This window comes from Talpa occidentalis, unplaced genomic scaffold (genome assembly GCF_014898055.3).
Source record: "Talpa occidentalis isolate TD23 unplaced genomic scaffold, MPIMG_talOcc4v2.1, whole genome shotgun sequence".
NCBI classification, from domain to species: Eukaryota; Metazoa; Chordata; class Mammalia; order Eulipotyphla; family Talpidae; genus Talpa; species Talpa occidentalis.
Window position 1 is genome coordinate 28,758,302 of NW_026555331.1, and position 118,593 is coordinate 28,876,894.

At 43.9% G+C, this 118,593-nt stretch overlaps 1 protein-coding gene across 2 annotated transcripts; it reads right to left on the reverse strand.

Moving 5' to 3' along the window:
* Positions 1 to 18,648: 18,648 nt before the first annotated feature.
* BAALC (BAALC binder of MAP3K1 and KLF4) lies at positions 18,649 to 81,682 on the reverse strand. 2 transcript variants are annotated; one of them, XM_037500860.2, is made up of 4 exons: positions 81,373 to 81,682; positions 30,989 to 31,155; positions 20,342 to 20,476; positions 18,649 to 19,571 (listed from the first exon to the last, which is right to left on the reverse strand). In XM_037500860.2, the coding sequence occupies exons 1-3, from the start codon at positions 81,530 to 81,532 to the stop codon at positions 20,366 to 20,368; spliced, it is 438 nt and encodes a 145-aa protein (XP_037356757.1). In that variant the 5' UTR covers positions 81,533 to 81,682; the 3' UTR covers positions 18,649 to 19,571; positions 20,342 to 20,365. The 2 variants fall into 2 exon arrangements, with proteins under 2 accessions (XP_037356757.1, XP_037356087.1); XM_037500190.2 differs by having other exon boundaries at positions 18,652 to 20,476.
* Between the last annotated feature and the right edge of the window lie 36,911 nt (positions 81,683 to 118,593).

The following is a 118,593-nucleotide window of genomic DNA, read 5'->3' on the forward strand; positions in this document are numbered from 1 at the left end:
GAGAACCAGGATGAGGACATCTTCTTGCTGCCTGAAAGAGCAGAGAAAGAAGCAAACATTAATATTTCAGAATTTGATATCATTCACATGTGAAATTTATCCTAGTAATAACCATGTGTCAGCTTAACGAATTTCACAGTATACCCTTAGTTTATGTTTGTTCATTGGAAAAACTTTTGCTCATTGATCTGGGGCTTGTTGGGTTGCCCTGTCAATGAATAGCACAAGATGTCAACTTCATAAATAACTTACCACTTCTCTGTAAACAGTTGCAGAAAATTATGTTTTTTCTAAAGGAGATAGTGGTTATTCAACCATGATTAACCAGATTAAGTTTCCTGAAACAGGTATATGTCACAGGATATGCCTGTCTTTATTAATTTTATTGCTGTACAACATTGTAGTCAATTTGATTACCTAACTTGGTGAGATGGGTAATTACTTAGGTCAGCAATCTGCAGAAGTAGAATTAATTAGAATAAAAATTGAATTTATACTTGAATATATTCAAATGAAAGTAAAGGCACTGTATTTCATCTTCAAGACTATATTCCTTCCTTTCAAGATCTGCTTCCCTCCTCTTAGTAAATATTCATAAGACGTAATTTCAAGTTTTGTGGCATCAGTTTTAATAAATTAACTTGATTTTTTGATTAGGCACTATAAGGCATGAGTGTGTTGACAAGGAGGCCATGTAACATAATTTTCAGGAGTCTTGTTTTCTGTTGAACTAATTTGTTTATATTCTACCCATTCCACAAAGAATATAAAACCACTTACAAGAACATACACAATAATACCTATAAAATTTAAATGCAGTATCAGGACTGAGGGAAATCAAGATCAGATCAAAGAAAACATAAATACATAAAGCCTGGGACCTGAGCCAGTAATTGTTTTCCATTTGTCTCTGCGAATTCAGAAAGCCAAACCTTAGGGGTCGGAACAATGAATCACATAATGCTGATTATTAGAGAAAAGGAAGCAGACAACTTCCTCAGGAGGTACATATTTTGTCCTGGCACTCAATTCTCACAGAAATTTACCACTTGGAACTTGATAGGTGCCCTGATTTGCATAGTGGACAAAATCCCCAGCAATATTCAAGGGTAGCAAATTGTGTGTAACTCACATTCTTTTACTTTGAACCAAAAGCTGAGGAAGTAACACTTAACTAAAACTTGGTGAATGACTTCCAAAATTTGTGCTCTAGGGAACAATGTTCTGAAGGATATTAATTGTAGTGTTACTTAAAAGTATTATGTTCCATCCTCAATAAGCTTGATTAACTGAGTTAATCAAAGGCAAGCAGGTTTCTTTGCTGCAAGATTTTCTCAGAAACTTCACTATATGGACGTGCATTGTGGTTCTTCAAAAATGAAGGGCTATATGATGCGGTGTTTCTTGTTTTACCATGGAAGCTTGTCGTCTGAGGCCCTCTTATGAGTTGTAGTAAACTGATGGAAATACAACAATGAGAAAGCAGTGCAGCTGCTTCCGTGGTTAAGAGCACATGCACTGGTTTTAGGCAGATTTGGGTATAAATTCAATCTCTGACGCCTACCAGCTACATAGCTTTGAAAAAGTTACCCAACTCACCGAGGTTTAGTTTCCTGATTCATAAAATGAAATGAATTAATTAAAAAAGTGTTTTGACTCAAGGAACAACAACAACAAACACCAGTCAGAGTTACTTCGGGGTTTATTTTTCTGAAATAACAAGAACGGGGTAGGCCTCCCAGGGCTAATGCAGCTATTCATGAGTGTGTCTGGGTTCAGGCTCTGTCTTTCTGGTTTGAAATCCTTAGCATGTAGGCCTCTGTTTTCATGTTTTTGTCTCATGGTTGCAAAACAGTTGCTGCACCTCATCCTCACTCCACCATTTTAGTCACGAAGGAGGAAAGGAATATAAATTAATTTTGAGTAGCTATCCAGTGTTAACCATAGAGGAATTCTTTTTTGATACTATCCCTTAAAGAATTATTTTGAGAATTAAGTGAGATGATACCTAGATAGTGCCTATATTACTAGTGTTCAATAAATACCAACTATTAATATGCATGTGTAGCATTGGATTCAGTGAGTGATACAACCCCAGCAGTTAGAGCATTTAGAAGGGTGAAGAACTACACAATCTTTAGTTCATGATCAGTAAATATCTCTTTTCTCATTGGGGCTTAAAATAAGCAAAATATCAGTCTCTTTGATACTACCCATTCTCACAAGGCTCTGGAATGCTGACAGGTAGAGATGCTCTTTGAGAGCAGATGTGCTAGAAAGTAGAGAAGCAGGAGGAAAGCTGGTATCCTTTTGTACCAATGAGGTTCTCAGGACATGACACAGGAGGAGACCCATTCCATCTTCAAACGCAGGGATGCTATGAGATCCCTAGGCCAGCATTAAATTAAGAAGAAATTTCGATGGCAATGCTTGTTCAAATTCTATAATTTCTATACCATGGTATGCAGTTAACATGGTTTGAGGAAGTCTTAATTCTAAATGTTTTATCCCATTGTCAGACTATGGATATAATGCTGTCTCCTGCCTTTTGGGTTACAAAATACAGTAACTGTATCTACAGCTAACATTTTGAACTATTAACAATTATATATAATTTTCCACAAATCTGGTATTAGCTTATGGTCACATGGAGCTGATTAATACTTGCTTGAGTCATTTTGGGAAATAATGGCACACATATCACACATATTAGGAGAAATTCAATTACAATGAGAGGAAAAGGAAAATAAAATCACAAAAATTACTAAATTCAGGAATAAATATCATCACAGGTAATAAAATCCAGGCTAGTATGGTGACAAGAAGGAAGGCAATGGTGTTAATAATAGCTGAGGCTTAATCAGCAACTACTATGTGCCACACACTGTTTGAAGTGTTTTTTGCAAACAGTGTGACATGAATTCTAAATATGCAATTTCCCCCACATTTTTAACACCAATAGCTCACTTGGAGTGATCGATTTGTGTGCAGTGCCAGAGTTTTGTCCTCACATCAAATCTGTGATGTAGATTTGCACCATTATTATTCTTGTTCCATAAGTGAAAGTTAGGTTTAGCAAAAGAACTACATAGCTTAGTAACTGGGGAGCTGGAATTGGAATACACATCCATCCTCATCCTGAGTGCAAGCTCCTAGATCACACTCTATGACATAAACTATGTATTTGTTGGTACATAAATTCTGTAAGAAATTTTTCAGCTATTTTCTATTTCTAAACTATGAATTGAAGATTTATTTTTATGTGGTTTGCATTGATCTGCTGAGAGACAAAGTCTGAACTAAACGGCCCAGGACCCTTTTTAGCTACATATTCTTTAACAAGGAAGAGGGAATGCAATGCAACACTGAATTATTCCTGTGCCAGTTTGTTCCTCATTCTAGTGCTTGGGAGGACAAAAATTTAACCCCAGTCATCAATCTGTTTGAATCTCAGCTTAACACATTTCTAACAAACTTTCTAAAAGTTTTTCATAAATAATCAGCTAGAAACATGTTCCATCATTTCTTTCTTTCCACTTCTCTTTCCAAACCCTTCTTCCTCACGCCTCTGTCTTTTGGATTTATGTCTCTCCCTGCTTAGCCTGTCCAGGGTTTTTTTCTAGCATCTCAAGTTCATTCCCAGAGGTCACATTCATTCCTCAAAGATGTCACATGGCGTCTGAGTCATGTTCTCACTTGCAGGGCCTTTGTTGTTCGCTGACGGCCTCCTCTTCCTTCACAGTTTTTGTTTGAAGATTTAGAAAGCAATCTCAGGTCTGTTCCCAGGTAGGTGGACAAAGCAGGAGTTTAAAGGACTCGGTGGAGTATCTTGGATCTATTACTTTTTGCCAAAATAAAAGAACTAAAGTTATCTTGCCCTACTGGGTATTTTCAAATATGGTCCTGTTCTTTAGAGTTGTAAACTTTCTGTGGGTAACTACCACTGGAGAACAAGCAAATAAAAAAGACCATGGAACACAAAACCCAATTAATTTATGAGATCTAAAAATAGCCTAGAAGTCTGAAGTTTGTTAGATGCTTCATTTGAATACATTCTATAGTATGACACCATAAGATTTAATTAAAAAAAAAATCCTGGAATGGCATGAGATTTGTGAGCCTTATGTGATTATTCATTATAGAGCAAACAGATCTGACTTTATCATTCCTTACTATCTATATGCTCAATACCAAATCTGCCTTCACTCCCATTCTAAACAGAAGGCCTGTGGGGTTTGCCCCGCTTTCTCTAAAGACTCTGTTAAAAACTATCAAATATAAAATAGAGCACAGATATTTATAACATACTTGTTCTATGCAGGCAGTTTCATATTTTACAAATGTTAGCCACCTCATTTAATCCCATAAATGCTACCTCCTTTTCCTCTTGAAAGTGGAGGAAATTTAGGCTTAAAAATCATTGAGAAATTCTCCCCCAAGTCACACACCAGTAAGAGGTAGTGCTAGGACTTGAACCAACATCTAACTACAAAGCCTTTGTTCTTTCTGTTCCACCAGTAACTCTCAGCCCCACTTTCAGACAGGAGTCACCTGGTGAGCTTTTAAAAAAAAAAAAAATACTGACACCTTGTGCCCACTCCAACTGAATTAAGTCAGAGTCTCTGAGATTGGGCCTGATTTAACTATGTTTTAAAGCTTCCCATAATATTTTTTTAAAAGATTTATTTATTTATGCATACAAGAGCTGGGGTACAGGCCAGAGATGCAGGGGGTGAGAGGATTCACCAGAGACAGAGCGGGGAACAGAACAGGCAGATTGACCAAAGAACACTGCTGAGGGGAGCAGCGGGCGAGTCAGGAAAGGTCTCCTGCGCCATGTGGGTTGCTCCCTAGCTAGCCGGGGGATCGAACTCAGCTGAAGAGGCTGCGGATAGCTTCACAGGTTGTGTCTTAACCCCTTGTGCCACCAGGGAGGCCCTCCCCATAATATTTTAATGTGTAGTTAAGTTTGAAAATCTCTGCTCTATGTTAAACTTAATGCTAAATGTCAAGGTTGGAGAATGAACAATTATAGATAGATCCCAAACTTATGAATGACTAATGTGTGACAACCACTCTGACTTTGTTTGCTAGCTAGCTTTGTTTGCTCCAACTTAAATCTTGATCAGGAAGCTAAGCTCCAGGAAGCTAAGCTCCAAAACTCAAGCCGCCTTCTCCAAGTTGCCTCAGTAGTAAATGGAGGACTTGGCAAGAGAATAAGAAAATTTTCAGCATTTTGTGTAAGCACAAGAGGTCTGCCCCTCGCCCAGTGTGGCCCTGAAGCTCAATTCCAAAGCACCGTAGGCAAATGCATCTTTAAAGTGGAGCAAGTCAGAAACCACTTCCCAACAAGAAGCAGAAAGTATCTTCAGCACTCTGTTTCAATGCTCATATTTCTGAATTATTTCATAAAAGCTGAGATTTTTTTTTAAAAAAGCTGAGGAAATTATGCCCCTGTGTGTAACTAAAATTTACCAAAATGGAAGAAAGAGCATAGGGTGGAAGGCCCGCTGCAAAAACCACAATACAGTGCATGCATTCTCATGGTCAGGAAGGCATGGGATCACTCACGGGTTGGGTTGCTTTCACAGGATCTTCCAAAGTAGGCAGACTATAGAAGTCACGCATCCTTGTGTGAGACGGTCTACAGCACAGAGACATTGGGCAGTGAGGGCTGAGAAGAGGAATTATTCTAGGAAGAGGGAAGAGAGATGAGCAGACTGTTGAGTAACAGAACATTCTGCATGCATGTCAGTTCCTTTGATTGCCCTTCTGTCTGCCAGTGCCAAGGAGAGACAAAAAGCATTTGGAAGGGCTTTCTCTCCACTTCGAATAAAGGCAGGTTCTTCTAATTTACGCTTCCAAACAAAAGAATTAAGTCTGTTGAGACTAAATTTCCTTAGATGAAGGGGCGATCCAGGCGACAGCAGGCTGGTGAGGAAGATCTCTGGAGCGGGTTTAGGGCCTCTAATTGCCCTTAAATCACATACTTGACATCACCTGCTTTGCTTCCTTCTACAGTCAGCACTTTTATCAGATTAGGGTCATGAAGCAGCTGCAATCCGGTCTCTTAGGGGGCAGCATGCTGGAGCCTGGGGCTGGAAGGGACGGATACCCAAGAGTTCAAACCAAATTAAGGCTAAAATCGCCCTGTGTTAGGGAGCAAGTACCAGACACCTCCCCTAAGTAAATCTGTGTTCCCACATGATAGAATGCCCCCCCATATCTCAACATAAACATTCCAATAACTTAAAGTAATGTTTACATTTATTTGAGAGAAAATAAATATTTGTAACTGCCAAAAATATAAGTCATAAAAAATAAATTTGGCTATAAACATTTTGAAATAGGTCCCAGTTTTTTTAAGACAGAGTCATTTAGACTCAACAACAAACCACAAAACAATCTGTCCATGTTGGGGTAAAACTTACCTAGTTTTTTCCCCTCAGTGTTTTCTGATGATCTATTACCTCCCCCTGCCCATCTGACACATAGTATCTCCCTGGCTTTGGAGTTTTAAAGGAGCAGTCCTGAGTTGGGTGGTGGGAGGAGGCAAGAGAACCTTGATGTCGATGTGTAGGTTTGTGAGGGGACTAGAGGCTCTTTCCCTCAGAAAGGCAGGATCTGTTGGGATGAGGAGCTCAAGCACGGAGGCTGCAGAGTGCAGCAGGGTGCAGGGCAATGGAATCACCTCACGGCCACAAACTGCACAGAAGCACATAGGGTCTTAGCACCAGAGTTGCCTTCCTGGGTCCTACCAGGATTAGAAATCGCACTGTGTTTCCCTTGCACCCAAGGGTTGGAGAAAAACAAAGGGTAAAGAGACCTTGCCAACTGGAACCAGGAACTGCGCAACCCAAAGTCTAGACGATGCCACTAGCACCTCAGTAGACGTCAGTGTGTATAGATGACATGTCTAAATGCTCACACACACCTCCACCCCCAGCATGCTGGCATTCCTGGTTTGCAGTTGTAATTCTTAGGAAAGGTGGGAACCCTAAATAGACTGAGATTATGTTTTCCACTATAGTGGAACTTGTGTTAGAGACTTTAAAAATACCTTCTTCTATTTCTTGGATGCCTTTTTGTGAACTGATGCTTGCACTAGCTGTGGTAACAGGTGCTGTCCTCCAGGGAACTCAGAACGAGCCTTTCGAACCACCGCTCTGCCCCTCCCTCCAATGTAAGCCATATCTTAGTGGCATTTGGAGCCCAATGAGTAAAGGCAGAGAATTACAGTCTGCTCTTTACCTCCTTGCTTTTGTGTATACAGATGTGAAAACATTTTCACATCATAGAATTTTATCTATATATTTCAGGGCATTAGCACCTATTATAGAAATGATTACATTTTACTTCCAGAAAACTACCCTAATAATTGTTCTACAAAGTCTTGAGAATATTTTGCTTCTTTTTCCCTTTCTGAAGACTTTAAAATCACAGCAGTGTTCCTCTCCACTAATCCCCAAACCGCAGCAACCTGTGATCAGTTTCCCTGCTTCTCCTTGTTCTTCTGGTTGGGTGGAAGCTGAGGTTCATGGACAAAAACAGACCAGGAACAGAACTTTACCATCACCACAGTCTCCTGTTTTCTTCCCTCACTCCCTCTGATCCCTCTCCCTCCTCCTCCCCTGCAGTATGTCTCTGATTTGTAATTGTCTGAGGCACCTTGTGGTCCTTCAGATGTGGAATTTTCAAAGGCAGGACTTCAGGGAGGGCACTTTGCATTCAGTCTTCCAAACTTCTTTCCTGGAATATCTTACGTTTTCTGGTTGAATGATTTCTCTGGGTCTTGTCTCTTCCTGGCCAAATATCCTTAGTTTCTTTGATGTCTGACTTTTCTGGCCAAGAGACAAATTCCCAAAGCTCTAGATCAAGCATTCCAATTCCTGGAAGAGACGCTGCCGCTAAGTACAGGCTGTCTGCAGGCCCTCAGTGAAGCTGTCTGTTGCCTGGAAAGTTGATATCACAAGCCAATTGGCATCAGAGAAGCCTAGGTTTAAAAACTGGCTCAGAACTTCTACTTTTATGACCTTACCCAAGCTATACAACTCTTTTTAAAAAAAAAATTATTTTTTTAAACAATATTTTCTTCCCCTCACCCCCTCAGGTAGAGTCCCCATAGAATTTCCTTCCCCAAGGCACCTGTGCACCATCACCACAGTCCCCTGTGTACCTCCCTCCCTCCCTCTGATCCCTCTCCCTCCTCCTCCCCTGCAGTATGTCTCTGATCTGTAATTGTGTTTTTGCTTTGTTGTGTTTTGTACTGTTATTTTTTTTTTTACACTGATGTCTTATTTGATTCCCCTATATTCCTGCTATAAGTGAAACCATCCGATATTTTTCTTTTTCCTTCCGGCTTATTTCACTGAGCATAATTCCTTCTAGAGCAACAACTTTTTTTTTTTTTTTAAATAGAAGCATGATTTATTTGTTTGTTTGTTTGTTTGTTTGTTTATACAAGCACTGGGTACAGTCAGAAGCACGGGAGGGTCAGAGAATTCACCAGAGCCAGAGCAGGGAGCAGAGCAGGCAGACTGACGAAGTACACTGCTGAGGGGAGCAGCGGGCAGCAGGAGCGGTCTGCGCGCCATGTGGGACCCTCCTCTGGTGGCCAGGGAGCAGCTGGGGATCGAACCGGCGCCACAGAGCTGCGCCACCGGGGAGGCCCTAGAGCAACAACTCTTAACCTAAGTTCCTTCTTTCTCAAATGTGGATGATGGCAATGTCCCACAATATCTCTGATGAAGAGAAAACATATATACATTGCCTGGCACCGAGGAGGTATTAACAAGTAATAATTCTTTGCTCCCTTTTCTTAGCTAATATGGCTGGGTTTGTGTATGTAGACATTAGGATTTGACAAAAACTAAAATAGTATCGTTTAAAGCCTTTCATTGCAGTGGTAATAACAAAGTATTGTACTAATGTTTATTTATCTGCTGATTTCCTATTATGTATTTATCACATTATATTTTAACTGTCTAGTTATGCCGTGAGATCACTCAGAGTTGGAACTCTGCCTAAAATTCTCGCTATATCTCTGGGACTGAAAAAGCACTCAGTAAATGCATGATAAAGGAACAAATGAATTGCTTCCTAATGAAGCATTTAGGTCATGCACTTTGCTAATGCCTTATGTCCCGTGTGCTTTTGACCTTGTAAGCATGCTATGACATAGAGCATGCTCAACATGGTGTATGCTAAGGAGCAGAGGCCCTTGCAGTAAAGTGACATGTCCTAATCACTTCTATAACATGGGAAGATTGGTACCAGAAGCTAGAGAGAGCTGAGGCATTCAAGGGAAGGAGAGATTACATTTAGTTAAGAGGATTAAGAAATTTTCACTGAAGAATGAGGTAACACTGGAACTGAGCCTCAGATGATAAATAAGTTTCCAGCAGCAGTGAGGCCAGCAGTGGAGACTGGTGCCAAAGATCGAACGTGTGATGGGCATTCAGAGGACAGCACAATGCTTGGTTTGAAACACAAAATATGTATAAGTTGGTTAGAACTACACAGTGAGGGTTTTGAAAACCAGCCAGGCTGAGAAATTCATTCTTATATTAGGCAGTGAGAACTCCCAAAAATTTAGATCATGGGCCTCCCCCAGTGGCGCAGCGATTGAGCGCTGGGCTGCGAAGCTGCCTGCAGTCTCTGCAGCACCGGTTCAATCCCCGGCCCCTGACGAGGGTCCCACATGGCGTGACAGACCTCTCCTGCAGCGCCCGCTGCTCCCCTCAGCAGTGTATTTCGTCAGTCTGCCTGTTCTGTTCCCCGCTCCAGCTCTGGTGAATTCTCTCACCCTCCCGTTTCTGACTGTACCCAGTGCTTGCATAAATAAAAAAATAAATCTTAAAAAAGAAATTTAGATCAGGGAAGGTTCCTATTTAATTAATGTATATTGAGTTTCTCCATTTTACAGATTAAGCAATAAAGCTCAGACAATTTAATTGACTTGCTCTGTTTCATGGATTGGAAGTCACAGAGATGGAATTCTACCCTGGTCTGTTGATCCAAAACTCCTGCCATACCAGAGTCACTCTTCTGGAAGATTCACAGGGTGGACAGGACTTCCTCCATTCTTTTTCTCTTTCTGAAGGCTTTAAAATCACAGCACGGTGTTCCTCTCCACGAATCTCTAAACTGTAGCAACCTGTGATTCACTTCTCTTCTCCCCTTGTGCTCATGGTTGAGAGGAAAACTCAAGCTAAGGATACCACCTGGAGGAAATGAGGGCTGTTTTCTTTACATCTCCGTGAATCACTGACACAATTAGAGCAATCTCAAATGTAAAATGATCTCCCATTTTCCCAATGAAAAGATGGAAACATATTTCTCATCTAAATATTGAAACTGACTAAAGGTGATGGAAGGAGCCTGATTTTCGAGCAAATATTTGGTAAACCAGTTCTATTGGAGTCTAAATCCTGAGGGCATCAAGTGTTGTGAGCAGATATGCATTGTAGAAAGGTAATTTTGTCCTCATTGTGGAGTCTAGATTAGAAGCAAAGTGGGAGGTAGAAAGTAATGAAATTGCTGCAGAAATCAGGAGACTTGGTGGCTTGAGCTGAGGTAGGCTTTGTGAGAAATGAATGGAAAACACTGATGTGAGAGATATTTGGAAAGTGCATGCAATGGGATTCAAACACAGAGGGAGAGGGACTAGCTAAAAGTGACTCCTCCAGTATTTTTTCTTTTTTGCACAGTTTGATGGAGATTGAGCCACTGATTCTCTATGTAAGGCATATTGATAAGAACACATTTATAGAGCTAGGAAATCAGAGCAGGTGTAGGAAGGGAGATATAAAGGCTAACAGGAAGAGAAAGGATGTAGCAACAAATAAACAGAGGAGTCGGGAGGAGTACCTGCATTGGAGGAGAAGCTGAACTCTGGGAACAATATTCTCTCCTGCCCCTCTACCACCAGCTTAGAATTCAACATTGTCTCGCAAGTAGATCACGTGGTATCAGAAAGATGATCTTTCCTACTTTGATTATTCCAGGAGGAGCAGAGAAAACATGGTACTCACAGCTCTGTAATTTCCTCTCAGGAAAAGCCAAACCTCCTTCAAAATGAATGTAATATTTCATTGACAGAGAAAGGAACTGAGAATAAAGAAAACAGTCTTCCTTGGAGGACAAGAATAAAAGTCACTCACTGTAATCACTTCCATCTCAGCTACTGTCCCCAAAAGAGGGAATAACCAGAAGATCTGTGGTCTGGGAATGAGGCAATCAACTTGTTCTTGGTTTCCTGGGACGTCATGATTTTAGGGTAGAGAGCCCAACGCCGCAGAGCCTTGTTTGGTCACCCTATCCAGGAGTTAGACTCCGATTCTAGTCGTGATTCTGTTGCCAATTGATGGAAAACTTCAGACACAGCCATCCTTAGCATAGCTTTCTCATTCATAAAATGAGGGGAAGTCTTCTCTTTGTATATTTGCTTCTTTGATGAGCTCATCCAGTCCCGTAATTTTGAATACTGTGTTGCCATGTGCTTTATGTAATAAGAAATATGTATTTAATTTTTGTCTCTTTTCCTGAAAGAGTTCCTAAAATCCTTGGAGTTTCCTAAGTGGTGAGAGCAATGCAGATGTCTTTTTTATGTTCATGAGGTGACTGGGTAATCAAAAGATGGGGGTCATCATCAGAGGAACCAATCTTGTGATTACAGGGTTAGAACTTTCAGTCTAGCATCTACTTCTGGGTAGGGGAAAGGGACTAGAGGTTGAATGAATCACCATATGGCCAATTCGTTAACCAATCATGCCTGTGTAATGAAGCCTACACCATTAGGCAAAGGGATAGGGTTCAGCAGTGAGCACATGGAGATCTTGGGAAAGTGATGTGCCTGGACAGAAAACTCTGTGCTCTTTCCCCATACTTTGCCCTGTGTACCTCTTCCATTTGGCTGGTTCTGAGTTATATCATTTTATAATAAACCAGAAATCACATAAGTAAAATGTTTCTCTGAATTCTGTGAGCAAATTTTAGCAAATTAACCCAAGGACATGGTTGTGGACACCTCTCTGATCAATAGAATCAGTCACAAGTGCAGGTGACAACATGGATTTGTGATTAGCATCTGTGGCGGTGGGGTAAGTCTTGTGGAACTGAACCCTTAACCTGTGGAACCTGACGCTACATTGTGTCAGAATTGAATTGGATTGTAGGGCATTGTAAACATATTATAGAATTTTGGGGGAACCCCGTCCCTGTCTGTAAGGGGCAGGACGGACACTGAACAGGTTTTCTATGATTCCAGCAGACGGGTGAAGGAGTCCTGGAGCCCTCAGTGGCTTTTCAGGCTTTTATTGGGATTTACCAGGCACACAGCAGGCAGGGGTGCTGGGGGGCCTGGAGGCGGCAGGCCTCCCAGCCCCCAAAAAGGGCTCTCCGGCCTTCTCTCGCGTTCTCTCTGCTTCTCTCGTGGTTCTTCCTTTCGTTCTCTGCTCTGCTGGCGTCCCCGTGACGCCGCTCTTATACGCCCAGTCTCAGCCCAGGTGAATCTCATCTACGTAGACCCACACCCTACTCCAGGTGTCTGCCATCAGGCATGCATTCAGGGCTGCAAGGATCCATCCATTAGTCGTAATGGTGGGAGGGCAGAAAAGCCTGATACTTTTTACCTTACCCTATACTGTCTTACAGGCAAGAGAGCAAAATCATATTCACAGGCTCCGTCCTGTATGCAGGAACCTTCTGCCAGAAGGTAAAGTCAGTCTTTTCAGATTAAAATAAAAAAGACTTAACAGGGGGTTCCCAGCCTTTGTGTTTCCACAATACATTCATCCCCAAGGAAAGAATTAAATCCTGCATTGCCTTCCTCCAGCATCAGCCTGTCTTTAGGTCAGGAGAATTTAGACTGGAAGCTCCTCCTATCAAGAATAATTACATTTGTAATGTCCATGCCTCGCTCTTCCTACCCATGTAAACTAAATTCAAATTTGTATTTTTGACACACTCTGACAGAGTGAAATCTGTAGAAATGCTTCCCAGGTTTGAATCCTCACTTTAATTATCTAATAATTCTTTGTCTAACTATCACCCAGCTGGTGCCAAAAAATTATTTGGTAGTGAGAGGGAAGGGGTAGGGGGAAACAACAAATACTGGAGCCAGTGTCTCCAGCTGCATACTTGATAATAAGTTCTGGATTAATTTGTGCAAAAGAGAGATGCCAAAGCCCAAAATTCATTGCTGAGCAACTCCTCATATGAGACTCTTTTTCATCTAAAACCACATTTCACTTTCTAGTTAGCAATTTGGGGAAAATTACTCTCTAGAGAGCTTGCAAATAAAAGCTCAAACAAGTTTAAAGGGACATCAAGACTCTAGAACTCAGTGCCAACTAAGCAAGAGTTTTCTTCTGCATTATCCAGAGTCAGCACCTCCGTGCAGAGCTGAGGCATACTCCTTTAGGAAGAGTTCTTGAAATGCTTGCTCTTTTCATCCCAGGATACCCAAGGTTCATTTTGTATTGAATCAGAAGTACTTAACTTGAAAAAAAGGTACATTGGGGTGCATGAGAAGAAACCAAGTATAACAGCTCCTAAAATAAGATCTTTGCATTTTAACATTGATGAGAACAAAAAGATTCAAGGCTGGGGCCACTTACTGTGTAGAATTTGCACATTCTGCTCTTGTCTTTGTGGGTTTTCTCTGTGTACTCCAGTTTCCTCTATATCCCAAAGATATGCACATTTGATTTTTTTTTAAGATTTATTTTTTATTTATTTATACAAGCACTGGGTATAGTCAGAAGCGCGGGAGGGTGAGAGAATTCACCAGAGCCAGAGCGGGGAGCAGAGCATGCAGAAGGACAGAAGTACACTGTTGAGGGGAGCAGCTGGCGGCAGGGGAGGTCTGCGCGCCATGCGGGACCCTCCTCCAGTGGCCGGGTTGCAGCCAGGGATCGAACCAGCTTTGCAGAGGCTGCGGAGCACTCAACCGCTGCGTCACTGGGGAGGCCCTGCACATTAGATTTAAAGGCAAGTTTAAATTGCCCCGGTCTGAGTGAGTGTGGATGTGTGTACGAGTGCAGCCTGAGCTAGAGGGGTGCCTTTGACCCTAAGGTGGTATAAGCAGATTGGAAAGTGAATGAATGAATATTTAGCATCAGAAATGTTATTTAGCATCAGAAATGTTCTGAATCTTGATTTAGAAGTATGATGATGTTTTTGTGACCAGGAATATGTTGTAGAAACTTAGTTTTGCTTACACCAATTAGCCTATGCTAAAATTGGTTTTGTTAAATGACCTTACTTAAAATTGCAGTGAGGGTTTGTTGTACTTAAATAAGGACCCAGCTCTCAGGTACATTTACCCTTGCGAGCTAAATTTTATAGGTCAGGTGTTGTTCATGTCCTGGAAATTTCAGGGCTGAATCACAGGTCAAAAATGATAACCTTATGTTGATCTTCATATGTTGTGCACTGCACTAAGTGCTTTACAAATAGTATACCCTTACTAAATCCTCTGGTTACCATGAGATACTATTAGTCTCATTTCATACAGGGGGATTCAGGATCATAAAGAGGTTAAATGACTTACCCAAGGTCACAAAGCTGGTAAATGGTGAAACTGGGATTCAAATCCAGCAAGTCTGACAAGATCACTTCATGGAGCTTTGGAAACATTAAAATTATCTGTGATCAGCTTAATCATTGGCTTCAAACCTGACTGTGCCTTAGAACTCACCAGGGAGTTTTGGAACATCTTGATGCCAGATGTTTAAACCTGAATCTAGACTAATTAAACCTGAATCTCTCCAGGTAGGTTCAAGACATAATAGTTTTTAAAGCTCTCTGGGTGATTCCAATGTATAGCCATATTACAAACCATCTTGCTAACAATCATATTCTTTCACCTATAACTAGAAAGCAATTTTGTTCCATTCCATTCCTATTTACAAGCAGTAGGTGAGTGGCTAAGGTGCTGCCTTATGCTCTGGCATATTCTTTCTCCTTGGGAACTCTGAGCTGGAAGGCCAGCTCAGGCCTTCATTTTCATATTCTAGAAGAGGAAGGAATGATTACTATAGATCTATAATACTTAGGTTTGCAATATGTTTTAGAATGACTCCCACAATTTATTAGCATTCCCTTAGAAGGAATTTTAACATTATGGTACAACTGAAAAGGTGGCTACTGCCTTTGTTGCTATTAAGGAAAAAAGTTAAATAGAACAAAGGTGACATTTGGCAGACTTGTATCTATGGTGCCGTCATTGATCTTGATATTAGCACTGACTACTTGGAAATGCTGAGACACTGATGCTATAAAAAGTGCTGTGAAGTCACTTGCCATCCTTTGTGACAGGAAGGAAATGAACATTTATTGAGTACTGACTCAGTGCAACGGACAGTGCATGGGGCTTTACGACAGGTAAAGTTGGGATTAGACCCTAGATCTACCATTTAGTAAGCCCCTTGACCTTAAAGGAGGCCTTTAAGTTTCCTTCTTCATCTGTAAAGCGGAGCTGATGAGGCTTACCTGGCGGGACTGCTTATTGACTAGAGAGAGTGTACCTGGTACAAGGCCATCGTCATTATTACACGGCAGCCACCATTATCTACATTTGTTATCTCAGTTAAGCTTACAACACACCCTCAAAAAGCACTTCACAATATGACCCAGAAACAGTTGCTGGCTTAACATTGGTCTCCTGTGCCTGAAGTCTGTGTGCTCAGCTTTTCTGGGCTGTCTGATGCCCTTCTTTCATAGGCCATCCCACAATGGATTTAGCTATTAGAATAGGAGATATTCTCTAGATAATAAAATAATATTTAGGGCCTCCCCGGTGGCGCAGCGGTTGAGCACTGGGTTGCGAAGCTGCCCACAGCCTCTGCAGCGCCAGTTCGATCCCTGGCCGCCGGGTGAGGGTCCCACATGGCGCGCAGACCTCTCCTGCCGCCCGCTGCTCCCCTCAGCAGTGTACTTCGGTCCTTCTGCCTGCTCTGCTCCCTGCTCTGGCTCTGGTGAATTCTCTCACGCTCCTGCACTTCTGACTGTACCCGGTGCTTGTATAAATAAATAAATCTTAAAAAAATAAATAAATAAAATAATATTTAAAAAGCCAAAAAGAATTTCAGTCATGTCCCTGGCATAGGACTGTGTTATAAGAGGGCTATCTGGCATAGAAAGGGCAATATTATTTACTCCCTAATTAAAAAAAGGGAGTAGGCCTGGTGGAATGATCTCCTGTGCCCCTTCCATTCTCCTGTCAACATTCTTTTCAGCATTGGTTGTCATCTTAAGTTATCTGAGAACTTACTTTTCTGTGTTTTATTGTCTGTCAGTTTCATGAGGGTGGGAGCCAGGTCTATTTTATTCCTCACATCTCCCAACTTCTGATGCATCAATGTTTCTTGATTAGGACATATGGAGTGAATGAAATAGTGATTAAAGACATAATCTGAAATATGTCACATCTGTAATTTCTCAGCAAGTTCTTCTGAAATTGACTACCCAAACTGGCAAGATGGGGCAAAAGGACCTTCAGTATTTCTATGACTCCTGAAAAGAATATGAAAACAATATATTTAGAACTTAATTAGGAGCAGGGTTGCAAAAGCAAATGTCTTGGGGCTTGGGCATGTAGGACCAGTGGGGAGGCTCCTGCATATGCCACATGAGTGGCGGGGCCAACAGATTCTGGACTCCCCCAGCCCCAGCTAGTGCAGCCATGTCAACTCCCACACCTTTGGTCAAGTGGCAATAAACACCACAGAGAAAAAGATCTTACACGTTTTCAAAAGAAAGTAGAAAATTTGTTTATCAGTGAGAATTCGATTTGGCTGTGCATAATGACTCGAAACAGCAGCTTAATTGAAGTGGAAGTGTATTTTTCTCTCATAGAAAGAGGTTTTGAGATGTGTGGTCCTGAAGGCTCCATGGAGTCAGAGAGCCAGGCTTCTTCTGACTTTTGCTCATCTTCTTATGATTTCCATTCCCAAGGTCACCCATGACCCCACGGATGGCTGTGGCTCCAGCCATTACCTCCACATTTCAGAAAGCAGGAAGGGAAAAGAAGGAATGGGCCAGCTCATTCTTTTATAAGGAGACTTCCTGGAAGCCTCTATACCTCACTTGTATTTCATTGGCCAGAACTTAATCATTTAGCAACTAGCTGCAAAGGAGGCTGAAAACATAAACTTTATCTGAAGTGGTGATGTGCCCAGTTAAGGAAGAACAGGAAAATGGATGTGGGAGTTCTAAACTAGGAGTCTCTGCCAGAGCTGGCTTTTTATGTGAAATTCTCAAGTTTTAACACCATGCAGCCAAAAAAAAAAAAAAAGCATGTCTGCCATCTGGGTTACAGGGGAGATGCCAGTTTTGTGAACCCTGCTGACAGGAGCAAATGTGGTATGGGACACATCTCTGTGGCCTGTGGGGCAGCTGGTGAGTGGGGCTGGTGGGGGCCATAAGCTGGTGACAGTCATCAGAGCCTTCACAGGAGGGTGTTCAGGTAGCCTGGGCAGTGGTGGGGAATATGGTGGGGGGCTATGTGGAGGTGGGCAGTGGAGAAAGGATGAGGAGGTACAGTCCTGTGCCTCTGCACCCAAAGAATGCTCAGGGTGTTGGCAGAATAAGGGGGAGGGGAGGGTGCTGGCTGCATGGCTTCCCCCACCTTCAGGTCTTAGCAGCTTCTCTGAGGGGTGAGATTTCAGTCTCCTCTGAATTATGAAGTCCCTTTTCTCTTTCTGGCCTTCAGTGAAGGTCGTCAGCTCTCACATTAGGTCCGGGTCCACTCTGCAGGGGTAAGAGAGCAAAGCTCCCCGAAGCTCCTCAGCCCTGTCTGGTTATTGCCACCATTTTCACATTGGGTTTGTTCTAGTCTGTCTCCCTGACAATTCCCCTCCAAAAGCCTGAGTCTCTTGGTCTCGCTAGACATCCTTGTTTGGAAAAACACCCGTTATATGGTTGGAAAAAGACCTGGATTTGCAGGCAGACTTCCCTCACTTGAATCTCTGTCCCATCCTTATAGTCCAGCTGAGTGGACTTTATAAAGTCTAAGTACTTAGTAACTAAATTGGAGCTAGTAGTGTTCTTCTTACCTACCACACAAGGCTTTCTGGAGGATTCACAGGGATCACTTAATATAAAGGGCCTTTGTTAAAAGAAAATATCTAAACAGCTCTATATATACAAATTTAAGTTCTAGTAAAGATTCTCTGTAACTGGCCATGTGTATGAGAGTAATGATTTTATTGGCACAAACTTTGCAATACAAAGTGTATTGCTAATAGAATGGTAAGAATTAGTTCATGTAGCATACACACCTGAAAAAATGCCAGATGAGTTTCTAGCAACATTGTTTACCCGCTGGTCACTGTCTTGGTGAAATCCAGATTGTTCTGGGAAGGAGCAGGTCACATATGCCCTTGATTACCTTACCTGCAGAAGTGAGAAACTGTTTCTATATAAAACAGAAACACCCTCTCACGTTGATAAACTCCAAACAATGTGCAGCAGCAGTTAAGTGATACACAAACAAGCTGTAAAGAGAAACTAGGTATGACGGGGTTGACAGCACTGGTGAAGGAACACTCCACACAAAAGCACAATGCATGTGCCTTGGGAAAGTGAGCCCTTGAACTTGCAGGACCATTGACAACCTTTGGCAATGGAGGACTTGAGCTGAGTAATGCCAGTGGGGAATATGACTCACAGGTTTTGCTTTTACTTTATTATAAAAAATTTCAGAATGTGAAGTTCCTTAAAAGCCCTTTCTCAAAAAAATCACAAAATGGTACAATTTGGGAAAACTGTAGTTTTGTGTATGGTAAAGGCTTTTACAGTCATTAGGAGAACATCCAGATCTAGAGTATAAGACAGAACTCTACCCTGAATAGAAAAGTGAGGTTCTCTGGCAGAGAAATCTACAACATACACTTGACCTTAAGGTTTAGGTCAGTCTCCTAAGAGTTCACCCATGGTTCAGGTTGCACAAACATGGCTGGACAGACATTAGATGTGTCAGTATATGTAAGGTACCTGGTCCAAGTCTGGCATTTAATAAGGAAAGAAGGTATGGAGGGAGGAAGGGCACAATCTGGTGTGTTTGAGGAACAACAGTGAGTGGGTAAGGAAGTCAATATCTGAATTTTAACCTGCTGGTGTCAATCTTCTAGGCTGCTATATAAACACTCACAATCAGGTTGCCTATTTCTGCTAAACATGGAGTTTATTGGTATTGTTGGTACAACTTAAGTCCTTCCTTTCCCAATCCCAGGCATGTTAACAGTCCTTAAAAAAGTCATGCTACATTACTTTGAAGGAAAATATTTAACAAGTTTAAGGAAATGTTAGAAAATTATTCTTATCAAAACATTTTTTCACTGCATTCACCTGACTTCTAACACGATGCCTGTCAATCTAATGCTAGCGGGTATGCACATCAGCCCGATGTCAGCTTTCTAAGGCAATTTCCTTGCAAACAGCAAATGACACAGTCCTGGGGCTTTGTACAGAGAAGCCAAAGGGAAGCCGAGGGCACTACCCACATGTTCTGGATTATCTCCCTCTTGTGAGCAGGACCCAGTCTCTGATTACAGTTGCAAATGACCCTGTTGGACAGAGAAAACACTCAAGAACACAAGCAAAGAGACCTGGAAAGCTTTAAAAAAAAAAAAGCAAAGTCTTGCTGAGCCCTGTAGGGTGTCCTAGGTAGATATATTGACCACAACGACCTTAATATTATGGCCCAGGGTCTAACATGGATGCCGGCATGAGGGGAAGTTGAAGACAGATAAGAAATAGATGTGAGTGCTTCACCGAGACCTCTCAAAGACATGCCACTGATGTTGGGAGAATTCTTTGTGTGAAATTGAATCGGAAGCTGTCTCATAATAAGCTAACAGGGAGCTACCTTGATTTTTCATATATCTAGGTTTAGAGTTGGGTGAAAATCAACTTTTAAGTGAACGTGCTAAATTTTATGATGGTGGTATTCAAAAAGAAAGAACAAAAGAATGAAGCTTGCCTGAAACAGGGCATACTATTGTGTCCAGGAGAGCTGAGAACTGATATGTGACTCTTTCCTCAGGGAATCCATTCCTGTTACTTTTCTGTTTCATAAATTGGCCTGTGATTTCAGCTTCTCATTTTTACATCAGACCATCGGTAGGAGTTGCAAACTGAAGTGCATATCTGCGGTTTATCATCCTATGTGAGGCCTGTGCAATACATTTACGCGCTAAATAGGAGGTTGAGAAAGTCCCAGCAGCTCAGCTAGCCATGGGCTGCCAGGGAGAAGTCTCTCAAGGCACTCAGCAGCGTTCATGTTCAGGGGCACCCACTTCTTCAAGGTTCCTGGGTGGGGTCCAAAGAAGTCTACCTGCCCTTCGAGGTGAATCTTCTGCTAGTTGACGCAGTTCTTTGTGATTCTTCGACTTCTCTCTACCTGCCGGATGCTGTCCGTGACATTGATGGTGACTTCTTTTGCAGACATCCGTTTAACATCTCTTTTAGCCTGTTAGAAAAAGTTTAACACTGTGAAGTGACTTTCTGGGAAATATCCAAAGATTCTGACCTTTGCACTGATCTCTTGAGATTGCTACAAACACACACACATGCACAGGGAGAACGATCCACAGAATACATACACATATGCTCCTCTGCACACTGAGTCTGTTGACTCTCTCAAACCCACCTAGACAGAGCCTGGTATAAGGCATGACTTTGTCGAGTGAATGAATGAATAAGTTAGGGCTTCTCAAAGAGCAGTGTGGGAGGTTTCACACTTGGCTTTAGCTTTGAGCTTTGGAGTCAGAGACTATGGTTCAAATGCTGACTATAATATAATTTCACTATGAACACATTTTTTTCTACCTTCTTTAACCCTTGCTTTCCTTACCTGTAAAATGGAGATTAGTAATCATGCCTCCCTCATAAGGTTGTTTTAAGGTTTAAATAAGGTATGCATGTAAAGTACTTAGCACAATGTCTATCACTAAATAAAAAACTTATTAAAAACTTAGTGAGCATAATAAGTAAAAAGCAGCATATACCAGTGTAAGGGATGGAGCAGGATCTCTATGACCCAAGCAGACAGGGTAAAGGAGTGAGTCCTGGAGCCCTCGGTGGCTTCTCAGGCTTTTATTGGGATTTACCAGGTACACGGCTGGCCTGCCAGCCTCCCAGCCCCCAGCAAGTCTTCACTCCCTCTGGGCTCTCCAGCCTTCTCTCACATTCTCTCTGCTTCTCTGCTCTTCTAGTGGTTCTGCTCTACTGGCATCCCCGTGACGCCACCCTTATACGCACAGTCTTAGCCCAGGTGAATCCCATCTACATATGCCCACACCCTATTCCAGGTGCCCGCCATCAGGCATGCATTCAGGACCACAGGAATCCGTCATCAATCCTAATGGCAGGAGGGCAGAAAAGCCTGATACTTTTTTTGCTTACCCTACAACCAGTGATAAAAGTCCAGAATACACATTCACTGCTAAGACATTGTAGGTTCTTCAACCCTATGTGCCCAGTCCCCTGTACTCCCCTCAAGAGAAAATAACTGTCACTAATGAGGGACAATTTTGCATCCATCTGCCCAGTGCTTTCTTGCTTGGCATCAGTGTGAGACAGGCCTTGTGCATAACCCCCATGGTGGATGGACAGGCACAGGTCCCCCATCCCCAGCCCAGCTGCAGTGTTTGCAGTCAGCAAATAGCCTCCAGTGGTCCCTGCAGGGGTGGTCTCTGCTGCAGACAGCCGCCTCACCAGTTCATGCCCTTGCTGAGATGGCCAATGAAGGGGTAAATGTGAGGGCAGGAAGGCCTGACCATTAAAGCCCAAAGCAGGTCAGCACTGACCAGGCATTTAGTCCAGAAGTCCCTTTGGGATGCAGCTGGCTGAAACTGTTGTCAGGCCGACACTGTGGCTCTGCTTCTCCGTCTGCCCAGGCCCCTTGCAGCCCTCCCTCCTGCAGGTGCCTGCAGGTTAGTTACTGAGGAACGCCCTGTGTAATGACATCTCGGAGTCTGCTTCCTGGACTACACCACCAGTCTCAGAGCTGTAAGAGTGCTGTCATAGTGCAGATCTCCCAGGCTGGGTGAGAGTGTAGTGCTAACAGATGCATGTTTTCATACAACATGACCCCAAGCACAAGCCAACTACTTCATCTGTGGTGCATCTGGTGAGATGGTGGGCTGTTGGACCACTGGAGGGAAATAAATTGCTCTTTGTATTTATTAACAAATGATATGCTGCTTTCTAACATGCCACATAAATCCTGTGTAGTAGCTGCTGGTGATACCCACTTCAGATCCCCCTTACTTGGCTGGTACATCATCCCTAGCTGCTGGGAGGTTGGCTGCTGATCACTCACAGTGGCACCCTTTTAAGAATTTCCCTCATCTGATTGGAACCATCTTGACCAAAAATGTCAAGGAGGCTGCACCCTAATTCCTGGAGACAGCTCAAGCCAATGCCTGACAGCTGGAAATATAAAATGCTGGGCCTTTCGCCTCAAGGGGTATAAATCTCCTTGTGAGGCCATTTATGTTCCAGGCTCCCTCTGGGATCAGACTGAGGCTTCAGTACAACTGTTCAGATGTTCTGCTTCCAGGAAACCTCACCTACAATAATACTTTATAGGTGATTTGAAGGATCATGAGGGATAATTATGACCACATATAATTTTAAACTTATCCAACAATTTCTTGAGATAGGATTTCATTGCTTTTCTCTTCCTAGTCCCAGTGCCTGGCACAGTCTGAGACACAGTAGGATCTCATTCTGACTTTGATTGAATGAAAGAAAGAAAGAAAGAAAGAAAGAAAGAAAGAAAGAAAGAAAGAAAGAAAGAAAGAAAGAAAGAATAAATGGCCATATTATGAACTAGTTCCACATGATTTCCATTTGGATGTTATTGCATCAAAGCTTTGTAGATTGGGGTGTGGAGTATAGAGACACAGAAGCCTTAATTGAAATGAGCCAAGTTGATGGCCCCTCAAACCCATGGGAAGGAAGGGAGACTTCTTGAGTGGAAATGTAAGCTTTCTGAACTGCACAACCACTTTTCTTTAGCATTATTGGCAACATTTCACAAAAGATTATTAAAGATTATACACAGAAAATGCTCTGCTCTCTTTCAGGCTGCTTTTCTAAGCTTAAAAATCTAAGCAAAAATTCACTAGTTGGATGATTCATAATTTCCAAATCTGTTTGAGTCAAAGGCTCACAGAATAGTCACAGAATCAGTATGGTTTTAATCTCCAGGGGGTGTTTCTTAAATCTGTCCATCAAAAGTTGCACAATGGAGATGCCCAAAGCACAAGCTTCAGAGTCTCACAGGTCTGGATTTAGTGCCAGGCTTTGCCCTCTGGGAGCTATCACTGGATGTTGCTTTAACCTCTGAGTTTCAGTTCCCTTACCTGAACAATGGGGAAATAATGCTTAATTAATTTAATTTAATTTTTTTTTTTTAGAGAATTAAGAATGTCACTTAGCATTAATAGGGTGAACAACTTCTGGTTTGCTCAAGACTGACCTGTTTTAAAGCTACGAGTCCCACATCCCAGGAACCTCCTCAGGTCCCAATAAACCAGGACAGCTGTGACCCTAATTATAGCTATTAACACAAATTCTACTTGGAAAATGACCATGTCAGTCAAACACACCAAATTTAAATAAAAACTATGACTTGTTCTACTGAAACAATGACTATCACTACTACTACTTCTAAATTACTCTAGAAGATAAGCGTTTGGCTACAGGACAAGCAGGAGTTCTGTATACTAATGATGGGCACAGAAGGTTCCAAGCATAAACAGATCCACTTTAAAATAATTACTACTGTGTTAAATTCAGCAAATTAAGCCACTAGAACAATACTGCATTTTCTTGGCAGTATTTTATTAAAGACAAACTTTCAAGTCTGAGGCATCGACAGAAAGGTGTTCCCACCCTTTATATCAGCAAGGACGTAGAGGTCAGCAGTTGCTTCTGTCTAATGAACACTTGGAAACCTCTGATTTCAAGCTCCAAAAACAGAAGGGAGAAAGAGACCTAAAATACCAGATATTTGCTCTCAAATTTCCAAGAAATAAGTCACTTTGCCCTCTTCTGAGAAAAGAGCTACACAGGTAGATGGTCACACCATTCTGTTTCTCAGAATATTTTCCCTTCTTCTGATGTGATTCTAGTCACACAAACCTTTCACATCCTACCCTCTTTATTTAATGACAGGAAAACGAATCCGGCCCTATTGCAAGTATTGACTGAAAAAAAAAAATCTACACTTCCCAACTCAATGATGAGAGAAGCCTATTTGGCACCTTTTGCTTTTATGGTTTTCTGCTAATTCAATCCTTCTTCCACTTCTAAAATTCTTGTTTTTTGAGTTTTATCACCTTGGATGCTTGTTAATGTGCCAGCTCTTGTTTGTCACCCAGTTTTGCAGCTTTTCTATTCTTTCCTTGCCTCATTTTAATTTAATACTCTGTGAATAATAGATTTAATACTCTGTGAATCATAGATTTTTAGTCTTTGTGATGCTACCTCTTTAATTAAAAGTAATTTATTGGCTGCCATTTCTCAAGGGTAACCACAATGACTGTGACAACTTCCTGGCAGTCTCAACCCAGGTGGAATTGTTTCAAAATTGGGGTTTAGAAGCTGATGATCTAGCTCATTCTCCGTGGACGTGACAGCAGCCTGACGACTCCATGGAGTCCCGGACTAGGAGTGCAGCTACACCCCAGCCTTTGCTCACGTTCCCCCCAAATGGAAGAAGAGATATTCTCAGCTCTAATTTGCCTCCACAAATATCTATACCTGACACAGGACAGTATGAACCTTTTCCACAGCTCCCTGAAGACAATGGGGAAAAAAAAAACAAAAACAAGACTTACTGAGCTTCTGCTTTATCAGACATCAATTTTTTCTAATTTTTTGCTTCCACACTCAGCTTTCTGCAGAGGTAATCACAGCTAATGATCCTTAGGGAATGTTGCAGGGATTTTCTAAATATATACAAGCATATGTCTCTCTCTTTCTCTCTCTCCCCACTCCCCCACCACATTCTCATCTTTCCTGGCCTTTAAATGTAATGTGCAGGGCCTCCCTGGTAGCACAAGGGGTTAAGACGCAACCTATAAAGCTATCTGCAGCCACTGCAGCACAAGTTCGATCCCTGGCCAGGAAGCAACCCAGGCTGGCCAGGGAGCAACCCACATGGTGCAACTGACCTCTTCTGACTCCCCTGCTGCTCCCCTCAGCAGTGTATTTCAGTAGATCTGCCTGTTCTGCCTCCCACTCTGTCTCTGGTGAATCCTCTCACACACTCCCATACCTCTGCCTATATCCCAGTTTTTGTATGCATAAATAAATAAATCTTTTAAAAAAGTAATGTGCATTATATATTAATTTGTTTACTTGCTTATTTTCTATACCTTCATCAGATTATAAACTTTAAGAAAGGACCCAGCTTGTTATGTTCACCCTGGTCTCTGCAAAATCCAACCCAGTGCCTATCACACAATAGATATCCAATAAATTATCTGATTAAGAATGTGTGTAAAGATAAATCCTCAGAAAGAAAGAGAGAATAAACCTCTGAGAACAGAACATGTTTTCATTGTCCTGCCTAAATGTCCTAGGACTTTCCTGTAGGACTTCAGTTATATTCATAACTGTCCTTGCACCATCCCTGAAGGCAGCTGGGAACATTTCTATATTCACTTTTCCAATGATGTAGCTGATGACACTCAGGCCAACATGGTTTGGCTGAGCCCAGTGTCTTTAGTAAGATATTGACCCCAGGTGCCACATTCAGTCTCCCATAGCTCTGCCAAAATGCATTCTAAACTCCCCACCACTGGGTTTCAGGAACTGGGGTTTGGAAGCAGGAAGATCTGGATTTGAATTCCAACACAACCAAGTCATTACTTTCTTTGCCATGCTGGCCACCCACCACTTCTGAGTCTGTGTTCCCATGTGGGGAATGACAATGCATGTATATATTGACTGGCACTTCATAATGATGATGTTTTGAAAGACTCACTATTCATCTAACGGGTCTGCAAAAAAAGCCAATTTGAACAATTTGAAGCCAAATCATCATTGCACTATGGCAATCACACACACACACACACACTAACTACCTCTCCATACAGCCACATCTTAAAGATGATACCATATATAGTATGTCTGGGTCATAGTAAACAGTCTAAAAATGTTGGTTCTCTCTTATTCTCCTTCCCAAAAGATTAAAGATGACTTTTCCTTCTTTTCAGCCAAGTCCCACTAAAGGGAGACAGACAATAACAAACCTCTAGCTGTTCCCAAATTCCATGAATTTATTTGCTGCTGCTTCATGAATTTTTGTGGCATTAATGTGAGGTCAGACAGGAAGCATTTGACCTTAGCAACTCCACCAAGACCAGGAGGTCAGCCTTCAAGGCAGGGATCAGTCCAAGTCTCATGCAAAACTCTCAAAAATACACTGCAGACCACAGCACTGTGTGCAGTGCTCACAGGGCTAACATGGTGTGTTTTTTTTATCTATCAGGTACCAAGTGCCAAGAGGAGTTGTTGCTTTTCAACTTGAACCTCAGGTAAGTCAAACACTAGATAGGCAGTGGAACCTGCTTTGTGAAAACAACAGGACTCCTGCAGAACAGTCATCAATCAGATGATGGTGATTCTGGAGGGGATTAGGTGGGCGTGGAGCTGTGGGGAACCTTTCTACTTAAAGTACTAAGTTAGTCTTACTCAGTTAACATACAACACACCAGATGCATGACCCTAAAGTAGGCTCCAGGGGTGAGGGAGAAATATGAAGAAGAATAGTCTCTAGCCTGACAGTCTTCTACTTTTTTTTTTTTAATTTATTTATTTATTTTTTTGTTTGTTTGTTTTGTTTATACATGCACTGGGTACAGTCAGAAGCGCGGGAGGGTGAGAGAATTCACCAGAGCCAGAGCAGGGAGCAGAGCAGGCAGAAGGACCGAAGTACACTGCTGAGGGGAGCAGCGGGCGGCAGGAGAGGTCTGTGCGCCATGTGGGACCCTCCTCCAGTGGCCGGGGAGCAGCCGGGGATCGAACCGGCGCCACAGAGGCCGCGGGCAGCTTTGCAACCCAACGCTCAACCACTGCGCCACCGGGGAGGCCCTCTACTTTTTTTTTTAAAGATTGATTTATTTATCTATACAATAGCTTGGGTACAGGCCAGAGGCACGGGAGAGTGAGAGGATTCACCAGAGACAGATCGGGGAGCAGAACAGGCAGAAGGACCAAAGACACTGCTGAGGGGAGCAGTGGGCGCAACAGGAGAGGTCTGCTGCGCCATGTGGGAATGTCCCTGGCCCACCAGGAATCAAACTGGTGCTGCAGAGGCTGCGGACAGCTTCACAGAGCTGCACTCAACCCACTGTGCCACCAGGGAGGCCCAAGCCTGACAGTCTTCTAATCAAATTGGTTTTTCAGTAGACCCTTTAGATGAATAATAAGTCTTGAAAATCTTCATCTACATAAAGTGACAGCCAGTACATAGATGCACTGCGTAAGTCAACACACACACACACACACACACACACACACACACACACAACACCTCTCCATACAGCTAATTGTTGCCTTCCTCTAGGATCACATTAGTGACTGTGGCATCCAAGTGCCCTTCTAACAGATAACCCTCTCTTTGTGTTGTCCAGTGACAAAACAAATCAAACAAAAAATTCTTTTTGTTCTCTCTGTCCTTTTATTGTCACATTTCTGCTTTTCATGGCTTTGTTTTTCATAGTTTCATGAACTGAGAAAACAAAACTTTCTAAACAAAACAAAACAAAACAAAACAAAACTTTCTAAACTCTTCTCATTTATATCCTATTACTGTCACCCAGGAGAAACTCCGGGCTTCTCCTATCATCTTTCCTTGGTCAAGTCTCCCTCTGGCCACAGCCATCTCTGTGAGCTCCACCCATCTTTGGACTGGAATGAGCTGGCCAACAATTGGACAGTGGGAGAAGGGAGGGAGAGAAGAAGGAAGCTTCTTAGCTGAGAATCAGCCCAGGCACTGGTTAATTCCTCTGGTCTGGTCACTTGGCCAAGAATAATAAATATGGAGCTTCAAAGGCACAGATGCTCATTGGGAGGCTAGCCACTCAGAGCTTCATCTGCTCAGAGCCATGGCCTGCATAAGCACTGCTAGCTAGCTCAGCACTCGAGAGAGTCCTGGGGGAGAAAAACAAGAGTCCTAAGCCTGAGGAAATAGCACATTCAAGTTAAAGAATAAATGTTTTGAGGCAGCCCAGGGTTCCTGAACAATTAATTAACAGGCAAGAACAAGCAAAGACAGAGCTCCTCCTGTTTGTTGAGCTCCAGGAAGGGAGACCAAGTCAATGATTTATCAGATGCTGTGGAGCTGATAAGGTCCCAAGTGACTGAAGGAAATCAAGCCAGAATAGGAAAAGGGAAAGCTCCCCACCGGGAAGCTCCAATTTATGAAAGATGATTTTTGTCACATTCTTTTGCAGGATAACACCTATTGGCGCCGGGCATAAGATAGGGGCCAGAGGGTACTGATAGAGGGAAGGTGTGGCTTGTTTGATGGGACAGGAAGTGGAGGGAGAGAAGTGTTCAGTACCTGAGCTGCTGTTCTTCACAGTCGTAAGCAGTTAGTTCCCCTCATCAATTTTCAAAAGGTGATTGGGGCCGTGGAGGGCATCTATGTTAGAACAGTGCTATCCCCATATTAGTGGTCTTTAATAAAATTGCCTTCTTTGCACCATGCCAAGTCCATAAATACCCTATTCATTTATTCTATATTATCTGACTCCTCCCTCTCACCCCAGTTAAAATTGGCAGCTGCTTCAGAGCAAAGGACACATATCCTTTTCTACTCCCAGATCCTTGGCATTAGAACAGTGTCTGGCACCCAGACAGTGCGCAATGAACAAACATTAGATGAATGAAGCCAAAGAGTGCTTCAAGGTATTTTCCAGGCTTCGCAAGGGTTACTTTTCACACACAAACTTGTTTTTGTCAACCTGAATGGGAATACTGCAATAGGCAGGTCCATGAGAAATGCACGCTTCCAGAACAGGTTCTTCTAGAAAAGGAATGCTTAAAAAAAAAAAAAAGGCCAAAACCATCAGCCAGGTGGCCTGATGATGTGTAGGCGCATGTGGTGAAATGCTGACAGGTTGTCCTGGGAGAGCAAGGAAGACAGGGAGAGGGGAGTGAGTACTACTTGAGCCAGCCTTCAGGTGCAGGAAGCCTTCGTCACAGTGCCAGAGACAAGCCTGGAAGAGACCGGTGTGGCAAAGGCCCTGAGGAACAGGGAAAAGTGGTTTTCTTTGGGCACATTTTAGGCAGCGGAGAACTGTGCCAGTAGGAGGTAGTCCTGCTGACTGAAACTTCTATCAGCGGTAAACTTCCCTTGCAAACTGACACCTTAGTGAGCAAACTTTTGCTATGACCTTGGAGGGGATGTCTGGTGATTGGTGGGGTCTCTGGATATAAAAACCACTGATGCACTTCAGCACTTGTCTGAATATTTAACACTGAAGGTGTCTGCTCCCTGAGCTTATTTTTGGAAATGACTATAACACAGTCATGGTTTGCTGAACTGTGAAAACAAAAGCTGCATGGAGGAGAGGGCATAAGATAGGGGAAAAATGAGTGTGGATCAGGCCATACAACAGGGCAGAGCCGCTTCCTCCCTACACAGGCCCATCCTAGTTCAAAGGGTAAGGGCACAAATGTGGAAAGGAAGCCCTGCTAGAGTAGTCACCGAGTTTCTGAGCATAGTTCTGGGGTTCCTGACTGCCTTGGGAGATGGTAATGATGATTAGGTCTTTATAAGGCCTCCATATACACAGTAGGCCAGGCCAGACCCTGGGAAGGTCACTGACGCTCTCAAATCTACCCCCTACCCAGGACCTCCTAAAGGTCTGAGGCCCACCATGAGTTGACTCATTTAAGTGGGTTATTGCACCGTGTGTCTAAGCAGCCCCTATTAATCCTTACTGCCTTTCTCACAGCACTTCTCAGTTTACAAAGAGCAGGGCCATCTGTTCTCTCATATTGATGTTACTTCCACTCTGTACATAAGAAACCTGAGACTCTGAGAGACTGAGTGATTCCTGCAAGGCCACTTAGTTAATGAGCACTGGAGCTGAATTTGCGACAGGTTTTCTGGCCAAAGCTTAGAGCGGTAACTCGCTGACAGGATCCCACCATTAGAGGCCAGTTGTATCCTCAGAAAACAAGTAGCACTGGCCTAAGATGGGGCCAGTAAGTTCTGACAGGGGTGAGGAAAAAGTGGGTCTAGAGTAGAGGGTAAGCTGTAAAGGGGTGTAGGCGCATGGAGAGGAGGGAGGAAGAGGTTGCAGGTCCTGAGCTGACCCACTAAGGGCTGCTGTTCCCATGGAGGAGGCAGGGGCAGCAGAGGAGCACCTCCCAAGATTAGCTCTGCAAGAAATAAAGAATGGGGAAGGGTGCCAGTGAGGCGAGGGATGCCGTGACCCTGACTCCTCTCCACTGCATCCTGCAATGAGGGCCCCCCTAGGAAATCCTCCCATGCCCATCTGGTTGGAGGGTCTGAGGCAAGATGCCAGGCTTTTCTCTATTGCACTGGTTTTCCCTCCTGCTCCCCATTAGCCCCAAGGAATGGCCTGGCTTCAGATTCGTAGCCTATGAGATCTGTTCTCACTATCAAGTTAGTGATTGCAGCAACAGAAAGGAGATCCTGGAACAAAGCTGTATTTAAACAAACCACACTTCCTTTTACAGTGCAAAGATCAAGGATCCATTTTCAACTGATTCAACCAAATGAAACAACCCTCAAGGCAGGGTTTGTAGCAGGTTCTTGCTATATCATTTGCAATGATTTTCACATAGTTGGGGTGGAGAATTTTCACAGACAAGGTAAGAGCCCTCATTGCACCCTTCTGGCGTACAGTCTAGAGTTAGACCTGCCCTGAAGCAAGCTGTGCCCCCTCTCTCCAATGCCGAGTTAGTTCTGTGGCCGAGACACTACCTCTGTGGTCCGAAGGCCATTCTGTTTCTGGGTCAGAGGGCCTGAGCTGAGGCTCTGGGGGTTCGGGAACTGGGTTCCACAGCTCATCTTCTTCTCTGGGTTGGCTATTCCACTGGGGGCTGTAGATCGGGCCACACCATTGGAGGACACGCCATCTTCCAGCACACCTGGGAAGGAAGCAGAGGATGGAGCCGGGGTCTCACACACAATGACAGCAAACAATCCCAAGGGAAAAAAGCCCCAAAAGGGAAATAAAAGTCACCACAGAGAGCTATACTCTTCTATAAGCATATGTGTACTTTTACAAAAATGCAATCTTAAAATTATTCCATAATCTGGACTTTTTTTTACTTAATAATATACCGATGATACATTTCCATGCCATTAAATATTCAGTCATGCTACTTTTCACACATATCTGCCATTACGTGGATGTGCCACTGTTTACTTAACTAAGACCCCTAATTGGATATTTCTTTTCAGGTTTTCTTAATAAATGTCACTGTGATGGAAATCCTTGGGGTTAAAGATCTATTCTCAATTACTTTCTTAGGAAAAGTTCCTAGAAGCACGAGTACTAGTTTGAAGGATATGCAGAGTTTTTTTTTACATAATTCTATCTCAAGATGTTAGACTGAGCATATTCCCTCCCAGGACAAAAACCACGAAATGACAAACTGAAGGTTAAATAAGGAGCCTCACTGAAAAACAAGAGTAGGGCTACAGTGAAGAATCATGGATGAAGAACGGTTGGATGAAAAGAGAAAAGGCAGCCCAGGAAGCAGGAGTGGGATACCCAGCGGGAGATCACAAATGGGCTGAGGCTCCCTGACAGCCACCAGAGGCCATTCAGCAGTGACAGAACCACTGTGAAGTTGAGACATTGTGATATAGTAACAAATATATATTTGGTCTTTGTCCCCAAGAGCTCCTAAGACCCTTGTATTTCCCTGAGTGATGGGATGAAAGGAATATCTTTTGTTCTCACCAGGCAACTTTTGATAGACCCCTGGATAGCTTCAGATGGGAACTGGTTGCCAGAAAGACCTAGTCCTAATAGAGACTTGGAGTTGTCAGTTCCACCCCTTCTGCATTCTCCAGGGAGAGACAAGAGGCTGGAGTAGGTATGACTGATCACACCTACATGAGTAAACAAACCTTCACTATGAACTTGAACAAAAGAAAGTGATTATGGAGGTTCCAGGTGGGTGAGAGCACCACAACTCCAGAGACAGAACCTCCTGCATGCCAGATTTTGCTGTATGCATTTCTTCATCTCTCTGTTCATTTGTATCCTTTATAATATCCTTTATAATAATCTGGGAAATATAAATAAGATATTCCTGGGAGCCATTCTAGCCAATTACTGAGCCTGAAAAGAAGGCATAGGCATCCTGACTGATAGCTGGGTCAGTCGTGCAGGTGACAACCTGGTACCTGCAACTAGTGTCTGAAATGAGGGTAGTCTCATGGATGCGAGTCCCTAACCCATGGGGTTTGTGCTACATCTAGGCAGTAAGTATCAAAATTGAACTGAATTGAAGACCACCCAGCTGATGTCCAGACAGTTGGAGAACCAGTGAATTTGGGGAAAATACCCCCTGTATTTGATGTGAGAAGTGCTGAGTTGAAACAGCATGGGAAGAACGTGGCTCAGAGAGAGAGGCAATGCTCTCAAGGGCTGGTGACAACTGAGAAAGAAAATTCTGCCAGGATGACTGGCTTTCTGAAAACAGTGCCAAGAAACAGGCCAATGGTAGTTTCCATCCCTGCCTTCCAATGGGGTTTCTTAAATAGATGCAGCTGTTGTTCTAATAGGAAATTTCAGTTACCAAAATGAGTACAGAAACAAGACTAAACAAACCTTTGGAAAGGTCAATACCATAAAAGTGAGAACATAAACTCTATAACAGAGATCCCCCCCCCAAGTATAGTCTCTTCAGAAAACTGAAGGAAGATAGCCACAAAATGAGGACAAGAGTGACCAAGGAAGTTTCAATTAGAGATATTTGAAATAACAACTTTAACTATTGAGTGAAAAAATAAAACTCAATAGAGAAACTAAAAAGCAGAGCAGACATAATTAAAAGTTCAGTGGGTGGGAAAGCAAACTAAGGGATTCTCCTGGGTGGTAGCACAAAGGATTAAGTGAGTGTATGAAGATGCTAGGAAATACAGAATCAAAATTCAGAAATCCCAATCTCAACCTAACAAGTGTTCCAGAAGGAGAAAGCAGAGAAAATTGAGAGAAAGCAATATTTGTAGAAATAGTAGTATTTCGGTTCTCTTCAGAACTGAAGAAAGACACAAAAACTCAGATTGAAATATCCTATCAAGTGCTTGGCAGGGAAGTAAGAAGAAAACCCAAACTAGACAGATTTTTTTTTTTAAAGATTCATTTTATTTATTTATACAAGCACTGGGTACAGTCAGAAGCGCAGGAGAGTGAGAGAATTTACCAGAGCCAGAGCGGAGAGCAGAGCTGGCAGATTGATGAAGTACACTGCTGAGGGGAGCAGCCGGTGGCAGGAGAGGTCTGCGCGCCATGTGGGACCCTCGCCCTGCACCCGGCGATCAAACCGGTGCTGCAGAGGCTGCAGGCAGCTTTGCAACCCAGCGCTCAACTGCTGCGCCACCGGGGAGGCCCTAGACAGATCTTTATGGAATGTCAGGATATCAATGATAACAAGAAAAACTTCACAAAAGGGAACACAATCAAGAATGAGATTGATGTTAGACTTTTCATGAGTACCAATGAAAGTAAGATTATGGAACAATGTCTTCAAGATTTCAAAGGATACACATTTTAAAGTCTTTTGCAACATACTGCCAAATTTACCTCTGCTAATCTCCAATTACCCTATTGGCCTTTTGTCAACAGTGTATGAAATGGCAATACCTCCCAAAACTCTCCCTAACACTGAATGTTTTCTTTTTTGTTTCCAATCTTGGCCAACTGAAGAAGAAAAATAAAGTATCTCATTGCTTGCATTTATATTTCTTGGTTTGCTAGAGACATTATATTATTTACATTCCAATGGGTTAATTGTGTAGGTTTTAAAAAATTGTCAAGTCATTTGCCTATCTTTCCTTTGGGGTATTTGACTGAGTTTGCTTTTCATCAAACTTAAGGAAAGTAAATAAAACTCTTTCCTAGAGTGTTGAGAAATTATTTGCCATGAGGCAGGGATCAGAAGCACAATATATTTGATATACTAAGTGAGGACACCGGAGTAGATGAAGCAGAGCTGATGAGGCTACAGTCCCAACACAAGTGAGGAAGCAGTCACCCAAAGGACACACATGTCCACATCTGCTCTGAAAAATGCTGAGAGGCTCTCAACTGTGGCTATAAAGTAGAAACCAGAATTCAAATGTTAGAAGTCACATTGGAAAATGCCTGGCCCAGAGCTTCCTGACAGACAGGCTCTGTGGATGGGTTCCTGACATGCAGAGAAATGGATTCTTTCAGCTGGCCTTGCCCCAAATCTTTATGCCCCCTTCCTACACCAGTTGGCATCCTTCTAGACCCACCCTCCCCAATCCTGCTCCACAACACCTGTCCTTAATCTCTGCTAAGTCTCCCACAATCTTCTACCAAAAGATAGTCCCTGTGCTGCCTCGAACACAAGTATGCCAGCACTCACTCAATCTTCATGCCCACTGGTCCCTGCAAACCACTGCCCCATGGGCACCCCTCAGGTCTAGGACTGATGCCAGTGTGGGCTGTTAATTTAGCACTTGAGCCACTGAGGTTCTTGTCCCACAAAGCTGTAAAAAGGAATTCACAGACTTTTTAGATAAGTAAGCAGAGAGAAGCAAACTTTATTCAAGAAAGTAAGAAAAGGTTTATTTAGAGGAAAAAGAACAAAAGTAAAGACTCCAAGTCAGTGTTGCCAAGGAGGGGCAAAGACACAGTTATGGGCCTGTGTTTAGGGGATATTTAAACCCTTTTTTCCCTCTGCTCTAAAAAATCTCATCATCCTAATTTATGATTGGCTCTTTTTCCTAGCGGCTGTTCTCCTCCAGGCAGATGTGCCCATTTTCCCAGCTTTTATCTTAGAGTTTATCTTTTGACCTCCCCTGCCCAAGGTCTCCTACAATTTACTGTCCCAATTAGCCTCACAATTTAGCCTTAAAATGTACTGCCTTAAAATTTACTGCCCTCATTAGCCCTCCTGAATTTCTCTGCCATTATCTCAGAGGTCTCCCTTAGCTCTCGCGAAGTCCCTGCCTGCACTGTCCCTGAAGCTGCCTACTTAACCTCATTGCCTTGGGACTCAGGACCCGCACACCTGGAGAATGGATCTGGAGACAGAGCCCACGAAGTCCCTGGAAGCAGGCTTGTATGATTAGGGCTTGTATGATTTGGGACTAGAAGAGTTAGAACAGGATTAGTCCAATATTTGTAGTGGCCGAACAAAAGTTAGAATTCTAATTCTTAATTCCTGATCCAGGAACTTCATCTATTAAGTGGGAATAGCAATTCCCACTTTATGGGGCTGTTGTAAGGATCAAAGGAGACAGCATTTATAAAGGTTCTAATATGTTTGGAACAATCATTGTCTTTATTGTTTAAGGCCCAACACCAACTGCCTTGTCTCCTCATAGAGCCTCTCTCATTAGTCACATAAGATACATTCTTGATTTAACAGGCACACAATTTGTAACCATTAAGTGCAAACCCCTAGACCCCTGGGCCTGATAAACAAGCAGAGATGCTCAGATGACAAGCAGAGAAACAGGGTGGGGCACAGGGACAGGCATTGTTAAACAGTGAGGGTGGGGCGACTCCCATTGTGGTGAAAAGGTGACTGCCGGGAGTCAGGAATATGGGGTTAGTTACTGTAACTTCTGCCTGCAATAAACCTTAGGTGATTTTGCTGCATGGATTTAATTTCACTTACATTTTCTAGTTGCAAAAATAATAGACTCAGTATTAGAAAATTTGTCATAGACTAGTAGTAGAAAATGTGCACACAGAAAGCACAAAAGAAACATAAGTTTTACCTTATCACCCAGAGCTTTCTTTTGTTAACAGCGTCTGTCCTTCAAGCAGATGCTATTAATGCCAATCCAAATCCACCTACCTAGCACCTCCCCCCATAACCCAGCTGCAGCAATGTTGGCTATTGAGGCATGCCTGTGCCTTTCTCCTGAAGCTTCCATAAGAAAGCCCCCTTATCAGAGTACAGGCCTGGTCATATCAAAAGCAGACTATGGTCAATGACCAACTGAAAGTGTGTGTGTGTGTGTGTGTGTGTGTGTGTGTGTGTGTGTGTGTGTGTGGTGGGGGACTACAACAGTCCAACCTCCAAGGAGGACAACCGTTTTCCCTTTATTTTTTTTTTAAAGATTTATTTATTTATACAAGAGCTGGGGTACAGGCCAGACGCGTGGGAGGGTGAGAGGAGTCACCAGAGACAGAGCAGGAGCAGAACAGGTAGATGGACCTAAAGCACTGCTGAGGGGAGCAGCTGATGAAGCAGGAGAGGTCTGCTGCGCCATGTGAGTATCTCCCAGGCCGGCCAGGAATCAAATCTACACTGCAGAGGCTGCGGACAGCTTCACAGTGCTGCGCTCAACCTGCTGTGCCACGAGGGAGGCCCACAACCGCTTTCCCTTTACTCCAAGGCAACCCATAGGATCAGGCTGAGGCTATACTAATTCTGAAACCACATCTTTGCTCAGCTCATTCTGCTCCCCTCACTCCCTCCCTCACAGGTCTCCTCCCAGGAGTGTCCCTAGGAGTTATTTGCACAAAATCCCAGCCTCAGTTTGGCTTCAAGAGCTCCCTAAATATACCCTGCATGCTGGATATATTCCTTCTGCCTGACCACACTCACTCTCCCCTCCTCTGCATGCTGCTCTGTCCCAGGACACTGACCTGAGTCACCAGGTCAGCAGACTCCTTTGCCCACTGGCTAGTCACCAGCTATGCAGGCGAAGTTGGAGCAGCAGCACATTGAGGGCAGGTCTTTATCCCCCTGCCTTCCTCTTGCAGGGTCTCCACAGATGCACATTGTCCTCTACACACTTTACTGCCAGTAGAGGGTACAAAACCAAGAAAAGTCCAAGATTTTCTGATGACTTCAAGAACAGAGTGATGCAGTGAAACAGGACAGATCTCTCTTCCTGCCCCATCAGATAAGCATTCCTATCTGTTGCATTTAACAAGTTTGTCTTCTTGCATTCTAAGGAAAAGGAAGGGCATCCCTAAGAGGATAATAAGGAAGTTAAACATCAGATGTTAACAAAGCAAGCTGGCGCCCACCTGAAATCTCTGTGTGACTGCATCAAATGGCCCATCTCCCTTTTGTTTTACTCCTTTGTATAAATACCCTTGCCCTCTGCCAAAGAGCAGGACAGCGATCTTTCAGACACGAGTCTGCTGCCTTCCTCAGTTTGTCGACAAATTACTTTCCTTTTCCTCAAACCCTGCTTCCTTTTATTGGCTGAGGGAAGCTGAGGCCGTGTTCGGTATCGAGGAGCAGTAAGGATAGAGGACACATGGCAAATTGTTGAGTAGGGAGTTGCAGATGCTGTATAGTCAGGGTTCTTAACTGCAACTGAAAGAAACTGAATTCAGTGAATTAAAGTAAAAAAAAAGGATTTATTAGATGGTTTGGGAGCTCAAAGGTTTCCTGGCAGGGCTCCAAAGGTTGAGCCACTAGGACGACTGTCAAGGGGCAAAACCACAAATCTCTCTATTAACTGCCCTAGCACTGCTGCCACACTTGTGCTAAAAAAAAAGAAAAAAAAGTGTTGTTTTCTGAAATTCAAGTTAATTGAGTATCTTAATTTTATCTGGCAATGCTAATGAGCACTAAGTGCCCCAGACAGGGGGGAAATTGCTGTAAAGGCTGCAATGTTCTAGGCCTCAAGCTTCACCTGCACTCTATGCCACCCTTCTCAAACCTAGGAGGTTTTATTTTACAGAAGAAACTGAAGTTTAACCCCGGTCCTGATGTTTCCAAGACTTGTGGTCTTACCAGGTGTTCACATTTGCTTCAAGGAAAAACTCTCAGGTTGGCAGTTCCCAAATTTTAGGGTACGGGAGATCTGCATGAGGCATCTGTTAAAATCCAGATCAAAGCCCTTCTTATTGAGTGGGGGCCAAGAATCATGAATTTTTATCTCCACCTTGCACAACTTCCAGTGATTCTGAGGCAGGGAATCTAAAGACTGCACTTTGAGACTCCTGACATAGAGCTCAATACTCAAACGGTTTTGAGGGTTGCAAGAAAATGCCTGCCTCTATTTCCTTCACAGTGAATTTTGTAGTAGTAAATTGAAGGATATTTGTGTGCCCTAGGATGTGTCTTTTTGGGGGGATACCTTTTGCAAAATTTTCATTGTATTCAGAAAACAACTGTAGGGTAAGGTAAAAAAAATCAGGCTTTTCTGCCCTCCCGCCATCAGGATAGATGATGGATCCTTGCGGTCCTGAATGCATGCCTGATGGTGGGCACCTGGAGTAGGGTGTGGGCATAGGTAGATGGGATTCACCTGGGCTGAGACTGGGCTTTAAAGGGCGGTGTCACAGAGACACCAGCAGAAGCCAAAGAGAAGCCAAGAAGCAGAAGTAGAGATCACCGGAGAGCCCAGATAGAGTGAGGATCTGCTGGGGGGCCGGGAGGCCTGCCAGCCTCCCGGCCCCCCAGCACCCCTGCCTGCTGTGTACCAGGTAAATCCCAATAAAAGACCTGCAAAAACCACTGAGGACTCTGAGTCCTCCTTTACCCGGTCTGCTGGATCCTAGAAAACCTGCCCTGTGTCCAGTCCTGCCTTTTACAACAATCCAAATCATTGACTTTGTCAAAAGATGGGGAATAGCTGTGTCCAGAGTTTGCTGATAAGCAACCAACGACTTCTTGCCAAAGTTTCTTGCTGTTTTGGAAATGGGTCTGGGAGGAGAGCAGACCATATAAGTTAAAAATGGTAGCTGGAAGCAGGCTAAGGGGTAGTTCCTCTTTAACTGAAGCACTTGACTTTGATGAAGGTGCTCACAATGTCTGTCAAAAGTCATCGAAAGCACCTGCAAGTCATTCCTCTCAATGACTGAGAATCAAGTACAAAACATTAGTATCCCACTTGGAAAGAACTTCTTAAAGTCACATTAGATGAAACTCTGGCTCATCAAACACTGACTGGGCTACCGCCATAAACACATGGCTAATGATAATTTTGTCTAACTGAGGTATAAATTAAATAAACTGCAATGACTCAGCGACTCACTGAGCATTTGTCTTCTCATTTTCTTAAATTGCTTTGTTTTTATTGACATAATATTAGGTTACGACACTGCATATGATTTAGGGGTAGAGGTTCACACCTCTTCAGATGTGTGTTTCTATACCATACCCACCACCAAGGCACCCATAATCTTCCACCATAGTCCATTGGGCCCCCTCCTCCCTTGGTACCTTCCTTCCACAATTCCCCTCTGACAGTTTCAATTCTGTAGACAGATCTCTAGGATTTGTTCTGGTTTATTTTTATCTGTTCCTTTATTTTGTTTCTTTATTTCAATAGTTTGAGTGTCTCCTCATTTTTGAAAGTAAATGAGAATGGGAAAGTATATGTCATTTCTTCAATCTGATGAGCAATCTGTAGGCACATACTATGTGTGAGAAGCAGATATGTGACTTTTTAATGACTAATAAAAAAATATTCTTTTAAAATGGTGAGCAGCCCGTCCTGTATAGTCGATTGATTTTGGACAAAGGACCCAAGAGAATTCAGCTTGTTGAATTGTTTTTTCAGTAAGTGTGCAACAACACCAAGTATCTACATGCAAAAAATGAAACTATATCCCTACCTCATGCTATAGACAAAAAATTAGCTCAAAATCAATTAAAGAATTAAATGTCAGAGCTAAAAACAATGAAATGCCTAAAAGAAAATAGGTATAAATCTTCATGACCTTGGAACAGGCAATGGTTTTTTCAAAACAAAAACAAAAGAATTGGCAGTAACAAAAAGTAGATAAATTGGACATCATCAAAAGCAGAAACTTTTGGGCTTCAAAGGACACTATGAGAAAAGTGAAAAGACAATTCACAGGATGGACAAAATTTTTTTGCAAAGTATCTATCTGATAAGGGACTCTTACTCTCAAGGAGCTCTTGCAGTTTAATAATAAAAAGACACCCCAATGAAAACGTGAGCAGAAAAGATGTTCAACATCATTAGTTATCAGGGAAATTAAAAGTAAAATCACAACAAGCTACCATTTCATACCTATTGGGATGGCTATAATAAAAAAGACAGATAACAAGTGCCAGTAAAGATGTGGAGAACTTGGAATGCTCAGATACTACTCTTGGGAATGTAAAGTAGTGCAGTCACTTTAGAAATCAATCTGACAACTCCTCTAAAGCTTAGACATAGAGCTATCATCTGAAATTTTACTGCTAGGTATATATCCCAAAGAAATGAAAACCTATGTTCATACAAAGACTTGTACCTGAATGCTCACAGTAGCATTATTTATAATAGCCAAAAAGAAATCCTTTCAAATATCTATCAATTGGTGAATGGATAAATCAAAACAGTATATACATGTGATGGAATATTATTTGAAGTAAAGATACATGCTACAGTACTGATAAACCTAGAAAACATGGTTTTCTTTCTAAGAGAATTTCTCAGAGGAAGATGTCATTTACAGAGGTCCCATATTATATGATTCCATTTACATGAAATGTCCATAAATAGTCAAATCTGTAGACAGAAAAGTAGATTAGTGGTTGCCCATGGCTGGGCTTATTGGTGGCAAATGTGGATTGACTGTGAATAGAGGATTTTTTTTATAAGGTGACAAAAATGTTCTAAAATTGTGAAGATGGTCACACAACTCTGAGAATATACTAAAAATCATTTATACACTTTAATCTTAATTTTTTTAAAAAGATTTGTTTATTTATTTATGCAAGCACTGGGTACAGTCAGATGCACGGGAAGGTGAGTGAATTCACCTGAGCCAGAGCAGGGAGCAGAGCAGGCAGAAGGACCGAAGTACATTGCTGAGGGGAGCAGTGGGCGGCAGAAGAGGTCTGCACGCCATGCGGGACCCTCCTCCGGTGGCCGGGGAGCAGCAGAGGCTGCGGGCAGCTTCACAACCCAGGTTCACAACCCAGGGATCAACCGCTGCTCCGCCACCGGGGAGGCCCCCATTTACACACTTTAAATGGACCATTTGGGTATGTAAATTATAGCTCAATAAAACTATATTTTAAAAATTGGTGAGCAACAGATTATGGGAATTTATATTGACTAAAGGAATAAAGAAGCATGTTTGGATTTGAATGGCAACATCTGCAGTACTGGTTTAATAGTCCCCAGAGCCTGTGGGTCCTGCCTAGGAGGGCATTGGAAGGCCACTGTTCCTGAGATGAACTGCCAGCCTGTCACGTCTGCCCTTGGCCTTGAGGGTCAGTGATGGAAATGGCTTCCCTATGGTATCCAGCAGCTTGCAAGAAAGATGCCTGCTGGAAGCAACATCTGGGACTGAAAGGACCACAGGCAGAAGCAAAGAGAGTCCTGTCTATCCTTGATGAAATCAGGCCTGAATTCTTTCTGCAAAGAGAGACACAGGAGAAAACAAGCTAATCAAGTGGGAAGCACCAAAGGAAAAATCAAAACTTGATTTTTCTTTTCCTTATTGATACTCTTATAATCTAACAATCTACTCTGAGCGCCTACTGACACTTCTCTCTCCTTCTAATCCCCTCAGGGACACCTGCCTTCCTAAAGCATTTGCCTCTTAATTGCTGTGGGGCCTTCCCAACTCTGTAATAAAAATTCCGTTCTCTCTCCCTGCAAATCTGTTTCCTATCTTACTGTTTCTAAGTAGGACTATTGCTATAACCATAATAATGTACTTTTCCAGAGCCCTCTTCCCAAAGTACCCAAAACATTTTTCTGATGCATTGCCCTTTCCTCTGTGTCTTCTTGAAAATTCTCTTAATCTTTCGAAAAGTTTACTGGTTTGCTAGGGCTTCCACAACCAAGTACCACTGACTGGGTGATTTAAACAATAGAACTGGGCCTCCTTGGTGGTGCAGGTGGTTGAGCGCTGCACTGTGAAGCTGTCCACAGCCTTTGCAGTGCCGGTTCAATCCCCACCGGCCATGAAGCAGCCCACATGGTGCGGCAGACCTCTCCTGGCTCGCCTGCTGCTCCCCTCAGCACTGTATTCCGGTCAACCTGCCTGTTCTGTTTCCTGCTCCATCTCTGGTGAATCCTCTCACCCTCCCGCACATCTGGCCTGTAACTAAATAAATAAATATTTTAAATAAATAAACAACAATTTTATTTTCCCACAGTTCTGGGAGGCTAGCACAAGGTTGGTGTCTTCCGAGGTCTCCTTGCCCTGTCAATGTCCATCTGCGCCCCTGATTCGCAGGGTATTCCCTCTGCATATCTGTACCTCAATTATCTCTTCTTATACGGACACCCATGAAATAAGACCACCCATAATTTTACCTTAATTACCTCTTTAAAGGGCCTATCTCCAAACACAGTTACATTCTGAGGTACAGGGGATTAAGACTTCAATTGTAGAATTTGCCGGGCAGGGAGGGGGGCGGAGATGGGTTAGAGAGTTCAGCCTATAACACCTTGTTTTTTCTTTTATAAAATAATATTTATATTTTCCTATATAAGAAATAGATGCTTCATGTAGAAAACTTGACAATGCTGGTAAGAAAAAAAACATGAAAATTATTCATAATTCTACCAACCTGGGTTAACTGTTAATAGACATTTTATCTACTGTGACACCCCAAAACTTTTTTCAGTGCATACACACAAACATACTTTTTAGGGAATGAGATTATATCATAATACCATTCCATTTTTCCCCCTAATTCTTCCTCATCATAGATCACTCTTTGTTCTTTTATCATTTGTTTTTCAACTAGCCAATCATTTGAAATATATTTATTCAGTACCTATTATGTGCACAGCACTATACTGGATAGTGGGGTTACACCTGAGACTTAGAGCCAGCAGGGCTTCAGTCTCTCAGCTAAGTCTTCCCCCACCCCACCTTCCTTGTCTTCCTGCCCCCTCCAGTGTCTACCTCATCCCTCAGTTGTGTACCACAGAGATTACAAGGAGATGGATGGCAAAGAGTGAACACTGACTGGAGATGAGAAGGGAAATAAGAGTTTGAACAGGTATTGGGCCTCCCTGGTGGCGCAGCGGGGTGAGCGCTGTGCTGCGCTATGAAGCTATCCACAGCCTCTGCAGCACGGGTTCAATTCCTGGGCTGCCAGGGAGAAAGCCACAAGGCCCGCAGACCTCTCCTGTCTCACCTGCTGCTCCCCTCAGCAGTGTCTTAGGTCCGATTGCCTGTTCTGCTCCCCGCTCTCTCTGGTGAATTCTCTCACCCTCTCGCACATCTGACCTGTAGCCCCATTCTTGTATAAATAAATAAATCTTTTAAAAAAAAAGTTTGATTAGGTATTGACACAATTCTTTACCTGTCAAGGCAGGAAGAGAACATTAAGAGGTCAATACACTTTTTCCAACATGTATCTAACTGCCATATGACCCAGCCTGGATCCCACTTTCTAATACAGACTGAAATCACCTCTCCAGGGGGTTTTTCACAGGAGCAGTCCCAGGCACCCCACAAGCAGTGCCCTCACCAAGGAACACTCTCCTGGGGCACAGACCTGAGAAAAGAACCCCAGGAGCTGGGTGGCATGAGGAGGCCCTCCAGAGGCTGGTGCATTTTTTGGCCAAGGCCTGCCCATCCTCGTCTATTTCTTCTCCGAGACAAGGCTACTGTGATCTTTTAGTCTTACCCACTTCTTACATGTCCAGACAAGGTTTCCTGCTTTCAGCCTGCTTCTTCCCACAAAGCTGGCAGATCTAATCAGTTGGGGATTTAAAAACAGCCTGGAGTGGACATCCTGACACCGCGCCTGTCCCATGCCTGGCTTCATCACTGCCCTTTACATACTTTTGCTTAGTCTGTGCAATTTTTCCTTCGAGAAAGAGTCTTCTAGCACAATTTTCCTTTTGTTTTTGTTTTCTTTTTCTCCTTAGTTCAATCATTTTTGGGGTGGTTAGTCCTTTAAGGAAGTGCCAGCTGGTTTCTGGTTGTTTTTTCACTCTTGGACATTTTCTGAGGTTAGTGCAACCAGCTTTATCAGCAGGTTCTTTCCAGGCCCACTGTAGCTGGGCTGATTTGCTGTCTTAGGTGGACATTGGAAATTAGGCAATATACCTTTATTAGATATGGAAAGTATATTTGGGTCAATCAGAATGAGGAGATTTAGGTCAAAGGAATTGTTTTAATTATTGAATGTTTAAAAGCACTGAAAGCAATTAAGTAAGCTGGGGTAGGAGAGCCTACGCTGCAGTGCTGTTAGGTCACATAAAACACTGAGATATCTGAATGCTTTATCTTGTAATTTAACCAGAAACTTCACAGTATACTTGAGGATTATAGAAAAGTGTAAAATCTGAATAACAAGATAATCATTGTTACCCATCAGAATGGCAAAAGTTAAGAAGTCTGATAACATTAAATGTTGAAAGGGTGTGGATTAATGGGTTTTCTCCTATGCTGCTGGTGGGAGTACAAATGGAACTATCTATTTTGGAGGACAGTTAGCAGAATCAATTCAAGTTTCAAATGTGCACACCATGATGACTCAGCACTTCCAGACCTCAGTGTCTGCTCCAGAAAACCTTTGACCATTTTACAGAAAGGTCTGTGAGGATGATTTTATCACCCCCCCCCCATACTAGTGTAAATGGGATTAACAGCCAGTCATCAATAGGATAAACACCAAATAAACTGTTTCAGCTATACTGCAAGTTCCTTACAACAAATTTAAAGTAGAAAGTAGATTTATATAAATAGAAATCTAATGTATAATGATGAGTAGAAGAAAAGCAAGTAGAGGATAAATATGTGCCAATGATGACTTTCATGTACAAAAAAACTGTTAACGTACTCTGTTATTAATTTTATCTTTTGCACGGGTGTAACAGGGTGGTCCCCAGGAAAGGGGGAGGTTCCCTGCCCCACCCAAGGGAGGGTGGAGCTGAGCAGGAAGAGGAGAAGCTGCAGAAGAGGCTGAGGAAGGAAGCAGGATGGAGCCAGGAGACCTGGAGGAGGCGCGTGGAGCCTAGAGACACGTGAAGAAACTGTGTTTGTTTTTTGGTTGTGGACTGGGTGACACAGATGTGGGTGAGACCGTGGGGAGGTGACAATGGCAGCTTTTATCTGGATGTTGATTTTGCTCTTTTTTTTTCGGGCTTGTCTGGTTGTTTGTGACCCTTTTTTGTGGGTCCCCACTGGAAGATGCTTTAGACTTGTGGCAGGCTTTGGGGCCTTGCTCTGGGCCGACCCCATATGAATGGAGTTTTACCCACGAGGGGATGGGTAACTTTGGGTGCTTTATTTAGAAACTAAACTCTTTGCCTCACCTGTATTGTTTTTTAGTTTTTATTAAAGATTTTTCCCATTAAAGTGTTATATGTTTTGTGTTGATGCGGCGGATGGCAGAACCTATTTAGAATAGGCAGGTTTGTAGGGCTTGGGCTGACCCTTTCCCTGTCCTATAACAGTTTGGCGCCCAACGTGGTTTCCAAGTTACACCCGCGGTTGACCAGCCCAAAGTAACATTCCTTGCGTTGGTCACCATAAGCGCACTAGTTCTGCAGGACTAGCAGTATAATATTTGTCTCTAGTCCTTGTGTGGCTTTGTGTGGAGCTCTTCCAGAAAGTTGAAACAGAGCTGAACCAAGAAGAGGAGAACCTGTATGCCTTGTTTGTAGGGTTCCAGAGACCTCCAAAGAAGGTGAGGAAGCTTGCCTCCATTGGCAGGACTGGACAACCCGGCCAATGAAAAGTCCCTGGTACCCTTGAGAAGAGGAAAGCCCAGGTGGAGTCTGATGAGACCAACTTCTTTCAGAAGCCTACACGGACCGGATGTCAACAGTTCGCTCTAAATCCTATATGGAGTATTCCAACGGAGCCAGCTAAAAATTGCTGCTTAGTTATTCTGCCCTGTGATTTTATGCAAAAATAGGCAATATGGTTTAAAAGTAGACTTGGTTTGCAAACTTTTGCTATGCTGTTTAAAAAAAATTTGGGATCAAGGTTGAGAAAATTTGTCTTTACATAAGTTAAACCATTTTAAGATTTTTTTTTCCTGTGATTTTGACATATCTGCTGTCTTGTTCTGGCTAATGCCTCCAGATGTTTTCTTTTGGCTGGGACTGATGAACTGTTTTTCCAGGAATGAAAGACTTTTGCTTTCCACAATGGACACTACCTGGAGGGATTCGTTTTCTTTCAGACTGGAACCCTGGAAAATTTTCATCTGAGACTGTATCCCAAAATCCATATGTTTGATCTTCATCACCATGGAAATGGTGGCAAAAAGTGAAAGGGGGGAATTGTTAGGGGGAAAGGATGTCCTGAGATAATCTCATACAGGCTTTGTGGACTCCACCCCCACTCCAGACTAAAGCCATCAGGACATTGGGAAAGACAAATCCCATCACCACCAAGGGGAGGGTGGCTGGGACCTGAGGGTGGAGTTGGGCAGCCAGGTTGGATATAAAAACCAAACACGTGGGCCTTGCTCGCTCTCTGGCTCGCGATCGCTCGCCTCCTGGCTTCACCGCTCCTGGCTGGCGGCCAGCTCTCAGAGCGCCATTTTGGGTTTCCTGATCGGCGGATCGGGTAGGACTCATTTAAAACCTTGTCTCCCACTTTTTCTCCCAGAGCTGTACATTTCCTCATTTCCCTTTCCCTTGTAAATAAACCTTTTATTAACCTTTCACGTGTGCCTGCAGTAGAGCATGGATAAGTCCTTTTAAGCGCGCGGGTGAGGACCCACAGTCAGGCACCCCGTTTTGTATCGGGGTTGCTCTACAACACGGGGACACAAACACATGTATGCATGTGAGAAAAAAAGAGAGAGAGAGAGAGAAAAAAGAGAGTGTGTGTGTGTGTGTGTGTGTGTTACCCAACAAATTGATAACAATGTCTCTGAGGAAAAGGCAGGGGAACAGATCAGAGGGCAGTTAATGTGATCTGATCTATAACATTTCAAATTTTTAAATATACAACTTATGAAATAAGAATGATTTTTTTAAAAATACAGCTATCTCATATTCTGCCTTTTTTTTTTTCATTAGTAATACCTTCAGATCCACCCAGAAAATTTGGCTTGTTTTTTAGTTATTATATTACATTTAATTATCAAATATACTATCAAAATAGTAATTAAATATAGTGACACTCTACAGTGACACACAAGAATTAGTACATTGTTATTAGCCTCCCCTACAAAGAAAGTTCAACCATTTTAAAATCCAGGGCTGAGGTGTGTGGTTCTGTAGGGCAGGGGGTGGTGTTCATGGAGGCAAGTGTGGGTGGAACACATTATAGTTGCTGGTGAGAACCTGTAGGGGTTACTCCTGTGACTGAAGTCAGGCATGGTTAGTCCTGATGAGGGGATTCTTGAGCAGTGTTTAAAAGAAAGACCGGGCATTATTGACATGAAGGTGAATAGAAGAAATGATATCAAATTGTTATTTGTGGGTTCCTACTGAGCAAAAGCCCCATGTTCGGAGCTAAGGATACAGACTCCTGAGACAATCAGTAACTAAGAGCATGGGATTGGGATTTGATTCCAATTCTGCTTCCTTATCACAGCAACCTTGTAGATAGGTGCTATGACACCCCTCACCCCCACACCCCACCAACTTTGTTTTTCAAAGCCAAGGTTCAGAGAGGCTCAGTAACCTGCCTGACATCCCACAGCTGGTGCCAGACTCCCCACATCTGCCAGACTCTAAAGCCTTTGCTTTTACATGCAGTTGTGTTTACTCATATCACTGAAAAAAAAATCTACAATGAATCATATTCTTCCTTTTCAGGATTAGGCGATAAACAGAATATGTCTGCTATCATCAAAATAAACAAAAGTCTTTTTGTTTGTTTTATAGATAACCTATGGCTCCACATCTACTTGAGGGCACAGCAGGACCTTAGAATACTGTAGAATCCAGGTAACTTGCCACAGAATCAATCAATCTGAAACACAGCCAGTGAGAAGCTGAGTATGTTCAGTTAAGCTCTAAGGATGCCTTTCCTACTCCCTCAGGCCCCTGAAATTGTCCTCCTGCTACATACTCAGCCCTGTGGGTCACCCACTGAGGATTTACTATCTGTCCCCCAATATTTAGAAACCCCCACCATGCTCCTTTTCTGCACTTATCAGCTCCCCCCTTTCAGGAGGTCACCAGTTGGCCTGGGCAACCTCTACTCCATTTGGGATCATGACTACCTACTTCAGGAGGGAAATGATTCCAGGGAAGCTTACAAAACCAGAGTGTCACAGATATTGCAGGTCCAATCTAAGGGACAGAAAGAAGCTGCCAAACTAAGAGATGACAAACAATTACATTGATTGTCAATTACATTTCCCACTGGGCAGCCAGAATGATCTTCTACAACTATGAATCTGACCTCTGCCCACCCCTTCATCAACTTCTTGATGCCTTTAGGATTAAGTCCCAAGTTCCCATGTGCTCTGCCGTGCTCTTTGTGAGCTCACCTGCTTCTTGAGCTTCACAGTTTTCTACTCTCCCTGCTGTTTTCATCCAGCCTAAAAGGACATCAAAGGTACCTCACTGCTTCCGCAGTGCTGCTCCTTCTACACAGAAGACTCCCCCTGGTCTGACTAATTCTATCTCAACTTAGATGTGACTTCCTTAATGGGCTTTTCCCAGATGCCCTCATACTAGTTAGGGTTTCCCTATACCCCCCCAACCCCTGGGCCACCACCTATACTTCCATTTAGGTGTGTGCATTACTGTTGGAATTTTCTGTCCCACTAGCTTGGTTGCTCCATGAAGACAAGCACCATGCCTTTCTTGTTTACTGACCTGCCTGCATGGGTTGGGCAGCCAGGTATGCATGTTGAAAGTCTTGAACTGTTGAGCAGGTTGCCCAAGGTAGTATCATCTCAGCAGAGGAAGCTCCCACATAGACCTCTTAAGAACTTAAGACTCAAAGACCCATACAGACCTGTTAAGTATTTTCTCCCTCAATAAATCAAACAGCTAAAATTCCAAAGAAGGGGAGTGCTAACATGAAACACCCTTGCTGTTCCAATTACTGTGGAGGGATCCAGGAGTGAAGGGAAGAGCTGACAGTGCACTCAGACCTGTCACACATGCTGCCAGTGGCCGTTCACCACACACACTTTTCAGGTTGCTGTGCCACCCAGAGGCTACAAGCAAGGCTGGTATCTTTGCAGGATTCAGGGCTGAATGCAACACAGAGGCAGTAGGTCCATCTTTCCAGATTATATTTGCCCTTTGGGGGGTTGTACTGCAGGAGGGAGGGATGCCTTCTCAGAGCCTGCTGGCAAAGGCAGCTCTCCCACACCCTCAGCTCAGTTAGGTCACCCAGAACCCAGCTACAGGAAGGGGCGGGACAGAGCTACAGAGTGAGACAATGGTGCCTGGGGCTGGTGACAGTATAGGCCAGAGCAGGTCACAGTCGCTGCTGTGAAGGGCAGCATTGACTGTGGGGTTCCCAAAAGATGCTGAGGGCCTGATCTAGAGCCTTCGACTCTAGGCAGGAAGGTCAACATCGCCAACTTTGTGCAGAAATGAAAGTCCCCCACTCCCGCCCTCCTTTCCACTGATGCTTGAAATTCCTTACTCAGGAACAGTCTCTGACACTATGATTAGCACTAAGGTCTGAAAATGTATTGAGTTCCAGGAGAGGGGGCAGGGTCACTTAAAGGCATTCTTGTCTACTAGAATGTCCTCACGGCCTGCTTCAGGGTTGAACAATTCAGGTAATTAACCAATGGGTAGGAAGTCAAGGAAAAGAATGTCGATATTTAATATTGTTTAGGTGAAGAAGGGACAGGATGCAGCAGGGCGGTGTCAGGGACTGAAAAAGGAGAGAAGAGCCTGGGGAAAGGGGCCACTGCCTGGTCCATGAGAAAGTCCAAGAGTGAGAGGATTTCCAAGAGGACTGTCTGTGCATGGAAGTCAACTCTTCCCCAAATCCTGCTATTTGTGACAACATGTTGAGCCTAGAGGGCAATTGGCTTGGCGAAATCAGCCAGGCGGGAGAAACACAAATACTGTGTGGTAGCACCTATGTGCAGAATCACACACACACTAAGTGGAATGCATAAAATCAGAGTAAAAAAGTGGTTGTGAGATAGGGGAAGTAGGGAGAGGCTAGTAAAGGGGTAGAAACTTAGTTACAAAATGAATACTATCCGAGGGTGTGATTTACAGCACAGTGTCTACAGTTGACAACACTTGTCTAGTACAATTGCAATTTGCTAAGAGAATAAAACTTAAGTGTTCTGGCTCTCTGACGCACACACACACAAATGTATGTGTGTGTATTTATGAGGTTAGGGATGTATTAATTAATTTGAAATGGGGAGGGGAATCTTCTCACAATGTATATTTATCAAACCATATTGTATACTTTTAGTATATTACAATCCTACTGATGTAAAGCTGAAAAAAAAAGAAGTAAACTTGGGCCTCCCTGGTGGCGGAGCTGCCGGCAGCCTCTGCGGCGCCGGTTCGATCCCCAGCTGCTCCCCGGCCACCGGAGGAGGGTCCCACATGGCGCGCAGACCTCTCCTGCCGCCCGCTGCTCCCCTCAGCAGTGTACTTCGGTCCTTCTGCCTGCTCTGCTCCCCGCTCTGGCTCTGGTGAGTTCTCTCACCCTCCCACGCTTCTCTCTGTACCCAGTACTTGTATAAATAAATAAAAATAAATTAAAAAAAAATTGTTAAAAAAAAAAAAAAAGTAAACTCATTCCTTTGTGGTATTTTTCTTGTGAGACCACAGAATCGGAATTGCTTTCTTCTTCATTCCAGATCTCTGAATCTGCCTCCATTTTGAGACTGAAACTCACAGGCCCTCAGTGTCTGAGCTGAATGACTTAAATACATGACCACTCAACAGCAGTGGCCTGCTGGTGATGTGCCTTGCTGGACGGTGCTCGAGCGGGGTGGGTGCTGCCCATGAAGCCAAGAAGACCTGGGTTCGTATCCCAGCTCTGCCCCTGGCAGCAACTATCATAGTTGGTAAACAAAAAAACACTTATCATTGTTTTTTAAATGTTTTTTGGTCTACAACTGTAATAGTGCTATGATCACTCCCATTATATAAACTTAGACTCAGTGCCTCAAAGAGACCAAAGAACTCACTCAAAGACAGTGAGTAATAGAGCCAGGACTCAAAATCCAGATTGTGGGACTCCAAAGACATCTCGTTCCCATCTGCTGTCTCTGTCATTGCCCCAGTACTTAGCATCACTTAAGCCTCAATTTCCTTGAGTATAGAATGAGAATTACAACATCTGCATCAAAGATTGGTGATCAAAGAAACGAGTAGGTGAGCCTGGCTGGCTCTGAACCTGCCACACCACCATTAGAAGTAATGTCACAGCTTCCCACCCAGACACATCAAGGTGCCACGACACTGGTGTGTGGGAAAAAAATGAAGAAAAGAAACAGAGAGAGGAAAGTATCATCAGAGATACTTTGTCACATCTACAACTTTGCCCCAGATCTGGTAAGGGTGCAGCAACCTCCAAAGGGACTAACACGTAGAAATTAAGGAACCCCAGGAAGCCACTCAAGAAGTCAGAAGGTGCTGCTGAAACAGGAGTCAGAATTACAGAGCAGATGGCTGTTACATCAGGGTCTGTTTACTGTGCGGTGTCAGAGGGCTGATAAAAGATAAAGCAGAGTATTCACAAACCCTCCCTGTGTCTCACCTTCTTTGGAAGGACAGATCATTTGGGGCTCAACTGGCTAATGGACTATTGTGCTGAAAGAAAAGGACAGAGCCAGAGAAACACAGAACAAGGGAAGCGGTGCATGCGGTCAAGCACAGGCATAACCTGCACCTCTGAGCGCTGCTCCAGGGCTGCGATGCAGAGGTGGAGGAGAAAAACTTGGACCTTGCACTTTGGCTGATATTTTAGAATGCAGGGAAAAGCGATGCCTAAGAGGTATTGCCCGTGGCAAAGTACAAAACAGGCCAAAAAGAAGCAGAAGCCAAATCATGGGCAGCCATGTAAGGCTTATTAAGGAGTCTGGGCAGTTCCTGGGGGCAAAGGCAGCCTCACAGTGGGGGATCCCTCTGAAGGGTTGAGGAGAGTCTTGCCTTTGGGGCTCTGCCTCTTTCTAAAGTGTCCCTCAGCCATCTGGATGCATTTGAGATGATTCTCTATCCAGTTGGATTCATCAAATTAGAAGCCACTCTCAGAAGGCTGCGAATGAAAATTAATACCACTTGAGAAAGATGATTTTTGCCAAAATGCACACCCAACAAGAGCAACAACTAAGCATTTAGAAGGGGAGAGGGAGTGTGAAGAAAAGCAACAGTAAATTAATTAGGATTATCATCTGTATCCACAATCTAGATGAAAAGGTTTTCAGGAACAATTTCAAAAGGACACAGCCAGGGTGAAAAGAATTTAAGCTCAACAACCTATTCGCTATGTAGCTCACTGTTCAAGTCATTCTTGGTGTTCAAATCTCTTCAGTAGGAGCCACAGAGGGGTAGTAAAATAATTTCCAGAGGTTTCAATCTATGCTCCTAAAACATGTACAGTTTTGTAAACTAATGTTATCTCAAAAAAAAAAATTTTTAAGTTCTCACCACAAAAAAAAAAAAAGAGGTAACAATATGAGGTGACGGATGTGTAACTAAGCTTATTGTAGCATAACCTTATAAGTATATGAAACCATGACATGGTACACCTCAAACTACACAGTTCTATGTCAATCATTTCTCAATAAATCTGGGGAAAAATTAAGTATAATGCTTCACTAGCACCATTGAGGTTAAGCCCTTAGGTTAAAAGTACGTGTTAGATACACTTATTGTTTTCACAAATATATAAAGAAGTATTAGTTAATATAAAGGGTTGAATTCTGTGTACCCTTCACCAAAGTCATGTCAGAGTCCAGTTCCCAGGAACTCAGAATGCCCTTATTTGGAGATACATTTATTGCTGATGTAATTAGTTAAACGAGGTTATGAGGGTGGCCCCAATCCAAGACAGCTGTGTTTATAAGGGGTAAATTAGGACACAGATGTGTGCACATAGGAAAACCCATAAGAAGTTGGAGAGGGAGGAGGTGCTTCTACAAGCCAAGGAAACTTAAAGATTGCCAGCAAACCACCAGGGGCTAGAAGAGCCTGGAGTAGATTCTCCCTTTAACACCCCCAAAGGAATTCTAGTCTCCAGACCTGGGAAAGAATAAATTCCTGTTGTTTTAAGCTGCCCACTCTGTGGTGCTTTGTTACACCAGTTCTAGGAAACAAATATATTTAGTCATCAAAGTAAAAGAACCAGTAGAAATAAGAGGTCATGGGAGGTGGCTGAGTCTTTTCTCGGTAAAAATGGCCATTTGGGGGAGGCAAGAAGCACCTGATCATACAAACTCCAGTTTACAATCCCAGCCCCTCGGTCTCCTCATTTAACCATTGAGGCGTCAGATCACAGTTTCTTGGGAATCACTGAACTTGATGTCTGGGGCAAAGCCCAATGTACTGCTCTCAAGCACCAGTGTCTTTTTTTCTGGGAAGGAATTTAGGTAACCCAGGAACAAGGAAAAGGTGTTGCTAAGCTTAGATAAGTGAACTCTGTGCATTAAAACTTTAGGATTACCACCAGACTAGAAAGATAATTCAAATGTTCCAAACTAGAATGGGGGAAAAAAATCAGAAATCAGTTTAAAAAAATACATGAGAAGATGATAACATAAAAGAATAGAGAAGTTGGAGAATTTCATGCATCTCTTCCCCAGTAGAAGGGGACAGGCAATGATCCCCACACAGGCATGGGCCTGATGGCGGTGGGGTCTGGGCGGGGAGGGAAGGCACTGGAAATTTCAGAATGGTTAATAAAGGGAATGAGAGAAGAGGCCAATTCAGAATAAGTCAAATAACTGTCCTGCAGCTATCTTGGTCTGGCCGAGTTTAAAAATCATAGTTATGGTGGAGCGCCAACCAGCTATCTAGACCACATCAGGCAGAAAGTTGCTTGGTGAGTACAGAATCAGACACAAAAAATTTAAAGCTTCTGAGATTATGCCTGGCTTTGAAGCAGGGAGACGAAGAACAGGACAGTGGCTCCTTCTCTATTCCTTTACGGAGCACAGGATTAAAAGGGGAGATATCCTTGGGCTCAGCTCCCACTTGGATCAGACTCCAAAGGCACCCCGTATGTCAGGTAAGTTATAAATCACCTGAGCAAATGGCCTCCTCCAGGGCTGCTGTCCAGGTGGCTCTCTGGAGCCTGCACCCTGGTGACCTTCTGTTGTCAGCAGCCGAACCGTCCCCAGTTCTCCTTGGGTGAGTCACCGCTGCTGGTAGCTGCTCTCATCTATTTTAAGTTGATCCCCTTCGCTTCAAGTTCAGAGGGTGACTCTTCACTGTTTTTATCCCTCACCCCACATACACTTAATGTGCTCACAGGCACTTTGAAACCCTGGACCTATTTGGGAGCGATCAAAGAGGAACAGCAGGAGGACCTGAGAACTGAATTCCACAGCAACAAGCTGTGTGACTTTGGGCTTGTCACTAAACCTCTCTGAGTCAGCATTTTCTCATGGGTAAATTAGGGATTGAAGGTTGGGAGACAAGTGAGAGAGATAATGTATACAGCCCTAGCTACTGGCTGACACACAGCAGGGGCTCCATAGTGGGGGGTCTCTTCCCCTGTGGCCCTCTATGTTCTGATTGCAACTGACTGGTGACATGATGTGGTAGGTAGAATAGTGCACCCCAGTCCCCTCAAATGTCTGCTCCATTTCCAGAACATGCAAACAGGTTATATGGTAATGTTGGGGACTAAAGTTGCAGGCAGAATTAAGGTTGCTAATTTCCAGTATTACTGCTATCTTAAAATGACCTTAAACAGATTATCCTGGATTATCCAGGTGGGTCAAAGGCAGTTAATTACACGAGTCCTTATGACTGGGAGAGGGAGGCAGAGGAGTGCAGCTCAAGGGGCAATGTCCAGTGAGAAAGGCACAGGGAGATACAAAGTGCTGGCTTTGAAGATCCTTTGGTCCAGAACCAAGGAATGTGGGCAGCCTCTACAAGCTGGGAAGGCCCGGAAATGAATTATCGCCCCCTCAAGTTTCCAGAAAGGAATGCAGCCCTGCTGACACCTCAGCTAACTGAGACTGCATCAGACTTCTGACGTACAGACGTGGAAGATAAACCTATGTTGTTTAACCCACTAAAGTTGTGGTAACTTGTTACAACAGAAAACTACTATGTCTGTATTGTGGGGAATTCCCCAAGTGCTGAGTTGTCCCAATTTGCTTTTAACAATCCTTTCAGCACCTAACAGTGCTCTGCGAACTTAGCAATGATTCCATGCCTGGGTCCAATTCGAGCCATTGTGTGCCTAGGTGAGAGGAGCAATATGAGTAGTGGTCGTGAGGCTTGATGTTTGCTCTTCCCAACCTCTTAGGGGAAAAAGAACTGTCCTCTGCTAGCAGTCCCGTGCCTGCTGTCCTGAAGCCTACATGTTGCTGTCAGGAAACTTGCCTATGACCCTGGGCCTGGGCAGCTCACCAGGCTTGGATCACCTGGCTCTCATGTCGCTGTCCAGTGCCTCCTGCCCAGATCCAGCCCTTCTGACTTCTCCCCTTCATTTATACCTGGTGTGAGGCTATGCTCCATGCACAGCTCTTCTAGAACGAGCAGAGCCCTTAAGATGACTGTCTTGCTGTGTAAGTTTGAAGGCCAGAGGACAATGGGCTGATAGTCAAAGCCATGGGATTGTGAACAATGGGATGTGGTGATGGAAGAGGTTTGGATCTGAAAGAAAAATGGCTTCCCTGTGATCCCTCACTTCCTTCATTGCTGGGATTCTCCCAAAGGACTCTGGCCTCATGCTGGTTGCCCACCCAACAGCCATTCTCTTCTTTATTAGCAGAGTCCATCTCCTGGGACTGGGGCTGAAATGCCACCTCTGACTCTCCCCACTTCCTGGGAACCCCTCTCTAACCTGGGGGAGCAGGGTGAAACACACCTGGTTAATTGCATGATTCGGTCTGGGATTGGTATGTGATTAACTTCCGTCCCATGGGTTATGAAAGTCATCTGATGTATGTGGGGGGCGGGGAAGAGTTCTGGAAAAGAGACAAAGGGAAAACTGCCTTTCCTGCCTCTGATGTATGAGAAGGAGTGAGACCTGTAGTGCAAAGGAGGCTGGGAAACCTGGAAACCTGACCTCACTACGCTGTGGTCAGTCGGCCGGCCTCGGAGGGGCCCTGCCTCCAAGCTGCTTGCTGTAGGAGGTGATAAATTCCTTAGTGTGTAGCAGCCTTCAGGAGGACATTCTGTTACTTATAGTTGAAAGTTCTATCTCTGATGAGCATTTGGGGGTCACTGAAGATCTCAGGCCCCAAAATGACACTGCAAAGTCCACCCAGTATATGAAGAATAGATATGTATGGTCACATCTGGTGAACAGCATAAGATTTATTCATTAAGGCAAGTGTGAAGGTTCTCAGCTATACTTTTGTTGCCAAATTGCAAAGTCCTAAGTTAGAGGGACACAACTTTCAACTTGGTACCAAAGTGGACTGGTCACTAGTGGGCAGCAGCACAGAATGATGCCTAAACAAGGCTCTCCTGGTTCCGGTGCCAAACCCCACTGCAGTGGAATGAAGCAGGGGTTAAATGTGACTCCTTCTAAGCACCAGAGAAATCTCCATTCCAAAAGGGTCTGAATTCTGCCTCCTCCAGTTACTCTATGGGACTTTGTGGCAAGTAATTACTCTCACTAACCTTTAGTTTTCTCATCCATAAAATAAATATACTATAGCGCCTACTTCATAAGATTGCTGTGAGAATCAAATGAACAAATCCATGCAGTGTGCTTGGCATAGAAAGTGCTGAAAAATGTTGACATTTATATCAGCTTCTATGAGCTAAATTCCCATGTATTTTATTATGGCTTTTAGGTCCAAATCCCCTATAGCTGTGGCACTAGGTCTGTGGGAAATCAATATATATTCAGACATCATTTAGCTACAGCACATGGGCACTCTTCTTAGTACTGAGGAAGTTACCCCAAACCACTCATTCAATAACTCATCACAGCCTGATCTGTCCAGGGAATATTCGTAGAGATTAATGCTCCAAAATTACAACTTCCCACCTCCCAACCCCCCTTTTCACCACTGCCACCCCCCCATCACCCACTTCCATATGACCAGGAGAGTGGCAGGGAGAGGTCCTCATGGGACAGCCAGTGGCTATGGCACCCCCACCTTTAGTCTTGAGAAGTTTTTCTCTTTCTTTTAAATATTTCAAAATGGTCCTAGAACCCCAGCGCCAGACCTAAACTGTATAGCTAATACCACAGGGAAGGGAAAATCTGGACTCTATATCTTATACCCTCACTCTCTTCCCCTCCCCTCATCAAGATACTTTTTCAGAGAAGCTGCTGTTACGGGAATATATTAGTTTGCTAATCTAATTATCCAGAAATGAAAGGAGAACAAAAAAGCTATTCCATATCTGTCTGGCCATCCAGTCACTGGTTGATAAAATCTGGGGATCTGAAAATCTGTCTCCATTCATTTTCTTTTTTCTTTTTTTTTTTTAAGGAAATCATCTTTTTTTTAAAAAAAATTTATTTATACAAGCACTGGGGTACAGGCCAGAGACATGGGAAGGTGAAAGAATTCACCAGAGACAGAGCAGGGAGCAGAACACGCAGACTGACCAAAAGCACTGCTGAGGGGAGCAGCGGGTGAGGCAGAAGAGGTTTGCCGCACCATGTGGGTATCTCCCTGGCTGGCCAGGAATCGAACAGTGCTGTAGAGGCTGCGGACAGCTTCACAGCACTGCGCTCAACCTGCTGCGCCACCAGGGAGGCCCTGTCTCCATTCATTTTCAATTCTACCTTCATCTTTATATAATCACTGTACACAGCTACCTCAGCATATTTTTCTTTTTTCTAGAAAAGGTTTCCCAAGGAAAGTTTGCTAAACTCCAAAGAACTTCCTGGCAGCACCCACCTTGCCCCTTGCTCTCTCCTTTTTCTGTCTGATCCTCTCCTGAAATCCCACTGGTCCCTGTTTCCAGTCTACCCCAGTGAAGCCTCCTTCCTTTAACTGTTGCCCTGTGTGAGGCTGACGCTCTGCATGTAAAATATCTTGAAAGCAGCCATGATGCCAGCCAGGTCTGGACTCATGCTCTGCCAAGGTTTCGCGGGGAGGTTAATATCCAAGTCCCAGCTCCAGAGACTGTTTCCTCACTGAAGCCCAGGCAGGAGCCCTTGTGCAGCCAGCCAGGAATTCCCCTCTTCAGATTCCTGGGCGCTTGTGCAGGCGGCTCCCTGAGACCTCTTGATGACGAGTAACAACAAGGCACTGGCACTACCCTGCTCCAAACACTGTTGAATGTTTAAACTTTTTATTTTCCCCACTTGTTTTCTTCTGCCTTGAGTTCTAGCTCTTTTCCGCTCTCCATCTTGGAATTGCCAGCTGTCCTACTTTCGCCTCATCTCTTAGCCATGAGTCTGATTCCTTTCCTATCTCTTGGTTACAAATCTGCTCCCTTGTTTTTCACAGCTCCCCGATTCTTATCATTATCACCCCCTTTTCTTATCATTCTCTTCTGGGCGGCCAGTGATGCCAGGCCTGCTCTGTGGTCAGGTTCACTGTCAGTTCTCATGTTCCCTTCCGGCCAGGACTTTGGGTTCTCACAGATGATACAATAACCTCTCTAATCATGGAACTAGGAATTCTCGTTCTCATTAGATCCCCCTAATTCTGAGACCCTAATGTTATCATGACTCCCTACCACCCCCAACCACCTCCGCATCACTTAGAATCACAGATAACTACTGGTCTCCAGTAATGATTAGCCCAGACCCTCAACTCCCCAGTAAAACCATAGTACCTTGAGGACAGGAACCTAGGGTTAGTCATTATCTGAGCCTGGACACTAATACAACACCTGGCACATAATTGGTGCTCACAAAGTTTTAATCATTCAATAATGATGGCCTCAAATCCATTCTGGAACAAGGCAGGGTTTAAATGGAACACACTCTGTCTTGAAACAGCTGTTTACCTTTAGGAAAACCATCTCCACTCACATTCCTCAGCTGTGAAATGAGGATCTTGAACCAGGACTAGTGACTCTCTGAGGCTCCTGTTCTGCTAAAAGTCTATGAATCTCAATAAAGCACATTGTGGTTCTGTCCAGTGCAGTGACCTGGTGAGTGGTAGTTTTGTCAAGAACCATTATCCAACACTAGGAATAATGCCCCAAATGACTGATGTCAAACAGGGAGTACTTCCCAGCAACCTCACCTAAAGTTCTCTTGGACCCTAGAATCTAGAAGAGTGGCTCTCAATCAGGATGACTTACCCCCAGCAGACATCTGGAGATGTTTTGGTTGTCAACTGGGGGAGTGAAGGGGCAGTTACCAGCATCTAATAGGTACAGGACAGGGATGCCACTAAACACCCTAAAATGCACAAGACAGCCCACCACTCATACAACAAAGAATCTTCCAGTTTCAAAATGTCAATAGTTCCAAGGTTGAGAAACCCTGCTCCAGAGTATACAACTTTGTTTGCACATCTGATTAGGACCTAAACCTTTTACAGTCCCGTGAACTGATCTGTAAAATGTGATAAGTTTTTTCCCATCTAAAAGATAACCCCAAAGACTATAGGTTTTATTTCCCCTCATAGGATATAACAAGTTTTATATTTAATTTAGCAGTCGTATCTCAGCTTTCTATCTTTCTACTGCCTGTTAAAAGACACAGCCAGTTTCTCATATTCTCTGTTTACTTGACTTTTTAAGTTTGTTTTGTGTTTAAACTTTTTATTTTGAGATGATGTTCAGATCCACATACAGTTGTAAGAAATAAGACAGAGATCCGTATATCCTTTACCAGTATCCACCAAAACTACAGTATAAGATCACATCCATGGTATTGACATCAGTACAATCTACTCATTTTACTCAGATTTCCCACTTTACTCAGATTCATGTGAGAATTTGTATTTTGTCCTATACAATTTTAGTACACATGTAGGTTCATAGTCAAGATTCAGAACACAGGCCTCCCCGGTGGCGCAGCAGGTTGAGTGCAGCTCTGTGAAGCTGTCCACAGCCTCTGCAGCACAGGTTCAATTCCTGGCTGGCCAGGGAGATTCCCACATGGCACGGCAGACCTCTCCTGCCTGGCCTGCTGCTCCCCTCAGCAGTGTCTTTAGTCTATCTGCCTGTTCTGCTCCCCACTCTGTCTCTGGTGAATTCTCTCACCCTCCCATGTCTCTGGTCTGTACCACAGTTCTTGTATAAATAATCTTTAAAAAAAAAAACGCTTATAAAAAAATTATTTAGAACAGTCTTCCTCATGCTACCCTTTTAATGGCCATTTGCTCATACTCTCTTTTAACTGGTTTTACCATCCTCATTATTGAGTTGAATAGTGACGCCTGCTTACTATTTGTATGAGAATTAAGTTTTGAGCATTTTGAGAAATATATTTTGAAACAGTCCATTGCCATCAATGAAATTAACCTATTAAGTAGCACCGCCAGGCTGAGCTATGATGACAAGGGTAGACCAGATGCTTCTTAATTTCTCCTCCAGAAATTATATTAATGAAAATGATCCCTGTGTGTGCCAGGAACATACAGAAAATTATTTAGCTCCTCTGTGATTCAATTCCTTCTTCTATAAAATGGAGACAATAATTACTCTTATTTCAAGGACTTCAGAGATAATTCAGCTAGTTAATAGATACAAAGCACTTAGAATAGTACATGGCACATAATAAATTCTCGACAAATTTTAGTTATGGTTATGTTCTCTCATTAAATACCCACAACAACCCAGTGAGTTAGGTGCCATTATTATTCCAACATAAAATATAAGAAATTTGGGTTTCTGAAAGTTTAAATTAATTTTCCCAAGGTCTCAACCTAGTAAGAGGCAGAGCCTCTGTGATTCCAAGTACAACATCGCTCTATTCACTTCTTGAGAATATCAGGGAGCTGTATTTGGTAAAACCCAGAGAAGGTTCTAGAGGAATGCAGGCTGCTGAGAAGGTGGGGAGGTTTGCATGGGGTAGGTGGCTGTCAAGAGAAACTGAAACTCTGAGATTCAATATCCCCCCACTGTGTTATTTACAGAGTCTGAGAAATATCCCTCTAAACAACAGTTCCAACAGCAACCAAAAGGAAAACTTCCCTTGCTGAGTGAAAGCACGTGGCGTATAATTTTTCTTCTCACACCAAGCTAAAAACACATGGTGAGAAGAAATGAGTACTCACCAATTCTATCTCTTCCCTAGCAAGGGCCAGATAGCACAGGAGAGAGGCAGGAAGGAGAAAGGACCTCTGCCCTTGAAAAGCAGAAATCTTTGATTCAGTTCTTGCTTTGATATATGGTTTTACATTGCGGTATAACGAAAAAGATTCTGCAACTATGTCTTAGGTAAGAAGAAACTTCAGCCTCTCAACAATAGCCTGGGAATCAAAAGCCCATAGTGGGAAGAAATGAACTGGAAGCAGACCTTAAAATGTCTTCCCTGGTTGCTCTCATCTAAGCTTCCATGGAACTAGGGTAGACAGGGCAGAGTTGGGTCTCAGAGATGAATGCCCCAGCTTGTGCTGCAATGGGAAAGATGAGATAGATAGTGGGTGTGTGTGAGTGCTAGACTTGTCCACTTCCTATCTTACAAAGATTGGTGGGTTCCCTCATACACTCTGCATTTTCCCCCTATAGCACTCATGTCTAACATACCATGTACTGTCTCTCTTCTTTTTGCTTATATTTATCATGCCTTACTTAGAATTTAAGCATGAGGGCAGAGACTTTTATGTTGTCACTGTTATAGTCTTCTGTGCTCAACATCTAATAGGTACTTCATAAAAACTTGAATTATTTTAGAAATGTTTTCTTCTCTCTCTCTTTCTCTCTCTCTCTCTCTCTCTCTCTAAAGTATCCAGATGAAATGGTAGTAATAACAATTAACATAACAGGCCTTTTTCATGCCCTGATAAAAATTTAAAAATTAGCAATTCCAAATTAACATGCACACACAATCACACCTTTTAAAAGAATTTTTATTTTACACGCTTTTTTTTCTCTGTAATTTTACTGGCCCATGGATTCTAAAATTCTGGGATGCTATGGCCTTGGGGGGGCATGTCTAGAGTAAGGCTGGCTTATTTGAATCTGGCTCCACCAGTTGTGTGATCTTGGCAAGTTTCTTTATATCTCTGAGCCTCTACTTCCTCACCCATAAAATAGTAATTGAGAGGATGATATATTTGAAGCAGAGACCTGGTAGACAGAAAGTTCAGTTCAGTGAATAAATTACACCACTGTGACTCAACTCTGACCGAGGCATGCCTCCTCCAAGCCCTCATCTCAAAAGCCCCTTAGGATTTGCACTATTTGCTCCTGCTATGCTGCCAAAAACTGGGGCCAAGCCAGACAAAGGTCACACAGAGGCAGTTTCCTGGCATTCAAAGGAGCTAATCTTAATTCACTATTCAACTCCCTTGCTATAAATATGAATCATTAAATCAAAAGGTTTCAAGGCACCATTTTCAAATTCACAAAGTTAGTCTATTTGCCTAGGGGTGATGACTTCTGAGACCCTTATAAGTGAATAGATTCAGACATGAATTCCTTTGCCCAGTACAGCTAAGAGAGGAATCAGGTCAGGAATCACTGCCAAGAGAAAATCCTTCAGAAATGATGATGAAACAATCCTGAAATTAGAACGTAAGAAAGCAAGGAAATAGGAATCATTTCACAGCAATTTGATTTCCATGCATTCTCAATTTTTAATTTTTTTTCTTTCAAGCACAATCTTACCTCTTGTTGGAATTTAAATTATTGGAAAGTTATACTAAGGAAGGAAAATAAGTAAACTGGAAGTTGTGGAGAGAGATGGCAAGTGAGGGCAGAGGTAAGGTCTCTGTCACTTAGCCGTAAAGAAGACAAAACTGAGTCAAAACAGAGAGAAAAATCTCTTGCTTTCTACTGATCAGGAGAGGGAGGGCAGAGAGATTAGTAACTGAAGAAAGTAGTTCTGCCACATTCATCTCCCTTCCAGGCTGATTCAAGGAGGTCCCTGGCAACAAAGAAAGTATTCCTCAGGTCTGGGAAAAGGCAGTCCAGGGAGCAGGGCTCTCTCCTGCCTCTCTTCAGTGATGAATATTTAGCTTATGCCTCCTTTTTTTTTTTTTTTTTTAAATCTGTCTCCCTCCTCTCTTGCTCTCCCAATTGCTGGGACAAAAACAACCAGAGTTGCCCTGCAGAATTTCAGGACCAGAGAGGATCAGAAATAATGATTACAGAAACAAATGGATTCTAAGAATTAAGTAAGACATGAAATAGCAGAAGTTTAAATTCTAGCTCCCTCGAAGGACCTCGCGCAAAGATGACCTCCTTTTGAGACAGATCTATGTCCTGTATCCACAACGTGAGGTCATTTCAGGGGGAAGTAAACAACGGAGAACCAACTCCAATGACAGTTACACCTAGGACATCTGAAAGGAATTGAACTTGGATAACCTTGATAAGGAAAATGTGTAGAAGGAGCAAAGAGGGACGAGTGACAGCCATAGTAAATGCTGGCTAGCACTGATTGAGCACTTACTGAGAGCTGAGTCCTCAGTGCACATGACACCATCCAGTCTGCACAACAATATTCCGAGGGCACATTTTATTTTAAGAAATCCATGGCCAAAGAGAGTAAGTGCTGGGAGGCCTCATCTGCAAAGTGGGGCAATCTGACTTCACGAGATTACTACAAATGATGAATGAGTTTGGTTGTAAGATTAGAACAATGTTTGGCCCAAAGTAAGTAAAACATACAAATATTTGTTGTATAAAAGCAAATAAATTTCCCTTTTAAGATCAGAGAAGAAAGTGCGTTCTACTTTGGGTTCTGGTATTGACAAGCTGTGAGTCTTAGGCAAGGTCCTTAAAGCTCTCATGTCGTGGTTATCACTTTAATGTACAGGGTATGTACTTGATTAATATTTGGATCCTTTGCAGCTATAAGTTTTTTCAGACGAATATAATTTCTTTTTTCTTTTTTTTTTTTTATGGGACCCTCGCCGGCGGCCGGGGAATGAACCAGTGCTGCAGAGGCTGTGGGCTGCCTCGCAGCCCAGCGCTCAACCGCTGTGCCACCAGGGGAGGCACCTTATTTTTTTTTTTTTAAGATTTATTAATTTATTTATGTAAGCACTGGGTACAGTCAGAAGTGCGGGAGGGTGAGAGAATTCACCAGAGTCAGAGCGGGGAACAGAACAGGCAGACTGACGAAGTACACTGCTGAGGGGAGCAGCGGGCGGCAGGAGAGGTTTGTGCGCCATGTGGGACCCTCGCCCGGTGGCCGGGGATTGAACCGGTGCTGCAGAGGCTGCGGGCAGCTTCACAACCCAGTGCTCAACCGCTGGCTGCGCCACCAGGGAGGCCCCAGATGTATACAATTTCTTTGTAACTTTTCTTTCACTTGTCTTGTAGGAATAGAGGCCATGAAATGTTTGGGGAGTGATAGAATCACATTCATGCTTCAGAAAGATTCCCTGGCAGGAGTATGAATAAGAAAAGAAAGGTCAGAAATACAGGAGAGACTTATAGGTTCCAGCAAGGTCACCTACTCTAGCCCTGATTCCCGCTGCCACTGGAACAAAGCCCAAACTCCTGCCCACAGTCACAAGCCTGGCATTTTCTACCTTCTCTTAGCATACACCCTGCTCAGTGCTCTCCAACCACTTGGCCTCATTCCCTGCCTTAGTCACACTAAGCTCATCCTGCCTTGGGGCCTCAGCACTTGATGATGGTTCTTCCTGAAGCACTCTGGCACTTAACATTTACAAGGCCACCCCTGTCTTTCACTTACAGTTTAGTTCAAACCACTTCTCAATGAGACTGTGCTTGATCACCCAAACTGTTAGACACACACACACACCACACACCCCACCTCCAGTTATTCTCTATTTCATTATCTTGGGTGTTGTCATAATGCTTACCAATATCTAAAATTACTTTAGTTATTTATCTGCCCATCACTATCAACCCCAGCCTAAATATAATCATGAACCAAGAGCAGAGTCTTATCTGTTTTGTTCACTGCTACAATACCTAGAACAGTGACCTGTCCACTACGGGTGCTGAAGAAGATTTGAGAATGCTGAGCCATCAATATGCTGCCACATCCAGGAAGTCCATGGGAGATGATTTCAAGGTGACTATTAGTGAGGTCCTGAACTAGGGTGACAGTCCTGGAACTGAAAAGAAGGAACTGTTCATCACAAGAGATATTTCATGAAAGGGTTTGCTTCTACATTAGCAAGGGAGCAGAATAAAGCAAAAATAATTCCAAAGTCTTACACCTGGACAACCAGAGGATGACGGGGCAAACGGAGAGGGATGCACAGTAGGGAAAGCTGATGTGTATAAGAAGAGGCGAATTTGGTTTAGGGTAAGTTGAATGTGAGGCACCTGTCTGGCAGCAGTTGGATGTCTTGGAAGTAGCTGGAAATGTGGATCTAGAATCAGAAGGGAGACTCTTGGAGCTATCCACTAGGGCGTAACTGAAGTCAGAGGAGCTGGTAGGTTGACCTGGAGAGAACATCTGAGTGAGGAAAGGAAGATGGGAAAGGGCATCAAGAATCACACACCTAAAGTTAGGGGTAAGGGTGAGCTGGGAAAGAGGAGCCAAAAATGGAGGATGAGGCAGAAAAAACATTATCAGGGCCTCCCCGGTGGTGCAGTGGTTGAGCGCTGAGTTGCGAAGCTGCCTGCAGCCTCTGCAGAGCCAGTTCGATCCCCGGCTGCTCCCCAGCCACTGGAGGAGGGTCCCACATGGCGCGCAGACCTCTCCTGCCACCTGCTGCTCCCCTCAGCAGTGTACTTCTGTCCTTCTGCCTGCTCTGCTCCCCGCTCTGGCTCTGGTGAATTCTCTCACCCTCCCGCGCTTCTGACTGTACCCAGTGCATGTATAAACAAACAAATAAATAAATAAATAAAACATGTCTCTATTAAAAAGAAAAAACATTATCAGAGGGAAAAAACTCATCAGCAGCATGGGAGATGAAACTGAGGAAGAAAGTAGATTTCCAAAGTGGGGCAGAAGGGGTGGGTTGAGGAGACTAGTAAAATCAATGGTGTAAAAAGCTGCAAAAAGGTCAAGGGCAATGAGTGCCAACTCTGAATTTAAGACATCACCTTGTGTGGAGAAGAGTCTCCGCAGATTAGAAGGCACAACAGTCTCCTGCAACACAGCCAGTGCATGTGCAGGGATGTGGATCCACTGGCGTGGTCCTGGTTAGGCTCGGGGGCAAAGGGAACTGATGTAAATGCGCTGATGCTCATGAGGTTGCTGCACCAGAGTAACCATGTCCTTTGTTTCTGCCCCAGGAGTCTTGTGTCCTGTCAGTATCCAAGAAACTCACAGATGAAATCTTCTAGAACCCTGCCATTCCCTCATCAAAGAGTAGTCTTGTTCCCTCCCTTTCAACCTGCAGTCTTGAGACTCATTTGTAGCAAACAGAATGCAGGTGAAGGGACACTGTGCAACTTGTGCAGTTAGGTTATAAAAGGCAAACCAGTTTTTCCCTTTTTAGCTAGGACTTATGCTGGAGTTATGTAACAGCCTGCCTGCCCTGAGGCCACCATGCTGTGAGGAAGCCCAAATTAGCCCGTGCAGAAAGAGCATATGGAGAAGCCCTGGCACTGGGCTGAGAGAAAAAGATGCCTAGCCAACCTCAGATGCCCCACATGACAGCAAAAACCCAACAATTTTATTTGCCAAATAACTTTAGGGACTTTTTGCTTTTCAAAATATCTCAGTCATCCTCAAAGGATGAAGATTTATGACTAATGAATGTGGTCAAAAGAACAAGCCTGGACTGTGGGTGCCTGGGTGTGGATGTGTATGGTGCATGTGTGAGGAGGAGGTGTGAGCCTGTACCTCAGAGGGGCAGGTTGTGGGCCAATGTTACCTCAATCTAAAAATATATAATAAAAACATTTTACATACTTAAAAATTATCTGCCTTAGATATTACACATATTCTTGTAGTTTGTCATTTTCTTTGATGTTCATTGTGGATTTTTTTTAATGTAATACAATATAATTTTATATAACAAAATACATCCTTATGTGTAAAAAAAAAGTATTGGCCTAGAGATGTGAACTCAGGGGGAAAAGACAATTTGCCACTAATCTTTTTTTTTTTTTTTTTAAATAGAGGCATGTTTTATTTATTTGTTTGTTTGTTTGTTCGTTTGTTTTTGTTTATACAAGCACTGGGTACAGTCAGAAGCGCGGGAGGGTGAGAGAATTCACCAGAGCCAGAGCGGGGAGCAGAGCAGGCAGAAGGACCAAAGTACACTGCTGAGGGGAGCAGCGGGCGGCAGGAGAGGTCTGCGCGCCATGTGGGACCCTCCTCTGGTGGCCAGGAGCAGCTGGGAATCGAACCGGCGCTGCAGAGGCTGCGGGCAGCTTCGCAACCCAGCGCTCAACCGCTGCGCCACCAGGGAGGCCCAATTTGCCACTATTCTTATGAAAAAACAGAAACCTCACTCTAGAAATGCACATTCATGAAGCTACAATTTCTTACCTATTAGTGACAAAAAGCCCTAAGTTTGACAATACACTCTGTTGGCAAGACTGAGGACACAGGCATCTTCAAACACTGCTGGTGGAAATGCAGAATGGCACAAGCCCTATGCAGGGGGATTTGGCAATGCCCAGAAAAATTACCTTTGCACTCAGCCTTTGTCTGAGCTGATCTCAACATCACAAAGGTAAGAAATAACAGGATATTTTGTGGTCCCTGAAGTGAGGCAGTGAGAAGAGTACCTCATCACCTATGAACGATTCTTGCTCCTAAAATCGAACCTGAACCCCCATCCAGCTCTATTTGTTAGTTTCCAGGGCCTATAGGTTCATTTTATACACTGTAGGAATGCAGTCAGCAAAATCCCACAGAAAACTCAAAAGAACAACAAAAGGTTTCTCTAACAAATAAAAATTGAAAGGGGGGGCCTTCCTGGTGGCGCCAGGGGTTAAGTCTCAACACTATGAAGCAATCCTCAGCTACTGCAGCACAAGTTTGAACTCCAGCTAGGGACGTGACCCACATGGTGCAGCAGACCTCTCCTGTCTTGCCCACTGCTCCCCTCAGCAGTGTATTTCAGTCAATCTGTGTGTTCTGCTCCCTACTCTCTCTCTGGTGAATCCTCTCTCCTGCCCCACCTGCACCTCTGGCCTACACCCCAGTTCTTGTATGCATAAATAAATAAATCATTAAAAAATAATTGAAATTGGGAACCTAGAAACTAAAAAAAAAAAAAGAAAAGAAAAATGTCAGTGAAATGCAATGTGTGAACAAAGGAGTTAGAATTTATTGTGGTTGTATGTTAGACTGAACTGACTGAGGTTATTGTACCATTTCAATTTATAAAAGTAACAATTACACTTGGTTTGATCTTAAATCTTTTTCAAATGCTGAAGTATTTATGGGCGAAGTTACATGAGTTCTGGAATTTGATTCAAAATAATCCAATTGGTTAAGGGAAAATGCAGGTAGAGATGAAAAGAGCTTTGCTGTGTTGAACACTGTGGAAGCTAGATGATGGGTACCTCGGGGTTCATGATACTATTGATATTCCTCCGATTTATGTATGTGTTTGAAATATATGTGTGTGGTTATAAAGCTTTAAGCTTCTAAATGTCTGGAAACTTACGTTAAAATTGCCTGAGGTTACAATTAAGAGGCTTCAGGCTTGCTTGGAAGAATTGCAATCAGTTGTGTCTACCCAGAAGAGACAATGCTCAGTTGAAGATGTAATCTTGGGGGGTGGGGGGGGTATGCGTGCGCCTGTGTGTGCGCGCACACGAGCGCATACAAGCACATTTTAAGTCACCTCCTCATGTAAGTTTTTGCTATATTTCTTACTAGCATTTTGCTTATGGCATTGAGATTTTGGAATTCCAAGAATAGCCAGTGTTAAAATTTTGAATTCATGTGCAATGTATGAAAAAAAAAAAAAAAAGACTAAAGGGCATGGGCACCTTCCCTCTGGGTCCCTTTGTTAAAACTTGGGATTGCCTCGATTTACACAGTGCCCTTTCTCTAAGCTCACTGGGTGCTTTCTGCAGCCTTGATTTATAGCTCAAAGCCCCTGTCCCTATGAAGGAACACCTGATTCAGAAAAGCAAATACCCCAATAGCAACCCATTCATCAGTTGCCCAGATTCACAACTAAGCAGAGGTGCGCAGACTTCAAACCTCCAACTTCGGAGTTACAGCCTGTGGCAGTACATGAGCACTGGGAAATTTGAGCAAAACTCAAAGAGGCACAAAGGACAGAATTATTCCTTACACCTCTGGCAGCAGCTCCACACCCCGAGAGGAAGCATGGTCTGAATCAGGACCAGCTGGGAAATGGACCTCAGTCAAGGCAGCCTCTCATGGCAGCTCTGAACCAACAGCGGCCTAAGGGACAGAGGAATCCAGCGTTCCTGGGAACCCAAAGCTGGGGAGCTCCTTCGAGAACCTGGGGCCTCCAGCCTTCCTCTGGGTGGTAGCAGGATGCTGTTTTCTTTCCAAGCCCACACACCAGCACAATTTACATCATAAAATACCTACTATCTTAATGACCTATTGTTATCAGGGATACTTGAATAACCCCAGGTTGAACTCTTAGTGTGACCCTGTGCTGAAAACCTCCATAATTGCTCATGCTAATTGGAAATTGGTACCACATACTATCAGCTGACATCAGTTTCTGGCTGGCATTAGCTTTACAGGAAAGGAAACAGAATTAGTACTAAACATGCAATGCCTGGCACATACTGGGCACACAATTAGTGGAAGCTACACTCTTAAGGCAGTGGCTGCATTCATTTCTGTTTGTACACACATCACTTACCAGCCGGCAAGCACGCCTGAGCCTGGCTGCTGTGAAGACTGGCCTTGAAAAGTGACCCCAGCATCATCATTAATGAGGCCTCGCTTTCCATCACACCTACTGTTTATTGAGGTGCTTAAGCCTGAGAGGTCCTGCTCATGAAGGATGCACTGGGGATCACCACTTCCACTGTAGCCCACCGCCTTGCCCTGTTGTTATGACAACGTGTTTCCCAAACAGCCCTGCTGTTTTCTACAGATCCTTTCAGTTTCTTCATGCCTTCAAGTCCACAAACCCTAGAGACAATAGCAGGGTGTGTTCTTCTTTTTTTTTTTTTAATTTCCACAGGAAATACTATCAACTCTTTCAATTAGCCAATTGACTATCTGTTGCCTTTCCAACAGATCTCCCCAAGCGGACCCCAGTGTGACCCTGCACCGCAAACCTCTACAAATGCTCACACAAATTGGAAATTAGTGCCACATGCTATCAGCTGGCACATCAGTTTCCGGCTGGCATTGCCGTTACAGGAATAGGAAACAGAAAACAAAGGAATGCCCAGCAGGCACCTCATTGCACAGCAGTCTGATGTTAGAGGACCACGCTAAAAGGGTTCAGTGTAGGGTAGTGTTGCATTGTTTCTAAAATTAGCTCAAGAAAAGTACATCATTTTTCCAGAAAATTTTCTACAGAGAGCCTGCTTTATCTCAAGGCAATTAAAAATAAGAATATAATGAATTTTATATTTACTTTCTTTTCCAGCCAATATTCGCCTTCATGAATGCACTTGACATTTGGGAATATTAAAAACAGAATTATTATTATTAATATTACAGCAAAACCTTAACAGTAGTAATAATGTCGCCTTGGTCTCTGGCAGGACTTCCCTCTCCTCACCTGCCTGCATTTTCCCCTTTGCCCACTTGCTCCTGCTAATCATCTCTCCTCTCTGAGATAGCCTTCAGCCTTCATAGCCTTTGGGTGAGGGCCAGTTGCCTGCTCACAGCCTCCCCAGTATCTGTTCTGCCCTCTTTTTTTTTCTTTGCCAGAAGCACCCTGCTAGTACTAGGGGGGCAAGCACCCAGCTAAAAGTCCTGATTTCCCAGACTGCCTCAGAGCCACCGACAATCATACAAAGTTCTGGCAGCATGCAAAGCTTACTGAGTTCTGGGAAAGCCACTGCTTCACAGATTAAAAATCAAATAAAAAAACAGAGTCAGGTGCAATGCTCCTTCCTGCTTTTCCCCAGGCTTCCTGTCTAAAATAACGCTGCAGCCACTGTTAACTGAGGATGAAATTCAAGCACCAAGGAGGGCCAAGCAATGAACTCAAACTCCAAGCATCCTTGAGCTTGCAGCTGCCTATCCCCTGACTTTTTGTGCAAAAATAAACTCTACGCCGGCTAAGCCACATTCCTTTGGTTTCTGTTCATACAGTCAAACACAAGTGGAGCCAATGTAGAAGGTGAGGCGTTTCCCTTCATTCAACAAGCATGCACTGAGGCCTTCCCGTGTGCCTGCTCTGGCTAAACACACCTGGACTCCTTGACCTCACCAAATGAGGAAGTGAACATAGTAACAAATAAACAAGACAATGACAGGCTGTGTATTAGGAAGGAAATAACCAGACAGTAAGTGGGGAGACCAGGGAAGGCCAGTCTCTCCCAAGAGGTGATATCTGAACTGAAGACGAAAGGGTGAGGTGACTTATATGGAAGTTACCTGAATTCAGCTACATTTGCTCAGTGTTGAAAGAGAACGGGAGAAGAATCCCCTCACTTATCCATGGACTTCCCCAACCCCCCTTCCTCCACTCAAACTAGATTTTGGCTGACACTATCTCCGAATACCTTCCTAAACATCAAAAAAAATAAAAGCAGGTTTTCATTCTTGGCCTTTGAGCTTCCAAAATTGGAGGGATATTCCTCCACACCCCTCAAATTTTAAGCATTGCCCCCACCAAAGCTGAGGCAGGCACTGTATACTCTTGGATGCAAGACCTGAAGATGAAACCCGAATGCTGACAGAGGGGTGATTTTCTTGTGTCCGTCTCTGTACCTTCTAAATTTTCTTTTCTTTTCTTTTTTTCAAAAGATTTATTTATTTATTTATTTATTTATACAAGCACTGGGTACAGTCAGAAGCGTGGGAAGGTGAGAGAATTCACCAGAGCCAGAGGGGAGAGCAGAGCAGGCAGACTGATGAGGTACACTGCTGAGGGGAGCAGCGGGCGGCAGGAGAGTTCCGCGCGCCATGTGGGACCCTCACCGGGTGGCCTGGAATTGAACCGGCGCTGCAGAGGCTGCGGGCAGCTTCGCAATCCAGTGCTTAACTGCTGCACCACCGGGGAGGCCCTACCTTCTAAATTTTCTGTAAGAAACATGCATTGTATTTGGAAACCAGAAAAAAATGTATTATTTGTTCGTCTTTAATGAGCCACCCAAGAGGCTGGAAGGCAGGTGATTTCTCTGGGCACCCCCTGCAGCCCTGCTGGGGGCACTCAGCCCAGGGAGGGGGGATCTTTGTGCTGCAGGACTACGGGAGACTCCTCAAGGACTCTCATCCTCAGTCTTGAAAATACTAGCAAGAAGCTCCCACTCCAAGTGGTTGATATTTTTAAAAAGCCAAAGGCAGATGGGGTGGAGGAGGGCACTAAATTGGTGCTTAGCAGTTACAGTAAAATGGACACTGCCCTGGATTTAGAAAGAGACTGGAGTCTGACTGCAGGCATTTCTGCTCGCTGGGTGCCCTTGCTCAAGCTCCTCAACTCGCTAAACCTCAGTTTCCTTGTCTGGTAAGTGGTCAAAATGTAACAGGGTGTCCCCAGGAAAGGGGGAAGTTCCAGGTTCCCTGCCCCACCCAAGGGAGGGTGGAGCTGAGCAGGAAGAGGAGAAGCGGCAGAAGAGACTGAGGAAGGAAGGAAGCAGGATGGAGCCAGGAGACCTGGAGGAGGCGAATGGAGCCTAGAGACACGTGAAGAAGCTGCGCTTGTCTTTTGGTCGTGGACTGGGTGACACAGATGTGGGTGAGACCCATGGGGAGGTGACAATGGCAGCTTTTATCTTGATGTTGATTTTGCTCTTTTCCTTCCGGGCTTGTCCGGTTGTTTGTGACCCTTTTCTGTGGGTCCCCACTGGAAGATGCTTTAGACTTGTGGCAGGCCTTGGGGCCTTGCTCTGGGCCAATCCCATTTGGATGGACTTTTACCCACGAGGGGACGGGTAACTCTGGATGCTTCATTTGGAAACTAGACTCTTTGCCTTTCCTGTATTGTTTCCTAGTTTTATTAAAGTTCCTTTTCATTAAAGTCTCCTATGTTTTGTGTTGATGCGGCGGATGGCAGAACCCATTTAGAATAGGCAGGTTTGCGGGGCTTGGGCTGCCCCTCTCCCTGTCCTATAACAAAAACAGTGGTTTCTGACATTATTTTAGAGAGTTATGTCAACTAATACTCAAAAGAAAAATTTGTAGGTATAGCACATGCTCAGTAAATGCTATTGAATCTAATCCGAAGGAAGTGGGAAATAATGACAACAGAAATCCTATCTTTTTATCTCCAAATGCTCATGGTGTTTGTGCTGATAAACACATTTTGATTAGTTTTCTAGGGCAGTAGTAATAAAGTACCACAAATGGGGAGGCTTAAAGGCACAAGCATATTGTCTCATAGTTCTAGAGGCTTGTAGTCACAAATTAAAGTGTTGGTCTGGTTGATTCCTTCTGAGGACTGTGAGAGCATCTGTCTAAGCCTCTCCCTCAGCTTCTGAAAGTTTGCCGACAATTGTCTGTGTTCCTTGATTTGTAGAAGCATCACCCTTCTCTGCCTTCAACTTCACATGTGGTTCTCTATGTGTGTTTCTGTGTTTTCTTTTTTTAAGATTTATTTTATTTTTTATTTATAGAAGGGCTGGGGTACAGGCCAGAGGCGTGGGAGGGTGACAGGATTCACCAGAAACAGAGCAGGGAGCAGAACAGGCAGACAGACCAAAGGCACTGCTGAGGGGAGCAATGGGTGAGAAAGGAGAGGTCTGCCGCGCCATGTGGGAATCTCCCTGGCCAGCTAGGAATCGAACCAGTGCTGCCAAGTCTGCGGACAGCTTCACAGCACTACGCTCAACCTGCTGCACCACCGGGGAGGCCCTGTGTGTTTTTTTTTAAGATTTATTTATGCATACAGGAGCTGGGGTACAGGCCAGAGGTATGGAGGGTGAGAGGATTCACCAGAGCCAGAGTGGGGAGCAAAAAAGGCAGATCTACTGAAATACACTGCTGAGGAACAGCGGGCAAGACAGGAGAGGTCTGCTGCACCATGTGGGTAGCTCCCTGGCTGAGGATCGAACTCATGCTGTAATAGCTGCAGATAGCTTCATAGTGCTGTGCTTAACCCCTTGCACCACCAGGGAGTCCCCTGTTTGTGTATGTTTTTGTGTCCAAATTTCCGTTTCCATGGGGACAACACTCACATTTGTTTAGGGCTCTCACATGACCTCATCTTAATTAGTTACCTCTATAAACACTCCATCTCCAGGTAAGATCACTTTCTGAGGTACTGGAGCTTAAGACTCCAGCATGCACATAGGGGAGGACACAGTTCAGATCATAACAACATCCTAGAAGAGCTTTATCTCCAAAGATGGAGGTGGTTGGGCGGGCAGAGTAGGAGGAGAGCATGAGGAAGTGAATTCTGCTGTGGCTAAGCAAGAAAGGACTAGATCACAGTGTGGGTGCAGGGTACATCCATCCAGTCTGCTCAATAGATGGAAGATGAGGCGGTACTCAGGCTGGCCAGAGGGCCTTTGTAGCAGCCCTGGCAGGGATAGAATTTTGCAACAAAAGCCACAAGGTCTTCCGTGAATAAGCAGAAGTCACAGGCCTACCACAGGGGCTCCTGGAATGAATGCCCAGGCCCCATCAGGCAGAACAGGTTCAGACACCCAAATTCACTAAGGGACAGCATGGCCGTATCAGAAGAAAGGTGCTGTGCATCATGGGTGCCGAGATCCAGGGAGAAGACAGGACCTCTAGGGATCCCAGCCTGAGAGATTGCTGAGTGCAGGCTAAGCCAGGAAAAGACCACGCCAACTGGGAAGGGACAGTCTTCCTCCCACGGTGCCCAAGTCAGGAGCCTTAAATTCTTCTCTGATCAGAGTGAGAAGCTCTATCTAGTGATAGACAACGACATCCTAGATAAGATTCTGGAAAAGTGTATAAGACAGACAGACAAAATTTGATTTGCATAACTGGATTGTTAATCTATATATTCATTTTAATAGCCATTCATTCAAACACGTGGTAGATGCCAGACAAGCAGAAGTCAATACCATGGTCCCCAGCCTCATAGCACTCCCAGACTAACTGGAGAGACACCCATGAGCAAGCCCCAGCAAAGCAATGCAACCAGCATTCTCACTGGGCTAGGCCAAATCCTGGCAGGATGTGATAACTGGCCAGGAAACAAAGACCAAGAGAACAACCTTTATAAATGCCTAGGTTTTTTGTAATGATTTTGCAAAATGACATATGACAGAGGCTTGCATTTGGTAAAAGGGATTTAGGGTGGAAGAAATGTTTTCTTGCTATGCAAGCAATCAGATAAACAAGAACCCAAAAAGGATGAGCAGGTGGCACTACAAGAAAGAAAGCACCACCTCTGGGGACTACGAGAAGAAAAGGATGCACAGAAGTTTTAGATGGAGTCATTCAAGAGTGATCCCTTATCCTACAGTAGGCAGGCAGGCACTGGGCACAGAGATACGAGAGGAGTGGGAAGATCTCTTAACTGACAGTTTATCATCCTCGTGGGGGAGATATTAGCCAATAATTATTTGACTATATAGCTACAGGAAATAGGTGTATAATGGGAGCTGGGAGAGGAACAGACAGACTTTTCCATCAGGAAGCCCCAGTGGGGCTTATATCGTCACTAATTCTGAAGAGTCTTTGTTTGGCTCTCACCAATTAATCCCACACACATTTTGAAAGAGCCAGGAACTGGTTTCAAGCCAGGAACATTTACTGTGGGTCACACAACAAGAGAGGGGCAGCAACCACCCAGCCACACACTTGGATTGACAACAGCTGGGGTCCTGGTATTATGGAATTGATCACTCGGGCAGGGTAGGAGGGAATTGGGTGGACTTGGAGGCTTTCTAGCAGGACCTATAGGCATCCACAGGTGCTTTACCTGGTCTCATGTTTACACACATACACACACAAACACAAACACACACCCCATTACTAGGAAAAGCACCTCCCACATCATCAGGTGTTCAACAACAGTAAGGTAACAAGCAAGGACCTGGTTAAACCCAATAACACAGACCAGGGCCAGGTTCCAGGGCCTGTAACTCTCTCACTCTCAGGGAAAGAGTTCAGAGGACCTTCCTTCTCATCTCCTGGCTGGAAGGGCCTCAGGAGAAGCCTGGCTTCCTCCAAGGGGCTCTTGCAGAGAGGTCTGTACACACATGGGCCCCCCCGAGGCAAAAAGGATCCCTCATCCCCCCACAACTCCCAGTACCTTTCCCCATACTATTCTAGGGTGGACCATGCTGACCTGAAGTGTGCCCCCTTAATATCTACAAATAAATAGTATTAATTTCTTGAGGTCAAGGAACATATCTTTGCACCAGATATATACTGAATGACCAACAGAGCAAAGAAATGTCTCTTGTCTTTCATTTGTCAACACAGAATTTAGAACCGTGCCTGAATGGTACTGTCAAAATGAAGCAAGGTCAACAAATGTAAACATGAAACAAAAAAAGATGACGATTTTAATAGGAATAAATATAAAACCCCACAGTATGGGTTACTGGAATCCATAGTGCCCTTGCAGGATCCATGAGAGAAAGTCTCATCATTCAACACTGAGTGCCACTTATGTTCTAGCCACAGTTGCAGGTGCTATGTAGACACCAGCGAAAACACAATGTGCCTGATGTCATAGAACTTAAATTTTACAACAAAGAAAGATCTATGAGTTCTAATTGATCACAAGCTTAATGGGAGTCATCAGGTAATATGGCAACAACAGCAGGTAAACAAAATCTAACCTGATTTTACCTCAACCGAGAGCGGTTCAGTGCCCACATCTTACTATGCCTCCTGTGGCCTCTGCTGCTCAGCCAGGATCAGAGCTTGGAGTTAAACAGAGGTCCCTCAGGTCAAGACAGACTTCGGCCAACAGTGTATTTGAAGGAATATGGGGAAGCCCACAGCGGTCTGAGAATGAGTGACGAAATTGCATGTGTATAGCCTGGAGGACAATGGTTAGAGGCAATGCAGCAGCCAAACACTGAAAGAGCTGTCTGTGCAGGACTTGACCTCAAGGGTCCAGAGTTCACCAGGTAGAAATTACAAGGGAGCAGGAGTTAGTATTGAGGAGTATGGTGGTGATAGTTCCTACCTCATCTGGCTGTGAGGACTAAGCTATGTTTGACCTGAAGGACTGCTGAGTCCAGCTTCCCACCCTTGGGAAGTCATCAGAAATAATGTTAACTATTGGTAATAAGTGCAATTCATTTTATTCAACTATCTTTCCTTTTTTTTTTAAGTTTTATTTATTTATTTTTACAAGCACTGGGTACAGTCAGAAGCGCGGGAGGGTGAGAGAATTCACCAGAGCCAGAGTGGGGAACAGAACAGGCAGACTGATGAAATTCACTGCTGAAGGGAGCAGTGGGCGGCAGAAGAGGTCTGCATGCCATGTGGGACCCCCACCCGGTGGCCAGGGCTCGAACCAGCACTGCAGAGGCTGCGGGCAGCTTTGCAACCCAGCACTCAACCGCAGCGCCACCGGGGAGGCCCTATCTTTCCATTTTTTTAGGTAAATCTGTTGTTGTCTTTAATTCTGTGATCTTGCATTTTCTAAAGCAATTATTTTATCAATTTGAAACTATAAAGTAGCACTTTAGAAAAATGCTTTTATCTAAGGAGATGTTTTACTTTCTAGAGAAATTAGAAAAAACTCAATGGTACAGAGATATTTAAGGATATGATTTAAGGAACATGACTGAATTGAGCTAAACTGGGGGGTTATTAATGTATGGGATGACTGAGCAAGGCTGGGCTTGGCAAACTCCCAAACTCCATTCTCCTTAGGACACCCCCTACCAGACAACAGAAGTGAAAAATCAATCCAACAAACTGATTTATGAACACTAAATCATGCCAGACAAGTTTAATTTCCTCCTGTGACAGAGAGACAGGGACAAAGGGAAGCAATGGATATCAGATAATGCAGCTTACAGAAGAGAATCTGAAAACTTAATTGAATTCTACTGATTACTGGAGATGATCTCCAACAACAGGAACCAGAGGCTCAGAATCACTGTTTGAGTAAGAAGGAAGCAAGAAACTTTTCCTTGTGGGACTGGCAAAAAAAACCACCCCCACTGAACTAAGAAAAACTGAAGTGAGATTTACCAGCAGATTTGCTTAAGTGAGGTTGTCAGTGGACACAATTGTGGAGTTGGGGAGGGGGCTTTGGAAGAAATGGGATCTTGAGCCACAACAGATGTTTCATAGTATAGTGTGAAGTTGGGGGACTTCTTAAAGAAAGGTCACGGGACCAGAAAGGCACTTGGAAGAATCTAAGTTAAATTGATTTAAATGGTAAAACTTCAGTTGAAAAGACTTCACGGAAAAGAACAGGGGGATCCAGCGTAGGCAGAGCTGATGGGAATGAAGGGTGGTTTCACCAGAGTGTCTATTCATCCAGAAAACCTTCATCATATCCCAGCTGTGGTCCCACAGGTCTCCACAGTGTGTTAAGCACAGATGTTATCCAGATAATTATTCTACTCCCTGCACTCCCAGCTCCTGAGATTGGAGTGGCCGTAACAGAAGTAGCTTCAATGTGACATGAAAGTAGAGTGACCAGGGGCTCAAAAAAAGAAAGGACTCTTGAGGACTGAGGGAACCAGGGGTAAAGATGACTGTGAAGTGGTGGAGAGAACGCCCAGACCTGGCCCATTTAACTGAATTCCATTTGCCTGGAACACATGACCTTCGGAGACCCTCTCCATCTCGGGGAGTCTAGTCCTGAAGCCCTTGTTGACAGGACTCTCTGAATTCAACTTTTCCTTCTGTCAGAAAATGACTCATATGAACAGGAAAAGCAGCATTCTGAATTCCTATCTCAACATGGTCACTGTGGGCCATTATATGGCCCTGAAGCCTGGGACTGAATTCGTGGGTTTAGCTCTGGTGGTGCTGTACAGGTGGGGTGGGGCGGTAGCAGAGGGAATACAGAGGAAGAAAAAATAAAGAATATTGGCTTATCTCCCCTGGTGGCTGGACCACAAAGTATTTGTCACTTTCTGGGATGACCCCTCTAACTAAAGAGGGGTCTAAACTCATTTCCCAGTCTAAAACTCCACAGGACTCAAGACACTTTTCTAAAGATCCTAGGGCATGCCAGTGTCCTCCAAGGGAAGCCTTGATTCCATTTGCTCTTCAGCAATGTCCTTCCTCCCTAAAGCTGATGGAAAATTCTGGAATTTTCAGAACTCAAAGTGACTTTGCCCACCTGAGTCTTGCCAATTTTAGGGTGCTTTCCTGGCACTGGCACTGGGTCCTTCCTGTGACTCTGTGAATGAGCAGGTCTTCAGAAGCCCCAGCCTGGCAGAATTGACCCATGTTTGGCAGGGTACCACAAGTGAGCATGCTTGTCCCAAACCCCCACCTGTGCAGAGACCAGATCTCATGATGCATGATGGAATATGACTCAGGATGACAGAGTAATGTATGAATAAGCATTGAAAACAAAACTATGTGCATATTTAACCATCCTGTAATAACTCACATCCATAAACAAGCGTGCACGCACGTATGATATACTCCTGGTCACCAAGGCAACCATCCCTGAATCTGTACTTTGTTCTTTTTCATGCAAGAGCTTTTTAACCTTAATCCTTGGAGTGCAGTTCTGGCCTTTGGCTCACTTCTGGCCTTTGGCCTTTGCTGAGAAGTACCACACAGCCCTAGAAAATGTAGCTACATCTAATATTTACCAGGTCTCTTTTGAAGGCTTATGTCTTATCTTCATTCTGACACTAAATTCAGCCAATACATCATTTGGAAACTTGTTGAAAGCATCAGCAACACAAAACAAACATTATGGTTGCTATTGTGAGTCAGAAAAATGAGAGACGAAGTGTTATGCCTTGCACAGTTTTCACTGACAGCACTTTTAAAAAAGGCAATGGCCAATTTTGTTTGAAAAGTGAAGACAGCCTTGGTTCTAAAAAATGGAGAGAATTTATTCTCAAGAATTAAGTGGCAGCTCTTATTTGGGAGGTATGGATTTGGGATTATTGATCTTTTAAGAGTAGTTTACATTTTTCACTTCCTAGTAATAATATTTGGTTTGCTTCAAACTAATCTCATTTTTTATTTTAGATTTCATTCTTCAAAAATGCCAGCAGTTAAAACATTTCTATCCAAACATTAATGTGACTTTGACAATATCCATGTAATAAGCAGTGAGCTTTTCCCCTTTCAACATCACCAACATGTTCATGACAGGTCAACCTGTAGCAACAGTTGGTCTGTTTTAATCTCCACCCTACCCTGATTTAAAAATAATAATAATAATCCTGATCTGTGACTGACCCAGAAAGTTCTTTGCATATCCTCCTGTCAGGTTTCTACCAGAGGGGAGATTACCTAGGTAAGAGTTTTTAGTTTACAGTCATGATCCACTTGCATGCCCTACCTCAAATACCATGGAGTAGGGAGAGAGGTCCTTTGCGTGAAACTGCTTGAATAGCAAGCTTACATGCAGAATCATGAGTGGGGAGGCATTTATTTAGCCCTGACCATGGATTCTGATTTTCCCACCCCGCGAGGCGAGTCCTTCCCAGCAGGAAGAAAGAGGGAAGCGCCAAGAAAGATTCCCCCTGGCAACCTGGGTGAGGTGCTGGGTGTGTGAGTCAGGCCAGGTAGTCAGTGGCTGGAGAAGTGACCCTCCTGGGTAAGCTGGGGCCCCAGGGAAAAATGGACGAACGCCTGGCAGAGGAGAAGCCAGGTGGACCGGGGCGCGTGGGCTGACAATCCGCCGCGTGCGGGGTGCGTCGTCCCCGGCAAAGAGCAGGCACTGGTGGCGGCACGGGAGCCTTGGGTTTCCCCGGCTCAGGGGATTAGCTCAGCCTGCTGTGAGGGTTTCTCTAGACCCCACTCCCGGGGCTGGGGTGCACCAGCATATCTGTCTGTCTGTCTGTCTGTCTGTCTGCAGGCAGATCCGGTCTCTCTCGCTCTCCTCCCTCCCGAATTCTCCGGGGGACTGCGCCCCCCTAGCTCCCCCACCCGCCCTCGGCCCTCCCGCTTCTTCTCCCCCCGGCGCCCCCGGCCTCCGGTGCCCGGGTCTGGGGGAGCCGCGCGCACTCACCCGCGTGCAGGCCGCCCGCCTCGGGGCCGCTGTCCGGGGCGGCGGCGCTGGGCGGCGCGTCCGAGTCGGTGTAGGTGAGCCAGGTGGACTCGGTCTCTCGGGTCCAGCTCTCGTAGTAGCGGGGCTCGATGGCATCGGCCCGGCTTCCGCCGCAGCCCATCCTCCCGCGCTGCGGGTGCGCCCAGCGGTTGCTCGGCTCGCGGCTCCCGCGGCGGCTCAGCCCCGGCGGTGCAGCCCTGGCCGGCGAGGAGGGCACGGCGGAGACATCACCCGTTCCCCGCGCCCGCCAGCCCGCCCCGCCGCTGGGCGCCGAGCTCCCGCAGCACCCGCCGCCGGCTCCCGGGGCCCTCTCCCCGCGCGCCCCTCCTCTCCCCCTCGAGGCCCTCCCCTTCCCCACCTCTGCCTCCCCACCTCCCCCGGCCCTCGCTGCTCCCCACACTCCGCAAGTCCCCCGCAACCTCCCTTCTAGCGCCCCAGCTGGCAGGGGGCGCAGGAGGGCGGCTCCAGAGCGGGAGGAGGGCCGGGGGTCCCCTGAGGGGTTCATCCCACCAGGGCGAGATACTGCTCTCCAGCTCTTGCGCATCCATCCGTCCACACCAACCCCACCCAAAGCCTGCCTGCCTTCCCTTCTTTTTGCTACATTCCATTCATGCACCCTGGAGAGAACCGAAATGCTTAGAGAGGACCCCAAGCTCTCTGGCCACTTGTTTCAAAAGCAACAGAGCTGGGGATGCCCCAGATCCCTGGGGACAAGTGTGACCACTAAGAATGAAGGAGCTGTCGAAGCCCTTACCTGTTTACCAGATCTGGGAAGCAGGGAATAGGGGCTCAGATTTCTGAGAGAGATAGGTCAGACTTTCTCTAACACCATGTTCTAGTCTTTGACTTCATGATCCTCTGGACTTTGTTCTCAAGAAAACCAAAAGAGGACCAGGAACCACCCGCTATCCAGAACCCCCTCTATGGATTGGGCTAGAAGGCATGGCTGGGTTCCCTCCAAGCCCAAGGGGCCTTGACATCCTTGGGGTCCACTGTCTTGTCAGCCTTACATTGCCTAGTGCACACTCAGCTCTGTGTGGGACCTAAAGCTCAAACACCTGGGCCTAAAAATTTGCCTGTTCCAAGGAAGGCAGAACATGTAGTAAAAGAAAGAAACTGCCCTCAAAGAATGGTTTAGAAAATGGGAAGGCTTGGAAGAATAAATCCTCAATGACCAGTCTCTGTCAGAATAGAACATGGTATTGAATAAGTATAGTTTTCGTTCTTTCAACATATACTATTTTGGCTGACATATAACATATGTAATATAATAATATCTGTGTAGTTAATATAGTATATATGTTACCCATTGTATGCAATCTATAGTGTGTACTGTTTAGTGCATCTTATAAGTTATGTAGAGTACAGGTTTCCCTCACTATCCAAAAATAGGGTGCCCCTAATGAATAAATGAAACTTTTCCTAAGCCAAAATTGCAAAACACAAAGATGCAACTATCATTAATTTATGTGGAAGAGCAACAAAAACCTTGCATGTTCCAAATCTAAAATATAACTTACCAAACCATGTCAAAATAATACAGACAGTTCTAATGTAGGCACTTCTGTGTCTTTTTGTGCTGAATATGGTAAAATAGAATTAACTCAATCCATGCCTGCCTCCAGGTCAGTTCTGCTCTGCAAGGGTCATTGTGGACACATGTCCCTGTGGACTCACAAGCCCAAGCCCCATACATACTCTGCCCCTATAAATACCTGCCCTTAATCAGGCCTCTGGCTAAGGAATCTGGGTGATATTGTCCTCAGAGAACTTACTTCCAGTGCAAACCCTGAAGGTAAATTCAGGGCTTTGGGAGCAAGGAATAATAATGCCTCCAGGCATCCATCAGGGAGATTAGAAGGGGTGGGGCTCAGATGCCAGGTGAATGCATCCTTTGGCACCTGGATTTCTTGTCCATAGGGAGGCCCAGGACCAGATAACTGAAACTGGGCCCTCTGGTCACTGATTTGAATAGAATCATGAACATTTCCAGAATGCAGGAGATAGTTGTAAAGTTCTGTCTGATTTAGGTTAAATGTGATTGCTGCTTACACATTTCTGAGCATCTGCCTTTGATATTTAAAGTTTGTCAAGTACAAAGACATGGTCTCATTCAACTTGGAATCCTCAAAGATTCATTCAATGCCTTCATATAGTTAGTGCTCATCAAATATGTGTTTAATGAATGAATGACGAGACAAGGTGGGATGTTGTTAGGATTCTTTGTTGTTAAAACTGAGTTTGGCAGTTGCTCTGCTACTTATCAACTGGATGGCCTGGGCAAGTTAGTTAACTTCCCCTTGCCTTAGTTTCCTCATCTGCAAGTGGGGATAATTAATTGTGCATGTATAGAGTGCTTAAAAGAGTGCTTGGGGCCTCCCCAGTGGCGTGCTGCAGCGGTTGAGCGCTGGGCTGCAAAGCTGCCTGAAGCCTCTGCAGCGCTGGTTTGAGGGGTCCCACGTGGCGCGCAGACCTCTCCTGCTGCACCCACTGCTCCCCTCAGCGTGTGCTTCATTGGTCTGCCTGTTCTGCTCCCCACTCTGGCTCTGATGAATTCTCTCACCCTCCTGTGCTTCTGACTGAACCCAGTGCTTGTATAAATAAATAAATAAACAAACAAATAAAAAATTAAAGAGTGCTTGATGCTTAGAAAGCACTCAATCGGTACTATATACCTCTGTTCTTAAGGCACAACTCTGGAATCTCTCTCCCTGAAGAAGGAAATCTGAAATTACTGTGTTTTCAAATGAGGTAACTGTGAATTTGCTTAGCACATAGCAGAAGTTTGGTACATGGTAGTGTTTTTTTTCTTTTCCCCCCTTCCCTTTCCTTTCCTTATGATATTACTATTAACTATCTCCCTGCAACTAAACTTCCTTACCAACTAGGAAATCCTAGCTCAGAGAGGTTTGAGGAGTCAGCCAAAGTCACGGAATGAAGTGTTATATGCAGAGCAGCAACCAACTTGAGACCTCTGACTGTTCTGAGCTCTTTCAATTACAATTCTCTAGTTGGTGTTGAATTTTCTCCTAAAATTTTGGGAATAAATGTAATAAATTAAATGTAAATATGCAAAATGTATTAAATGATCTTAAACCATCTGTTCAGAATCTATAACTTAACTAATATCTTTTCCCATCAAGTTTAAAAGCAGCAACAAAAAGTAATTATTCTCAATAGAGGAGGGTGATAAGAGGGATTAGAAAATCTTAGCCAAAACCATCCAGTGCCATGAAGCCAACTGAACTATTGCTGAGTACTATTCCTTACTAGTAGGATTCTCAAAATAAAGGATCTGTGGCTTTAAGACCCTTTGTGGCGTGTCCCGCCCTGGCTTGTTTCTAAGAATCTGGATCAAAGGATTTTAGGGGCCAAAGTCCTTCCACCTCTAGGTCTTATTTTGTGGTTCAGCTTCACTGGGCTCTGCTCAGCTATTGTGAGCTGTACAAAGGAGACCTTCAGTGAGGCAGTAAGGGTCAAGGGCAGAACAGAATGTCAGCATACCCCTAAACTCACATTCTGGATCAGTCATCTAAAAAAAGGAAAGATATATTCACTGCCTTATAAATTTCTTTAAGTGTCAAAGCAATACAAATGAGGAGTAATAGCAGCAATAAATCTGGCCAACAGGGTACAGAGTCAGGTAAGTCTCCTTAGTCTTGTATGCCAAACCTCAGCAAGTTCCCCAGTCACTCCAGATTCAGCCAACAAACAAAACTATTGCTTCTGTTCCCTCTCTCTGCAGAATTCTAAAGCAGTTTCCACTGAGCATTCTTGCAATCTGCAATCTTGACTAGCTGACATATCCTCACTTAGATATGAAGTATAATTTTGTTGTAACAAAATCTGATACCATTCCCCACATCTGGGGAGAAAAGAGTGTCACTTGCCACTGGTCCATGCATGCATCTCTAACCTTTGAAGGATTGCTGCATGCCCCTGCATTGTAGTGTGTTCTATGGTTGCCTGGAATTCAGGTGAGAGATGAGACAGATGATATGAGATACCCAGAGTGAGAACCAGAGAGGGAAACTGAGAAAAAAAAAAAAGAAAAAGAAAGGGAAACGGAAATAGTAAATAATAAGATAATATATGACATTTTAACTTGGTTTGAGGGATTAGAAAGGTGAAATTTGGTAAAAGAGAAAAAAAAAAAGAAAGTGAAGGGAGCCTCCCTGGTGGCGCAAGGGGTTAAGATGCAACCTATGAAGCTCGCGGCAAGCAGCCACTGCAGCATGAGTTTGATCCCAGGTCAGGGAGCTACCCACCTGGAGCGGCAGACCTCTCCTGTCTCACCTGCTGCTCCCCTCAGCAGTGTATTTCAGTAGATCTGCCTGTTCTGCTCCCCACTCTGTCTGGTGAATCCTCTCACCCCCCACACCTCTGGTCTGTACCCCAGTTCTTGTATGTATAAATAAATCTTTTAAAAAAAAAAAAGAAACTGATTATGTTATCAAAGGACACTTACATAGAGAGTAAATTTCAAATGTGAAACTCATCACTGTGGATTAAACTCTCCCTCCACTGATCTTTAAATCAAGCAGTTCTCCTGAGAAAAGGGATCACCTCATTGGGTTCATTCTAGAAGATTCAACAAGTTCTTTCAGTGGCTTCAGAATTTATCTCAGTGCCTGGATTAATATCCTGTGGCACCTTCTCATACTCCAAATGAAAACCCCAGACAAAGCCGTGGCTGATGTTTCAAGATCCTGATTTCATTATACCTCCTTTCAGTTTGGTACTAGCTCATTGATAAGATGTAATGAATAACTGATTTGTTCTCTTCACAAGAGAATATGAGTCACATTCTACTGGAAATGACCTGGAAAGGAAAAGCAGGCAATAGTGAGAAAAATGGAGGATTTTTTTTAAATAGCAGAACAACCCCAAATCATAGATTGTAATAGAATACAAGAGGGCTGAAACAGAGGTGAGAATAGATCCAAAAAGGTATATTCCCACAGGAGTAATTCCAAAGAGAATTCTGAAAGCCCAGAGAAAGTTTTGATAAAATATCCATATAACATATTCTTCAAGACCTTTAAAGTCATCATTATCTATGTCTTCTGATGTGGTCCTGGGTAAGTCAGAGATATTATCCTCTGCACTTCCTCTTCACCTTCAACAATGAAAGTCTGAGTCATTTGCCAAAGGTTATTATAAATATTAGGAAGAGAAGGATTGGAGCATAAATTTCTTAGTCCGCACACATAGAATCTTACTTCTTTTTACGACAAAGAAAGGCGGTAACTTCTTCCCAAGTTGGAAAAAAGAGCATTTTCTATGGGCTTGCATAGTGTGTTCCTCAGTGTTTAAGATCATCAGTCCCTTTTCCACACATCAGCTGTCTCCGCTTGCCCCTTCACCTTGAACCCATGAGGACTTTGAAAGCACCGTGAATCAAGAGTGGTTTGTGACCTGGCTGGCACCTGTAAGACTACAATCCGATGAAAAGAGAAGAGCTGAAGTAGACAGAATAAATTTTGGCTGGTGCTCTTGGCAGGAGATTGCTGGTTCACAATGCCAGAGACCCAGGAGTTCAGGGCTTGGGTTTCTAAGGCAAAGCTCAAGGAGTAGAACAGAATGTTCTCACCTCTGACCACTGCCTGGAGCGGAGAGGCAGCCTGTTTCTTGGGACTCTTGAAGATTCTAAATAATGTTCGTTCATGTAGCACAAGATATGCCAGATAATTGAGTCTTTGAGAGAAAAGAACTTTCTCTTCTTTCCAGAAAACAAAAATATTATTCAAAAGAAAATTTTTATTTGCTATTAGTTTAATTATACACCAGTTAACCTGGATCGCCAATCATTAAAGAGATGTGATGTGTCTTGTTTTTTTTTTAATTTTTTATTTTAATAGAGGCATGTTTTATTTTATTTTACTTATTTGTTTGTTTGTTTTGTTTATACATGCACTGGGTACAGTCAGAAGCGCGGGAGGGTGGGAGAATTCACCAGAGCCAGAGCGGGGAGCAGAGCAGGCAGAAGGACCAAAGTACACTGCTGAGGGGAGCAGCGGGCGGCAGGAGAGGTCTGCGCGCCATGTGGGACCCTCCTCCGGTGGCCGGGGAGCAGCCGGGGATCGAACCGGCGCCGCAGAGGCCGCGGGCAGCTTCGCAACCCAGCGTTCAACCGCTGCGCCACCGGGGAGGCCCTAATGTGTCTTATTAATTTCCCTTTGCAAAGAGTTGCTTGCCTACTCAGTGAGAGCAAATAAATAAACATGAGTCCCAGGCAAGTGAAAAACTAAATTTTTCATTTTTATTTATTTTCCAGTTTTATTGAGATGTAACTGACGTATGTAAAGCATAATATGTAATATTCATTAGGAATATGTAAATATTACAAAATGATGACCACAGTGAGTTAAAATGGCATTCATTGTGACACATAATTACAAGTTTTTTCCCAGCGGTGAGCACCTTTAAGATCTACTCTTAGTGGGCCTCCCCGGTGGTGCAGTGGTTGAGCGCTGGGCTGCAAAGCTGCCCACAGCCTCTGCAGCACTGGTTGGATCCCCAGCTGCTGGGCGAGGGTCCCACATGGCGTGCAGACCTTTCCTGCTGCCCGCTGCTCCCCTTAACAGTGTACTTCGTCAGTCTGTCTGTTCTGCTCCCCGCTCTGGCTCTGGGATTCTCTCACCCTCCTGCGCTTCTGACTGTGACCTGTGCTTGTATAAATAAATAAATAAATCTTAAAAAAAAAATCTACTCTTAGCAACTTGCAAATAGATAATGCGGTATTGTTAATTATAGTCATCATATTGTATGTTACATCCCCCAAACTAATTTTTCTTATAACTGGACATGTGTGCCCCTTAGGGCAGGACCAACTGATAACTGTACTTAGTGTAAGGTTAGACCACTTACACAAAGCTCAAGAGAACAGACACGAGGGAAAGAACCATAGCAATTTACTCTGTCAATGCTGGATTTTTTTTGGCTGTTGTCACTGTGATTGATGCCTTTATCAAAGAAGTTATGGAAGAAGAGAGGGGATGTCATGCTGAGAAGTCAGGTCAATCTCTCAATCCTGTGCCATAAAATGAATGTGGAAATGAGGCTCGGTTTGTTTGCTTCTAGTTTTCAGTCAACAGAAAAGAGACTGCCTTACCCTAAATGGAAAACAGGACTTCTGGATTATAGTAATAGAGGGGAGAGGGGACACCAGCTGGAAGACAACCAGGCCTTTCATTTGCAAACACCCTGTGAAAACCTTGCTGCCAGAGAAAGCTGGCAGCTAGGGGGCATGGTGCGGAGGCCAGTGAGAGGGAGGGGCTGGGGGAGAAGATGCCCAGGCAGCTCCTGGGGCTTCGTGGGGTTAGAACAACCTCCCTCAGAACGTGGGGACAGTTCTCCACGCAGTACCTCTGATAATAACAGAGGTCCTTATATGTCCCAGTCCCTGTATGATTAAGTGCTTTGAACTTAGATTAGCTCATTTCACCCTCATAGCAATGCTAGGAAGTTGGTGCCATTAAAAGCCCCATTTTCTGGGCAGAAGAACTTAAAAGACATTTCTCCAAAGAGGAAATGCAAATAGCCAACAGGCATATGAAAAAATGTTCACTATCCCTTATAATAAGGGAAATGCAAATCAAAACCACACTGAGATACCACCTTACACCAGTGAGAATGGCACATATCAAAAAAACAAGCGACAATAAATGTTGGTGAGGAGGGGGTGAAAAAGGAAGACTCCTACATTGCTGGTGGGAGTGCAAACTGGTCCAACCACTGTCTAAAACTGTCTGGAGCTTCCTCAGTCTACTAAAAATGGAGCTACCATATGACCCGGCAATTCCACTACTAGGGATCTACCCAAAGGACACAAAAGCATCGATTCAAAAGACCACCTGTACCCCTATGTTTATTGCAGCACCGTTTACAATAAGTAAAATCTGGAAACAACCCAAATGCCCAAAAATAGATGACTAGATCAAGAAGATGTGGTACATATACACCATGGAATATTATTCAGCATTCAAAAAAGATAAACTCATGCCATTCGCAGCAACATGAATGGAGCTAGAAGGAATTATGCTCAGTGAAATAAGCCAGAAGGAAGAAGAAAAATATCGGATGGTTTCACTTATAGGGAAAACCAAATAAGACATCGGTGTAAAAAAAAATAATAACAGTACAAAACACAACAAAGCAAAAACGGACAATTATAAACCAGAGACATCCTGCAGGGGAGGAGGAGGGAGAGGGATCGGAGGGAGGGAGGGAGGAGCACAGGGGACTGAGGTGAGGGTGCACGGGTGCCTTGGGGAAGGAAACTCTATGGGGACTACACCTGAGGGGGTGGGGGAAGAAAATATTGTTTAAAAAAATAAAAAATTTAAAATAAATAAAATTAAAAAATAGTTCTGAGGAAAAAAAAAGTTAATCAGCCCTTTCCAGAGGATCATGGGGTAGCCAGGGCAAAGCTCAAACTCCTCCAGTTCACATCACCATTACTAGTAATTTTATCCTGAAGAATATGATGGTTGTTTTTAGGAAACAGAGAGACAGAGACTTGCCAAAGATCAACCCTTTTAAAAGTATTTATGTCTGTGTATGTGCTTATATATGTAAATGCTATTTTAGCCGCTAGTTGAAAGATCTTTGTCCCCTTCTACTCACTATATATGCATTTTTGCCTAGTATCAACAATGTCAAAATTATACTCCAAGTTTTGTGTTCCTTCGGTGGATTACTTTTGCAAATTTATTTTTTTTCCTATTTCCTTAGTTTCTGTTAAACTATATACAGGCCTTATTTAAATGCTTTACAAAGTAGTCTATATAAAATCAAGGCAGTATTTTAAAAACCTTAGAACATTCTTTAGGAAAGTCTGGCATATTAAACTCCAGTTATATTACGTATTTTAGTAAAATTTTAAAGAGCAGATGGCTTTCAGCAAAAGAAAATGTAACCTTCCTCTCCAAGTTGATGTTTATGGAAAACTAATATTTCATAAATGCCAAGTTATGATGTATTATCTATACTGCTATTTCTGACAGTCTGTAAATATTAAAAATCATAACTTTCTGTGAAACTTTCATTTTAATCAACAACTGTGCCCACGTAAGTAGAAATCAATCCTTTTTTCATATTTTTATGGAAAACAAAATGACCAGGAATAATTATGCTAAATGAACTGAAAGTAAAGCGACATTTACCATAAAGATGTGTCATGAACTTCTCTCTTTTTGGAGCACTCTTTTTTATGTATTTGAGAATAAAAAAGTCGTTGAAATACAAACAAAAAAGCTCCATTTTCATAATGAGAACACTGAGACTTAGGGAGGTTAAGTGACATGTCTGATGTCAACTATAACACTAAGGATTTAGACCTGGTCTACATGAGCCCAAGGGCACGCATCAATCACAGTGCCAGTGTGCCACTTAGCTATTCCCATGGGCTGGCTACTTGCAAACATCTAAGGAGTTGCGCATGTCACAGCCTGGGGGGTGGAGAGCCCATGAGGTCATCTCCCAGGGCAACCCTATTGCAAGCTCCATGTGCTCTCCTATTGCTCATGGGAGGAAACGTGAAGATTATTAAGGACATTAGGAGATATTTCCCAGTTCCAATCAGTGTCTGTGCTGTGAGTAATCCTGTCTAGAATCGAGAAAAATTGGTTACTGGAAATAGGGTGAAAATACTCCCTCCACACTTTAGAACTCTCTCACAAACTGTCTTATGAACAAATCCAGGAACAAGCCGTGAATATAAGAACCATGATTCAATTTTGTTTATTATCTGTGTTGCATAGGGTGTTATCGTGGCAGCACTGGGGAGAAATGAGCTAGTGAAAATGATGTGTGGGCTGGTAGGATGTTTGAAGTATCTGCATTGTTGATTTTACCTCCTGATAGATTCATTCATGTGGTTGAATTAACCGATGTGTATTTCAAATTCTTAGCGACCAGCAGGCAACTCTCTTATGAATCTCAGAGAATTGCTGCTGTCACACAGGCCGCCGGCAGGTGATTTCACTCTTCTCAAAGCATTTCAAATAAGAACAGAACTTTAAGACTGATGGGGAAGGGACGCACCTTACTGAATAAGCCCCTTCTGGAAGAACTGCATCTCTTTCTCTCTTGGTTCCTCAAGAATATACATTCTAGGGGGAAAACATGGTGTGTGTGTGTGGGTACAGATCAACTTGTTCAAATATTTCTAAACCTATCTGGACAAAGGCTGGAGTGGGCTCTATATGCTGGAGAGAATGAGAAGCTGACTGAGAGGGACATTTAGAGAAACAGGCTTGCTCCAAAGCAAGGTCTTGGCTGCCAAGAAGAGATGGTTCTTAGTGCAGGTTAGTGCTGTTCCTCAAATTCACCACCTTCCCCACCCATTCCCTGCCCACAGTCTCTCAGACGCCCTTCCTCTATCAACCAAACTCTATGGAAAGCAGGAAGCTCTAAACAAAGTTAGAAACTAGTTTTCCTCAAAGTTTTCTGTTATAAATTTCACTTCTACCAATCAGATGGAACATGCACAAGAATAGAAGAGGGCGTGTTTGGGCACCTCTAGGACTTCATGTCCTAGCAGGAGACACTGGTACCCAGAAGTGGTGGAACCCAGAAAAATAACAGTTATTTTTGGGAAAATTGCCATGGTGCCTGGTGTAGACCATGGTAACATCTTTGGATTTTGTTTTAAGAGCAATGAAAACTATTTTTATCAGAAGAGAGAATAATTTGGATTTCAGTTTCTTTTAAATATGTCTCTTTTTCATTTTATTTATTTATTTAGTAGAAGAACTGGGGTGTAGGCCAAAGGTGTTGGGGTGAGAGGATTGACCAGAGACTGACTGGGGAGCAGAACAGGTGGATCTATTGAAATACACTGCTGAGGGATGCAGACAGGAAGGGCCTGCTGTGCCCTATCTGGGTTAGCTCCTTGCTTGGGGTTGAACTCAGGTCACAGCAATGATAGCACTGAGTCTTTACCCCTAGGCCACTAGTGAGGCCCTGGAAGGGATTTCTTTAAGAGGATAGATTGATAGCACAATTCTAGACATTTTGAGAGCAGAGTAAAATTATGGAAGTCTGAAGTTGAGCTGGTAATCAGTATATAGAAAACTAAACAAATAAGAAAATATATTCCCAAGAAAAATTAAAAATAAGAAAGAAAAAATGGAATCAAGACACATGGCTCAGGGCCTCCCCTGGTGGCGCAGCAGTTGAGAGCTGGCGCAGCAGCTGCGAAGCTGCCTGAGGCCTCTGGAGCAACGGTTCGATCCCCGGCCACCGGTGAGAGTCCCACATGGTGCGACAGACCTCTCCTGCCTTGCCCGCTGCTCCCCTCAGCAGTGTATTTCGTCAGTCTGCCTGTTCTGTTCCCTGATCTGGTGAATTCTCTCACCCTCCTGCTCTTCTGACTGTACCCAGTGCTTGCATAAATAAATAAATAAATCTTTAAAAAAAAAAAAAGACACATGGCTCAGCCTTCAACATCTAATCATAATAAAGTAAACACTGATTACTGAACTAAGTAAAAATATGATGTTGCCATATAGGAAGGGCAGAGAAGTGGGAAGAGTATATTTGTGTGCTTTGGAAAGGGGAAAGCATGAGAATTAAGTCTTCATTTTCCTCAGGGGCAATCAGGAGATACTGCTTAAAATAAGAGATTAAGAATGAACACAATACTAGCACTTATTTAAGAATACAGTTAAATGCCCAAAAATAACAGCTGAAGGAGTTGTAAGTAGCTTCTCAGATGGGGGAGGAGAGCAGGAGGCTGCTATTTTTTATAACAAGTCTTATAGAACTACTTGACTCTTTATATATGTGAATCATCTGCTTTAAATAAAAATTAAAAAAAAGGGCCTCCCCAGTGGCGCAGCGGTTGAGCGCTGGTTGCGAAGCTGCCCGCGGCCTCTGCGGCGCCGGTTCGATCCCCGGCTGCTCCCCGGCCACTGGAGGAGGGTCCCACATGGTGCTCAGACCTCTCCTGCTGCCCGCTGCTCCCCTCCGCAGTGTACTTCGGTCCTTCTGCCTGCTCTGCTCCCCGCTCTGGCTCTGGTGAGTTCTCTCACCCTCCCGCGCTTCTGACTGTACCCAGTGCTTGTATAAACAAACAAACAAAACTAAATAAATAAATAAATAAAAACATGCCTCTATTAAAAAAAAATTATTTATAAAAATTAAAAAAAAACCAAAGGAACAAGTAAAAACAAATGGAAAGTGAAGAAGTGAAGGGGGCATATGTGGACAAATATTTTGATCTCTATGGTTATAAAAGAATAGAAAAGTGAGTTAGGGTAACCTTGGTTAAAGGTGAGTTTTTCAGAGATGAGACATAGAGCATATCCGGGATGAGAATTATCTACCTGAGAGGGAGAAATTGATGGGACAACAGAGAAAGGCTTCTAAAAGGAAGCAAAGTCCTGGGAAGATTATAGGACTAGAATCCAAGACCCACAGGGTGGGGCTAGGCTTGAACACAAAGGGACTCCTCCTCCTTCACAGGAAGGGAGGAAAGACAGGTACGAACACAAATAGGATTGCAGAATTTGTCATGACCCTCTTCCTGCCTTGTCAGGCCTCAACAAGACACCCAGGGCAGAACACAATGCAATGCACTGGCAATTACATGAGAAGAAACGCACAAACTACAAGCAGGCGTGTCCTTTCAACCCTCCTCCAGTGTGGAATGCCAAACTGCCTGTGCCTGATGAGTAACTCCCATGATAGATGTATTTATTACCCTTTCAGCTCACAGAAATGAGAACATCTCCTTTTAGAAATAAATAGGCTTCCATGGGTAATATGTTGGGTGCAATAACCTGGTGGGCACTTCTGCTGTCAAAGAACTCCATCTTGAAGAAAGCTTGCTCGCTGATGTAATACTGGGTTTGTAGAAACAGGGGAAATTGCCACGGGGCCTTCCCCACACAAAGGAGACAACTATCTGTGGGAATCAGAGCTGGAAGCAGTGATCAAGTCAGGAGGAACAGAACTGGCCTGAGCTCAGAGGACAGCAGCAGCACTGCCAGCCAGACACTAACCTGGGCCAGCAACAAGGATGGGGAGACCTTTTACTCTCCCATTATGCCAGAACTCAGAAGAGGTCTAAGTAGATCCACATTGGCAGTGCCTCCTGGCTCTTGGCAGAAGCAGATGGAAATCTTCCCTTGAAGAGAGCACCCCCAATTTAAGCCTGGAAGATTCCCATAGATGAATAGCTAACAAATATGAACACACACTCAGAGATCAACAGGCCCAGGAGGGGCAATGCCTCCATAAGTGAAGGTCAGATGTGTTTAAAAGAAAAGATGGAGGGCCTCCCTGGTGGCTCAAGGGGTTAAGCACAGCACGTGAAGCTATCCGCAGTCTTTGCAGCATGAGTTCCATCCTGGCCAGCCAGGGAGCTACCCACATGGTGCAGCAGACCTCTCCTCTCCCACTGCTCCCCTCAGCAATGTATTTCAGTCAGTCTGCCTGTTCTGTTCCCCACTCTGTCTCTGGTGAATCCTCACTCCCCACACCTCTGGCCTGTGCCCCAGTTTTTGTATGCACGAATAAATAAATCTTTTTTAAAAATGGGGAGGGCCTCCCCGGTGGTGCAGCAGTTGAGTGCTGGGTTGCAAGGCTGCCCGCAGCCTCTGCAGTGCGGTTTGATACCCAGCTGCCTGGCGAGGGTCCCACATGGCGCGCAGACCTCTCCTGCTGCCCACTGCTCCCCTCAGCAGTGTACTTCGGTCCTTCTGCCTGTTCTGCTCCCTGTTCTGGCTCTGGTGAATTCTCTCACCCTCCCGTGCTTCTGACTGTACCCAGTGCTTGTATAAATAAATAAATAAATCTTTAAAAAAGGGGCGGGGGGAGGAGATTTAAAAAAAAAAAAAAAACCTCTTTGTTGCTTCCCTAAGTCTGGCCTTTGGAATACTGGTAACACCATTCTCTCAGCGCTTACAAAAATGCACATTCCTGGATCCTCTTCCAGACCTACTGAGTCCAGCCTCTGGGGACTAAGCTTGAGAATCTGCATTAACACTCACTTTCTAGAGAGGAAAAATCAGGCAGCCAGTCACACAGACCTAACTTTCCTTTCCATGTTCATATTCTTGTAGCTTTTATTGTCCACTCATGAAGATGTTAATGCAGCAGGCCCATCCATTCAAAGGCTAGAGCAAAACTAAAAGCTAAACAAGATAGCACTCCCCTAATGCCAGAAAGACATAGGGGCTGTCTTGGCTTGGCTGCTGTCAGTCCCAGTAGAGCACTTGTCTGTCCAACCTCTGAGCCCTGAAGCCATCACGTGCCAGTCACTTTATACCTGTAAGATATGGGGTATTGTTATCCCACTGTACACTGAAGACACCAAGGCTCAGACAAGTTAACCTACTTGCACAAGGTCATAGTACTAAGCAGTTAATAGGCACAATTCAAATTAAGCTCCTTTCTGCATTGTTTCCACTCTGTCAGTCTGTCCAGGAATTGTTGGGCCACAGTCATTGATTGTTGAACAAGCCAGAGGCCATGGGTCATCCATCCTTCACTCTTCAGACATATGCACCCCCGATTCTCACCCCTACAGCTTTTCCAAAACCAGGTAACTCAAGTCTACCTCCTAAATTTTTTTCAGACCCTGCTTCCCTCTATTTCTATTGCCACCCCCTTAGTTCAGCTCTTAAATTAATGCAATAGCTTCCTATTTGTTGTCTCTAGCAACAACCCCCTGTCAAATCCTTCCCCTGTGAATGACCTTTCTAAAATATACCTGATCATTGCAAGCTCCCAGGTAGTCACCTCCAAAGGCTTCCTATGACCTTGAGGTGAACTCCAACTCCTTATTCCTGCCACTGCCTGCCTATACAAGTGACCTCTTGCTGGGTCTCTGTAAATGCCCATGGCATAATGAATAAATATGGGCTCAGCTCTTAAAAGTTTTCACTATCTGAGTCAATATGCATGTACTCTAGTGGCACATTGCTAGAATCCAAGTCATCTATACTTTGTTTCCAAGCACTATAGAATTATGACTGAACCATAACCCACTAGATTGCATTTACATTGTCTTTGGTACCACATAACTTGATTTGATGACAGTGTAATCAATTAGACCCAAGATAGCAGAATGTGTTACTGAATGATTTATTACTCCACACATCATAGAAAAATGCCCTTTATAAACTTTCCCAAACTGTTCAACAGAGAGAGCATAATTTGCGCTCTGCAGACAAAGGATTTTGTTGTTGGATGCACATTAGCATTAAAGGCTCAGAGAAAAACAGCAATGCAGAAAGTGGAACAATTTTGTTCTCAAAAATTTTGTTTAGTTTTCTCTCTGTACATCTATTTAGTAATATCTTCTGAAAGCATTATCCCTCAATATATGTTTGGGGAAGCACTGAAATAGCATGCAAAGACCCTAAAGTCTTCTGGAATTTCACCTACTCTGAAGTCAGAGCACAAGCACAGACCTGCAACTCTTTGCCTAGAATACTCCTATGGATCTTTTAAAATTCAGCTCAGATGTCACTGCCTCCTAGAAGTCAGCCCCCCCAACATACACACACGGGGGTGCATGGTCACACACACATGCATACTATGTAACCCTCTATCCTAATACCTCTTTTTTCTATTGATTGACAGAAAATTCAGTTGAGACTGACTAGAGCTGAAGCATAATTTATGGGCTCAGGCATTGCAGATCTGTAGCTGCAATAGCTCCTGCTTCGCCCCTTCAGGCTCAAGTTAAACAGGAAAGCAGACACTAATCTCCCCTTCACATGGCCTCTCACTGGTCACATGGCCTATCACTGTGGCAGAGGACAAATAGTGCAGGATTGTTAATATCTATGACCTAAACAATAGATGCCACCTCCAAAGTTGGGAAACGTTAACAGGAATGGCAAACAGAAAGAAAGTATCTTCTCAGGCCTCCAGATTTTCAGTCTCCTTCTAATGCCCCCTGGTGGCAAAATCTAACAAGGAACAAGCAAGTAAAAAAATGAAATGTAATTTGCAGAGTACAGTCCCACAGCATCACAGAGTAGAATATGAAAGGAGGTTGGATCTGAGATAACAGATTAATAACTGACACAAGGTGTGTTTTAGAATAAACAGAGGCTGGCTGTCAGCACCTCTTGCAACATAATGCACAATGTGGCAAGTTTTCAGGTAAATAACTCAGTTGACAATCCATTTGCTTTCCCTTTGTGTTTTGCTTGACAGTAAACTTAGGCTGCGCTTTGCTAAATGGAAGCAGTTTTGTTTAGATCAGATAGTTTCTATGGGGCTATTTTTAAATTAATGATTTTTTTTCTCCTAAAGCTTCATTTTGTAGTTAAGTCCATCTGAGAATCTATTTCAGCTAATCTATTTTTCAATTCTATCATTTCCATTTGGTTCTGTTTATCATTTCTATTTCTTTGCTGAGATTTTCTACCTAATAAGTTATTACAAGCAATTGTTTCTTTTATGTCACAGATCATAGTTATAACAACTACCTTAAAAACCTTGTCTGCTTATCCCAACATCTAGGTCAGCCTCTATTGATGATTTTTTTCTCTTGAAAATAGGGTACATTTTCCTGCTTCTTAGTGTGTTAAGTGATTTTGGATCCTATCGTGTGTATTGTGAATGCTATGTTGTGAAAATTGTGGATTCTGCTATATTCCTTCAATAAGTGTGAATTTTGTTATAACAAGGAAACAAACTTGGTTGGATTAAAACTGTAAGACTTCTGTAGGACTGCAGCTCAAATTATAGTTCAGTTCTCATATCTTTTGCTAGGCTATTTGAAATCTGCCCTTTGTGTTCATGGTTTCCTAGGAGTTAATCAGAAATTTTGGCAAAGTGTGTATATGGAATTTGGGGCTCTCTGGCTCTCTACATTCCTGATTTCCCCTTCTTACTTTCCAGGGGTGCTGATAACCCTGATTTCTATCATCTAATTCTGGTCAGAAAGATGTCAGGTTATCTTTGAGCATCTTAACCATCTTGCATGAGAGAGACAGGCATGGCTCCAATCTTTATCCTGTTACTTTCATTCCCCATGGCTTAAAAGAAGCCCACACTGACAGTGGATGGAAATCTGACGAATGTACAAAGTCCTCTAAAAATCTCTCTAGAATCCCATTCTGATACCTACCTGCTGGTCTCATGATTCTATTCAAAGATGCTGAATTACAATTCAGCTCCATCTTCCCCTCCTTGACCCTTAAGGCATGTAGGAATACTTGTCAGAGAAGGGGGCGATGTGGCTGCCTTTAACTGACAAGAGCCATAGTTCACATGACAAAGAGAAAAACAAGTTTTCTCTCTACCCTTAGTAAATGCTGACAGGGTTAGGCAATTTTCCTACACCCAACACTGTCTTGTTCTGAGAAAAGGTTTGACTTAACCAAATACAGAACCTGACAGGTATTTCTTTCAAATGAATCAATGGGGAGGAGCTGAAGTAACTTTTTTTTTTTTTTAAGAAATGCAATGTTTAGAGATTTTTCTATTTTTCCCCTCTTGGGGAAGGGAGCCCTTAATATTCCCATCAACTTTGACATATGTGAATCACAACCCTTTCGTTTCTATAAAAGCATCGTGATTCATCATGATTCCTGCCAAATGTGGGCTGCACCTTGCTCTAACAATACAGGCTTTCCCCAGAGAAGCACTCTGGGAACACACCACTCACAGCTGAGTATTATTATGAGCCAGTCCTCTGTTTACACCTTTTCAGAGATTGGAACTGGACAAGGATAACCTTCACAGCGACTTTAAGCTTGTGATTTACTCAGAGGGCTCTGTGGAAGGTCTGCCCTTCTATCATCATGAGAACCAGGCAAATGACATTTTGCTTTTTATTTCAAATTTTGTTCATAAAGAAAAAATATTTTAAATAAATCTTACTTAAATATAATTTTCATATAGTTAACTATACCCATTTTATATCTATAATTCAAGTTTCGATAAGTAACTGTGCAACTTCCATACTAATCAGGATATAGTATTTTATTCCCAAAGTTCCCTCATGCCATTTGCAGTCAGTTTCTCTCACTTCTGCCCAAGGCATCTGTCAAACTGCTTCAATGACTACAGATTAGTTTTCCTGATAATAGAATTTCATGTAAGTGGAATAATACAGTGTGTGCTCTTTTGTGCCTGGTTTCTTTAGCTCAGTGTGAGGTTTTAGAGGTTCACTAATGTTATCAGGTGTATCTATAGCTTGTTGTAATGACTGAGTAGTATTGCACCATATGGATATTCCACAATTGGTTTACCCATTCACCATTAGTAGACCATTAATAGACATTTGTTTTTGTTTTTTTTTTTAAAGATTTACTTATTTATGCATACAAGAGCTGAGGTACAGACCAGAGATGCAGGGGGTGAGAGGATCCACTAGAGACAGAGTGGGGAACATAACAGGCAGATAGACTAAAATACACTGCTGAGGGGAGCAGCGGGTGAGACAGAAGAGGTCTACTGCGCTATGTGGGTTTTTCCCTAGCTGGCTGGGGATCGAACTCGTGCTGCAGAGGCTGTGGATTGCTTCATAGTACGGTGTTTAACCCCTTGTGCAACCAGGGAGGCCCGACATTTGGTTGGGCATTTTCCAGATTTGGTCTCTCATGAATATAACTGCTATGAACATTAGTGTGCAAGTCTTTCTGTGGAAATATACACTCATTTCTCTACATGCCAGAAGTAAACTGTATTTTTAAGAATTCATCAATGCAGTGATACAAACCATGATCAGTCATCTGGGGGAAATGTGATTATTGAAGATGATTAAAAAAAAATTGGGACCTCCCTGGGGGCCCAAGGGGTTAAGACACAGCACAATGAAGCTATCTACAGACACTGCAGCACAAGTTCCATCCCCGGCCAGAGAGGTGACCCACATGGCACAGCAGACCTCTCCTGACTCGCCTGCTGCTTCCCTCAGCAGTGTGCTTTGGTCAATCTGCCTGTTCTGTTCCCCACTCTGTCTCTGGTGAATCCTCTTACCACCCCCGTACCTCTGGTCTGTACCCCAGTTCTTGTATGCATAAATAAATAAATCTTTAAAAAAGAGAGAGAGAAAATCGCCTATTATATTGCAGTGATAATCCAAATGGTGTGGACTCCTACAGGCTGGATGTTATAGAAGTAGGCACCGAGCATCCTGGAGTATAAGGATTTAGCAATTCCTTGAGTTTCTCCGGTCTACAAGAACTTGAACAAGCCCTTTGCCTTCTAGAACCACCACCAAATAAAAGTAGTAATATTTGGGGGCTCCCCTGGTGGCACAAGGGGTTGAGCACAGTGCTATGAAGCTGTCTGCAGCCTCAGCAACGCGAGTTCGATCCCCAGCCAGGGAGCTACCTACATGGTACAGCAGACCTCTCCTGACTCGCCCACTGCTCCCCTCAGCAGTGTACTTCGGTCTATCTGTCTGTTCTTTTTCCACTCTGTCTCTGGTGGATCCTCTCCCCTCCCACACCTCTGGCTTGTACCCCAGTTCTTGTAGTCATAAATAATACAAAATCTTTTTTAAAAAGTACTAATATTTGATCATTACTTCACTGAACTTTAAGATCTCCTTTTGGAATATGTTTGGGTCCCTATAAGAAATATAGCTATGAAAAAAAAAGGTAAAGCTTTGTACTTAAAATATGGATTGAGTGTGGGAACTGGGGCACAGAATGGATATACCAGTAGGTGCTGCTGGGGAAATATAATTAAAAACAAAATCTTGACCTGATCCAGAGATCCTCTCCACAATGGTAGTAGTAATCATAACAAAATTGATTTTGTTATGGAACAGGCATTAAACAGAATGCCATACACAGCACAGGAAATCCACTAAAAATCACAGAGGCAGGAAGAAATGTCAGCTTCTTATAGAGCCAGGCAGTTATAACCATGACATGCATGTTTTCAAGACAATCACTAGTCCTCAAGTAGGAGCACCGGAAGACTGGTCACAAATAGTTCATCTTAACTACTTGTTAAGATGGGTTAGGGAACTGGCTTTAGGAGAAAAACAAATGTCTTCTACTTTATGCAGAAGCTTATTTTGCAAGTCAGAGGGAAGCACCTGCTAGAGCCAGGGTCCTGTCCTCCCACCCAAGCAGAGGTGGACATTATTTCCCTGGGTGCTCATATTTCGCAGAGATAGCTCCCAGGTCGCCAAAAGACATTCCTGGGTCAAAAGGCTAATAAAATGCCATTTTGGTCTTCAAAAGGATTATAGTCTTCAAAAGGATTATATGTCTATCAAAGAGGGGAGAAGGTACTGACAGTGACAAGTGTTCAATGCTCAAAGCAAAAAGAGAGGATGGAAATCGTGCCTTTTATTTTTGGGGAGAAGTGAACCTCTTGCTTTTAATTTGTATTTGTCCTGACAGTATGTAGTGAGTGGTTCTTAAAAATGATGTACAGCTCCCAATCTGGAGACTCGGGCTCTGGGGTGAGCAAAGGTGAGGGAGGAAACAGGAGGCGCCACACCCTGCTTCCCCTGGCTCATGTGATGGACCCTGATGCTCCTCAGTCCAGCCCTTCCCATCTCTGGACACACTTAAATTCCCGCAGTGGCTGCTCCTAAGACACCACCTTGTTCCTTCCTCCCACTGCTGGCTCCAGGGCTTTGATTTTTTTTTTTTTTTGAGCCCCTGCAGTCCCTCAGATTCAAGTGAAGTCCTTAACAGACCCCTCACCTCTGAAGATCCCGGGGGGTCAAGGATGACACAAGATTTTCTCAGTGGCGGGCAATTGTCTCAATTCTTCAGTCCCAGAGAAATGCATTAGATCCAAACACAGCCACACCTGCCCTTTCCTGAGCAGATCCCTCTCTTCTGTCTGGGAAAAGACCTCTGTGCGCTGCCCAGTCCAGTTGCTGCAGTTTCTTTCTTTTGAAATTGCTACCAATGTCTAAATGTTTTTCACTGCAATTGGGTAGCTTCCCCTTCTAATTCATTCAAGTGGCCTCTTCCCTTAAGCTGGTGACTGTGATCATGCCTCACTTAACTCACAGGTGACTGTTCAAAATCTGGGGCTGTACAGGTGACCTTTGATCATGCCTTCCTTATCTGGGCTGGGTCTCTGGGGAAGGGCAGGGCATTGCTGGACAGATGTGTTATTACATCCCACCAGCTCCGGGGGACACTGTCCATGTTGTTCCATTCGTTTCAGCTCCGTGCCGAGTGGTTGGCTCACGGGTGCAGGGCAGGAGAGTTTGTGTTTGGTGATGTGTGACACTGCGGGGGGAGGAAGATGGGCGATACTGTCATTATTTAAAATCACTTCCACCCACGGAGCTGAGTCACTGGAACGTCACTGCCTGGGATTTTGCATCAGTTTCAAAAATACACCTCTGCAGAGCTTTCCACTCTGATTAGCGTGTCTGCGCCCTCGCTCAGGCCTCCCTGCAGGGAAAGCGATGAGGTCTTAGGCTGCTTGGACATCAAGTGCCTAAGTTCCCCCCTGTACCTTGCTGACTGCAGTGATGTGGCTGTTTATGCAGCTCTGAGGGAGGCCATGCTGGTACCCCCACCTCACACTCTGGAAAACAAAGATTTTAGGAAGCTGAGGGACTTGATCCAAGGTAGCCATAGACTGACCCAGGCTGGAATCTAGGTCTCTGCCTCCTGGGCCTACCAAATCAGCAAGAGAGGACCTTTAGATCTGAAAACTCAGATCCTCCAAATGCTCTTATATCAGGACAGGTGACAAATATGCATATTGGCTGAGATGATCTGACCACCTGACATTTGCTTTCAGATTTCAGAACAAATCAAACCATTTCTTTTTCCCCTTATATCTCAGATCACGGTGAATATTCTGCCCCAGTGCTCAAGGTCCAAAACAAGAGTCTTCCTATAAAAGGCTTGGCTGGTTTCCAGAACACTGGTGACTCTACAAGGAAAAGAATGATTTCCCAAGTTGAGTTCTAGTGCTTCTAAGAACACAGCTCTGGGGCCAAGCACGCTAGGGGAACAACCCTATCTTTGAGCATGTATCTTAAACTCTCCTTTTAATCATGCTCCCCAAACTAATTTACAATCAAAACATTTACTTTTACATTTGTCATATGGGTGACTGGAGCCCCCTACTGTCAGAGGAGCCCCAATGACGTGGTTTTTGTGAGTTTCTAGTCAAACTCCTGGGAGCCTTCTTAGGAGGAGTCCTGGTTGCATGAGAACATGTCCCATCCGGAAAGAACAGGAGAAAACCTGCCCCCTCCATAAGCACAGGCGTGCTCTCCAAGAGTGCAATTAATTCATACTTTCAGAGTAGTCCAGAGTCCTCTTCCCAGTAAGAGCTGCCATCCTGTTTCCCTCTTTGCAGAGTCCAGCCTCCTCCCACTGCAGTCTCTGAGGCCCTTTGCTTCATTTCTCCCCATATTCAGATGATTTATTGTCCTCTGCCCTGGGACAGAGTCTGGGGGCCTCCCTCAGCCTCCCGCCCTTTAGAAAGTTCTAAAGCAGGTAGCAGAAGGATCTAGTCACATGATGTTGGCAAGGGTTGGAGTGGAGATGTGCCATCTGCCAAAAAGTGACTGCTAGGACTCCCACTGCTCACGAGCGGCTACTCAAGTGAAATGTCCAGGGACGTATGTTCCAATATTTGGGAGCGATAATGCTCCATTTATATAGCACTCATTCTGCTAGCCTTGGTTCTAACCACATTAGGTGTGTTAACACTTCAGTTCTGGCCTCAGGCCCCAGAATGGACAGAATCTGGGCTCCCTCCAAGTCCTGGGGCCAGGAAGCATGCCATGTAGGAAAGGAGAGCGTGCTCTTTTCTGGGATGTGTGCGGACTTGGAACCCCTTCTTGGCTTCTGCTTCACTGCAATTCAATTCTGCTACTTCAGAACCCAGATGCGCACCCCGCCCTGAGAGATTTTCCTGCAACTCCTGGTCTCCTGCCCCAGCACCATCCCCAGAACCCCTGACTTAGGCTGCCACCTTCATGTCCTCTGACCCCAGTAGGACACAAAGGCCCTCAGCCACAAGGAAAGGTCAGAAATGGACCCCTGCCTGGAGAGTAAATGCTACTTTGAGTCCTTTCAGTATCAACAAAGAAAAGAAAAGAAAAAAAAAAAAACATGAGCTTCTTCAGAGTCAGAATTTTTTCTGGTATCTGGTATACTCTCTACGGTGGGAGGTGAGCGCTTCCAGTAAGGTACAAAGGGGAAGGGATATGGACTACTCATGGGGAGACAGCTGGCCGTGTGCCCCATTCTCTGACACCTGCTGGTCTGTCACCCACTAGCCGTGCACCACCCGTGGCCTGCGCCCGAGAGTTGGTTCTTTTCTGATTTACATGTTGAAGTTCAGGGCTGCAAAAAGCCTCTTCAAGGAGAGAAGGTCATTAGACATCTATTGAGGTGATGACACGGGGGAAGGAGAGATTCCACACTTGTCCCCGAAGGACTTACTCAGGGCTGAACTCCTTGCTACCCCTTCAAGCGACGACACAGGGGCCTCTCCCACCCCACTCGACATACAATGTCATGATCCTAAAACCAAGGTGATCATCTCAGACCCCGCCATCGGAGTGATCATTAGAAAACTAGCATGAGAAGTGTGACTTCAGAAATGAAGATTTTCCCCCAAATTTGTGTCCAGTCACCAGTCTAAGTAGAATACTCTCAAACTGTTACTTGAGAATTATTCTCAAATAGTAACATGGATTGGAAGTAGAACTTGATTCTTTTTCTTTCTATTTATTTCTCTCTCTATATATTTTATATCATTGTTCATTTTTGCAGCTTGCTTTCTCCTCTCAGATGTAGTCCCACAAAATTTCTACCACCAAGTCACCCGTGAAACATCACCATAGTCTCTTGTGCTCTTCCCACCTGTTTTAATCCCTCTTCCTCCCCAGCCCCTGCTGAATGTCTCCGACTTATAGTTGCCTGTTCTGCTAGTTTTGTCTTTTTTTCCTCCCTGATCCTTTATTTGGTTCCCCTATATTCCTCTATTCCTCTTGTAAGTGAAAGAAGTTGATTCTGAGGATGCTAGTTCATGGGGTTTACTTCAGCTGTAAATCAGGCAAGACTGGTTTTTGCTTTTCTATTTAGGACTCACTGAGCATCTGACAGCAGGAACATTGCTTCTCTAAGTAAACAATAGGTTTGAAAAATCTGATCATCTATATCTAGTTCCTTTTCCTTTTCAAGTGAAAGGAAATAGCCCAAACAGTTGGAGTAAAAGGGTGAATAATTGAGCACACTAAACAAGAATGACTTAGAGAGTGAAAACAGAACACTAAAACATTAAAAAATAATAATCTCACACACACACATAATCTAATGTGTCATGAACAACACAGTTAATGTGGGGCAATGGAATCTTGAAACTTTCCCTTTAGTGGAAAACTTTTCAGTGGAAAAGTGACATAACTTAAATGAATTTGGCTTTAAACATATTGGAGCAAGACAACTAATGTCCCCTTCACTCCCTCACCCTGAGTCTCCCCCAGCTCCAAAATGAAATTCCTGTACTGCAGTGACCCATCCACAGCTAACAACTCCAAGAGAGGACGGGGCTGAGCTGATTGGGATCGGGGAAGAAGCAAGAGATGGCACAGTAAGGTGTCCTTGTTTGATGCCATGTGTGTGCAGTTCAGAAATTTCTCTTATTAAACATATTCTATATGATTGATACAATTTACTAGGCTTACAAGTTTAAGTATTCTATAACTACATTGTTGCACAACACAGATAAAGCATATGCCTGTCCTAGACACATGACTTTAGAAATTCCACCTTCTGAATTCTTCTATGTATTTATGACTTCTTGACCCTTTATTGACAAATCCAAAATCCTTCTGACTCTGAATAGATTTTGCAATACATTTTTTTTGCAATAGAAAAGGCTAGAAGAAAATTTCAACAGGTTGTTCAGTTGCTGGCTAGTACTCTCATTAAGTTACAAAGGAAGGGTGCCCTTGAGAACCAAGAAGTCTCTTGAATAGCTCACTGGAGAGATTCCTTGACCCTGCTGAGGAGCACAAGCAAGGAGCAGGTTAAATTCCTATACCAACATTTAAAACTTCCTTTAGTTGCAAAGTTGAACTTACTGAAAAAAATGGCAAGAATAAATCTGACTGCTTGTTTTTTTTTTCCCTCAGTGTTTAATTATTCAAGTTAATATACTATAAATACCCAAAAGAAAAAAATTCAGTCTTTAGCCATCTCACAAAGTCGGAGAAAAATTTAAATTAAATTTAAGGGCCACAAGCCACAGCAAGAAATACACTTGACATCACAAATTTCCACAAAACACTATTTACCTACATAATTTGTAAAGCATATTCATGTTTTTTTTTTTTTTATTCTGTTCTGCTCTGTTGATTTCTGTTTTCTTTCTTTCCTTTCTCCCATGTGTCCATTCTTTCCTTTAAAAAAAAAAACACCACCACAAAGTGCTGGTGGAAATGATCCTCTGCCCCCACACACACACACCAGTTTCACAACTTCCCCATGAATGGAAGCGTGCATTTTGAAAAACTTTGGATTAAATGGCAATTATAAATCAACAAGGATTAACACAGAGGTTATCTTTAAAGTCACTTATAATACTGGTGCTAAAGGGATAAAGCTAATTCCCATACTATAGACTATACTGAAATAGCAGGTTTTTGTGGGATCTTATTACTTCTGCCTTTATGTAAACAACAACAAAAAATCAATTTTAATGAAAATAATACTGGTCTTGAATACAGTCCATCGTAAAAAATGCACACCGCCCAGCTAAAGTAAAAGTCCTCCCACCCTATGTTTTTGCTCAACACAGACTTTCTGGGCCTTCCAGGCATTTACATACGTGGATCTATATAGGAAGATGGAGTTTTAATTTCTGTTTTAACAATATAGTTACATACTGTAATATGTTCTTCAACTTTAGTTCATTTATTAACTTGAATAATAGCATTAATTGAACATGTGTACAACCCCCATACTAAACACATTTTATTCACGTGTTTTTGGAGACTTATGAAAATGTCAAGTTAGAGAGTAAATTGATTAGAAAATAATACTTTTGAATGCTTAACAACTGCCAGGATTCCTTGCCCGTAACCATGAATCCTCTTACATTGACTCAATTTTTTTTACTCTTCTCTGATTTATAGTTTCTTCCATAACAGTTTTTTTGTTTGTTGAGTTTGGTGCCTTCTGATCACCATGTGGGTTTTCCTCAGACCCTGGGGAATTCCTGGCTGCTCATTTTTGTACCTGAGTGTCCCTCTTGGTGTCCATGAACAAGGCATCTGTTCAGTACCCTGCCCCCAGGACTACGCAGAGGGGCGAGGGGGCAGAACTCAGAACCCTGCCCGCCGTGTGTGCACAAGCATTGACATCTCCCTAGGAGCAGACACATCTCCATCTGCAGCCAGACACAGAATATGTCCCTTCCTCATTAATATAAAAATGTACAACCTACAGCTGAAACTAGACACAGACTACAGAGAGGGGCTTCCATTAAGTGGAGGAGCCACTGATCCTCAGATAAACTACTGAGAAATTAAGGACAAGCACCAACACATAGCATGATGTCCGTCAGCAAAAAAGCCCAGTGAAGACATGAAGATAGAGCTTACAGTATCTGGACACGTAATCTTGCAACACTACCTTCACCCACTGCTTTGGTCAAAGTGCCATTGTCACAGACCCAACCCAACTCTGCCAAGGCAAGAAAGGGAATGTACTGGCTTGTCTAGCCTAAAAGTCCAGGTGCACAGTGGACTTAGCAGTCCAGGATGCAGGGGCTTGTGTTAGGCCGGCAGGGTCTATTGGTTTCCTCTTTTTTAGGTCTGCTTTCATCTGTGTTGGCCTCATTCATTGGCAGTTTCTCTCCTACCCTGGTGATGTCAAGTTAGGCATCTCTGGCTCTGGGCTGCCATTCTATTCAGTTGTCCATCCTTATGGGAGGAGAAAGGCCTGTTTCCCTAGGGTTCCCCAGAAGCCCCAGGACTGTCTTATTGGCTGGGCAGAGGCCAGGTCCCTGGCCCATCACTTGAGCTGCCTGGCTGGAGGCCCACCCTAAGCTGGCTGGCTGGGTCTGTACCACCTAAGACTTACTGAGCACATGGCAATTCCCCTGAGGGTAATCAGGGCACTCAAACGAGTGCCCAGATCTGGGCTGGCAGAACAACCATGAACCTTACCTTGCTCTCCACACACAAGAGTTACTGCCAGGGGCCTCCACGGTGGCGCAGCGGTTGAGCGCTGGGTTGCGAAGCTGCCCGCAGCCTCTGCAGTGCTGGTTCGATCCCCGGCTGCTCCCCGGCCACTGGAGGAGGGTCCCACATGGCGCGCAGACCTCTCCTGCCGCCCGCTGCTCCCCTCAGCAGTGTACTTTGGTCCTTCTGCCTGCTCTGCTCCCCGCTCTGGCTCTGGTGAATTCTCTCACCCTCCCGCACTTCTGACTGTACCCAGTGCTTGTATAAATAAATAAATAAATCTTTAAAAAAAAAAGAACAATCTTTAAAAAAAAAAAGAGTTACTGCCAGGTATCATAGAAACAAAGGATTCTTTGGAAGAAAGCGACGACAGGCGAGTCAAGGAAAGAAGTAATGTTGAGAGGAGAAACAGGTGTGTCAGGCAAAACAAGGACCCCTTAAAGGTGTCCGCACCGTAATCCTCGGAATCTGGGGCATGTACCTTATATAGCAAAAAGGGCTTTATGGATGGGATTCAAGTTACGTGGCTTGAGTGGGGAGATGGCCCCAGTCACCCCATGTGTGTCACCTCAAGGAGCTTGTAAGGAGAAGAGGGTGGCAGAGGGTGGGCCAGGAGTGGCAGTATGAGAGGATTTGGGGTCTGCTTGCAGGTTCTGAGTCTGGGGTCACGAGCAAGGGCCGGAGAGAGATGATGAGCTGCTAATAAGGAACAGCCTGTAACAAGCAGCTAGGAAATGGAGACCCGAGTCTGACAGCCTCACGAAACAGCCCGAGTGGGCAAGAAACCAAGCCCGCACTACAGCCTCCACCACCTGGGTTTTACTGGCTGAGACCTGTCAGGCTTGTGACCTGCCTCTCTGTCGTCAAGGTCACTGAGCTTGTGGTCACTGATTAAGGCAGGAAACTTAACAGGCCAGTGATGCAAAAGCATTTTGCTGAACTTACACCTGAGAACTTTCACGGGCGCCCTTCGGAATCACTGTCACCTGGCCCAGGGAAGGGGCCAGGAGACCCTGAACTACGCTTGAACAACAGCACATCTCCCCCACCTCTGGTGCAGCAGAGTCAGAATGAGCCCAAGGGGGTGTCATCCCAGAGCCCTGGATCTTTCCACCACATGACAATCAGCAAGTGAAGGAGAAACCAAGGCAGCTAAAAAACCATTCAGGCCAGAAGACAGGCACCCACATCACACAGTGGGAGCCGAGGGAACGGAGGCAGATGGGGAGTCTACAGAGGAAGGGGCCTTTGAGCTGGCCTAGCAAAGGAGGCAGCTCGGGGAAGTGAGGGGCAGGGGCGGTGAATGAAGGGGAGAGACAGTGTGTGCACACGCAGGGGGGCGGTAGGAGGCAGGGCGAGCGGGCTGGCAGACTGAATAGGGCTGGCAAACTAGGTTGAGGTCCTATGTCAAAGAGCTTTGTAGGCCATCCTAGGGGGGTTCATTAATTGTACGAGATTGAAGCGACCTGGCCAGCCCCACCTTAGAATCCTGCTTCCATGGCCATGCCAAGGAGGGTGGGGGCAGCTGCAGTGGTGGTGGAAGGTAGAAAAGGTTAGGCCCCCAGAGAGAGTTACTATTTGCTGAGTGTCCAATCTGCGTCAGGGAGAAGCAGCTCAGCTTCTCAGTCCGCCGTCACAATCACTACTGCAGATTGCACTATTGCAGATTGCGCGTCTTCTGTTTAGAGATCAGGGAGGCTGGCTGGCTTGCAGGAGGTCACACAGCCACTAACTGGCCAAACTGGGATCTTAACTAGAACTCCCATCAAAAGCCAGGCTTCAAAACCTATGCTTCTAACTCACTGTGCATAACACACAGGAAGGAATAAACGCTATTATAGAAACATGAGGTTGGAATTTGGTGCCTAAATAAAGTAGGAAAGGTCAAGATCGAAGGGAGAGGTCTGCTTGACCGGGTGTTTCTGTGTGCTGACAGGCAGGTACAGGGATCCAGTGCTGCTCACCCAGGGGCAGCGCCACACCTCTGGGGGCATTTGGAAATGTGTGTGTGTGTGTCATGCAGGGGCTGTTTTGGATATTCCTCTGACTGGATGTGACTAAACATCCTTCAACACACAGGGCAGGCCCACTCAACAGTATTGTCATGTCCCAAATGCCAAAAGCACCTCTTCTGATAAATACTGAAGAGCATCTAAAGGCCAGCTACCTGCCGGACTAGCGAGACATGGGAATGAGAGGCAGAGACTTGAGGAAATAGAGGATACCAGAATCCACAGAACGGACAGGATGACGTGAAGGTGAGCTCACAATAAGAGAGCATTGTGAAAAACCCTTCTGAGAAAGTAATGTCAAAGTGTGATCTCTGGCACTGTGGCAGCAGCACCACCTGGGCTCCAGCAGTGGCTCCTGGATTCTGGTTAGATGGTGCCCCCGAGAGACCTGCTAACTCAGACAGCACAGCCCTCTAGGTGATTCTGACTCACAGCCCTGTGAGGAACCCCGGTGGAAGGGTTGGACAGGAAATGGAGGAATTTGTGCAAGAAAGAAGAGGAAATGAGAGCTTGTGGATAGGAGTGGACGATGGTGACAAATCTGTGGAGGAAGCGGAGCAGTCAGTCCACTCGATTTCCGATGCCTTCACCAGGACCAGCACCAGAGGCTGGGCAGAAAGCAGTTCCAGCAGTTGAGGACTTGGGTGGAGTTAAAAGAAAACACTGAAGATTGGAGAGAAAAGGGAAAGGAAGGACCAGTAGTAGCTTGAGCGGGACACGGGATCAAGGGAGGGCTTTTTAGAATGAAAGAACAGAATTGCATGAAACCAATGTAAAAGGGAAGAATACACAGGAAAGTAACGAAAATTGTGGGAGTAACGAAGTGCCAGAGGCCTGGGTCCTGAGGTGCACAGCGTGGGACAGCCAGGTGGGAATGTCATGTGGGAGGAGCCAGGAAATGCTGACTCGAGAGACCAGACTTCTGTGGAGAAGAAGAAACTGATCCAAGACCAGTTTAAAAAAACACATACAAAACACAGTCAAAGAGGATATAACCAGGATGTAATACCAGAGTGGTATAAAACTTAAAATCTGTCATAGCTATGAATTGAGATTTCAGTCCTTTTCCGTTTGGCTCATATTCTGTATCTATTGAACAACAAATCACCCACAACCTAGGACTGGGTTATGTGGTTACTGAGAAAGCCTCAGGAGCTGCCTGTGACAGGTTCATTTTTATGTGCCAATTTGAGCCACAGAATACCCAGAGTTGGTCAAACATTCTGGGTGTTTCTGTGAGGGTGTTTTTGCATGAGATTAACATTTAAATTGGTGAACTTGAGTAAAGCAGATTGCTTTCCCCAGTGTGGGTGTGCCCCATCCATCAGCTGAGGCCTGCCTAGAATAAAAGGCTGACTTGCCTAAGAGAGCATTTTCCTGCCTGATGGCCTCTGCATGGGACACTGACTCTTCCAGGTTCTGTAGCAGCTTCTGGCCTTTGGATTCAAACTGGGACATTAGTTGTGGAGATTTCCAGCCTCCGTAATGGTATGGGTCAACATATTATAATAAATAATAAATTCCATATACAATAAATTCCAACATATTATAATAAATTCCTTTTTTTAAAAAAATATTTATTTATTTATACAAGAACCGGGGTACAGGCCAGATGCACTGGAGGGTGAGAGGATTCACCAGAGACAGAGCAGGGAACAGAACAGGCAGACAGATTAAATACACTGCTGAGGGGAGCAGCGGGCGAGACAGGAGAGGTCTGCTGCGCCATGTGGGACCCTCGCCAGCTGGCTGGGATCGAACCCGCGCTGCAGAGGCTGCGGACAGCTTCACAGTGCGGTGCTCAACCGCCTGCGCCACCAAGGGAGGCCCCATATTATAATAAATTCCATATATATATATTCCACATATCATACTGGTTCTATTTCTTGGGAGAACCCTGACTAATACCCTACCCACAGCAGGGCTTTATCACTCATTCCCCTCAACTTCAGAAAGGATTTGAAAGAGCTGCTTGGAGAAGTTTCAGGCAAGTTGGCTTTGTTTTAATCAGCCATCCTTACAGAAAAAAAGCAGATTCATTAGACCGTGATTCTGAAATGAAAGAGAAAAAAGGAAGAGAATACACAGAAGAAGTACCAAGGTGAAGGTGAAATCAAATGTTAGAAGAAAATTCTGACCAAACCTAATTAAGAAGTAAAGAATAAGGGGTAAACTAGGAACTAACAAAAAAAGAGAAGAAAAATAAACAGTGACATCCAAGAAAAAAGGAAAAAAAGAGAAGTCTTTAATAAAGGCGACTGCCTTTCCAGTTTTAGTGGGAGATTTAACGAGCTTTCAGAGGCTGATTAAACCCGAACAACACTGTGTACCACAGCAGAGCCAGAGAGTTGCCTTCCCCAGGCGGGAGGGACTGAGCTGTGCGCCTGGGTATAAAGATAAGAGGCTTCCAAATCATTTATTTTAGAAAAGAAATTCTGACACCAGGGCAAGCAGCCAATTAAAATCTAGGAAGCTCTAACTATGGAAAATTTGACGCTTCCTTTCAACGTAATTCCCAATTACATGGGCCCCATTCCAGAACGAACACCAACACTTCTCAGGCAATCGATTCGTACATGCCGGTGCTCACGTCTCTCCAAAGCTGCAGTATTTAATACTGCCACAGCGGAGTCCAACGAATACCTTAAATGACTTAAGAGACAAGGTAGAATAGCTATGATTTATTCAACAGATTTACACTCTTGTCAAGTTAATGAGTGGACATCATAGCCTCGTCTCAGAAGAAGGATCCCATAGTTTGAAGCAAAAGGTGTCACCTCTAAGGTCCATGTCAATGAGAAACACTGACATACTGGGAAAATGAGGACAGCAGAGTTCTCCCCACCCCCAAAATACTGCTGTCATATGTTGACTATTACCAAAGGACTGCTGTATGGCTAGCACAGGGCTGCAGAATTAGCCCGTTATGTATCCAGTATGATTTATGTCAACGAATGATCTTTAAAACATTGATCTAAAAAACATTTAAAATGTCAATGATGGCTATGATTTCAAAGACATCAGGGCAGTTGCGAAAGAAATCATTAGTAACTAAATGACTAAATTCTTCCTGGATCTTCATGGACATGCAGGAGAGCTTAAGTATGTTTGCAAAACACTCTTAATCGTGGCAAAGAAGAGAGCTTTCCAGTGCAGAGTCCATCACGCTTCCTGGCATAGTCGATGGTCATAAATCCATCCCTGGAAGAACCCAGAGCCTATGATGCATGTGCCAAAGACATGTCAGGCGTGGGGGTTACCAACACATGAGTAAGACTATGGCCACAGGGCCCCTTGAAAAATATAAGTTAGATCCTACACTGGGTTCCCTTGTTAACTGCGACAAAAATCTAAGTTCTTCACCATGCCCTGTAACCCTATGCCTCACTTACCTCTGTGGCACTTTCTAGACCCCTCACTAAGTGCTGCCATGCGGACCTGCTACCCTAAGAGTCTGAGCTTTTTCCTTTTTGGCAGGGGTGGGTGGGGGGGATGGGCGTGGGGAGGGGGATGGAGGTGGGGGAGTGAGAGGGGTGGGGGTGGGGAATGGGGGTTTGCATCAGCAGCTTCTTCAGTCAGGGAAATTCTTGCCCTAGATCTTCACATGACTGGCATCTTCTAGGTAACTCCTTGCCCCATCAGAAGCAGCTCCCCTTAACCCTTCCAGGGCCAGGTCTCTCGATTACCTCACAAGTTCAGAGGGTAAAAGATGCGGTTTATTGTTTGTCTGTGAATGTCAGTCACTGGCAGGGAAGGTCCATGCGGGCAGACTCCTTTTCCTCTTTTAGTGCTCATCCCAGGAGCCAGGTGCTCAGCAACTAACATTTGCTGAGTATGAAAATTCTGTCCTAAAGGAGCTCACCTGTCCTTCATAAATGTTTTTAGAATGAATGAATGGCTGTACAATGGCTGTTAGCGACCATGTACTAAAGCCATAGAAAGATAGCAGCAGACCAGTGCACTCTCAGTTAATTCAACTTCTCTTCAGACACTGAGAATGACGTACAACCAGTGAGAAGGGCTCCCTGAAACAGATGTGTGATGTGGAACTGGAGGAGGCTGGAAGACAGCTGCAGCTCAGTCTAACTGGGAAGACACAGCAGAACAAAGGAAAACACAAGAATAGAAAAAAATTGACAGGTAAAGAGGACCATGAAACCTTGGAATAAACAGCAAGACTCCTGAAAGGAGTACAACCTGAAAGCACGAAACTCCATGTCTTTTATAAAAGGGAATCCAGTTTTTAAAAACTACATTGACATAAACATAAGCAAAGAATTGAGAGAATTTGTAGAAAAGGTGAGATAATTTGGTAGGTTTTTTTAATTGAGAAATAATTCACACATCACAAAGATCATCATTTTAAGGTGTACAATTCAGTGGTTTTATATATTCACAAAGTTCTGCACATCACCATTATCTAATCCCAGAACGTTTTTATCACCCCAAAAAGAAACCCTGTACCCATTTCCTGTCATTCCCAAACCACTCTCTTTCCTTTGTCTATGGGTCTGATTTGTCTATTCCTGACATTCTACATAAATGGATTTATATAATAAGTGACCTTTTGTGTCTGGCTTCTTTCACTTAGCATAACGTTTGCAAGGTTCATCCTTGTTGTGCCATGAATCACTACTTCATCCTTTTTATGGCTAAATAATAGTCCATCATGCAGCTATACCACATTTTGCTTATCCATTCATTCATCATCAGTTCATGGGCATCTGGCTGTTTTCACTTTTTGGCTGTTACGTATAAAGCTGCTCCAAATCATTGTGGACACGTTCTTATGTGGATGTGTGTTTTCAATTCTCTTGGGCAAACTTGGCATTGCATTGCCTGTCATCTGATGCTGGTAGGTTTTTAAAGAGGGGAATTTGCCTTCTAAATATGTATAAAGGGAAACTCACTCCAATTTACATAAGATCATAAAGACAGGAAACATAAAGAGAAACAAAAAGCAAGTAGTATAAAAAGGATAACACTACCAATAAAAATAGTTAATTCTTGAACCCCTCTTCTGTGCCATATACCTTGCTGGAAAAATTGTACATATCATGAGATTTAACCCTCACAATAATTCTATGGTGATAATTATCCCTCTTCTACAGATGAAGAGACAGGTTCAGACCCAAGATACCAGGCTGCCCAAGATCAAGCTTGGAGAGATCACAGGCCTGAACCTGACAGATGTGGCTCCTGAGGGGGCCGTAAAGAAAAGCAGATCACTGGAGCATTCTTAGCAAACAAACATGGTCCAAATTCCCTGATCAAAGAGACTTTGGTCAAATTAAAAAACAAACATTAAAGAATACTCTGCTTTCAGGAAACACAGAGAAGCTAAATTAAAAAGAAGGGGAAAAATCCAATTTGAACAAAAGAGACTTTATTCTGCGGGTAAATGAGGAGCTCTTCAGGATTTGTGAGCAGTGACTTGACATTCCTCTGGCAGCGGCACCTAGGGTGAACTGAAGGTGAGCAGAAATGGGGACAAGGCGGCCAGTTAGGAAGCTGTGGAAACAGACTGGGGAGAGAGAGGGCAGAGAGAGGGGGCGGGGGAGCGAGGCCTCAGAATCTTGAGTGCCTGCAAGTTCAGGGTGAGGAGACACTGAGCAAAAAGCCAGAGGGAGCAAGGCTAGAGGGGAGCAGCTCGGGCTCTGACTGCACCCCCTCCACCTGGGCTAGGTGTCCTGGTGTCACTGGGCTCAAGAGTGAGGTAAAATCCATGCTGACCCACGCACAGGGCGCCAGCCCTTCCTACAACTCACCTCTTTTCAAGGGCACCCTGTCAGTTGCTAAACCTCTTGCTAGAAGCCTGAACTATTTTATGACCCTCTTACATTCCCAAAAGTCAACAGAGACAAATAATATCGCTCAAGAACACATGCTGAGCAGCTACCTCCTCGCCGTCTCCCTGCAGGGCAAACACCCTGCACAAAATGAACATTGAGTGAGCCCTGACTGACAGGAGAAATTATATTCCCATTCGAGCCACACAGCTGTGTTTTCAATTCTGCTGATTCAATATTTCCCGTCAGAAACAGCTTTTGGTCTTTCAATATTGCAACCGGTTTACCCTCATGTACATAAAGGCACAAAGTGTACGCCATTGTCTTTTGTGCTCATTTAAGGAAAGCTGTCAATGTAGCAATCTGAGTCAGAAAGCCATCCTTTCCTTGTTTTTCAGATTCATGGGGAAATGACATGTGGCAATCAAAATGAGCAGAAGCTAGGCTGGCTCTTGCAGTTATCTGAACAAAAAAAGGCAGAGGATGTGGGACTTGCTGGAAACTAAGGCAAAACAGCTTGTTACTCCAGTCTGAGCACCAGACCCGGGCTGTCCAGTCACAGGCAGCTTTTTACATTAACTAAAGAGGATTCAGAGTACAGTTCCTCAGTCACACCATCCACATTTCAAATGATTTAGAACCACATGGGGCAGAGGCTCCCATCTTGGGGGGCACATACACAGAATGTACATCACAGACAATTCTTTTGACAAATAGGGCTGAAGCCAAAGGTGCGGTCAGATTTGCAAATGTGTGGGCCTGTTCTTCATGCACTGATAGTGCAGGTTGACTTTTCTGGACAGAATTCCTTAAGTATGTTTCCAGCCTTTGGATTTCACAGATAAGCACTCGGGTGTAGTATTTTTTTTCTAACTTTGGGTTGCCAGATTTGTATTTTGTCAAGAAAAGCTGCCACCAGTTTATCAGACTGTAAGGCCAATCAGGCAGGCGCTGTCTTTGCATCACAACCCCTAGTGCCTGAATCAATGCCTGGTTCACAGAATGTGTTTAATAACTATTTGCTGAACAGTGACATATAGTGTGTGTATAAATATAAAAAGATTATATACGTAATACATATATTATATAATCTTTTTTTCCCACTTTGATTGGTGATCTTTGTCACTGGCTTGCACCAGTCACAAAAGCATTTGGATTCTATACACACACAGGCTGGTGGGATAACATGAATGCATCATCTAATGTTTTCTGAGAACTTAATATTAGTAGAAACTTGTAATAAAATATTCCAAATCAGAATGCTGTTGAGTATTTGTGGGCTTCTCTAAATTGAGTGTATGTTTCACAATCAACCATGCGAGGAAGTGGGGGGGAAGAAACTACCTGTTCCCTTTTCAGTGGCATCAGAGTGCCCTCTAGTGGCAAAATAATGTACTTGTGTTGTCACAATTTTTAAAAATAAATGACTTCATGCTTCCAATACACAAAACCTGTACAAGACATGTAACTACTTCCAGAATCAGCTCAAATATATACCTAGATAGTTAAACACAAAATGTAGTAACTTGTACTAGTAAAAAATATGATTAAGAATGATTTGTCAAGATTGATTGGGGGGGTGTGAAATGGGTGAAGGGGGTCAAGATACAAGATTCCAGTTACGAAATAAATTAGACAGGGAATGCAATACAAAGCATGGAGACACAGTTAATACTGTACTGCAGATCTAAAACCTGCTAAAAGAGCAAATCTTAAAAAGCACTATAAATAGCGACAGATGTTAACTAGACTATATTGTGGTCATCATTTTACAATTTATATAAGTATCTAATCATGCTGTTCATCAGAAGCTAATGCTGCATGTCAATTACACCTTAGTTAAAAAAGATTAAAAATGACTCGTCACAGAACTCTCCAGCAAGAATGCACTCATTCACTAGGCTAGGCCAGGCAACAGGAAAATACATGAAAGCTGCCCTGTAGATTTGATATTCTAGAGAGCTCCTAGTCATGCTCTGTGGAACGTCAACAATAACCTTTGTATCCAACTTCTTCTGCATTTTTATCTGAGTATCATTTTTGTTTGTTCATACAAACTATTCTTTGAAAGTCTGCTTTTGGTTGTTCTTTGACACTTTAAAATCAGTAATAAGTCACACCCAAAGTTTCAACGAATATATACAAATGTGACCTTGGTCATTTTAGAGTTTGGGGGAATTTCAATCTGATGTTCTATGGCCTTGCGAGAGGAAAGGACACTCACACCGATCAGTTTCTGTCGAGGTAGAACTTCATGGTTTTA

What these genes read in the sequence shown, in the direction of transcription:
- BAALC (XM_037500860.2), bottom strand. Translation starts at nt 81,532, where the DNA reads ATGGGCTGCGGCGGAAGCCGGGCCGATGCCATCGAGCCCCGCTACTAC. An exon ending in GGCGGGCGGCCTGCACGCGG is followed by an intron (nt 31,156 to 81,372) that starts GTGAGTGCGCGC and finishes CTTCCTTCCCAG; the next exon opens with GTGTGCTGGAAGATGGCGTG. An exon ending in ATGGCCTTCGGACCACAGAG is followed by an intron (nt 20,477 to 30,988) that starts GTAGTGTCTCGG and finishes TTTTTCTAACAG; the next exon opens with GCTAAAAGAGATGTTAAACG.